Source organism: Zosterops lateralis (genome assembly GCF_965231275.1).
Source record: "Zosterops lateralis genome assembly, chromosome: 6".
Lineage (NCBI taxonomy): Eukaryota > Metazoa > Chordata > Aves > Passeriformes > Zosteropidae > Zosterops > Zosterops lateralis.
Genome location: NC_139761.1, coordinates 23,249,217 through 23,387,622, shown reverse-complemented (window position 1 = coordinate 23,387,622; position 138,406 = coordinate 23,249,217). Strand labels below are relative to the sequence as shown.

General features: G+C 48.7%; 5 protein-coding genes across 12 annotated transcripts; 3 read left to right on the top strand and 2 right to left on the bottom strand.

The window, feature by feature from the left end:
* Nucleotides 1–39,533: 39,533 nt before the first annotated feature.
* On the top strand, nt 39,534–60,878 carry VSX2 (visual system homeobox 2; the record flags this gene model as incomplete). Its single annotated transcript, XM_083862907.1, has 5 exons — nt 39,534–39,972; nt 41,073–41,157; nt 44,023–44,146; nt 59,378–59,558; nt 60,547–60,878. 5 exons carry the CDS (start codon nt 39,534–39,536, stop codon nt 60,876–60,878), a joined length of 1,161 nt encoding a protein of 386 aa, XP_083719033.1.
* Nucleotides 60,879–65,900: 5,022 nt separating this feature from the next.
* On the top strand, nt 65,901–76,691 carry LOC310911092 (acetyl-coenzyme A synthetase 2-like, mitochondrial). Its single transcript, XM_083864296.1, has 14 exons — nt 65,901–66,412; nt 67,766–67,862; nt 69,012–69,211; nt 69,664–69,839; nt 70,440–70,592; nt 72,625–72,772; nt 73,204–73,341; nt 73,484–73,576; nt 73,950–74,062; nt 74,553–74,679; nt 75,350–75,477; nt 75,717–75,780; nt 76,116–76,237; nt 76,325–76,691. Exons 1-14 carry the CDS (start codon nt 66,100–66,102, stop codon nt 76,499–76,501), a joined length of 2,049 nt encoding a protein of 682 aa, XP_083720422.1. The 5' UTR covers nt 65,901–66,099; the 3' UTR covers nt 76,502–76,691.
* Nucleotides 76,692–76,855: 164 nt separating this feature from the next.
* On the bottom strand, nt 76,856–92,306 carry ABCD4 (ATP binding cassette subfamily D member 4). Of its 8 annotated transcripts, none has more exons than XM_083864297.1 (19): nt 92,004–92,306; nt 91,775–91,899; nt 91,530–91,657; nt 91,195–91,334; nt 88,014–88,130; nt 87,606–87,731; nt 86,704–86,754; nt 84,039–84,133; nt 83,008–83,129; nt 82,073–82,164; nt 81,816–81,905; nt 81,342–81,550; nt 80,965–81,056; nt 80,723–80,759; nt 79,832–79,881; nt 79,511–79,563; nt 79,085–79,161; nt 77,815–77,930; nt 76,866–77,657 (listed from the first exon to the last, which is right to left on the bottom strand). In XM_083864297.1, exons 1-19 carry the CDS (start codon nt 92,048–92,050, stop codon nt 77,562–77,564), a joined length of 1,863 nt encoding a protein of 620 aa, XP_083720423.1. In that variant the 5' UTR covers nt 92,051–92,306; the 3' UTR covers nt 76,866–77,561. The 8 variants fall into 8 exon arrangements, with proteins under 8 accessions (XP_083720430.1, XP_083720423.1, XP_083720425.1 ...); XM_083864299.1 differs by having other exon boundaries at nt 76,867–77,657; nt 92,118–92,152; XM_083864300.1 differs by having other exon boundaries at nt 76,868–77,657; nt 92,121–92,177.
* An 8,053-nt stretch (nt 92,307–100,359) lies between these two features.
* VRTN (vertebrae development associated) lies at nt 100,360–106,756 on the top strand. Its single transcript, XM_083862558.1, has 2 exons — nt 100,360–100,398; nt 103,829–106,756. The coding sequence occupies exon 2, from the start codon at nt 103,830–103,832 to the stop codon at nt 105,855–105,857; it is 2,028 nt and encodes a 675-aa protein (XP_083718684.1). The 5' UTR covers nt 100,360–100,398; nt 103,829; the 3' UTR covers nt 105,858–106,756.
* A 10,014-nt stretch (nt 106,757–116,770) lies between these two features.
* SYNDIG1L (synapse differentiation inducing 1 like) lies at nt 116,771–120,382 on the bottom strand (the record flags this gene model as incomplete). The annotated part of the gene is made up of 3 exons (XM_083864250.1): nt 116,771–116,929; nt 118,569–118,706; nt 119,954–120,382. The coding sequence occupies 3 exons, from the start codon at nt 120,380–120,382 to the stop codon at nt 116,771–116,773; spliced, it is 726 nt and encodes a 241-aa protein (XP_083720376.1).
* Nucleotides 120,383–138,406: the final 18,024 nt, after the last annotated feature.

The following is a 138,406-nucleotide window of genomic DNA, read 5'->3' as shown; positions in this document are numbered from 1 at the left end:
TGAGCTGGATAAAATTGATTAGAAGAACAGATTTAAATGTTGTAAACACGTTTCTGACGTTTCTGTTATTGCTATAGCAAAACCTTCCCACCACAGAAATACCAAAACCCACGCCCACTCCTGGGATGTATGTACATCCCAGCACATACATCATCCAGGGTGCCAGATGCATCCAAAAGGTATTGCATGTGTGATGCCAAATATACATTGCCCTGATAAGAGATTCACCTTAATATTTTTAGAAGGAAAAAAAAAAAAAAAAAAAAAAAAAAAAAAAAAAAAAAAAGAGAGAGAGACAAAGAAAATCAAGGATAAGGAAAAAGACTGGATCCTTTTGGTTTTACATACTGGTATACTTCTTGGAATCAAACTTATTCTGGAGACAAGTTACTTCTGCAAGCTGATCTTTCTATCAGTGCTTTGAGTTTCTTTCAGGAGGATGTGAACTGCAATATTCTGAACTCAAATAATTGTAACCAATCATAAAGTCCATATAAAGATAGTTAAAAGGTTAAGTAGCTAGAGATCCAGACTGATCCAGTTGTTAGAGAGTGTAATCCACATTCTGCATAGAATAGGCACAACAATGCCAGTTTTATTTAGATTGTGTTAGATTTTCAGCATGGCAGGATCCCTTCACATCTTGACTTCATCATCCACTGAAACTGCTGGTTTTTAGACTTGACCTTTTCCATCATGTCTCTTTGAGGAGGATGACTGACTCCAGGCAGCTGATGAGTGTACAGAATAGGCGTTTTCTTGTTGGGTTTGTGTGGTTGACCTCTGCCCTGCCTGCTGATTCCTATAATACAGATCAGTGACCAGTGAAGCCAGAATGCTCCCTGCCTGTCTCTGTTATAGACACCTCAGTAAGGAACAGAAAAGAGGAAGAGGGCTGAGCTTGAAAGCCCTTACTTAATTGCTAGTAGAAAAAATGGGTAATAAGGATGACCTTGCACCTTATTTATTGACCAGATCTCTGTGAGGACAAAGTACTTGACTTGGTTCTGTATCACTTGAAAGGCTGGCTCTGTGGCCCATAGCTGATGAGTAGACGTAATAATACAGGGTAATTAAATTTTGTGCTTACAGACACTTATATGTGAGGGAGGATTTCCGTCTCAAAAATAGCAGGCTCAATTTTCTTCATAATCACAGAATTTTAAGCTAAATTTGAATAAATATAAATTTGTCATTTACCATCTTCCACTTACTAGGATAGCCCAAAATGCAGGAGGCTATGTATGAAAAGGCAGGAAGAGAGCTCACCAGCTACATGAGAATGAGGGACAAGAGACCAGCAGAGCAACCCACATAGGTGCAGATGCTCAGGCTGGTTAGTTTTGTGGCCTTCAATTTGTTTTCCTCTCTCTGTATTAAAGTAACTTTTCAGTTATAGCTAATTTTAATTTATTCTTATATATATATATGTTTATATTGATTATCCCAAATTGATTATCCTTTTCAGAGAAAGCAATGGCACCTCTCTTTCTCTTGTACTCTGCATGGGTCAGCTTGTCACCCTGTCTTAAGTTTTTCCCCCTGCTTTGCACACTAAAGCCAAATAGCACATGTAAAAATGGGACAAATTGCTTCTGTTGAGGCCCATTGTGGGAGGAATCAGGGTGAGCCTGGATTTGCAGAAGGGATCAGTTTGTAATCAGCTGCACAGGATCTGCAGGCCACAAGTATCCTTAACAAGATCAGCTGTGATATTTTGCTCAATATGAGCTTGTAATCAAAACTTAGGGAAAATGTTCTGCTGAAATTCATTTGGTTAATGATGGTTTCTGAAGAAAGTTGTCAGGTTGAAAATTAGAGGGACTGTGTGTGTTTCTTTGCCTTGTTTTGATAAGAGCGCTTGAGCTGGGGTCTCCTACCCACCTCACAACTCATGCTTTTAATAATTTTGTGAGAATCTTTAGAAACCTGTCCTGAGACTCAGTACGTGTTCCTTTCCACGATAACTGATAGATCTATTTTACACACATGCTCCTTCCCAGCCTGAACTCTGGGGCAGACCCATGGCAAGGCCTCACTGGAGAAAAGGCCATGCCAGGTGCAGCACTTCTCTAAGGGCAGCTCTCAGCAAGCCTTAGCAGAGACTTGAGGCAAATCTTTGCAGTCAGACATTTGGTTTTGATGGTGCATTTCTGTGTGGAAGCACAAGTACCTGTGTACTACTGGAGATGACAGGAGATAAGACAGTCTAGAGAACTGGATTCAGGTTTCCACCATGCAGGTGGACGGTGGAGATGGAAGAAGGATGGAGAAAGCCCATGTCCCCAGCACCGTGTGGCTGATGTCCAACTACTGGCCCCATGCCATGTAGCTGGGCCCCAGTGCTTGGACTGCTTTTCTGGCTGCTTCTCCCCGTCCCCCTTCTCCTGCCGGTGCCTGAGAGGCGGCTCCCTGTCCGTCTGCGGCGCAGGGAGCACTGGCTGCCGCTCGTTAGAAGAATTCCCCCAAGTCAGACCTATGGTACGAGCCGTGTGAAGCGGAAGACAATTAGGGGCTTATTAGTGTCCTGGGGAGACGTGTAACTTGTGTTGCTGGGACTTACCAAAACAGCGAGAGTCTTACCAGCAAGCTCCAGCCGAGAAAAGACTGAGGGATTGTCTCACCTAATTACGGGGAATGGGCCTCTTTGTGTTTGTGATTCGGTACGGTTGTCCGATCGCTTTTCTCTGGCTGCTGGCTCAGGCCGAGCTGGAAGTGTGCTAATTAGAAGAGAAATGGACGTAGTGATCCTGTCAGCTCTCGTTACCGGCGTGGACAAAGCCGAATATTATTCTGAGGCAGTGTTTTGTGAGTGTCCCTCTTCCAGCTCTCATTAAGGGCAAGGTTGGTGGATGGAGAGGGGACTTGACCACATGGGTTGGCTAATGGAGCACAGTTACCGTTACTGTGCTAATTAACGGGCTCAGGAGGCAAATGTTTCTCCAACCAGTGGTCCCAGCAGCTGCACCTGGTGCTTCCAAAACCCAACCATCTCGCTGGGCAAGCCAGGCAAACACTGTGTGTACAAGCAGAAAGGGGGTTATGTATGATGCATCCAAAAGGGCAGAACCAGTAAAATGGCCATCAGAGAGATGGAAAGGACATAGTGCTGCAATCAAGCTCCAGCAGTCACTTCTCCCCAGTGACCCTTCGCATAGAGGACAATGTGTCAGCTTCTGCCCCTGGAAAGTGGGTAGCAAGGAGAGAGCTGAGGAACTGCCAGGACCTCCAGGTGTCATCAAGAAAGAAATTTCCTGTGAGTTGTTATGATCATCACAGCTCTCAATGTGGCCAGGAAGGGAAAAGCTGGAAAAATTAGAGGTGACATGGATCAGACTATCCCACTTTGTGTTGAAGATGGGATGCTTATGATCTGAGATGAAAAGTAAGATGTACATACATATCAGGATGATTGTTTTGCTCCAAAAGGCAGTGAGGCAACATTGAAATGATGCACAAAAGTTAATGTAGGTGAAGATGATGACCAAAGGAGCCACAGAAAATGCTAAAACCAAAATGTGTGCTTTCATGCCTTTAGCCTGAAACTACTACAGTGAGAGTAAACAGAATGACAGCAGATAGTGACCTACTACAGAGGGAGCAGAGAGAGACAGAAGACAAAGCAGGAGCCACTGCATGTCTGTAGTGTCACAGCAGCTGAGATGGCCTCAGCAGAAGGGAAGAACAGTGTGTGCTGAGGAGGCTTAGTGGAAGAAAGTAATTTGATTAACTCATCACACAGACTTTCATTTTAATACATAGGTGTTTCGTAAACAGAATAACTTGCACAAGTTAATTGCTGGTTGATATTTCCAAACTTATGGGAATGTATTAGTGATTAAATCTGATTTGGATGTTATGATCATTCTAAAGGTCCTTTGTATCTTTGGGCTAAATATAGTAAAACATATAACCATGTCTTAAACCTTTTGATTTTCTTTCTCTCTTTTAACAATGTACTCATTGCATGCACACAGGCATGCTTGGGTATTGTTTTCAGACATCCTATGTCAAGGGTTAAAGTTGCAAGAGGTTCCCTCTTTAGTTTCTTGGGTTATTTTTCCCTGGTGGGTGAAGCTGTTCCAGCAGGATGGTTTGTGTCCTTCCAAGTCTCCAGCAACAGTCTCCTGTCATCTTGAATGGAGCTTGAACTCTGCTTGTGCTTTGTGCCTCCTTATTTTTTCTGTCTCCAGTAGCTGTGAACCAAACAAGGATCCTTTTGCCAGGGCAGCATGTACCCTATGTCCAAGCCCTGCAGTCCTACAGAGCTGTAAAAGCCTTTCCCTTTTAACTGGGGTTCAATTCCTACTGGCTGCTGTGATGGCTTGTATCTTAGGAGTCTTGATCTTAGGAGCCTTGATCTTAGGAGCCTTGATCTTAGGAGCCTGATCTCCAAAGAGGGCTTGAGAAGTATCTTCTCTGCAAAGAGGTTTATTCTAGAAGGAGGAGATGTGTAATCCTCTTACTAAAACCTAGAGAGGAAAGGAGAAAAGCTTTATTGCTCTTGCCTTACACCAGTGAACTGGCAGGTTTTATGCTGCCTCACAAATAGAAAGAGGCAGAGACAAAGGTCTGAACACCAGCATTCTACCTGAGCTGGGGCTCTCTGGTGGCTGCTCAGTGAAACCCATGTCTGCGCTGCTTTCCAGTGTCACAGCAGAGCTGTTTCTGAAAAGGAAAAACGACTGCCTGTTACACTGTGTGGCCACCTCAGTCTTGGTCTAAGGAGGAGTCACAAATCACTGGCAGAAAAAGACCATCCCACCCATCTCCATTTTTGTGCTGTGGAAGCTCAGGAATCAAGTGGCCTTCTTGTGTAAAGCTTGTGACACTTCCCATGTCAGGCCTTCTCAAGAGACTGGCCTTTACTGGCAGACACCAGAAGAAAAGACACACTGCTGGTTTTGCCAATTTTTCTCTGTATCTTTGCCCAAGGAAGTATTGATGCCCCTGCTTGTAACATCTCTATTTGACTGGCCTGCCATTTTCCTGTATGGATAATATCATGTCAAATTTCTGACTTCCAAATGCAAATAAGGATCCACTGAACATTAAAAAAGTGTTGGTTTTGTGTCCTTGTGAGGATGGCATTCTGATAAAGAACATCCATCATACAGATAAGCAGTACTCAAGAACATTGTGAGGACAAGTGAAAATATGCAGATGGAGGGAAAGGGTGCAATGGCTTTTTGTGGCCTTCACCGAGACCTCCTGGCATTCATGTAACACTCACTAGTATTGTATGGCCTCTGGCCCGTGGGCTGAGGGGTGTTTGGAGGACATCTCTTCAGTAGTTTGAGTTCTCAGGTGCACTACTAAATTAATTTAATTCATGGTGGCCTCAGCAAATATAAAAACTCTGTTGTGCTGTGCATCATGGAAACACACAATTAGGGGAACGTTTCTGTCCTCAAGAGGTTGTAAGAAGATGAAACAGTAAAAGGATGGCAGAAGAAAAGGAGATGTCAAGATGTAAAGAGTCTTGTTAGAGGTTATCCAGCACAGCTCAAACCCTTTAATTTCTTAGCCACAGTCACGTGGCTCTTCCTATCTGCTTTGTTGTTTCATTAAATAGATGTGAGTTTCAAAGTAAAGAAATAAATAAAAATGTAAATGCCTAAGCAACCAACAGGCATAAGAAATTTAAATAACAATAAATTATGGTGCAATACCAGACATTTTAATCTTTTTTAAAGACCTCTAAGAACTATTCTATGAAATTAATTTGTGTGACTTTATGCAGTGTTAAAGATTTGAGAATTTAAAAATAGAACTCTAAAAATGGAGGTTTCTCACAGCACTGTTAACTGCCATAGTGTGCACAGAGTACACACGTATTTAGGAGAATACTATGAGCATTACAGAGACCCTACAAATAATCTTCACTGATGTAGAACACTTATTCTGACTTTGCTGAGCCTTTTACACTCAGGCACAGAGGGTGTAAGTGCTACTTTGCGGATTTCATGTAATTCCACACTTGCTCAGTCCAAATGTTTGCCAACAAACCAAGGTAGGAAAAATGTAATTTTCCTAATTTTGCCATGTTGAAAATCTTGCAGTTGCTCTGATGATCTGTGGGTCTGATCCTGCCTTCACACAGAACATTATTAAAATGATTACTGCTGCTCTCTAGGGAGCTTAAAACTATTTTCTCTAGCAAAAGAGAGATAATTTTTCTCATTCACTTCAATAATGTGAGAGGGAGAGGGAGGAATTTGCTGCAATAGATATTAGTGTACCCCGTTTGTGTATGCATCTGGGTAAGGTTTACAGGAATTTTAGCAAGTATCAAAACATTATTAGCAAGTTTTTTTTGTGGGAGAGGACTGTGGAAATAAAGTGATATGGAAGACTGAAAGAAAAATACAGGTAAGTGAGAAGAATTAGGGACTTAGAAATAGGAGCTTAGAGGACAGGAGACCAAGATAGGTAAAAAAGTACATTTTGAAAGACAGCAAGTCATGGGCAGGAGGTTAGAGCAAATTCAAAGGAGTGAAGGAGGCAGACTGTTACAAATGCAGTAGAAGAAGAAAAATAGCGAAAAAAAATCAAAACATGAGGGGAGAAAATAGGAAGAGATGGTGGTTTTCAGCAAGAAGGAGGTCAGAGAAAAGCAAAAGTTTCATGAGCAGTGGCACCAACCAAGGAAGTGTGGTTTTCCTTGTGGATGTGTCTCTCAAGAGTGCATCGTGTGTGGATTCTCTGAGGCCTTACAAGAGGTATGCTCACACTTCAGCGAGTCACTGGATTTCTTTCTTAGCCAATTAATGTAATAAAATGGACAGAAATGTACAGAAATGCATTGCCTACCTGGAAAGTTGTCTGAAATTAGCCTACAGGTTCAAAAGTCATTGGGACACCCATGTGCACCTGTGGATGCATGCTAAGATAAGATGATTAATAGCTGAAATTGCAAATGGACAGAGTGAGTGACAGAGAATGGGAAAACATTAGGAAAATGGGGATTTGTGTCTGCTGTTAATGCATTTAATTTGCTTTACTGCCATTTCCTTTCCTGGTTTTACAATTTCTAAAAAATGAATCAGGATCTTTTTAAAGCCCTCCTCCCAAATCAGGCTGACTTCACTGTATCTACATTGGTTGTTTCTGGGGAGAAAAATCTCTTACAGCAGTTTTGTCTCCAGCACATGACAAAAGAGATTCCAGCTACACCATCAAAACCTGCCTGGGACCTCACTGAAAGCATATGTGGGACAAAGATACTGCAAAAGCCTTCTGGTCTTTCCATACTGGGTGAATTGGAGCTCTACTACTCAAACACTTCAGCTGTTTTTCTGCTGTGCTACAGCTAATTCCTATCTCATTGGTTCCTGCTGCAGTTATTCTCATCTGGTGTTTTCTAGGGACCTCCTCATGACTATATACTGTAGTTTGGATGACAATACTTGTATTTTTACTGGCATGCCATTTTATTTTCAGTTGCTCTGTCCCTCATGTCCTTCCATATTTCACTCTCTTAACAAAGTTTCCTGATTTTCAGGCAGAAGGTGTCATGTCAAGAGGTGTTAAATAGGACAGAGCTGATCTCTTGGAGGGAGCTCTCTCCTTCTAACACAATACCTTTTAATGCATCATTATCCTTTATTTGTGGGTCTCTGGCCAATTTTTCATTCCATCTAGTGGTGTAGCCAAACCCATTTGCATTAATTTTGAGTAGGATTTATGTATCAAATCTTTACTAAAATCCAAATGTATCAAATCCATTGTGTTCCCATCATCCACTAATTTTGTAATTCTATTTTAAAAAGCAATCAGATTTCTCCAGCACAATTTGTTTTTTAGAAATCTCTAGTACTAATGCTTGATTTCTTATCTCTGGATGGTTAGCATTTTTTCCCCCTGTTTTTAAAATTCTGTTATTTTACTGGCTCTAGATATTCCTGGGAATTCCAAATCTACGACATTTTTATTTTAATGATCAATAGCACAATTCCTTTTCCCTAGGCAGCTTCTTAGTTTCTGTAACTTAACAAAATTATTGCCCGTGACAAAAAAGTAACATTTGTCATTTTCCTTGCAGCAAGTGGATGGATGTCTCTTTTGTCCTGAAAACTTGACTGTACAGGTAGGGTGTTATATAGCTGATGAGCCAAATGTGCTGTCAGTGAAACAAACATGTGGAAATCATTGACTTTCTAACTGAATCCAGTCAGGCTTTTTGCCTGGTAATATCCATTCAGGGATACTGTTATTGCCTACTGAAGAAGTATCAGGAGGGCATTTGTACATTATTTTATTTTAATGTCCATAAAAGTCTTAAACCAAGATGAAATAAAAATAGCATCCAAATAAGCTACATCCATATTTGTATACATACATAAGTGATAAGTATTATTGAGGGAAGCTAGAAAAAAAGAACACCATATTATCAGAACAGTAAATTAATTTTGTCTCAGCACTGAACTGAAGACTGGTCATCAAAATAATACCTAAATAGTCAGTCCCTATAAATTCTGAGAAGCTGTCCTACCACACTGGTTATAAATCCCAGCTTGGAGTTATACCAAGTAAACAGTCTGTACTTTCAAGGGCTGAGTATCTGATGTCTTTTCATGTCTAGCACTTACACAACTTCAAAATAGCTTCAGTTAGGAGAAGGTATGGACAGATGCTCAGAATCAGCTGTCCCTGTACTTCTTTCCTCAGAGTTACTTCTCCACATCTGCAGTCACATCCCCACTGTCAGTGCCTTAGTCAGAAGTCAGGGCAAACCTTTTGCTGCTGGTGTCTGATTTGTGCTGTTGGAGAGCAGTTCATCCAATATTCTCATGCCAGTCCCACATTTTCCGAAGTGCCCTCTTCACTCTGGACTTTTGGTCCTTACTTGGAGGTACAGAGAGATGGATTCTAGGAAGGAGGAACTCACTTGGTCTCTTAGTCTTTTCAAGGCGACAAACAGCTCTGGGGCACTCCAGGAGACTAATACTCCCAGTGACTTGATCCAAAATGAGAAAGGTTTCCTTCTCTTTCATCCTTGTGATTCACACTGCCTTGCAGGATCTTCAAACAAATTAGATATAGGATCTTCCTTGGGACTCCTTAATTCAAACAAGTTTGCAACAGAGCAGCACTGCTGTGCATGAACATAGTGTCATATAAGCTAAATGTTCAAAAATATTCTTTATTTGCTACAGCATGGAAACTGATCATTTTTGGTTCTCTCATGTTAAAATGCAGGACACATAAGGTGGATTGTTTTTATTTGGGTCAGTCAAATGTTTTGAAAAATTCCAACATCTACTGGAAAATTTAACATTAAATTCCTACAGAAATAATGGGAACAATACTAGCACAAAGGTCAAGCATTAAACATTTATTCATCAGCAAAATAAAAATACATTTGGGCTGTTGCAGCAGCCCTCTTGTTAGAGGGTAGAAATGAGCCAAGACACAGACTTCTTGTTTATCACAGCATGAAAAGGGTCCTGGTTTATTCCTCTTTACAGCTTAGTCATCTTAACTCCAACTATTTGCTGACCCTGGCTGCAGCAAGCTCCAACTGAAGGTTCCCCTTGCAGCCTCTGGCTGCTGGTTGTTTCCTGCTAAACTATGACTGTATATATGAGTTTGCAGACTCTGAATGCAGGCTCTTACCCAACTAGACTATGACTGCAGGTTCCAACAACAGGCTGTAACTGCAGACTCCGACTGACCTCACAACAGTGATTCTCTCTCCCCAGGATCCTTCTTCAAGGCTCCTTCATGATTCTTTCTTACCAGCTGACCCACTCCCTTTTATCACACTTATCTTCATTGGCTATAGCTGTGACTCATCAGGGGCGAGGCTGTATTGGGTAATTAACACAGCTGTTACTTATCGGGGGCAAGGTCACCTGTATTCCCTTCTCCTACATGAGCTAATGATAAATTTCACAATTTCTATTCCTTCTGCTAACCTAAAATGAGATAAAAGTTCTTATTTTCTTGCAAACAACATAATTATAGTAACCCTCTTACTCCTGAGCAAGGCAATCGATCAGGCATCCTTTCTTCTGAAACCCAGATACTGACAGAGAATAGTTACTTAACAGCTCTTTAAGGTGAAAGATGTTTGAAATTTATAAAAGTCTGTGGACCTGTGTACACTCTTCTGTTAACTGGCTTCTCAGGCACATGAAGTTAAGCATGTGGATCAGAAATTGTGCATCATGTACTGCATTTGGGTTGGAACTGTAGAACTTTGATCCTGAGGTTTAATTTAAGCTTAAAACACAAGCTGGTTTTCTGGTGGTTGGGAGCTATGTCACTTACATAGGCAGGACCAGAAAAATAACTTTTTTCAAACTTCAGAACTGGAGGTTGACCTGCTTGGTGTAAACATGGGTTATGGATATTTTTTCGTTTTTGAAGCTGTTAAGCAGGATCTTGACTTAAAATTCAGCCTTCTAATTGCTTTGGGACAGTTGTCATCCAGCCTTGCAGAGTAGATGCCAATATACAGACGTACACAAGCATATACATAGTAATTATGACATTAATTTTAAAGCAACATTTCATCAAGCTTTTGTTGTTGGCATCATAATTTTGAGCTACTTCACACAGGTTCTGTGTATGTGGAAAAAATTGTTTCTGGAGCCAGACTCAATAGAAAGAGCTTGTTTTTGGTGGCCACTCTCTCCGTATGTTACAAAAGAAATTCTTAGGTAAGAAAAAAAGCTGGAAATATTTCAGAAAAATCAGGGCTAAGAAGCTCTCCCTCCAGCCATTCCTACAGGTTCAGAGCAGTCCTCTCAGCCTGTTGTATTATCTCCTGCTGGAGAAGTACCCAAATTAAATGGAGACATTGGAGAATCAGCAGGTCACTCTTTCAGAAGTCACTGATTAGAGATGGTGGTGTGGACAGATTCAGACACAGCTTCAGCTGCAAATGCAATTATGAGGTAGGCCTTTATGGCTGGACATGTGGTACAGGGATGTTAGTGCTGAGCAACTGTTTGTATCTGCCAGATGGGAGAAGAACAGATGTAGTCAAGAAAATCTTAGTATTCTGCATCTAACGCTCTTCCTCCTTGAAATGGCCTTATATCCATGATGTCTGGGGCAAGACTTCCTGAAGATGAGATGGAGTCTAAGGGTGGTGAGCCCTCCCACAGCAACAAGAAGCCATCACAGACCTTTGTGACCTTTCAAGTACATTTCTCCAGCCACATCCTCTCTGGCATAATTAGGCGGTAGCCTTTTAAAAAGGTGTCTTCTGCCCCTCTCCTAGCATTGCCAGGAACATCCCAGATCTGTGAGCTGCCAATCTCCCAGGAGAAAAGTAGCCATAAGGCCAGACCTCTGGCAGTCATCTTCAGGAAACGTGCTTTGTGCTTGTCAAAAAACGTGAAGATGGTTTTGTGGTAAGGCCCAGGGTGTAGGGGTCAAAAAGCTGGATCCAGCTTAGATTTTCAATATAACCTTGGTTGTGTCCTTTAGCCTCTCTCTATGCAGGGATTCCACCAGTTCTAGAAAGGTGAGATAAGGATACATTTGTAAATCTAGAGGACATGCCTGAATGCTCCATTGAGGGAGATCAATAGAATGTTAGGTAAACAGCTCTCTTGCTGTCCTGTGACTTACATGCAGTAAAGAGCAACTGAGAAAAGTCCTATTGAAAAAAGATTCCCTTTTTTCAATCAGTAGTTGTATGATGTAAACACAAAGTGACTAATGATGTCTTGCAGTGCAGCAAGCAGTACTTGCAGCCCGCCAGCAGCTGCTATGGACTCCTGTTGAAGTGATGGACCTGTGGCATCCCTCCATCACCCTGGACACCCTGGCGGGGCCATGGCCATGGTGGGGGACTGCTGGCCCAGCCTACAGGAGCTGCAGCTTGGGAGCCTTCATCCCAAGCACATCTCCCACCCCTCCTGCCTGCATGCTTGGCTTCTTGTCCTCGAGCCCCCAGGCCACCACCAACCTCCAAACTCCTCATGTTTTATCAGCACAGGGAGCCCTCCTGCCCCGCAGCATCCCTCATGCCTATCCCTCCGGGGGTGTCTGTCCCTGTCTGGCCCTATGGCCATGGCCCCCAGCATCCATCTCCCCCAGGGCGGCCTCCCTGTCCCCGCCCTGGGCCGCCCAGGTGAGCGGGCACCAGAGAGGGGCTGCACATCACCTGACCCCCTCCAGCTGATTCCCTCAGACAGGACGTCAAGTTAATGAGCCCTCAGGCCTGTAATTAGCTGTCAATTAACTCAAATTAATCAACTCCTCGCCTAATTAAGCATAATCGGCAGGTGGGCAGAAAACGGGCCATTGTGCGGGAGCCATGAGAAAAGCACGGCTGGCAAACTTGTTTAGGATCAGCGGCGCATTCCCGGACGCCGCGCCACCGACACCCGGGCGGCCCCACTCGCGGTGCCCCGGCCCCGGGTGCCGCTCTGGGGCGGGGCAGGGCGGGCAGGCCCCGGCCCCGGGTGCCGCGCTGGGGCAGGGCGGGCAGGCCCCGGCCCCGGGTGCCGCGCTGGGGCAGGGCGGGCGGGCCCCGGCCCCGGGTGCCGCGCTGGGGCAGGGCGGGCGGGCCCCGCCGGGCCCGGGGCAGCGGCACTCCCGGCCTGCGGCCTGGGGCTGCCCGGGCCTGTAATGGGCCGTGGCCTGGCTTAGCGGGGCGTTCCTCCTCGCCAAATATCCGCACCCCCGAGCCTCAATGCACCATCTCGCCCTCCGCATTTTCTCTCCCTGTCTCGCTCTGCTTTCTGCGTTCGTACCCTTCGCATGTCCCCCTGAGAAAGGGACTGAACCACTTCGCTGAGCCAGGCCCTCCTCAGTCCTGAGCGCACCGGCTTTACGGCGTGGAGATGCATCTGGCTGGAAAACAGGTTTCAACAGACACTAATTACTACCTGTAAAAATGAGTCATACTGAATTACTTTTTGTGCAGAATTAAAACAAGCCAAGAAAGTCCCCATCCATCCTCCAGAGCTCTGTTTGGCGAAGGGGAGACATTCCCCACCAAGGCCAGGGAAGGAGTAGGGCTCCTGCCAACTTTTGGATGTCACTGGAGCACAGGACACAAACTGCTCTCCGCTGTGCTGGGGGCCGGATCCTGCACCCTGCCCACTAAATCCTGCACCCGCTTCATCTAGGGGCAAACAGAGCACAGCGTCCTTCTGAGCTGCAGAGAAGAGCTGGGGAAAATGCAATTTCATCTTAAAAGTATTGTGCTCAATATTAAAGTGAAAGGTTTTGATTATGCCTAGAAAGTCCTTTTTTTTTTTTTTTTTTTTTTTTTTTTTTTTTTTTTTTTTTTAATGTAGCCAGATTATCACCCAGCGCGCTGGATTTACACTGCATTAGCGATTGTCAAGATTAGAGCAGAATCCCCAGATAACAAACAGGAACACAAGACGTCAATTTATGACATAATAGCGATAGTAATGCAACAATAATCATAGGCAAAAGAAGGATGCAGTGGAAGGCAAGTTGAATATCTCGGCTCTGAAGAGAGAAGCTCCGTGCATCGGAGTGGCTTTGATTAAAAATCCCTATTATGTCCATAAGTATAACTTTATACTTCTTTTTCCTGTGAGAGAGGAAAAACAACAGCCCAGCACAGGTCTGGCAAAGCTGGTGCATGAAACCACCAGCAACTATAGGGACAAGTTAGGCAATGCAATCTCCTCCGTGGACCATGCTAAGTGTCTATGCAGATCTCCCTGGACCTCCCAAAATAAGGTGTACATAAAACTTCGCATTCCCGTGCCTGCAGCTATTTGGAACACAAGCCCCAAGAAGAGAGGCTGCAGGCAGCCAGCCCCTGCCCTGCAAAGGATGTCATCGGCTGGTGTGAGAGCGGCTGTGGAGTTGCCATGCTGGGGAACAAGCTGGATCCTGGCAGCTGGCCTGACCCCAAGGGATTAGAGACTCTCCCACCTTCCCAGCTCATATGGTGGCACACACTGCAGCCAGGCCCATGGAGCCCCTTTTTTTTGTTCCTGCCTGCCCTGTTCTCAGTCAAGCACTTATTACTGCAGCAGGAGGCTTGGGCACGCACCCCTCTGCACACATAGTGCAAGAGCCATGAAATGCTGGGGGACTCCCTCTGTGTGTCCCCTCTGCTTCCTTGTCAAAGCCACCATTTCCCAGAGCTTCTCCTGCACCTGCCATCTCAAGGTGATCACTAGATCCTTCTGGGGGAAAACCTCCTTTTTTTTTTTTTTTTTTTTTTTTTTTTTTTTTTTTTGGGGGGGGGTGGTGTGTGGAATCAGGAACCACTCTAATATCCTCACTTCCCTCATTTATGAGTGGATTTTTTTTCCAGACCCCTTTCTCCATCACATGTCTTCCTTTGGCTGAAGCACTGATCCCACTCTGGGGTGCATCAGCACATTCACAAGGACCAGGCTGGAAAGAATGCACCTCTTGATGGGGTCATGGATGGTGACATGAGCTGCAGGCAAACAGCACTCTCTAGCAGTTCCCTGCTTATTTTTCAGCGTGCTGCATGTGCACACTGGTTCCACCTGCTCATTCCCATTTAGAGCTGGAGCACTCAAATTACTTACATCAAGGCTGACTATCCATTTCTACTATTAGCAGCCTTCTTAATCACTCATAATTCTTTTGGTTGGGGAGTGTGAAGTTCTCCAGATCTTTTCTCTATCCAGGGAAGCAGTGGTTGCTTTGACTGTGCTGAGTTGGAGCAAAAAATCCCCAGGGATTTATGACTTTAAGTGCTCAAACCACAGAACCCTTATCCCATTATAAACCAAAACTCTATCTTTGTGGAAATTAAAGAAAAAACCCAAAACAACAGAGAAACAGGCAGTATAAATCTGTTAGGACTAAAATGATGAAGCAACTTTCAGTGATCCATTAAAAATCAATTGCAACAAGGGCTGAGTTGTTACAGGTAAAGAAATGGTGCTAAGAGAGGCAATGTTTCTGCTGCTGGTGCTGCTGCTGCCTGGAGACCTCCTTGCTGAGGGGACTGCATGGTGAGCAGGTGTGCAAGGCATTGTACAGTGGAATGCTGCCCCATGGGGAAGCCAGGGGTTTGACGGGGACTGCACATGGCCACCTCTTACAGGAACATACCTGGAGCCTCGCTGCTGGCTGCAGAGCTACCTCGTGGAGAGGAAGAGGAGGCATACAGGGGCAGAGTCAGAGCAGGTCAGAGGAATCCAGCAGCTATTCAAGTTCAAGTTGGAAAAATATATCTATTCTTATATCTGACATTATTTGAACTTGACTGGCCACTCCAGCTGTACCAGGCTTTGCTGTCCTGCAGGTAGTGCCCCAGCTGGGAAAAGGCTCTTCTCTCCCTTGGCACTCTCCTAACAAACACCAAAAAAAAGCTGGGTAAGCAGTGAAGCTGTGCCATTCTTTGAGTTTGAAAAAGCAAAAGCTATAACTATTTCATTAATTATTTTGGCCAATGAGTTGGAAATAACAGCAGGGAAGTCACAATCACTTGCCTGTCATTCTGTCTGTACACAATACTGTTTGCAAAGATCATGGTCATCATCTCATTTACTTTGTGCAATGCCATAACATTGAGGCTGGCCATGTTTTGGTTTGATTGTTCCTTACTGCACTGTCTTGACAAGTAGTAGAAGTAGTTTGAGGGGAAGGCACTGCAGCTCTTAACAGTTGTTTCTACAAAAGCCGTGAGCTTCTCTGGACTTAACAGCTAGCAGAGCAAGGTGGTGAGTGAGATGTTCCTGACCAATCCCTCTGTGCAGCTCTACTCCATAATTATAAAAACAAAGGACTCAGGTTAGAAACTACTTACAGGGTGCGTAAGTATTTTAAACATCATGATTCTCCTACATGTGTTCATTACCACACAATCTGCAGTCACATATCTGTGGTGTTGCAGTCTCTTCCTGGCTATGCAGGAAACCAACTTCAGTAACAGCTGGGTAACCACTGAAAAAAGCAGCCAGTCCCCAAGGCCAAGAGTTTTGGCCTAGCCTCAAGCAGGCCGTCTTTCCTCAGCTCCTGCTTGCCCTGGGCCCCATGGAAAGGTGCACAGCAGCCTGTCAACATCAGAATTTAAGAAAAGCATGAGGGAAAGTCACCAGTTTCAGAACTGTTCAATGTCATACCTGGTGAACAGCCTCATCCTGGCAACTGAGGGTATGCACACATGAACATGTGCAAGTCTGTTTAACAACTTGCAAGCATGCTATGTACCTGAGCAGGTATCCCAGGGTCCAGAGCAGCTGTGCCCAGGCCAGGAGCCTTGAGGGTGACCAAGACAAGTGTGGAGATGCTCTGGCACAGCTCCATGCTGCCAGGCAGAGCAAGCCACATCTTGTCCCTGCTTGTCTGTGTACACACACACTGAATAACTGTGGCTGCTTCCCAGAGCAAGTTTCTAGGCTTCATTATATTTTCACTTGTCTTGCAAGGGACAGAACAAGTGCTCTGATAAATGAAGAGAAAGGGCTGCTTGCTTTGCAGGAGATTTATGTGACAGTTTCTCTCTCTCAGCCCAAGAAATCCTGTGTGCTGTTCCTCACAGTTGTCATCCCTAGACAGCTGTAGAGAGGGTGCACTGGACTTAGGGAGGTGCAGATGAGCACGCTATCACTGCCCCTGTGCTCGAACCAGCAGCGTTCACCAGCTGAGTCTGGGTGCTACTGAAAGACACACTGTGCTGGTTTGTTCCTAACCAGCTCAGTGACCTGAGCTAGCCTTCACAACCCAGGTGACTTCAAAAGACCCTTGTATATATTCACCCTTTGAATATTCACACTGTCAGTTCCCATGCATGCCAGAGCATGGGTGCTACACAATCCCTGTGCATGTCCCTCACCCACTGTGGATGCTGAAAAAGCTCAAGTTCTGTTGGTAGGTTCATGATGCTGGATGGAGACACCACTGCTGAGGCAGCAGAGGGCACAGATGGCCCTGGGCCAGGGGCTGTGCACATGAAGGCAGCAATGGGTCCAGGACATGCTGCCCAGCGTGCTGAGCCTGTGGTGGGCAGCAAGGAGGGACCATATGGAAGGTGCTGCCAAACGAGGCCGTGGAAGCAAAGGCTGCAAATGAGTTTAGCAGACAGATATTTTGAGGAGGGGTAGCAGAGGGAGTGGAGGAGAGCAGAAGAAAGGGACGGCTCAACACCACAACCAAGAGGGGCCTGCCAGGGCCAAACAGGACTGGTGGACAGTGCTCCATTTCCCCTCACCACACACTTTTCCCCAGTGCCTTAACTTTAAGATCCCTCAAAGGAAAGAGGGGACCAAGGTGTCGTGGCCCCTTCTTTGTTTTTAATTACTTCCCATTTTAATCTTGATTTGCATGTCGATCTCTCAGAACTGGGCCAGGGACTCTACAAAGCCCTTGTCAGCAATTCCCCCAATAATAAACAGGAAAAGGCTTAAGGGGCAAATCACTTGCATGTTAATGAGACTGTTTGCTGGAGTCAAGAGAGAAAACAGCAAACAAACAAATGGACTGAATTCCAGCGGCAGCTGTTTGCTCCTTAATCTCGGCTTGTCAGAGCTGCCCTTTGATGGGACACAATCTACACAAACGATTGTGCTAAATCTTCTAATCTACGTCCTCATTATTACATCCCTTCTTACGCATGTAAATCAGGGACAAACTCATTTTAATATTTAGATAGATTATGGAAGGGAAGGGGAGGGGATTGGAGGGGAAGGGAGCTGCTGGTGGTGTCTGCTCCTGCCGGTTAGGAGGGGTGTTAATGAGGAGCACAGGGAGGGGAACTGTGTGCACAGAGCCGAGGGCAGCAGCAGGAGGAGGAGCACCTGTTGTCAAGGCAAAATGGGGAGTATAAAGGGGCAAAGACTCTGACACTGGCATTCTGGAGAAGAAATGGGCCTGGGGCAGCATTGGCAAGGTAATGTGACAAGGCACTGAGGAGGACCTCACCCTGGCATTCCCCAAGTCCTCTACACATGCACTCAGCCCCTGCCTTTGCTGGAGGAAGGTTTGGTGGTGTACATGGGGATTTGGTGGTAGCACAGTGAGAGGTGACAGGGCCCCACTTTGGGGGCACACCAGGGCTGTAGCATTGTCCCTGGGTATCCACCTTGCAGTGCAGGGGCTCCTTGCAGCACAGTACTGTTGTCTCCCACCCCTCCTCAATCTGCCCTCACTGTTAGTGAGCTGAGGATCAGATCAACCACCAGGCTGGAGAAGCAGGCTAACCCCTCACTGCAGAATTCAAGGATGCAACCTCACTGCCTCCACATAACTGTCATTAGAGTTGCACTTGTGATTTTTAATAATGTTCAAAATAATTGCTGTTACAACAAATACCACTGTGGGGAAAAGGGCTCTCCTTCATTTCCATGCCTCTGGTACATGCCTAGTCCAATTGTCAACCTACAACCTGCCTCTTAATCTTCTTCAACTGCAGCAAACTCATGATACACCAGCCTTATTTCTCTGAGCCCCTCATCCTCCTTTGCTCCAGAAGGGGCTGTCATATGATAAAACAGGAAAAAAAGATTAACCTGGTTAGTTCATAAATTTGCCATTGACCTCACACCTGTGAAGGAAGGGTACAGAAGACAAGCAATAGCTTGGTGCACAAAAGGTGAGTACAGAGGAACAGCAGAGGCAAACAGGAATATAATCAAAAAGTCCAAGCATAAAATAAGTTTGTAAGTAGCAGGATAATCAAAGGGAACAAGAAATCATTCTGTAAATTCATTAGTAGCAAGAGGAAGACTAAGCAAAATATTGGATCTTTGCTCAACAGGGAGTGAATTATTGACAGAAGATAATATTAGAGAAACTAATAACAGTGATAAAGAAGTAAAATCTTGGCATAGAATAAGAAAAGTGTATGGGAGAGGTAATGTTATTGAGTTAGATGCATTCAGATTTATTTTGGATAACGAGCTTCATTGAAGGTGCTTAGAAATTGGGCTACAGCAGTCTCAGAGTCAGTGGTGGCTGTCTTCCAGAACCTGTAGAGATGTGGTGGAGTTCAGGAAAATGACAGGCATTGCTCTTACGGAAGTGAGGGAAAGGGTGATGGGTAATTATAGACCAATCAGCTTAATTCCCTTTCCCATTAAAATTCTGGAATAAATGACCTATTTATCTCTAAATATCAAAGGCTAAAATGAGACAATCAATTGTTTTCAGTGTGAATTTGGCAAGGATCAGTCCCTTTCAGTCAATCCAATTTCTTGCTGTAGCAAGGAAACAGGTCTTGCAGATAAAGAAGGAACAGAAGAGGTTGAGTGTCTTTACTTCCATAAGCTGTTTAGGCTCCATTTCAAAAGCTATCCTTATGACTAAACTAGGGAAATATAAATTAGCAAAAACTAACATTAGATAAATGAAAAATTAGTTGAAAAACTGTGCTCAGCGAGTAGTCCTCAGTGGTTTACTGTCAAAATAAAGGATGTATTGAGAATAGTTCCATGAGGGTCTGTTCTGGGCCTGGTTCTGCTCACTGGATGAATCAACAACATGGATGACAAAAGAGGGAATGGGCACATCAGGAAGACACAGACCTGGAAGGCACTTTAAGTACACTGAAGGACAGACTTAGCATTCAAAATCATCTTGGCAATTTTGGAAAGTAGTTGGAAAACTGTAGATGCAAATCAGTAAGAAACCATGCAAAGAATGAAATGCAGAAACAGGGGTTGGAAAACAACTTTTTATGCAGCAATTCTTCCAAAAAAGCAGTAGGAGTTAGAAGGTATTTCAAGCACTGTCAAAAATAGTACAGTGTTGCAAATAAATCAAACCTCCTACTGTGAAGAATGGATAAGACTACAACTGTCAAGACCTCTGGAAATTACCTTTCCTTGTATTCAGCATTGGTGAGACTTTAGTTGTGTATTGAGCCCAGTTTTGGAAATGCTTTTCTAAGTGGGCTTAGTGGACAGTGCCTAATGGAGGGCAATGAGAATGATCCCAGGTCTGACACATCCTGCATGGAGAACCTGTAAGAAGTGATGCTGTGTAACTTGAAGAGGGAAGACAGAGAGAGGATAAAAGAAAATCTCCAGGCATGAAACCGGTATAGGAAGAAGGAAAAAAGCTGCCCTCTGTGCCACAGGAAATTGTAGCAGGAAAGGTCTATGTTAGACATTAGGAGCAAAATTAAGAAAAATGAGCAGGAGGAGTGAAACAGACTGCAAGGGCAACACTGGCTTGTCCCTCTGTCAAAAATGAGATGCGTATAACTGGTCATGGTACAGGGCAGAAGGGACAAAGAGACAGCTTTTCTGGGTTCCCACTAGTCCTAGTTTTCTAGCAATCCATCTCCTCATTTGACATCCACCATCTAACCTTCAGCGGTGTTTGAGACGCAAGTACACAGAGAGTGATGAGGCATAAGGAAGTGACACTGGTTCACTGAACACAACACTGCTCTCCTCGCCCACACCTCACTGTGTTCTTACTGACCAGGAATGACGACAGGATGGAAACCTGAAAAATTATAGAAGCCCAAGAGCTGACTGAACTCTGGAGATGGACAAAGTACTGGCCCTTACCATCTTCTGGGGTCTGGCTAAAGGAAAAGGACAGGGTTGTGGCACCCAGATCACTTCCGTGTGAGCCCATGATTGACTGACTGAGCATTGTGAGAGTTAAAAGAGTGGTGTGAGCATCTGCTTCCCTATCACCACCGGATAACCATTGTAACTGCTGGTATTGCTCCTCCCTGCTAGGAAAACTACATCAAGTGATGCCTTGAAGACTTAAAATAAACTGTCTATATACCTTAATAGAAATACCTATTTCTGCACCATTTCCTTGGGGAAATCTAGGGAGGTTGTAAATGTATGAGGTTGGCATCAGTATCCACCACAAGTAATGGAATTTCAAGTAAAGGCTGGAAAATTTTCCTTTACCCTTTCTCTCTATTCCCAGCCATTTTCAGTCTGTATGATTATCATTCATCACCTTGTTTCCTTGACCCTGTGTATTCTTAATAGCAGAATAGAAATATAGGACCATTTAGATTGGAAAAGACCTTTAATATCGTTGAGTCCAACCATTTACACAGCACTAAACTATGCCCCTAAAACCCACATCTACGTGTCTTATAAATACCTCCAGGGGTATTCTCAACCACTTCCCTGGGCAGCCTGCTCCAGTGCTTGACAACCCTTTCTATGAAGAAATTTTTCAAATATCCAATCTAAACCTCCCCTGGCACAACTTGGGACCATTTCCCCTTGTCCTATTCCTTGTTACTTGAGAGATGAGACTGAACATCACCTGGCTACAACCTCCTTTCAGGTAGTTGTAGAGGAATAAGTTCTCTCCTGAGCCCTTTTGCCCCAAACTAAACAACACCATTTCTCTCAGGTGCTCCTCACAGGACTTGTGCTCCAGACCCTTCACCAGCTCTGTTGCCCTTCTCTGGACAGGCTCCAGCACCTCAATATCTTTCTTGTAGTTTGGGGCCCAGAACTCAATACTAGATCCAAAGTGTGGCCTCACCAGTGCCAAGAACAGGGAACAATCACTGCCTTGGTCCTGCTGGACACACTATTCCTGATACAAACCAGGATGCTGGTATCATACACTTATATCACACCTGATGCTCCACATACCCTTGTCTGTCTGAAGACCACAAACCTTTTCATTTGAGATCAGGGACAGACCATGAGAGGATAATGGTCCCTTGGCCAGATGGGCCTTGGACTTATATCCACTATATCTGGGATTAAAGGTGGACACGTTCTCAGGATCCATCTTGGAGTCAATATGAGCAGCTCACCGTTGTGTTCTAGACATCGTGCTGATTCTCATGTTGCATTGTCTGCCAGGTCAGGATATTAGCTCTGGTCTTCAAAGCTCTCTCAGAGTCAATTATGTCTGAGTCTGCATTTTCATCACAGCCCACCTGCTCCTTTGAGAAAATGCAGTGGCCTAAGTCCATGATGAAGTGAGGGAAACTGAAGATTAAATGGAGATAAATGTCAATGAGGTTTCGCTACTGAATAAGTTTGCAAAGGAAATATGCTACCCTAGACTGGATGAGTTTAGGACACACAGCAGTGCTCCTTTTCTTATGAAGCTTTTCCACCATAACAGAAAAGAGGACTTAATATTATAAAATATTATTAAAACAAACAAGCAAATGCAATAGTTCCTTCTTAAGAGACTATATCACCAATTACCAAACTAAATTACCAAATTTAATAGTCATAAGGAAAACTGGTTTGAAGCCCCCAGTATGCTTAAGGGAAGACTGGATCAGAAAAGACACAGAGCATGCAGAAGATTGCAGGAAAACGTGTCAAAGAGATTGAGATGGGACATGGTACATTATGTAGCAGTTTCCTGCCTTCACTAGGATTTATATGAGCCAAGCAGGCAGGATACAAGGAGTCAGCAGCTTTGCACAGCTCCTGTGTCTGTCAGTGGTGGCTACCACCAGTAAGAGGGCGAATGTGTGAGTGAAAATATCTAATCTATTAAATATTCCCCATGACAGGGCTCTCACAGTCCTACCAGTTACTCTGGGGAAATGTCTACACTTTAACATCATCCATTCCCTCTCAATGCTCACCTTTATCCTGTGCATAGGTGACCTCTGATCTGCCTTTCACTTAGTGACTAGTACTCCTCTTCCTGGTGCTAGCCCAAATCTTAGGCTTCCTCATCAGATTCTGTACCTTTCTGGTAGCTGAGGGATTCCTACTCTTCTCTCTTCAGTTATCACTTAAGTCAGACACATCTCTGCATGGCTCAGAGACCAAAACCACAAGTTCCCAGGCCTTTTCTTTCCTCTTTTCTATGCTCTGTTCCATTTATCAGTATTTCCTTAAAAAACAAAATTGCAAAATTGCAGAGGAAATTTGAGTTTTAACATTGGAGAAATATGACATTAATAGGCTGCTCCACAATGTCATGTTTCTGAATGTGAAGCTGTCTCAGTCATTTTTAGAGCTTTGTCATATTGCAAATGTACACTGTGATCATACCAAACTATTATGCCCAGCTGTTCTCACTGTTCTACTGCCTGTCTCTGAGGCACATTTTTTGGCTCTGGAATTTTTTCCTTTTAACAGTTTGCTGAGTTGACTCCCACGTATGTTCTCCATGCTGCAGCACTCTGGTTTTCTTCTGCTCATGGGCATAAGTTCTCCCAACTCAGTATGCTGCAAATGGCATTAATACACACCTCAGTCACCTTTCTTCATGGGTTATGAAGACTTGAAGGGCAGATTTAAACACTTCTTGCTGAGAACTTTTGTCCCAACCTTATGGTTGCAGTCAGTCATATGACTGCATTCTCATTATCACTGATAACTCCTAAATTAAAAATTCTCAATAATTCTTCCAGTGGCAATTTCACAAGAACTGACCTGAAAAGGGAATTTTTTAATCAGGGTGGCATTTGTAAGGAGCAAGAAATAGCCTCCAGGATTCCAGGCCTGCATGAGGTACTAGGCTTGGCACCTAGCTCGCGTTCTGAGTTGGAGCAGTTCCTTCACTGCTGCCTCCACTCTACGGTGAAGTCAGTGCAGCTCTCGGGTATCACACATACACATGTAAATCACGAAGAGATCTGGGTTAGAAACAGCCTCTCCCTGGGAAGCAAAAGGCACTTCCAGGTGCTGATTTGGCCACTGCTTTCAGCCTTTGGAGAAATGATGTTCAATACAGGTTGGTCCCTCAGGTAAAGTGAGACAGGTCAGGCTTGATGGCCTCTTGCATGTGTGTTAATATCCAACACACAATACCCAAATATTCCTAGCATCCTCCCTCACACCTGAGTCCTCCCAGGGAGCAAGGGCAGCTTTTGGAGAGTCCTCATTAGGTCACCGGCCATGGGAGCTGAAGTCTCCCCTCCCCCACCTTTGTACACAACTGTTCCTCATTTACATAAATTATCTCTATTCAATTATCTGTCCAGATGTCCGAATTGTGCCACCAATGATCTGTGAATGAATTAAAAATGGAATATAATTTAATAATAACTGATTAGAAGGAGATTAGTTGTTATATAAAAAGCAAAAACCAAGAGATAGCTAGTTGCCCTTAATCCGAGCCAATCCACAGTAATTATAGAAATACAGTCTCGCTTGCTCTCCTTCCCATTTCTCTTCTTCTCCCCCCACATTTTCTCTCTTTCTCCTTTTCCCTTTTCCCTCTGTCCTTTCTTTCCTCTCTCTCTCCCCCCTCTTTCTTTTTTGTTTCTTGGTCTCCAACCCTCCTGTGCCTCCTCTCCACTTTCTCCTCCTGATTATAACTACCTACGTCAACAGAGTCAAAGCCCCTCTGGCTGCTGATACACTCGTGTAGCTGGGGATGTTCTGGCAGATCCAACCAGCAATAGCTTTCAGCTGCATTAACATCCTGTCTTTCAAGCCATGTTAATGATGGTGTCTTTATACTCTCACTTTTCTGTTAAACATTTCTGGAATCACTGCTTTTTCCCTAGGTTCATAAGGCAGGCTCTTTAAAGGTTTCCCTCTTCTTGTCTTTTGGACTCATGCAGAGCAATTTCTACTCTGTCCTAGATGTTTTAAAATCATAAGCAGCACAGAGGCTCTGCTCCTCCTCTTGCACCAGGAAGAACCAGCAGCAAGTCCCTGAGCCCCTGTGGTGTCTCTCCTGAAAAAGAGCACCCAGACTTCTGCAGAAAACTTGCCATGGGTTTTTTTTTCAGTGCTATTTTCTCCTCTCCCAAGCATAAAGCCAAAATACCCCAAAGCCAGGCTGAGATGGTGCCACACTTAGTATTGGAGGCAGAAAAATTTGGAGAGAAAAATACAGCACCTTGTTATCTGACCATGGGGATCCCCCACCCTGTCTAACAGAGCTCCTTCCCTCTCTCCTAGCTGCCACCCTCCTATGTCAGCTAGGACTTCTGATGCAAACCACCACTCACTGATTGGCAATGGCATGAAGCTGAATAACTAATAACTATTATTATTTTATTTCTATTCCTCTTGTAAATTAGAACAAGAAAAAAAATTGCTGATGTTAGTGGACAATTTATTTCAGGTAATTTCATAACATGATTTGGAAACTATCAGCCAGTAACAGCAAAAGTCAAATTTCCCCACTAGTTCAACATGGGCCTTGTCAAAAATGGACAGTGATGATTAGGGATACTGCTTACAGATACACTCTTACAAGAAGAATGAAGCTGAAAACAGATATACTCACTGTCATAGACTCACCTCCCTGTACTCAGATACCAGATATTTAAAACCTCCAATGTCTTGGCTTGCTAGGTCAATGCAGTCTTTCTGAATTAAAAGCTCTGCTCTCCCTTTATACATCACCCTTAAGAGTAATGCTCATAGCAGCACTTTTTGCCTCTTCTAAGCACTAAGCCATCTGCACTTGGTTGGCTCTACCAAGGTAGAGCAGAAATCAGAGAGACTGAAGGTCTAAGGCCCAGAGAGCAAACCTACATGATGTAATACTACACAGACCATTTCATTTTGATGAGCTTACTGAATACACTGTGATGGTAGTTGGTAGTTATTTTACCCTTTAATGTACCTTTTATTTCTTTAAAATAGAAGGGTATTTGTAGACATAAAGAATGTAGTTAAAACTACAGCTTTGCCAAGAACCAGCAAATGTTTCCCAAAATAAAATTTGAGAATGTTAGCATCAAAACCCCCCAACAATTTCAAAAGCAGTAGAAATTAATTACTACAAAATGTGTAAAGTTTTGAATAGCAGTCATTTCAACCCCTTTCATTTGCACAAATGAAAATGTGAAGATTTACTTTATCATTCCAGTAATATGCAGTTTGGGTAAATTCTCTTGGTTTTTTCTGTGGAAACACCACCCTAACCTTCAAAAATATTTATGAAGGTTTATTCTGGTAAGTTAGTTTGCGTAAGTGCTGGAAGCACACAGTATTTATTCCTTGTTTAGTTTGGTAACTGCAGGATGGATCACCAGTTCCAAAGGAAGATGATCAAGAGCTAGTTAAGGTAACATCTCATTTATAGGTCACTGCAACTAAAATTCTTCATTAACTGTAATTTCTGTGTTGTTGCAAAATGTTACAATGCTGCCTTGCATCTCAGTATATATTTGTGCTGTTCACAAAGACCTCTAACAATCAAGAGAGTACAAGGAAATTTCAGCTTTTATTAAAAAGCACTGCTGGTGCAAAAGGTTTGACAACACCAACTGGAGCCATTTTAATGCAGAAAAAATTAAAATAAGTTTAATACATTATTTAAAGCCTTCTACAATTTTCAACCTAATATATTTATTTTTTATGGACTAAATTAAAAAACTTTGGACTCTTGGGCTTTTGCAGTGAGCATTTTTATATTTTGATAATTAAAATGTTATTGCTCTGTGGCTAGAAGACGTGTTCAGCAGACTTTGAAGGATATTATTTACATATGATTTGGCTTTGATAGTCTTATTTTTTTGAGTAACATTTTACTCACAAGTAGTTCAATTGGCTTCTATGAGTATTATTCAATATGATAATGTGAGGAGAGGTAGAAAATCGGTCTCCTAGGTTAATGCAAGACAAGCCATAGTTACTGAAGGTAGATTAATGATTTCCGGTTTGAAAAAAGTGTTTTGTTCTGTTTTATGCATCCATCTGTAAAGCCCGCAGGAAAACATTTTGCACTTTGGAATTTTTGTTGCAGAGATTCAAAGTTAAAGGGATTACTGAAATGTTTCTTTATTGTTAAGTTTCCCTAGTTTAGATTTATGTTAGAGGATGTGTCAACTGGATCAAACCCTTAACACAGGTTACCTTTTTATTCTCCCTCTTTTTGCATTGCTTCAATCAGGATTTTGGCATTGGTTTTCTAGTGTTTGTTATCCTCTAGAGCAGCCTTAGTTTGAAGTTGGTTTTCTTGATGACTGTTTTGGAGATCTTCAGGAAAAGGATGTGCATTTACAACAAATCTAAGAACAAATTGCAATATTTAGTTTCATTTTTTAGTCCATGTTTAGGTAGGAGTCTGGAAACAGGAGCAGAGGGACCAGAAGCACTGCAGTCCAGTTCTCCTCATAACTTCATCAGATGACAGTGGGGTTTAGCACACCAAAGCCCAGTGACTTCTGCAGACCTCGTGTGCAGGATCTTCTCAAGGTGATGCTCCTGCACGTCACACGAGGGAGGAGCAGTGACATCACCCTGTGCCATTGGCTTTGCCCAGACTCATCCCTGGGCAGCAAGTACTGCTTTCTTTCCAGGGCCTGCAAACACCTTAGTTCAGTTCTGAGTGCTTCCTTATCTCTTTAACCTATTCCCATCTAACAAACATGCATGGCTCATTTCCATGGGCTCCACCTCTGCCAGGCAAACCAAACCCCTGGCAAGTGGCTGAAAGCCAGCTTTGCCTGTGCTGTACCACACAAAAGCAGCAGCAATGATAGAGGCTTCTTTCATCCCAGACTGTCAAAATGCTCTTTAAAGTCATCTAAGTTCAACTGTAAAGTGTGTGTGGAGTGAGAGTGTGGCATTTTCAGGAATCCACACTGATCTGAAGGTGGGCTGCTCAGCTCCACACAAAGATGAAGAGAGAGATGTGTTGCTGAACAGAGGGTATTTTGCAACAGAACAGGACAAGTCTTCAAAACAAAATGGGATGCACATCAGAACATATGCAGGAATGCAAGATGAGAAAGAGGCCCAGGAGTGTTCATAAACAATGGACCTATGTCAAGCAACTCCAAGTTGGGATACACATGAGATATCCCAGCTGCTAATACAGACTCCAAGGAAGCAAAGGGCACCCTGGGCCTCCTCTGTCCTTTGGTTCACCAAGGAAGAAGCAAAAGGATGATGGGACTCCCGTGGTTAAAATCAAAGTGGTGTAAGTGACACCTGCTGGCAGATGACTGGGCAGCCAGAGCACAGCCCTCCTCCTTGCTGTGGGAGCAAGGGTGGCATGGGGTCACTGTGGGTCACACTGAGCCTCCACACAGCCCCAGCTTCACAGAGTCATAGAATACCCCAAGCTGGAAGGGACAAGGATCACCGCAGTCCAACTCCTGCCTTGGGAATGTCACCTGTTTAGATCCAGTTAGGGTTGCTCAGATAGGAACTTTTTGACTCCATTCCTTCACCCTGATTCCCCTATACTGCACTCAGTATAGGGGAATATACTCAGTAGAGGCTCCATGGATTTTGTTTTAGACATTTCATGGCCCTATCTGCTCTGCAGGTTATTAATTCATTGGGACACACTGGGAGGCACTAAATACAGTTGATGCTGAAGACTTGGTGCCTCCACTGTAGATGTTTGCAGGGATTTCTTTGGCTTAGCTCTTCTCTGGAGTGAGAACCCATTAGCAGCTGGAGGGTGTTGGAAGTGGAGACTCAAACTACATCATCTTCCAACCCTGTTTCATCTGCAAGGACACCAGGCTGAGCCTCCTGCGACTCCTGTGCAACACAGAGAGCAGCAACTCTGGAGACCAGAACATTTGCTCCTGGAGAACACTCTGGATCCAAAACCCATATTGAATGTGGACAGACCCATTAGTCACCAAGTGTGACCTGAGCCAAGACTGCAAGGTTTGTCTGTGCTGGAGCATATATTTTAGAAGGTCTAAGTGGGAAAGACCATTCCTCAGGTAAACAGTTTTAATGCTGGAATGTTAGACATGGCTGTAAATCAGGTTCCCTCATACTGTGGAAAATTCTAGCATTTTAAAGTATTTCTCTCCATGGAGAATTAATGTTGTAATTTTAAAGTGCTGTTTTTGCAACTGATTTTTTTTTCTAACTAGACTTACTGGTCATCAGCAACAACCGACAGCAAACAATGCCTGCAGTATACAGACACAGTGATTGACAATGGAGATAGTGATTCCTATTTTATATTTTAAAATCATTTAGGTCATTCAAAACTTCATGGCACATGAAATAATTCCATTTTGGCAGCATGAAGATTTACTGCTCTGTTATAACAAAAGGATTTTACATTAATTTAGTATTTACCCAGTACTATGCAGCAAATGTACTTAACAGTTTGAAAACTAAAATGAAAATAGATTTAAATTATTTTTCATTCTATAATGTGATAGTAGTAGAATAATATAAAATGAAAATGCATAAATTAACATCAGAAAATACATTTCAGAACAATTTTGTAAAACAAGCTGTTTCAAAATTATATTGCTCTAGGGATTTCTGTAAGCAACTACATATTTTTCTGTCAAAAGCCCAAACACTTCCATCCAAAGAAGTTCTTTTTCAATGAGAAGCTGTTTCAAAAATGACTTGCCTACTCTACTAATTATCCTCACTGTGAAAAATGCAGGCTTTATATTAGTACTTATATTTAATTAAATTAATTATTAATTAGTTAGCTTGACCTTCTAGTACTAAATCCTGTTATGCCTTTGCTAATAAATTAAATAACCTTTCCTCCTCTGAAAGCATCTCTCCTAACTCATGGGTTGTTCATGAAGTTCTCATCTGAATAATTTCCAGTTCTTTGGTGTTTTTTATTGAAAATGTAGACACCAGAAGTGGACACAGTATGAGCCTGTCATGATCCTGAGATGCCAAGACCACCCTCATCCTGCTAGGTAGCATTTTCTGGCTGATAGATCCAGAAATGGCATAGCTCTGATAGAGCAGATTACACCAAAAATCCATGCTTAGTTTTTATTATCTGTCACATCTCCTCCATCCTCCTCAGAGCCACTGCTTCTCATGACAGCAGCCTGTGACCTTCATTTTCTGTTCTGAGATATATAGTCTTGCATTTGGCTATATTAAAATCACATATTGTTCAAATGAGCAGAGCCTGCCAAGTGATCCAGATTGCTCAGTATAACTGACCTACTCCCATCATTATTTATCACTCCACCAATTTTTATGTCCAGTAGAAATCATTACCAGCATTGATTTCATATTTTCTTCTGAGTCACCACAAAGATACTGCACAGTATGGACCAGGAACGGATTTCTAGACAACACACCTTCAAAATTTCTCTGGCAGTGGATGATTCCGCAGTGAATCTGTCAGAACCACTAATTAGTCAGCTTTTAATTCATTTAACACGTGTAATTCCGATTCCACCTCAAGCTAATTTTTTACCAGGAAAGTGACGGGGTGCCAGGCGAAGCGCTGGCCGGGCACCCAAACGGGCTGTGACAGCGGCCGCCTCCGCACCGCTCCGCTTTCCCTCTCCCGCAAACCCAGTCACTCCGCCAAACGGCGCTCCCCATGGAGCGTCCATCCTCCGGGACCACTGGGCTCGTGGGTTTGGGCACGGCGTTCCCCGGGCCGGGCCGGGCTGTGCGGGGCGGCCCCGGGGGTCCCCGGCCTGGGAACCCTCCGCGGCCGGCGGCGGAGCCGCGCCTGTAATTAGCGGCATTAGCGGGAGGAAAGTTGCCTGCTCTGATCTCCCGTCCCGAGGCCACAAGGTCCCCGGGCGTCTCCATCCCTCCCCAGCCCTTCCCTTTCCTTTCCTCACTGCTCTATTGCAGGCCGGGGCGGCCAGCCCCTTCTCCCCTTCCCTCCCCGGCAGCCGAGGGAGGCTCCCGCTCGTATTTACCAGCAAATGATTAATTGTTGCTCGGCGCTGGGCGCTAATGCTGCTAATCCGGGCGGCTGCGTGTTCGGCCGCTCGCCCGGTGCCAGGCCCCGCGGGCGGAGGGGGCCGGCTGCGCCCCCGCCTGTAATTACTGCCCAGACAAATCTCTGCGAACGGGAGAGCGGGGAAATCTCTGCCCATATTGCAAGGGGCTCCGGCCCCCACCCGCGGAATAATTTTGAGACTCAAATCCCAGCAAAGACCTGCTACAAATTGCTGCAAATTAAGCTGATTTTGCCCCGAATGAGGGATTTTCTGCTGCAGATCAGCCCTTCCCGGAGCTGATGAGGTGGGGATTAGAGAAGGGACTGAAATCAAAGGGACAGGATGGTGCGGGGGGGGCGGGGGGGGGAGCCTGAGAGGGGAGCCCAGCAGTGAAAGTCCTGGAGCATTAACACTTATTGATTTCTACTTTGCTGACATTTTATTCTATTACCAACTTTACGATTAGCCTAAACTAGGATCCGTGCGACAGCCAAGGCAGGGTGCACAGCCCCGAGGGCTGAGGGGCGCTCACTTCTTGGGTTTGCACCCCACCAGCTCTGCAAGCATCTGCTCTGAGCAAATGCCACCTTCTAGGGGCTGCCTGGCTCCTGGCACCAGAACGGTCGTGAGGTGAACTGAGTTTGCGACCTTGGGCAGGCTGCACTCTCTTTTTTGCACCAAGAGGATGCTGGTGATTTTGAGAGAGGGAGCCTTCTCCAAACTCTATGTCCTTATCAACCCCCAAATCTTTTGTATTACATGTGATGGAGCTATTGGCTAGCCCCCTTTTCAACATCCGTCTGTCCATCTCTCCATCCCTTCTTTCCCTCTCCCTTGCCTCTGGATCCTCATTTCCATCTGTTTAAACAGCAACAGCAATGTATGTTGCAGGTATTTCAAATTGCACCGTTAAAGATTTTATGTTGTGGATGTTAAAATTAAAAAGATATATGTGCAAATAGTCACTATGAATTTAATCAACTTGATTTAATACTAATAGGAAACAGCAAATGGAATTTATGACTCAAAAATAAGTGAATTTTTAAAATAAATACAAGTACTTTGTGAAAAACAGAAAAAAAATCCCAATCTGAAGAGTTTATTAGAGTCTAATCCCCCAACAACAACTGAAACCGGGGCTGCCCACCCAATAATCCTGGCTGCCATTAAAATATTAAAGATAAATCTAATCGTCTCTTTATCCAAAATAAGCGACTTTTATGTGGAGAGAAAATGTCTAACCCTTTGGGAAGAGAATTACTCCTAATGCATCAAATGGAATTCAGTCAGGATGGCAAAACTAGGTTTAAGAGCAAATGAGATGGTAATAGAGATAAAGGCCAGTATAACAAATTAAAAATACTCATTTACACGAATTAAAATCACTCCTAAAAGGGTTCTAAGTAAGGAGGCCACTGGATGGTCTTGGCCCTTCTTGGGTTTATGCAGCCTCTCAGGACATGGGGGAAGGCAGAGTGTGGTGCTGAGTCTTTGTGGGGAAGTTCTGTTCCTGACCCCATCTCTCTGAGGCAGCTTTTACCCATGTCCTGCAATGGCTCCAAACCCATGCGTAGAAGTTACACCGGTCCACAGCTTTCAAATAATTACTTCTGGCCCCAGCATTCCTTCCTCAGCTGATGTCATATGCCCAGGGTGTCTCTGTGGATTCCCCTGTGCTCCAGGGTTTGTAACACATTGTGGCAGCTCCCAGTGGCACCAAGTTCATGCTTCACAGGACAGGGTGCCCAGCCTGGCACCTGGGTGATGTCTGTCCATGGGAACACTCTGTTGAGGATGAGTCCCCAGGGAGCTCACCCAGCTGGGGCAAAATCACCTCTGAGACCTGGAAAATGAGCTTGCTACATGCCAGGAGGAGCTGCACCTGAGTGGTGTTTGAGCACAGAACTCCACACAGAGGTCTGGGAGCTGTGAGTTTCCTCCCCTTTCCTGCTACCTGAGAAACTTAAAAGGAGTGGGGCAAGGCAGAGAAGAAACCTGTCAGCACTGCTGCTTTCCCAAGCCCTGTACCTGGACAGACCCAGCATCCCAGCCACAGTGCCCCTTCCCACAGCTTCACACCCTGCTCATGGGAAACAGCTTCAAGGCACAACCTGTGCTCTAGACCTGCAGGAGGGTAAGGCCCTCATGGCAAGGGCATGGATGTGGGCAAGGGCAGCACCTCAGCTGCTGATGGGTGCTGGGGTGGGGGCTGCTGCAGCATCCCGCCTCCTCACACATCCCCATGAGCACTGATGCGGGGAAGAAGGTTGTAGCTGGTTCCACTACCTTGTTAAACCACTTTGAAATTGTCTGTGTGCTGCACTTTTGGAAACCCAAACCAATCTGTGAGTGCACTGGAGGAAAAATCCCACTGGAAATCCAGAATACAGCACAGGGAACACTCACAGGCAAGGTGCCATTTGCAATGGGTTATAGGCAACCATGTTTGCCAAAACCAAGAAGACACTGTATTCCCTCACAACCAACTTCATGAAAGACATCTGGTAAATCGATAGAACACACCTTTACCTGCTCGAATGTCTTCTTCCATGCATGAAATACAAACACGTTTCCAAAAAGAGAAAGTGAAACCACAAAATTGGAAATGTCCTCACTAGAATATGTGGCATGAGTATGTGCAGTTCTTTACAGCATCAGAGCTTCAGGCTGCTTAGATTCCCTAGCATCATTTTAGGTTCACTTCACAGTTTTAAGATTTTTGATGCAATTTTATAGGCAGATTTTTTTTGTTGTTTTTGTTTGTTTGTTTGTTTTATTTGTTTAGTTAATGATTAGGATCTGGAAAGCAAGATTGCTTCCTTTGGGGAAAAGCCACTTGTCTTCCCAAATTTGACTGTTAGACTTCACCTTTAGCAGAAGACTTCTGTCTTCTGAATGGCTGCGGAATCAATGATGTTCTTGGCATCTTGGCTTCTTATTTGTACAGACAGCAATTTCAGCTCACAAGGACCTTGGCAGGCCCTCTAGGCCTTCCCCCAGCTGTAAGTAGGATCTACCAAACACAAACCAATCATGTGAGATGTATGTAACCTGTCCTTAAACCTAACCGGTGAAGTTTCTCCAAGGTAGACATCCTATCCTAATGCCTGCTCTAAAGAGGATCAGCATCTTGTGCTAACACTTTCCTAACTTGCTACAGCCAAAGCCATCTGCCATAATGCTTCTGATCTATCCACTATGCTCAGTAGATACAGTGGACAATTTTGGAAGACCACCATTGCTACATTTTTAAAAATGTATTGGAAGATTTGTTGACATCTCTCTTCACTCATCTTCCCTGTAGACCAAAGAAATATATGCTTTCTAGATATCTCATTATATTTCTGCTGTCTCTCATCAATCAGCCCAGATCCATCCTGAAGCTCAGGATGCAGAACAGGTGGAGCAGAGTGCAACCCACACCATGGACTGGCTAGAAAGCTGCTTTAGATACTTTATCTTGTATATGTCCCCAGGACAGTTACTCACCTATGGGCAGAAGCTGAATCTAGTAATATTTTCCTATATATTGCTTTTCCTTAGGCTCCATACCTTGTAAGAAAACTAGATCTCCCTGGGATTTCCCCCTAACACAAACACATACTTTTCTTTAAACAAGGAAGTGTATTTTATTATCTGATGATGGAAAGGATGTTACATTGATTCCAAAATTTCCTCTTTCTCACAAACCAAGGCAAGGGAACATCTAATATAGTTAAATAGTTAAATATAGTTAAATGAAAATGCATCAGACAAACCCCTTTGATACAATGTGTAATTTACCTGAAGTACTCATGTGCCAAAGCATTATTTAGAAGTGAGACAAGACATCCTCAGCCAAAAAAGATATTATAATTAAATATTATAATTAAAGGTTAATGAGGTGGCCAACATTCATGGTGAATCAAGAAAATCTTTATATACATTTATGGCAGCTTCATTTAGGATGTCAAAGTCAAATATCATTACTTTCCTACGCCACACTTTAGCTGATTTTAAAATTATATCTACTGAACAGACTTTAGTCCACATGGTAAAGCCCATGTCTTGCTGCTCTGTTACTTTCTAATGAATCAACACTGGAACTCTTGAAACTCATTGAACAGAAATAAGTCCAGTTGCTCCAGGAGAGTTAAAAGCATGTCTACATATGGGTCTAGCTTGCTATAAAAATCATTTATAATAAGTTTCTTTAAAAAGGAGATATAAACATTTATCCATTGAATAATATTGTCTTCTGTTTTAGGAATTGGAAAAGAGTGTCAATAAACCTCTGGTGGTGCCCCATCCAGCATGGACCAGAGAGGGGAAATGAACCAGATGCGATGGGACACTGACATGCAGCACCCACTCCAGACTGGCCTGAAGAGTTAAATTTTTCTCCTTTGATTTCCAGGCAACTGGAAGTTACTGATATATTCAGCTAACAGAAAACTTTGATATCTGACCCTTAACTGCTCAGCAGCCCCATGCAGAAAAGGTTTTGTTTAACCTCTTGTCCTAAGCAGAGCAGAGCCACCCAACGCCTCAAGCTGAAAGGTGCCAGAGGAAAGGTATCCTGAGTTACTCTGACCTTGCCACAGGAAACTGCAGGACAGAGGAACTGCCTGTGGTGCAGCATGGTTGAGTCCTAGCAGCTGGATGTTCCATGTGGCATGAATAGAGGTGTTCAGCCAGAGAGAAAATAGGAAAAATATAGATGCATCAGTGTCAGGAGAGAAAGAGAGGTATAATGGAAAAAAGGGAAAATGTCAGAAGTGCTAAGCAAAGTGAAGTCCTAGCTCTGTTAAATGTCAGTGACCAAGGTCCTGCTGTATTTAGTAGGATGGAGATTTTACCCAGGGGTTAAGAGGTGCAGCTCTAAACTAGCAGGATGATTCAGAGCAGGCAGAAAGAGAGGTCTGCTCAGGGCTGCAGTAACTCAGCCAGCACCTGCCAACTGGGAGCATTTGGCCATGGGCATGACAGATGCCATAATCTCTTGTCATCATGTACTTTGTATCTTTGATTATTTAGAGATCAATAGACTGACATGTAAAGACAAATATATGTTCAATAAGACACTTGACATCAGAAGCTTCTTATATGGGAAGGCTTTTATATAGATAGAACATCCCTGTCAGACACCATGAGCTCCATGGAGTTCAAGATTTTAGGGCCTGAAGGGAACATTACAACCTTCTAGCCTGAATTTTGAGATAAAATAGGCTACAAAACCAAATAATTTCTGCATCAGGCCAATATCTTCTGGATGAGTTATAGATCATCTCTTAAAAAATTTCAGTCTTGATTTGAAGACTTTATATGATAGACAGAATTTACAACATCTGCAGGGAGGTAACTCTGGTCAATCTTCATGTCTCAGCAGTTTTGATTAATACAGCAAGGGTCTCTTCTTGTATTAGCATTATCATGTCTTATGTCCATCTACAGTGCAACATATGGTGGAAGGATAATGTAAAAATGTCCAGTGACTGTGACTTCAGTGGATCACCAGTGCTCCCCAAAGTGTAGGAACACAGCTAAAATAAAAACATACTAAGAGAGACTTTTACTCAAAGTATTTTTTAAGTTATATATATATATATATATAAGTTTTGAAAGGAGACAGGGAGGAGCTGCATGCACTTCCACTGCAGAGGAGACCAAGAAAACTGATACTTGGTAAGAACCCAAAAGCCATTGTAGAAGAGATGGAAGAGTGCAGGGAGATCAGGCCTGACCTATCTGTTTGAATCATCAGAGAATATAGAACGTTTTGGATGGAAAGGGACCTTAAAGATTATTTAGTTCCAACCTCCCTGCCTTGACCAGGGATGTCAGCTACTAGATCAGGTTGCTTCAAGCATCATCCAGTCTGGCCTTGGACACTTCCAAGGATGGGGCATCCACTACTTCTCTAGGAAACCTGTTCAGTGCGTCACTATCCCCTGAGTAAAGAATTTCTTCCTAGCAACCAATCTAAATCTCATTCAGTTTAAAACCATTCACCCTTGTCCTCTCCCTGTCTACCCGTGTAAAAAGTTGCCCTCCATCTTTTTTGTAGGGCACTTTTAACCACTGAAGTCTGTCTAGACAAAGGCAGCTTTGAACCCAGTGCTGACAGAGACAACAAAGAGCATGCTTCTGTAATAGAAATGGAGGAGAAATAACACTTCTTTAGAGACTAAGGGGTTAACAACAAACATTGCTTCTACTGGGATTCAACTTGTCCATGGACACAGGAGAAGGCTGAACTAGAGTTAAGACTGAAGAAAGAACCAAGTCAGCCCAATACAGGTGCCTGGATGAAGGACAGATTTGCAAACAAATGGGAGAAATGGAAAAGTTCAGCCCCAAGGATAAGACAAATGAAGTATGGAAGAAGAAAAAGGATGAGCTGGATCAGAAAAATGTGAGAGAATTCAAGGTTTCTAATGTTTCTCTCAGCAGGAAACTGAGTCATGCAGCTGAGGAAAGCTCAAATAAAGCCAGAACTTCTTCTGGTCAAGACAGGGTGAAAATATTGCCAGAAATCAATTAGAGAGGTATTGAAATACAAGCAGGTACTGATATATAAGAACTTCCAGTATATACCAGCAAAGCCCCTATGTCTATACCTTTATATCCTGACAGTGATCAGAGCATTAACTTTGTATGAACTACTTCTAATCACCCATCAAGGAGGCTAAAAAATGATAAAGGGGACACATACTGTAGAGTGGACCTCAGGCTGATAAACTCTGATGGGCTTGTCAAATTGGGCTCTGTGACTAGCTTGAGGTAGAAAACCCAAATAACCCACACCCCTGTACCTGTCCTTGGGCAGGGATGCAGAGCTGGGTCTGAAGGAAAAAGAAATTGTGGTGCACAAAGAGCTGTCAGAACCTGGGCTCAAGTTGAGAAGCAGCCCCCGTGCATATCCACACCCTGTGTGTGCTCTGGGCAGTTCTTTAGGCAGAACAAGTGTATGCACCTCCTCACACTGATGGTGGTACCAAACAGAGGGAGTTACAACATTTCAGAGGGCTTTAAGGCCTGGTGGGTTTAGTTCTACAGCAGACTGCAGCTCGGGGCCACATAACCCACACAATGTCATTGGGCCTCAGAGATGTTTGGGGAGGAACAGTTTCTGGAGAAATTTGAATCAGTTTATAGAGAACATGAGAATTAGAGAAATCATAATAAAGTTCTGAATAATTTATCAGCAAGATGATAGCTTGAATTTTTACCCTAAAAATCCCAGTCATGATGAGGCACAGCTTGTGTAACTCCAGGTTGAATGCTGGGGAAGGAAATTGCATACTATGCCTGGGGAGCCCCAGTGGGGTGGGACAGAGGTCAAACCAAGATTTGGCTAATGCAGACAAGACACAAGCTGGCTGCTCAAGATCAGCTCAGTGATACAGACAGTTGTTAGGAAAGACCTGAAGGGATCCTACTGATCTGGACCCCCACTCAGGGACTTGACTTCATGGCCAGAATGTGGATCTGCCTCATCCCCATCAACTTCTCTGGTGATCTGGACTGAAGGCTGAGTCTGGACGCTGCCCACAACTTCTCTGCTTGCCTTGCTCAGGTACAGTGAGATGGAGCCAGGGGTGAGGGAAACCTGCTCCAATGACTCTTAACACATTTGGCTCCCAGCTTCCTGTCAGTCAAAAAGCAGCTGGCCACCCCAGTGTCCTGGCAGTCTTAATTCACCTCTTGTGAACCATTTTTATCTCTGTGGAGACATAAGTTTCTTTAAAATAATGGCTAGGAATATTACTATTGCTATTGCTGCTCTAACCTGAGACAGTCTCAGCAATCCTGCCATCACAGTGGATATGCCCATGGTTTGCTCAGGAAAGGCAGGATTTTCCGCATCTGCAGCAGCCCCAATTCTTTGGCCAAGACTCTAAACCAGGATTTCCAAAGTATGGAGGACATGCCCTTTGGGCAGTCCAAAACACTTGGGGCCATCCTGGACAGATACCACAAATTTCAGAGACAGTCCTGTGCCCTTGTTTCACCATGAACCTGGCACTGGAGAGCCTTCTCCAGAGACCAGGAGGAGAGGTGTCCCCTGGGGACAGGCTGCCCTTCACGGGAAGACTGGAGCCATTTAGCCTGATGAACCATCCTAGAGGCCTGCAAAATGGAGACGAGGAGGAATAGGGAGCTGCTCCTCGAAGATGAGGCAGAAGATGGACTTTTCGTGCTGATCTGGAGCTACAGTGCCAGCCCCAGTTTGGGGTTCTGCTGATGGCCCTGTGAGCCGGCTGTAGGAGCCGCGCTGAGGACGTGACCACAGTCGCAGCACCTGCGCTGGTGGAGCTCCTGCCTCACGTTGAGTGACTCTGGGGGAGTCTTAGGCTTTCTCTTAGTTTAATGCCTTTGGTTGGGATAACGCTGGCAGGGATGAGGTGTGTGGTATCTTGCCTACAGATGATAAAAGGCAAGTTAAAGAGGAACTGTGTGGTTCAGGAAACCTGCTCACGGGGATGGGTGTCTAGAGAGTCCAAGCAACTGTTTCACCCCCTCTGATGACATGAAGCTGAATGCTTCTCCAACGTGCAAAGCTTCCAGCTCTGAATTTTCAGGAACACTGCTCAGTTTTAATTCTTAGCTTACCTCCGAGGTCCCTTTTGACCTCTTATTTCTCTCAGAATATGGGATGAGCAAGAAAGCCAGAGAGCCCGCGGTTTCCCTACACGTAAGCCTTGCGCATCTCTCCTCCAGGGCCGGTGCCCCAAGCCGCGCGTGTTTATGAGAGCAGGGATGCCTCCATCCCTCCCTCCCTCCCTCCCTAACCCCACCTCCCCGGCAGGGCTGGAGGCGAAGCGGGGCCGGGGCCTGCGGGGTCGGGCCGGCCCTTTTTGCGCAGGGGCGGGCGGCAGCCCCAGTCCGCCGGCGGGCACCGGCCCCAGCCCGCCGAGCAGCGGCCCCGCCGCCGCCGGTGCCGGCTTTTTGGCATCCCTAATCGCGGCCGGCCCCTGTGATTGGCTGCGCGGCTCTGACCCCGCTCGGGCTCCCGGCTGGGCGGATAAAAGGGGCCTGAGCCGGGGGCTCCCAGGCATTCCCGGAGCGGGCACCAGGGACCGCCGGCCGCAGCATGACGGGCAAAGCGGGCGCGGCGCTGGCCCCCAGCCTGCCCGGCAAGCCCAAGCCCGACGGCGCGGCCGCCGCCCCCGCCGCCCCGCCGCCGCCTCCGCCGCCCCCCGCGGCCGGGGTCAAGTCCAACTCCGGGCCCACCCCTCCCCGCTGCACCGGCTTCGGCATCCAGGAGATCCTGGGCTTGAACAAGGAGCCGCCGTCACACCCCCGGGCCGCCCTGGACTCTCTGCCCGCCGGGCACCTGCTGGCGGCCCGCTCCGTGCTCAGTCCCGCCGGGGTGGGCGGCGTGGGCATGGGGCTGCTGGGGGCCGGCGGCATCCCCGGCTTTTACACCCAGCCCACCTTCCTAGAGGTGCTCTCCGACCCCCAGAGCGTGCACCTGCAGCCGCTGGCCCGGGCCCCCGGGCAGCTGGACAGCAGCCAGACGGCCAGCTCAGGTAGGCACGTCCCCGGCCCCGGGGCCCGCCGCGCCCCCCCAGCGCCGCCCCCGCAGCCTCTGGCCCGCCGGGAGGCCGCTCGCTCGGCGGCGGAACGGAGATTTCGTTTCGATCCCGAGCACAAGGAGAAGGGCGGGCGGGATCGTATTTTTCCCCCGTCCGGGGCTGCGGCCGCGGTCCGATGGTGCGGCCCCGGGGGCCCGGCCTAGGGATGCGCAGAGCCCCGTCGGAGCGGCCCCCGGGACCCCGCGTCGTTGCCGGAGAATTGGGACTCTTTCGGCATCCTTTTCCTAGACGGCAGCAGCCTCTCACAACTCTGCCTGCAGGCCCGGTTTCGCGGCCGCTTCGTGTCCCCGCAGGGCGGCAGGCAGCAGGCAGGACCCCCCTGGCTCGGGGCCATCCCCGGCTCCCCTCCAGCAGCGGCCCCGTCCCGGGCCGTGCCCGTGGCCCCGCTGGCAGCACGGCCCGCCGAGGGGCCGGGGCGGCGCGGGCAGGAGAGGGACCGGAGCGTCCATCGAAATATCGGTCCCTGATCCGTCCCCCGGCTGCTCCTTCGGGGCAAAGGCGGCGGCGTCCTGCCCGTAACACCCCCGGGCCGTGGTATCCCTGGGGAGCCCGGCTCCTCCCGGGGCTTGTTTTTACCGGCAGCTCGGTAAAGCTCGGCGTCTCCCTCCCCGTGTCGGTGTTTCCCCGGCGCGGTCCGGGATCCCCGGGCTGGGGCAGGCGGTGGCGGTGGCCGGGCCGCGGAGAGGGGGCCGCAGCTTTCCCCTTTTCCTTCGCTTTTGTTGAGCCCGCCGGGCTCTGCGTTTTAGCGGCGAGGCAACAGCAGCCTCAGCAAACGACTGTGGCGGAGAGAGGCGAGAGCCGGAGCCCGGTCCCGGCCCGGAGCCTTCCCTGGCCGGGGCGCATCGGCCCGAGCTGCCCCGGGGCGGGAGCGGCGCCGGGACCCGCTGCAGGGAGCGCCCGGCGTCGGGCCCGTCCGCGCCGCCATCGCAACGAAATCTCCGCGCAGAGGCGGCGGGGGAGCGGGGCCCGGCCCCACCCGGGAGGGCCCGCGGGGAGCGAGCCCCGGCCCACAGCCGCTGCCTGTCTCTCCGCAGATTCCGAGGATGTCTCCTCCAGCGATCGAAAAATGTCCAAATCTTCCCTAAATCAGAGCAAGAAACGAAAGAAGAGGCGGCACAGGTAAGAAAGAGGGGCCACCCCCCGCTCCGGTGGCCGCAGTCCGCAGGGAGCCGGTCACGGGCGAGCCCCGCCGGGAACAGCCCGCCCCGGCCTGGGGCAAAACATCCCTCCCGGCACCGGCCCCGGAGCGCCCGTCCTTCCCTTTACTCCTTCTATCCGCCCAAAATAAATGGGATATGGGGACGTGCCTGTAGGGAGTGGGGGATTCGACCACAGGTGTCATTGTATTTAATTCTTTCTGCCTGCGGATCCAGGTATCCCAGCCGCAATCCCGGGCAGCCCAGGAGCTGCGCTGGAATGCGGATCATCAGTGCTTGGAAGGGAAAATCAGCAACCTGTCAGAAATAAAAAAAGCCGTTTGCAGCTCCACTGGCTTTCAGCAATACAGAATTTCTATCGATAATTTAAATTTTTTTTTTTACATTAAAAAATAAATATTTTGCCGATAGATTAAATAGTTGGGAATCAGAGAGAGCCTGCAAAGAAGCAGAAGAAGGATGGGAAACTGTTTAAGGAAACGAAGATCCACTTTGGATTTGGTTTCCTGTCAGCACGGTCAGGGTAATAGACTTTGCCTGACTTCTCCCACAGTTAAAATGGAGTTGGTTTGTTTGCACTTTATAAACAGAAACGAAAAATCCCGTGCTGGTTTCTGGCATTGCTGTGGCCAGAGCGCCAGGACAAAGGAAGGCCAAACACCATCCACTGAGTGTGATTTAGGAATAATTAAATCAATCCTGCCACGATGCAGTAAAGGTGGATTAAAAGACGCTCCAGTGAAAGCTTAGCAGGACGCAGGGTGGAAGGAGACCGACTATCCCAGGAGACACCCTGCTATGTGTGCAACAAGAGGCTCGGTCTGGAGGGCTCCTTTCCAAACCCCCTTCCCAGGCAAATGTTCCCTGTTTGGTGCTCTGCAGTAAGCAAGAGTTCATTTTCTTTATGCCTCATGCAGAGCTGGGTGATAACACAGCTGGGACTGGTGTACAGGTCCCGATCTGGACGAGAATTTCGTTTTCTGGATAGGAAACGAATTTCAGATTTGTTTTGTTTTTCAGTTCTAGACAGAAACAGACCTGCAACATTTAGTTGTAGTTGTATATTCTGTGCTAAACAGTTAAGACCTCTAATTGTACCGAGGAAGGGCTGGAAGGTGACTGGCCAATAGCGTGCAAATAGTTGCAGGATAGAAAGACCAAAAGGGGCAGTGGATTGTGAATTGTAAAAGGGACAGGGACTGCCCGGGCACGAGCTAAAAAGGGAAAACTTCAACTGAGTGTCCGCAAACCCCTCCCGCCGGTGAGCCTGGACAGGCTTCTGCGCTCTTGTCGGGGGAAGATGGAGGGGAATGGTTGAAATTTAAACTGGATCAAAATTGGAATATTTTTTTCTGTGGTCCCAGAAGGAGAAAATACATGATTCAGTGTACCTCTGCTGTCCCTAGAGTTCACAGATTTGTCAGAGCTGAAGAAAAACTGTTTGAAAAAAGAATGGATTTAAGAGTGAATTTAAAGAAGGGTCTGATTGCAGGCAGGTCCCTTGCATTTGCCTGCTGCTTTTGTTAGTAATATTATCGATCTGGTAGAATCCTTTTCATTCTGTATAGCAGAGGATATTTCTGATATTTTCTGTTTATGCTCTCTGGAACTGACAGGCTTTTCTGAAATCTGAGTGTATTTTAGAAAAAGACTCTATTTCCTCTTTCCTTCTGGGAGATACATGTTTCTTAGATTGATGGTAAATTTATATATTTACTTTACACAAGGACTGGAATTCGTTTTTGGGTTGAGGGTTGTTTTCTTTTGCTTTGTTTTTTTGGCTGAGTTTTTTTGTTGGCTTTAGCTTTTGTTGCTTTTTCTTTTTTTTTTTTTTTTGTTTGTTTGGGGTTTTTTATTTGGTTGTTGTTTGGGTTTTATTGTTGTAGTTTGTTTTTTTTTTTTTTTGGTTGTTGTTGTGGTGGTGGTTTTTTGTTTTTTTTGTTGGGTTTTTTTTTTTTTTTTTTTTTTCCATTGCAGTATTGTTAGCTTTTATCAAAAACTGTGCTTTCTGTACTGGAGGAGTTGAAGGGTGGGAGTTTTAACCCTCAGGGAGTGGAAGTGGCCTGAGACTTCTCATCCATCTGCTAAAGAAGGGCTTTCATCTGTCTCAGCTTTCCAGCTGCTGATTTTTCAATTTAGTTGTCCCAAACTGAGAACTGACTGTGCAGAGGCAGCTTGGGCTGCTGCCTGCCCAGGGTGGTCCAGGAGGATTTCTAAAGGATAATGGGGTAATGCAAACTGGCAGGGAGCAGCTAACGGGATATTGGAGGGGAAGCAGCCAGGGTAAAAGCAGAGGAAGGGAGCTGGTCCTGACTCTCATGGGGAAGATCTGGTGAAAAGTGGTGGGTTAGGGTGGAGAAAACATTTGGAGAATTTGTCCAAAGACTGAGACTCAAGGTGAATGATTATTTGCTCATGGAGTTTGAAGAGGCTAAGGACCAGCAGCTGGGAAAGGCCTCAGCACATCTCCAGACAGGGTTATGAGGAGATGCTGCTTCATCTCAGTGTGATGATCCTCACAAGAGGCAGCAGAGTCTAAGATCAGCTGCCATTGCTGCAGGTGTTTGCTGCTGGGGACACTGTCTCCATAGGCAAGTCCCTGAAAGGGAAGGTGATTTGTAACTGTTAAAAATGCTGTCTTCTGGCATTTTCTGGTTCTCCTTTCACCCAGGCATTTGACCTTTTTGTGCACAGAAACACAGGAGGTGGGGAAAAGCTATGTATTAGCTAGTTACTCAGGTTTCACCATTTTCAGTATCCATTTTTTTGACTCTTCATCATCTTTGCTGGTTCTTGTGTTTTGATCAAAGAGTTTTACTCCCCTCAGGACAATCTTCACATCCTATCAACTGGAGGAGCTGGAAAAGGCCTTCAATGAGGCCCACTATCCTGACGTATATGCTAGAGAGATGTTGGCCATGAAAACAGAGTTGCCAGAAGACAGGATACAGGTAATCATATATCTTGGACCCCCTTATTGTGCTGCTCTCAGCCATGTTCATCCCTCCATGAAGAAAAGGCAGCGGCATGGGAAGACTGATGTTTTTCTGAATAAACTTCCCCAGGCTGTCCACTCTCCTGCTTTTGATGAATAGGCAGACAGATCAGATATTCTCGGTAGATTTGTATTTGGTGTTTGTATGTCGACATGTGCTGTGTGTGGTGTGTTGTACCAGTGATTTAGGGTGTGTGTAACAGAGGAAATCCTAAATCAGAGGACAGCAGGCATGCAAAAAAAGATGATAGCCTTTCAAAGTCTTGGTAAAAGCAAGAAGAGAACCTCTTCTTGAACCCAGACCATGTCTGGGAAAGAAGGGAAAGAGCTCAGCTCTGGCCACAGAGGGATGCACAGAGATGGCATGGGCAGCTGGTACAGCTGTGGGTAGGATGCAGTGTGGGAATGATGAATGAGTCTCAGTGAAATGTTTCCACCACATCTGCACTTTGAATGTATTTGCATCCCAAAGTGACGTTTCCCTGAAAGTTTCTGGGGATAATTTTTTTTAATTTTTTTTTTTTTTTTATCTGTTAGGTTTTATAAAGTTAACTGGTTTTAACATTAAAGGTTTTGCTGCATATCAGTCCTGTCATGCTGCTGCTGTGAGGAGGTAGAACAAGGTGGTCTGGAACACCACTGCTGTGTGGTGAATCCTCCAGCAGAAAGGAGCTGCTTGAGCTGCAGGGCTGGGCCAGGACCAGCCTCTGGCATGCATTACAGCCAGATAGCTGGAGAGGACTTAGCAGCTGCTGTTTACAGTGTGGGAGGCACACTGGACAGAGTTAATGTGATGTTCACAAGGGTGGGCTCCAGCAGCTTCTGTTGCCTCACCTTACCCCATGGCTTGCTCCCATCAGGTTTCTACACAAGGCACAGGAGTGTAATGGCCAAGCCTTGAGCAGGTGGAGTTCTGGTCTGGCTGGAAGTTAACCTGTGGCAGTGGCTGGCCTCTGTGACTGGTGCATAGTAACTTCCACAAGAGACGTTGTCCTATGTGCCATGCAGTGTAGGGAGGGTCCTGGTTTCCCTGGTTCCTCCTTCTGTTCATCCCTCATGCATGCCCAGCACCCACCAAGCTGCATCTTGAGCTTCTGCTCTTTCTTTGCTGAAGACATGGCCCAGGAGGCTGCTCCATTGTGGGTTTGGACTGTAGATCAGAGAGCACTTAGCAGGATAATACTGATGCTGGAAGTTGATGCAGTATCACCCTGTGCAGGTACAGGAAGATCCTCCAACACAGAAGTGTAGCCTTTTAACCCTCTGTCCTGAACTCCCTTCACCACCCTTATTCTTGTGCTCAATCAAAAATGACATTTTTAAAAAAACAACTTGTGCTTCTTATCCCGTTGACCTGGCAGAACTCCCACTGATCTAACAGCTTGTAGATAACCTGGTTCTAACAGGATTTCCACCGGTCTTCAGAAATAATGGCCCATCATCTCAAATTCTACCTGATGTATTAGGATTTTGCTCTGAGAAACAAGCCCTGATGTTTTACCTTTAGAAAGAGTGTAATGGATGGATGATCACTTCTCCACCTATGGTCCTATAGGACGTGAGGTCAAGAGAGGAGAGACTGTTGGGAGCTTATTGTTGCCTACAGCCACCATTTGGTGCTGGGCCGGTAAGAAGATCCTTTGATTTCCCATAGAAGACCTTTTCGAGGAAGATGTTCATCTAGTGGCACAGTGTATGTTAAATTCCAGAGGCCCCATTTCTCTGGCCAGAGCTGAGAGCATTCACTCTGTGTGAGGTGGAGTGAGATGTTGTGGCAGACAGTGTAGAGCTGACACAGTTTGTACGGCTTCAGCACCTGGAGCGCCGTTCTAGTGCTGAGTGTTTTAACTGATATGGAAATGAAATAGCGGGTAAAGTATCTTAACTGTCACTTACTTGTCTGCCCTGTCATTCTGCAGCTGGCTAATGAACAACTGCCTACTCTTCCTGTATTGCAGCTTTTAAACCTAGGAGGGCTCCTTACTGTCACCCCTCTGCTCTTGAGATCAGATTAGACTTGGACAGCAGAAGCACCCCAATGTGTGGCTGCTCTGAACATCAGGTGTAACTTATTGCATGTGTATTCCAGAAAAAAAGTGATTGTGAATAACAGTTTTGCTGATCATGAAAGGGGAAATAATGAGAAACAACAGAATTTCTGTAGCATTTGTTGAGCACCTTGCCAGGGTAAGCATCAGGCTCACATAGGAGTTCTGAGCATCACTATTCTTTCCAACAGATCTGCAGTTGATTGTCCCTTACCACACATTCTGTGAAATCTCCTTGTCCGTATTTTTGTGTGTGACAAGCCATGGTAAGGTGATTCCCGACTTTGATCATACCTCTTGATATTTTACCTCATATTCCTTTTCAACTTTGGACCTTTTTGTTACTAGCCTAATTCTTTCCCCTGGTTATAAAGTTCACACTCTTTAAATAAATCTTAGATATTTCTTCTCCTGGCTGTCACTTTTGGTTTTCATCATTGCTTAAGCAAGTTGCAAAGATCTTTCCTTAAATCATCCTTCATAAATCACCAGGTCATCTCTTAATCATGTGGTTGTTCTTACAGGAAGCCCATCTTGTCTGTCACCCTTCCTGGACCACATGCTGGGGCTGTTCACACCAGTTCAGCTGGACTTGTGGTCCCTTGCAGAAATAGCCTTGGATTAGCACTGGCCTGCTTGCTTCCTTATTTATTTCCATTTATCTAATTCAGTCCCTTCAAACTTCTTTTAGACAGATTTTATTTTATGCTCAGGATTTTCCCTTCAGTGTTCTGGTTTTCGTATGGAATTTTGTTAACTTTGGCTAACAAGCATAATAACATCCCTACCAGCTCTGACAGTGGCAAGAGGTGGATGCTACACAGGGCAGCTATCTAGTGATACTGAGTACTGTGTCAGTCTCCTGGGATTTTGAGTACATGTAAATATCTTAATATCCCATGGCAAGAAGTTCTGCGGCAGAACCGACCAAGTGCAGTAAATCTTGCTTTGAATCTCTTAGCATAATTTAATGCCCCTTGGAAGAGACAGTTTACAATGAATCTTTACTCCCATCTTCATAATATTTATAATTTCATATCATTGCATCTTTTTCCTTGCATGAGTTTCCAGCTGCCTGGGGGAGCGCTATAGTTTTGCATTTTCACTGTAGCTTGTGGTTCCTCTCATTTTTCAGCAATGCTCTCTCCCTCTTGTAGGTCATTAATGAAAGTGTTTTCTAATATTGTTGTGAGCATCACATGTTGTGGACTTCTACAGTGTTTCATGTGGTTTCCCATTGGATCCTCATCTAAGACTGATATCTACCCCTTATTTTCATTCATGGAATTATTTCTCAGGAGGGATTAGTCAAAGAGAAAGTAAATCACCTATGAAATTTGATGTGAAAATGAAATTCAAAGAGGGCAATTGAAAGGATGATATATAGGAACTGTTTGCAGGTAGAGCCTTTAGTGGAACACAACAAATAGCCGTCAGAGGCCAAAAAAGTTACTGGTTTAAGAGAACATTGAATCCAGGAAGAAAATATTCAAAACCTCCATTTAAAGAGAAGATGAAAGTGTATTTTTTTCTCCAAGGCAGACACACACTATGTGTGTCTTACTCCCACACTGAGCTGGCTGCTCCTGAAAGGAAAATGAGCATCCTCCCATTGGGCAGCATGGGAAAATATTTTTTTTCATAGTGAGATACTGTGCACAAGTCAGATCAGATGTCACTGTGGCTATTTTGCAAGATGCTTAAAAAGACCACATTAATCAATGTATTTGAAAGAATACTCATAGGAGTTGAAGTGCCAGTATTGGAATAAACCCAGACTGTTCTGTAAAATCTAAGAGAGGTAAGTAGGTTCCTGTGGGGAAGTATATCCTTAATAAACATCATGAAGTATTAAAAAAGTCCTGAGGCTGACAAGTACTGCAACATCAGACTTTAATTGCTGTTTCTCATAACAAATCTCTTAAGTGTAATGTGTAGATTTTAGATAAGTTATCCCTATTGAATTTATTAATACATAAGAGTTCCAAACTTTAAACTGAGTAGTTACAATATTAAAGTTCAGTACCAGTTTGATTTGGGAATTACTGAAATGATTGTGTATGTTTGTCCTTAGAGTATGTCTCCTGCTGATCAAACAAATTGATTAATCAGTATTTCAAAAAAATAAGATCCTGACTGCTATTGTAGGGACATTAGAGTCACCTTTTAAGGGAAGTCATCAATTAAAAAAGGTAATAAAACTGCTAAAAATTGTCAGCTGTTGTTAAAAGATTGTATGGTAATTATTGGATGACAAATTTGGGGACAAATAAAATTGCTCACATAAGCAAAACAAATCCCAAGAAGACGCTGGTGCTGTGTGCAGAATGGGGATTGTCTGTGCATCCAGCAACCTTTGTCAGGCAGCTAAGAGGCCAATTTTGGCTAAAAACAAAATAAGGTCGACTAAATCTCTATTTGCAAAAGTATTGGTTTAGCTATCAGATAATTTCAGTATCACTGTGAAGCCCTTTAAGAGTTAAACAGGGATGGAGGAACCAGGAGTAATCATTTAGAGGGAAGCAAGTACCAAGAGTATTTTGCAAGGACAGAGGCTTACCTTCCTCCAGTTTTGCAAAAAGCTTCTATTTAGAGATGAACATAATTTGACAAGGCCTAAGGAACCAGTACTGCCTGAGTGTGAGCTCAGGAACAAACCCATGGAGTCCCTTCAAGAAACATGATAGAAAGCATGAAGGAAAAATTAGTTATATGCAGCTTTAGCAGCCCTGGTTTCTTCCTTTCCTGCCAGCTTTTCCTGCTTGCTGCAGAGTGCTGAAGTACAGTCTGAATCCCATGGTGTAAGTATGGAATGCTGTGATTGCTCCATGCAGCTGGTGACCTTTCCTGAATCTGTGCCTGGAATGGCCACCAAAGCATTACTTAGTGCTGCAGAAAGTGGTGGGTTTGGATCCTTTAAGCTTATCAATCACTATTACTCTAAGAAGTGACGACATCTCTACTCTTGTTAAAATTTTGGGTGAGTCTTGCACACAGAGAGAGAAAGGCCAGCATAAGGCACACTGCCTGTGGGCTCCAACTGGTATCTCTATACAGCACATTCACGGGGACCACGTAGCTGGAAGGAAATTACCAGAGTGGTTGGGGCTGTGGAGATAGATTACCAAGGTGAAGGACAAGCCGAAAGTGTTGCTGTTGTGTGAGCCAACTATTTCAAAATATACATGGTTTAAGAGTCCTGCAAGCAGTAAATAATGAAATAGAGTTGAGCAGCTAGTGCTGGCTACCTTTGCCAATAATTCATGAGCACTGGGGCAAGCCATGGCTGTGTGATACCAGATAAGTGTCATAAACTTCCCCTATGCTTCTAGAAATGTAGGAAGTATACAAGTGAGAGTAATAAAACTAATCAAACTTAGTGGCTTACTGAGAATATTATTATGAGGTTTTCTCATGGCATATGGTGCATCTCAGCCTCCATGTCTTTAATTGGTATGTTAGGAGTTCATCCACTTTTCTGCCTCTTCAATAACATGCTTGTTTAGTTGATCTAAATTCATATTCATTTCCATTTTTCAATTAAGAGTTGTTTAATTTGGCCCTTTCTCTAATGGATTGTTTTCATTACCCTTTATCTATGGCCTGTTTTCAGCCCATGTGCTAGAACTTCGTTTACAAGTTAATTACCAGAGCAGCAAACAGGGGCTGGGTGATGGGCAAGAGCAGGGACCCAGGCAAGCCTTTCCAAAGGGATTTCTGTCTGAAAAGTCTTACACTACATGCTTTTGGACAGAGAAAAATGTGGCAGGAGAAAAGAAGGAAAATGGAGGGCTGGGAATGACACTTCAGCTTATTGAAGTGGGAACTCTCCTGCTTGTTGCTAGACCATGCAGATTGCCTCCTTATCTTGTGGGATTTTTACCCTGCTACAACTGGGGCTGTTAGGTGCAGTTTTAAAAGGTCTTTTTAGTGCAGAGGTGTAGCTGTAGAGTTATGAATATTTTCTTTACCCAGGTACTGCTTTATGCTTCTGTGTTCAGTCCCTGAGTTGCTTTAGCCACTGACCAATTTTCTAAATGGAACAGAAAAACAAATAAACCTAAACTTGCCTGGTTTTGCCTTCTGCTCTGTTCTTGCAAGATGTACATGACTGTCCCAGGATAAGGGACTGTGAATTTGATCTGCTCCTCCACAGTATTGGGAGGGAAACAAGGCTCTTTACAGTGACTCTGCTTGTTCTGCCCATGGTTTGGAGACACTATCAGCAAGGATCTGACACCTTCAAGCACTCAGTCACATGAGTTCCCTGTGAGAGGAAAGACAGGTGGGCAACAAAATATGCTGAAGCCCATTTCTGTGGAATGCCTTGGCAAAGGCTTTCCCTATCATGTCCAAGAGAATCAGGAAGGGCTCTGCGGGCATGATGCCAGGCTGTGACAACTCTTCTCTGCATTCATTCCCCCATTTTCTTAATAACAGTAGTTTAAGGCTAACACTTCTCTGAGTTAGCTTAGGCAATGCAGTTCCTTGATAACTTTAGCTCTTCTGGAAATACTGTCTCAAATCCCTGTGCTGGGAACACCTGTATTCACTTCATCACTTAAGGATGAACTTTCTTTTCTCTCTTCTGATACCACTGTAGTTTTTCACAACTGATTTTTAAAAAATAATTCTTCATCCCAGCAATTTCAGTAGTTAATTCCTCTCCAGTCTTATGACGCCTGGCAGAGGGAACAGCTGATTGTTGCATTCATGTTTCCCTTTAATGACCCTTTATTACAAAGTTTTCCTCCTTTCCTGACTTTGAATAGAGATTTTTCTAACAGTTCAATAACAGAGGCACTTTAGACACTCAGTTAATTTACTCTCCCCTTTATTTCTTAATGGATCTATTTCTCTCTGTAGTGTTTTTCTTTTAGCCTGATAGATCTCAACAAGTTCTTCTGATTCTTCTCTGGAAGCACAAACCTGCTCTCCTTTTCATTGCCCTTCTCTGTGCATATTCTGTGAGCCAGGTTTTGTCCAGGCACTGTAGAGCAGTCCAGAGGAACCTCAATCTCCACATGCATGAGGCCAGCGAGTCTTTCTGAGGAGCAGAAAAGAGGAACTGAGCTGGACAGCAAACTGTTTCTACAGTATCTTACAGCAAAGATGCCTTCCAAAGGGCGCTTCATAGGAGGCTGTGAAAAAGTATTAGGTGCTCTTTTATCTACCCTGAGCTTAAATGTCCTGGGAGCAGCAGCAAGAGGTGTTCAGTTTAGGACCTGCCTGATGTGAGAAGCACACTTTGCTCCCCACTTTTTCTCTCAGCAGGTATCTGGTAGACTCCCAAATGTCTGAGCAAAGGCAGAGCAGAAACTATGGCTGCCATGTTGTTATTAGAGCTTTCAGCTGCAGCTTTCTCTTCAAAAATGTAGCAGGGGGATGCAAGCCAAGCATTGCTTGTATCTGGTCACCTTTCTGTGAGTTATATAAATGCTCATGCCATGCATGTTGCATATTCATAAACATTAGGGGTTATGTCCCTTCTGCAGCCTAGAAGTAACCTAGTGACTGACTTGTGCCTGGCTGTTGTAGCTGACCTGCTACAATGTGGATAAGCAGCAGCACCATGCCAGGCTGGATTAGCTCATACCTGTGTTGTTCAGGCAGGCCAGCACACACAGGCTGCCCACCCATGCCTCTGGAGAGCTCTGGTTCACCTACAGCTTTGGGATCCACAGGGTAAAATACTTTCTCACTGTGCTACCCTTTCCTTCCTAAAGACACTGCTTGGCTCACCCAGAGGGAGGGCTGAACTGTGAGTGTTGTTGAGAAAAAACTTCTTGGAAGGATCTAGCCATCCCCATCCATGTGAACATGCATGCTAAATACCTATGCCAGACACTGCTCATAGCCAGATGTGCCAGTGATGTCCATTCCAAGACAACTTGCTTTATGTCCATCACATCTTTCTGATATCTCTGGGTCCCTTCACTGCCAGCCTTCTAACTCACAGTGCCCCATGACTATCACTACAACAACTTTGTTACTTTTTTGTTACTTCACTGGATCAGTTTCTTCAGCTTACATGATGACCATGGATGAGATCAAGGCTCAGTGTCTAAGGGAGGGTTCCAGCCCTGGGACTGTGCTGGCGAGCTCCGATGTGCTGTCTGGGTGCCAGCAGTATTCCTGGACAGCCTGTGAGTTCCCAGCTCTGCGGGTCACACCATCAGCTGTGCTTTGCCCACGCTGGTGGTGTGGGCTGCAGGCATCAGCAGCACAGCAGAAGCCAGTGCCTGGAGCATCAGTTTTCTGGAGCTGGAAGATGTCATGTGAACACCCCTGGAGTTGTGAATTACCCAAAGAAGGTGAAGGGTACACAGAGCTGAAGAACAAGTAGAGCCAGGAACAGACACGTGGTAGGATTAGAGTGCTGAAGGCTCACCCAAGCTGGTGTATGGAAACTGATTACATCTCACAGCATTTTATAAACTTTCATGTTTGTATAGATATCTTCCAGCTAATGCATCAATGCTTCAGGGGTGCAGTGCATTGATGAGCATGTGCTGTACCCCTTGGGGACTTTGCAGATTGTCCCCATGCACGTAGGGGTGGGCTGGAATGTTATCTCAGGGAACAGTGGACACCAGTAGTACTACAGACAGCATCTCTCGCTGGTGCACAGCCTCTGGTGCCTATGTTTTTCTTCTGGAGAAGGTCAGAGTGCACCTTTGCCCTTTGCTCAGTGTCTACTGATGAAGGGCAGGGCACCATGGAGCTATCACTGGCATACAGGGGGCAGTCCCAGAGCACAGGCAGTGCTCCACAGTCTCAGATGAATGCTGGCATCCTGTGGTCTGATTTCAGGGCCCATTGAAAGACATCATGAAGGGACGTGACATTTCTCTTCTGACTGTCCTGACTCACCTTCTCTAGCATGAAAGTGATAATGTGGTGTGTCCCTGCATGACTACAGAGGGCATTACATATGGATGTTTACGAAGATTTATGCTAAGGCTTCCTCTGTGCTAGAAGACCTGCAGAGCAGTGTTAGTGGGGGAAAAGGCAAAATTAAATAATTCAGGCAAGATAGCAGCTTGGTTGATGGAGTCAGGTACCATGATCATCTAAAGGATGGATGTGCACTATAACCATTTGTGACAATGACAGATGTCTCCCTGGGTTTGAGTTGATTAGGATGATGACTGCACTCTCATGAGTTTTCTTGTGACTATCATGCTTCTATGACCCTGATGTTTTTCCTGGTTTTCACTCAGCCTGTTAGGAAAAGAGGAATTTGGGTGCTGATCTGCCAGGTCCCAGCATATGGGAGCCTATACTGTAGTGCCAGCTAAGCTACTGGTCAGTTGGAATTACAGTGTGGCCATGGTGAAGTCAATGTCTCAGAGATGCAATTGCTGTGCAGATGTGATTCACAGACTGAGTGTGTGCTGAACCACTGATCTCACTATACTGACCCTGCACATCATGTGCACACTTGTTTTTCTTTATGGAAGATGGGATCCCTGCAGCAAATGAAGCTCTTTGCTTTTGAAAGGTTACAAGAAGTGGAAAGACATGTTGCCACATGAGACCAGGTGAAAACCCCAGATTTACCAAAGGAAAGCAGTTTAAGACATATTTCCAAGTCAAGTGGGGTTTTATAGCTTTGGTTGCATAAGTCAGATAAATTGCAACAAATAGTTATTCTTGGCCCATGTAGTGCTTTTAAGGGCAGGATTCAGAGACAGGCCTAGCCCGTAGGACTGGTGGCATGGTAATATAATGTACACATTTTTGCTAGATGCCGACTAAGCCCATATTCAATTAATGCCCTGTTACTCTTTTACCTTAGAGGAAACCCAAACTTGGATGCACCATCATGTCTTCACTCAAGAGGGATGAGTTCTATCTCACAGCTCACCTTGTACCTCTGGCTACACCTGTTAGCCAGTGGGTTGGACACAACTCCAGCTATTATCAGGAAGGGCTCTTGCTATGTTGTGTATATGAATTGCTCTTTCAAAAGTGAGTTCAGCGAGCTCTTTCCCAGTGTTTGGCAAGAAGAGGGATGATGAGTCCTGCAATCAGCCATGCAGCCCATGTGCAACCTTTACTGCTCTCATTTAACTTCATAACCACTTTACACCAGCCATAGAAAGTGATGTCACCATAAACAGTACCAATAATTTTGATGTTACATTTGAAAAGACAGCAATAAACTGTTCCCAGGCTTACACAAGTGGTGCAGTCTCCACCACCAGTCAGGAAGGTTTTCTGTAGTGATTGCTAAAAGGGAGGGGTTTGAGGAAGCCCCCGGGCACAGTCAGACCTCATGCCCTAATGGCAGTCCTTTACACAGCCCCAGTATACTTTATACACCCCATCCTCATGGGTATGGGTGGGGACATGCTCCAAGCAAGATAGGAGGCCATTCTTTACAGTGTTCACATCTTCAGATTGAACCCAGCCAGGGCCACAGGTCCTGTCTGATGTGAGGATGAGGACATCACTGTTTTTTCACAGGAGGTTTTCATTTTGACCACTGTAATTGTTAAGTCTTGGGTTGGAGAGGGAGGAGGTAGAAAAGGGAGAGGTGTAGTTGTTAGGAGAAACTGGGTACTGAGATGGCAATAGGGACGTGGAGGGCAGATGGAGGTGTTGTCTGGTCTGTGGCTCGACCCTCCAAAGTGCTCCAAGTGGGGAAGTGACAGACAAGGAACAAACACCTGCCTGTCCATGTGCGGGAAGATGGTCCCAGCGTGGCTCTGGGGGTCTTGGGATTTTGCCCTTCGCTTTAGGCGCTGTTTTGCCGACAGCTGTGTGCAGCTGCTCCCTGCAGCCTGGCAAACGCATGTACTGGAGTGTCTGTGTGTCCGTGTCGGTGTGTCCGCAGGTGCGGACGTGCATCTGCCCGTGGCCATCTAGTGGACACTCAGCTCGTGCTGCTCTGGGCTGGGACCGGCTTGTGCTCCATAAACCTCGCTCCTTGAAATGCCCCTGTTGAAATGCTATATCAAAAGCAGGATGAGAGATTTGTTGAAGCAAAATTTCACCATTATCAAGCCTGGAATTTTCCTTTAATAGATGAGGAATACTTGGCAGGGAAAACATATTTTTTTAAAATATTAACAAGAAAAAGTATTCCAGTATCAATTCTCCTGTCTTTGTACCCTAGCTTGGAAAGTAGCTGCCAAGAAAATGAGTGCTACCAGTGGAAAATTTTAGGCTGAACCAAAACAGAAACAATACAAAGGAACACCACAGATGTTTTAAAATATCCCTTTGCTAATTCAGATTTCTGAATTATGGCCAACCTCAGGGAGATCTCTCAGACAATGTTTCAGGCACTGATTAGGTAAACAAACTAATATGATGAATGTGGATAACAAGGATGTGTCAAGTCTCATGTCTCCTTGCAAAATGAGAGATTTCTCCTCCTACAATTTGCTCTTCTGCATCATCAATAATCTGAAGAAGTATCAGTTGTCATTTCTGATTCAGAGGAGGAAATTGTCAAGATTATCCTTGCCAGTCTTGACTCCAAAACTCCCACTCCAAAGCCCTTGCAACCCTGTAGTCAAGTACAGAGTGCCTGAACTTCTATTGCTTTGGGCAGTGGGTACTGGAGGTGAGAATTAGGTGATGATTACAGTTAGAAACATTCCATTTATAAGGCTTTGCAATACTGCAAGACAAACCTGTCCACTTTTCTCAGTTGTCCATTTAGGACAGGCTTCCTGGAACAAGCTTCCTAGCTTTCACAAAGGGTGTTTGTGTGAAAATAAAAAGGTGTGAAACTTCTTGGGGTGTAACAAATTGGTCCAAAAGACACTTGAGCACATCACATCTTGACAGCTTTGCACAAAGATGTGACATGCTTCGGTCTAAAATTAATCAGAAGGTTTCACCACTGCCCATGAGATGTGGAAGCAGAAACACAGTCTTTTCACCATACCCTGGGCTGTGCAACAGAGAACCAGATGAAAACAAGTGAGAAGGAAGGTGCACAGTACAGTGCAACATCAGTAAAGCATTTCACAAAGCTGAGCCAATCCACAGAGTGGGAAGGGGCAAGAGGAAATGTGGACAAACCTAGACATTGGTTGAAGCAGACCAAATCTTACAGTCAGAGGAAGCTGTAGAGTAGATATGTCCAAGCAAGAACAATAAGCAGCCAAAGAATACCAAAACCACAAGAGATGTGTAAGGTGAGTAAAGTTTAAGGGTGAAACCCTCTCCTGGAAAAGTGGCATGCCAATAATAAATAACTGCGTATTTGGACTTTGTGACTGATGTACCAACACAGCTGAAAATACCCCTGAATTACTAAAATGACCATGCAATTCAGCTCAGAATCAAGGCATGTGAAAATTTTGGTAACATATCGATAAATTTGAAGAAATCACTGAGATCTTCATGTAAATGAAAGCCCCACTGATGGAGTCATCTGAATGAGGACAAAATCATGAAAACAGGACATAGGGGGCAATCCTGCTGAAGTGGCATGAGGGCTGCCAGTGCCATGCTGAAGCTCTTCACTCACTGTTCCTCAAAATGAGCTTGCAATGCTTGACTGGGATCTGATCCCAGAAATACTCAGTATTGAGCACCATTGGTTTCATTGAATTTCATGCCTCAGATGAAGATATTAAAGTAAGATGGTCAGTCTTCCTGATTTCTGTTCTGCTAAATATTCCGGGTTTTTAAACTTTCATTTTTCCTAATCAAAACCAAGAGGAAATTCCCATTAAAAAGCAAAAAATGGTTTTGGAAATCTCGGAATGATCTTACTGAGACGTTGATGCAATTTTAATTTTCTCATTTGGCTTTAAAACATAGATTTTGCATGTCTTAGGCAGCTGAGATTAAAATACAGCATTCAGAAGAAAGCTATAGATAATTTTGATTACACTTCCACTGGCTGGACACAGTTTTTCCTGTGTGATTGAATCAGCATTTTTTGATTGAAGATTTTCTACCAGCTCTAGTCAAAATCGGTCTGCCAGCTGGAAACGCTTTTGCTGCCTCCAGTATTTGCATAACACTGTCATGGAAAAGGGGATGTTCCAGGGTAGCAGGTTTAGTGGCAGTGGGCAGTGTTGGGGCAGGCTGAGACCTGGCCTGAGAGGAAAGGAAGAGGAGCATGAGTCATGCAGGAATATGATAGGGGTATCAAGGCAAGAGAAAGGGCAAGTGGTAAAAGCATCAGTAAAGAGGCACCTGAAGCTCTGCACCCTGTGTTCTGGGAATGAGAGGATTGCATGACCTGGAGTGAGACCCTCTGCCAGCATCCTGCTGACTGCACAGCCAAGCAAACCCGTTTTTCACATAGGCATGGAGGAGAAGGCAAAGAGAGGAAGCTCTGCATTCCTGAGGGTCTTTGCTTAGGCCCTGGAGCATTTGCAACCACCCCGCAGTCCAGGGGTTACAGATCGGCAGCATGAAAGTGTAAATCAGACTGTTTATCATGCAGAGGAGGTGACATGTGGTAAAGCAGCCTCCTTCCTTTGCCTGGTAACATCCTCTCTGACATGCACAGAGTGTCTTCTGCTGGGAGAAGCTGGGATCACAGCCAGTGGGACCATCACCCCACCCATTCCACAGAGCAGTGTGGGGGAGCAGGCTGTCTGGGCTCCTGGCAATGGCCAGCGGTGGCTGTCATCAGTGCTAGTAGCAAGCCACCCACCTGCCTACCCTGCAGCTCTACCATAAGGTTTCAGTGCTGGGCAGTTCTCTGCACAGGTAGACGAGATGATATTGCCTTGCCACCTGAGCAACATCACTCTGTGGCATCAGTCTTATGGTCCCCATGGCAGAACTGGGGGACTGGCAACGACCCCCGGTGCTCCCCACTGCAGCTTGAGCTCCCCCACAGCTACGAGTAGTGGGGACACGAGAGGGTTAAGCTGTCAGCTCTGTAATGTTAAACAGGTGTCAAAGGCACCTCCATATATCTGCAGATTGAAATCAAATTCTTTGCAGTATAAAAAGATAAATTACCCAGGCGATTCCCGCCTCATCCCACTCATCAGGCCAGCGCCAGACGGCAAGCAATTTTTTTTTTTAATGTGCTAACGACCTAATCAAGCAATCAAGTCGGAGAAGATTGCAGAGTGACCCCGAGCATCCATCTGCCAGCGAGACCCCGACATTCATTTCCATTCTGCCGTGTACTTTCCGGGAAAGGGAGGGGAAAAAAATAGAAAAGAAAAAAAAAATCCTAAACAAATTAACACCCAATTTTCTGTGAGTCTAATTAGTTAAATGAGGAGGTGTTTGGGGTGTCCACCGGGAGGGAGGGACTGCCTCTCGGAGAGGGGCCTGGTAACTCCGTGGCATTAATTAGCGCAGGTCAATGGCGTGGTTCCCTGGGGACCAGCTGCTTTAATTTCCCGTGATATTTCAGTGCCTGAGGCCTATCGATTCAAACTGAAATTAACTTATTTTTCAATCAGGCCTGGGCTGCCCCTGGGGCTGACTCTTCCTTTGCCTCCTTCTGAATAGACCTCAAGCAATTTTTCATCTAAAGCTGATGCCTCTGCTTGGGGGGGAAAGGGAGGGGAGCCGGGGAGGGAGGAGGGTGAGGGAGACAAGAGGAATGGAAATCAGAGAGAGAGCACTAATAGATTTCTGCGAGTATCACCCCCTCCTTGCCATTGCTGCCCGCCTCTCTGCTCACTGCCCCCCAGGTCACAGCTCAGAGATTATTCTGCCAATTTTCTGAGAAGATGAGGGGTTTTTCAAACTGGGAATTCAGAGCAAAGCGCACAGAGCAGCTTCCCCCTTCTTTCAAGCATCAGCCCCCATCCCAGCCCTCCCTGCAGGCACTGCTGCCTGCAGCCCTGTACTGCTGCTCAGACACACAGCAAATAATAAAATAAAATCCCAGGCATGAGAGCCAAAAGCCACTAGAAAAAAGATGTTGCGATGGCAAATTAATTACATCCTGTGGAGAGGGATGGGACCTGCTTTCACTTGCCCCTCACCACTCCTTGAAGGGAGGAAGGGAGGGAGGGAGAGATACCCAATGTCTGTCGCATGAGGGAAGAGGTTGTGTTACCTTTGGGATAAACATCCACCCATCTGCTTTCATCGTGCTGAAGAAGTACATGCATGTTCCCACATGGGAGGGGGCCTGGCATGCCTTCTCCATGCACAAAACTCATGTCCCTCCTTGTTGCCTGCTCCAGGTCTGGTTCCAGAACCGCCGGGCCAAATGGCGGAAGAGGGAGAAGTGCTGGGGCAGGAGCAGTGTGATGGCTGAGTACGGGCTCTACGGTGCCATGGTGCGTCACTCCATCCCGCTGCCTGAATCCATCCTCAAGTCTGCCAAGGATGGCATCATGGAGTCCTGTGCCCCTTGGCTCCTGGGTAAGAGAGCAGCCAACTTCATGGGGAATGGCAAATGGGTAGACACAGGGGCGTGCAAGGAAGAAATCAGTCATGTTGAAAATAGGTGAAGGGCAGCAGGGCAAGGTCCCCCCATCCTCCCCCCCTTGATGCTTCCATCAAACCTTTGTCAATAGGGTTTGACTACTTATCCCAAATTCCCGCTGGACCTTGGATCATGATCTGCAGAATTTGTCTGGGACACAAATTTGCCCATATGCTCAGGCTGGTGCTAACCTTCACTTCCCTTGGCTCAAGCATCCTTCATGCCCAGCTCTGAAGCAGGGTCTCCAGTCCTTGCCCAAGGCAGGAAGTCATCCCAGTATCACTCTTCCAGCCCTGTGATGCTGGATAGGGTGCTAGGACTCCCAAATGCTCTGTCTTTGCCCAAGTTTCACTTGGTTTTCTGTGCAGGCATGGAGGTAGCAGCTACCCTGTCACATTCCTGCTCTTTGCTTCCCTCTTTCTGACCTTCCAGGCTGGTTCTGCCCCAAAATTAGTGTCTGGCATCTTGACAATGGCCTCTCCTGTCCTTCTGTTGTGTGAAATGGAGAGAGGCAGAAGGGTGGTTGTGGTTTGATACAGAAATAGAAATATCCCTCCTAATGAGGGATCTCCCTTCCCAGCCTTGGTGAAGCTCAGGCAACTATGCTGCTGTCTGAGACCCTCATCTCCATGCAGGAACAAGTTAGCTTCAGGTTCACAGAGAGAAATGAAGGGGAGAGTTATAATAGACCTTTGGGACCAGCCACAGTCCACAGATGCTGGGCTGCCCCAGCAGGCAGCTGCCTTGCCTGGGTTGCCCTCACGCGGGGGCCAGAGCGAGTGGCTCGCCGTGACTGCTGTGTGAAGCGAGGGTTTCTGCTTTTCCTTAATTCTGGCCTCTCTTTATCTTTGCTGTTTTCAGTTCAAGATGGCTTTCCCATGCCCAGGCGCTTTTCTAAACCCGAATACCAACAATTCTTTTTAGGGATGCACAAAAAGTCTCTGGAGGCAGCGGCTGAGGCGGGGAGGAAGACAGAGGTGGAGCGCCAGGCCCTGCCCAAGCTTGACAAAGGTGACAAAGAAGAAAGGGGTCCTGATCCCAAAACCACCATTTCCCAGGAGGAACTCAGAGAAAACAGCATTGCTGCCCTCAGGGCCAAAGCTCAGGAGCACAGCACCAAAGTCCTGGGGACCATTGCTGGGGACACCCCAGCCCCAGGCAGGAAGCCGGAGACAGGGGAGGAGGCAGCGGCGGCAGAAGATGAGAGACAGACAGAGAAGTTGAACTCATCACAGAAGGAGGAGAAGTTGATCTAGGGGGAAGAGAGGTGGCAGAAGCCAGCCCCGACAGACACTGTGTCCTCTGGGGGCCATGTTCCCCTTTGGACTGCCAGGTGTCCCTGGCCACCCCTGCCAGGGAGAGGGGCCCTGGTCTCTGTGTTTGGGGCTGCCTGGCAGGGGTGCCCACTGCCTGCTTCCCTTGAGCATACCCCTGCCCCTTGCTCCTCCACCCCACCAGGCCTTCCTCACCACCCCCTCCCCCGCCCCCCTTCCTTTTGGGGGACTGGGATGTGTCACATCATCACCACCACCAATGACACTAAGGTTCTGGTCCCTGCAGCCTCACGATTGGCTCTGGGGCTTTCTCCTTCTGCTGCAGCCCCAAACCCCATTTGCCATACTGAAGCAAGCCTGTTTCCTGCTGCCATGGCTCTCCTTGGTGCACATCTCTGCCAGTGCTGCCCAGGAACTTCCCCTTGCACCCTGTCCCACTGTGCCCCAGGCAGACACGCCACCTTCTGCTGGCCATCACCTCTGCCTGTGGCCCAGGCTTCAGCAGAACAAGCCCACGGCAGTGCTTGCATGAAATGATGACCATCCATCTAGGGTGGTTTGCACTTTCCACCCATCTCTCCCTGCCCAGCAATGAGTTCTGCTGAGAAAGGACTGCATCTTAAGAGAAGTTATATTTTGACTGTCTTTGGCAGGGAGAGGCAGGTTTAGACCTACAGGCACAACACCCTGGTCCCACCTGGCACCCTGAGCTGACCCCAGCCTATTTCACTGGGTGCTGCAGTGCTGAGCAGTTGGGTCTGACTCTGTCCTAAACACCAAAATCCTACACCCCTGCAGAGGGGATGAATGGTGAATTTATTTATTGAATACATTATTCCAGGTGAGACAACAACATCCACCTAATGTATTTATTGAATTAAATTTGTCCAGCTCACCCTCTGAGTGTTAAAGGGAATGACAGCCATGCACATCTACCCTGATACACCCTGTAACGTGTACATACATCCCATAGGAGCACATGCAGACCCACACAGCCAAACTCACTCCATGGTACCATCACCTTCCCATCCCAGTAAAGCACTATTCCCCCTCCGAAAGCCATAGGACAGTGACTTCCAGGTGACCCTTTCTGTCCTGCTTTCAGCTGTGAGCACTCTTCCCCAGAGCTACTGGTTTCCTTCCATCAAAGGGTTAAGCCCAGTCATCCAACCCCTGTTTGTCTTTGTCCCCCGATCGTTTGACGTGTTAGATGATAGCCCATGGAGTGTAAATAATGTATATACAGTGAGAAAATAATTCAGTATTGAGGTGTTTGAGATATGGAGCTGTAACAACTTCTAGTCATCCAGCATCTGTGATTTATGTGCCATTTTCTGTAAAGATATGAAAAAGAATAAAACTAAACAGGAATACTGTGTATGAGTCCAGTCACCAATGTTCAGGAGGACAAGTTCAGCCAAGCTGAGAGGGAGCTGGATGTCATGCTGTAGCCAGAGAGAGGTAAGAGATCCAAAGCAGCCCAGAGGTTTGCACTTTCCTCCCCACCGAGGCACGGAGGTGATGGGGCTGGGTCTCTCTCTGCAGTGAAATACAAAACTGAAAGGGGTGCTTGTATTTGGAGCAGAAGTTACAGCACACAGCTGGTGAGAGAACAAGTCACTTCAGCATCCAGAGCAGCCCTGGTGCTTTGGGTCATCCCATATTGCATGTGCCCTGGTGTTAGAGAGTCGGACAGACCTCCAGGCAGGCTCAGCCTCTGCCAGGAACAGGTTTGCAGGGCCCTGCTGGCCTGAAGAGCTGAGGCAGCAGCCAGACACTGCAAGTGCAGGGGAGCTGGTTGAGAGGGAAGGGTACCCACAGGATTTCCAGCAAGGTGAGCTCCAATTCGAGAGCAATGGAAGCCTGTTCGGGATTACCGGGTGTAGTGGGTTTAGTGCTGGCCAAATGCCAGTGATCCAGTAGAATTATTTACTCATTTCCTGCTAAGAGATATGGATTAGGAGGAGGCCAAAACAGGCTCAAAACTCTAAAGGGTTTAAAGACAACTTTATTAACAGAATTAAAAGAAAAGTAATAACATCAAAATAAACCTTCAGAAAGAACACTTCTCCTCCCTCAACACCCTCTTTTCTTTCCCACTGACAATGTAAAGAGACAAAATCTGGGTCTTTCAGTCAGTTTACCACTTCTAAAATAGTCTTTCTTCAGTTCTCTTAGGGAGAGGAATCTCTCTTGCCATGCCATGGAGATTCCTCCACGAGAAACAGTTTTCTCGTGGTTTTTAATTTCCACAAATAGCAGCCACCTAGAAATCTGCAATTGTGAAGTCCCTCCCATCTCTTGCAGCCTTCCCACAACTGAGTTCATGGGCCATGTCAACTTATGGGGTACTATTTTAAGGATGAGCTGTTCTAGCATAAAAGCAAAAGTTCTTTTCATCCATCTCTGGGAACAGAGGTTTTCTTCTTTCTATTCCTGGGGAAAGGTTTCTCATCTCTCTTTTTTCAGTATTCTCATTGCATTACAGATGAACAACACCTGCTTACTTCAACACTGGTGCCTCTGCTCACAGCTGTGGTTACAATGCTACATCCCCCCAATGCATTCCATGAATTACAGGGAAAAAAACAAAGTCTGATATATTAAACGTATCTTCACCAAAGCCTTACAAAAGAATTTCAGCCCAAGACTAAAGCATCTCCTCAATCCCCTCCCATCTAGATTTTGACTCGTTCTTCACTGACATCAATGTGCCATGTTGTTTTCACCCTTTCCTTTTCCTGATTCGGGAAAGAACTGGTGTTCATAGGTTCATTTGTTCTCAAGCTTTATCAATGGAAACAGTTTTTATTAATAATTCAACAGTTTAGAGTTCTGCTGCACTCAAAAGGTTGATCTGCCCCAGGCTCAGCATCAGAGAGCTCGCTCGCTGTGCCCCTTGCTGCTGGTTCCATCATCTCTGCCGACGCTGTGCGAGCCGTGCTGCCCGCCAGCTCTGCTCAGCGCTTTCCTTCGGCCTGGAGCGCCGAAAACAGGAAAAGCTGCTGCTGCTGATTTTGTCCTTCTGTCAGCAGCGGGCTGGCTAGAAGTGGCTAAACAAAGTTCATTGCGAGCCACGCCGAGGCAGCCGCGCACCGCTGTACCCGCAGCACTGATTCCGGCCACGCAGTCCCGGCCCTGTGGCCGGGCCTAGTCTGCTGTGGTGACGCCACTGCTGGCTTTGGCCACTCCTGGCCTTGAGGCCGCCCTGAGCGTCGACAGCGGGGCCACTCCCAGCGCTGGGCCCGGCCGCGTGGGTGCTCCCAGCGCTGGGATGGCCCCCAGCAGCACGGGCCGATGGTGCTCCTGGCAAAAAAGGACCGTCGGGATCTGCCGGAAAGGGGCCCCAGCCGCCCCACTGGGATAGGGCCCGGTGGGCTTCCCAGGAAAGGGCCAGTGCCACAGCAGAGCCTGGCCTGCCTGGTTTTGTGTTCAGAAGCCAAGAGGCCTTTTCCCGGGTTTTGCTCGATTTTAACCGCACTTTGCCGCAGAGGTGCGTTCAACTCTTTTTAAATGGTTGAACCGGGTGTCAATCTTCAACACTAGCCAGCTGATTGGCTCTTCAAAGCAGCCAGCTGATTGGCTCCAGCAGGTCCCCAGGGAGCCAGCCCCGCGGCCTCCCCCCAACTGAACCCCAGGTTCCGTTACACCAGGACACCAGGTAAGGGATTGCCTGCCCTGCTAGGAGAACCTGGGAATGGTCTGGTGGAAAAACATAATGTCTTCCAGGGACAGGAAGAATGCTGAAGCAGAGCAGATGTGCATAGGAAATAAGAGATTGACGTAACAGTGAGGCTGCTTGAGGCTGGCTTTGTGGAGGGGCTGTAAGCTCCAAGGACTGTGTTTCCCCAGGGGGACAGTGCCTTTGTAGGTTCCCACCAAGCTCAGGGCGGCTTTGACACAAAACAAGTGTGTGATCTGGGATGAGTGCACCTGATGGGAAATAGTGTCTGTCTCCCACACTGGTGTTCAGCTTATTCACCAAACATACCAGCTCCATAGATTGTGAGTGGTGTTGCATTTTGAAGAGCAAAGAGGAGATCTACTAACCCTGTCATCTCTACTGTTGATTCCTTAGGTGTGCCTGGCTGAGAACAACCCTACTTGCAGGGAGAGCCTTTTTCTGCTCTTCTCTTTGTGCCCCCTAGGACGAGAAGGGAAATTGTCAATGACATTAAGGAATCCTCCAAATTCTACCTTAAAAAAACCCTACCTATATATAGGGCCTGAAGGAAAGGAAGGCAGGATAAAAAACTCTGTTTTGGAGGCAGGGAGGTAGCTGAGCTCTGCTACAGTGGGTGATGGGAGGTCTCAGCATGAGGAAAGGGCTGCCGTGCTTCATGCCAAACCACTCCCAGCTGCTCCACCATGGCCTCATTAAGTGCTCCCAGCTCAGCTGGTGGTACTGACAGTCTGTAGTGTTTGGGAGGAGCCCAGTCCAACCTGCCAGAGGGGACAGCTCTGACAGCTATCCAGCAGTAAGGTGGGACAGGATGCAATATTCCCCTCCTGCAGCTGACAGCCACTTGAGAAAAACCTTCCCTGGCTCACCACAGCCTAGAGCTCTGCTGGAAATGGGCATTTATTCTGGGAAGGGGATAGTCCTATCACTCATGACTAGCATGGGGGTGGCCCTAAGTTTACAAGGACCTGCCCCAAGTTGCCTTTGTGGCCAGCAGAGGACTGAGGGGTACTGTGGCAAGGGAGGGGATGGTGATGAATAGACAGAGGTGTGAGGGAGGCTAGTGGGGATGAAAGAGAGGGGATGTTTTATCTCTGGGGATGAAACAGTGCAGCCCTAGCAGAGAAGGAGGCTGTTGGAGCCTGGCCCAGGCACTTTGCCCCCTAAAGAGAGCCCAGGTACACGTTTAACCTGGCTTCTGTTCAAGAACTGCTGTCAGGACTCAGATTAGCATGAAGGTTATTTTCAGTCAAATATTTCTACAGCCCACCCCTTTCCCCTCCCCACAGTGATTGAATTTCTTTTTTCCCATAGTGCTTTGGAAGAGAGGAGGAGAGGAACAAGGCAGGGAAAGGGGTGCCCGGGCTCCCTGTATGAGAGAGCTGCTTTGTGTCAATCAGCCCAGGACAAGGTAGCCCCACCTTCCGCAGGGGCCTGAGTCTCGCCTGGGCCAGGTGTCCTGAGCAGCTGTGAGGGCTGCAGGCATCCATTTCCTCAGTGAGAGGCAGGTACCCTGCAGTGATGGCCAGGCTGCTGGCCAGGACCTGCTGCTTCAAAGCTCTTTCTCGGACTCCCAAATGCCTCTCCGGGCTGGTGGCTGCCAGACCCTGGAGCCACGGGCCTCTCACTGCCTACATGCCTGAAGCCGTCGCCTTCCCCAGACCCAAGGACCACCAAGATTTGTACAAGGCATCAGTGGAGCAGAGTGACATCTTCTGGGGAGCGCTAGGAAGGAACCGGCTCACCTGGATCACCCCCTTCCACTCTGTCCAGGACTGTGACTTGTGCCAGGGCAGAATCTCCTGGTTCCTGGGTGGGCAGCTGAATGTGACAGGTAAGAAAGAGATGGATGTGGGATTGTACCAAGTGCCTGCAGGTGCTTCTATGTGTGCGACTTCAGCTCTGGGAACATGTCGGAAGAGCACAGAGTTAAAGGTCTGCAGAGAGGGGGATACTAAAAGGTCTAGTTGGTCCTGCAGTGGCTGTAGTGTAAGGTTGTGACTGGCCTTAAGGAAGCAACTGGGTTTCATTGGAAAGGTTGCAGCTGGATTGGTGTGTGCAGGGGGCTGGATTGCTCTCCTTCAGCCCCCATGGATCCCATAGTAGTGCAGTAACTCTGTCCTGCAGGACCATAGGCAGTAACACCGAACCCTGTGCATTTAGCAGGCAGGGTTGGTCTAGGTCATTCCTGTGCAGTGAAGGCAATATGTATCTATAGAAAGCAAAATACAGGAGAAGTGAGCCATACTGTCACCACTGTAGTGGGATGCTCTTCTGTGGACTGGGGCTATTGCCTTTGGAGGGCTGTCAGGGGAAGACACAGGGGCTGGTGACACTGTCCTGCTCACAGTGCTGTAGGTCCCCATGCTCAAAATATGAGACAGACCTCTGAGAAAATCAGATCTTATGTTATCTATTTGGGAAAGAGAGCAAGAGTTATTTGCCTTTGGGATTTGACATTTTACTCTTTCTCCTTTTATATGCATTTCTTTCTCTTCTGGAAAACTACAAATGGTCAGGAGGAAAAAGCTGGTATGCAAACTGGGGCTGCTGCATCATCCCATGACTTTAGCAGGTTTAAGGAAAACAGAGAGTGGAACAAGGCTTCTGAGGAAACTGCAGCTGCCAGCAATGTGGGAAACTTTACATGGAAGAACTGCAGCCAAAGCCTCAGCTTATGATGTCCCTGGAAAGCCAGGGGCTGTGCACTCTGTATTTACCCTGGCTCTTTTCCATCTTGGACAAATACACTCTGCAGCCTTCCAGTGCAGAGCTTCACTTTGTCCTACATTTCTTATTTAGTAGCACTGCCACTAAAAAAAACTGCCTTAGTTCACCTTGGAGGCAGCTGCAAGGCAGTGCTGGGTGAATGTTTACCAACACTCTGAGGAAACTGGGGATGTAACCTCTAAAGGGACTTAAGGAATTTTCTGCTGTGGACTGCATGAGGTCATAGTTAAGGAGGAACCTGATAGCGGGGATTGGCAGTGGTGAGGAGCATAACAGGCTTGGGATGGTGCTTGTGATCCCCTGGCTGGTATCCACAAAGGTTGCCCAAGGCTAATGCTGAGAAGACTCACACACAGCCCTGACTTTGACCTGAAAATGGGACTTCCAGTGCTGGCTTTATGAGAGGTAAGAGGTACTGAGGATTGCTCTATCAATGATACTGGGTTTTCCTTTCCAGTGAATTGTCTGGACCGTCACGTCCATGTAGCCCCAGACAAAGTGGCCTTAATCTGGGAGAAGGATGAACCCGGAGGGGAGGTACGGGTGACATACAGGTCAGTAATTACCCCTCAACATATGAGAGGCATATTGTAGCACTGCACAGGGCTGATCTGCTGTCATGTGAGGGAATGTATCATCCCTTCACACAGATCCAGAGTAGGGTAGCTGTTGGCTTGCTTGTGCTGGTCTGAAACTTCAGCCTACCCCCTGACTAAATCTTCCAGGCCCTGAGGAGTCTCTGCCCAGCTGGGGAGGCAGATATAAGCTTCTTGGGGCAACACTACAATACTTTTAGGTAAGACACACGAGAAAGTCATACATGTGCCTTCCCACCCAGGTTTCCGTTGTCTAAACTTCTGGGTAAGTGGTCTGCAAGAAAGGCAAATTCACAGCTCTAAATGTGTTGAGAAATCCCATGCACATCCTCATGTCAGCAGTGCTGCTGGATTTGGCTCTTTGGGGGGCTCTGCCTGTCCAGCCCTGCTAGGTTGGTCTGGGGCCTCCCACCTTCCAGCTTAAATTGCCTGCTCTCTGAGTCACTGCCAGAGAATTCACTTAAATCCCTCTGCACACCAAACAAGTCCCTCTGTCCTCTCTGGCTTCAGGCCTCACATGACAAATATGACCAGCCACCCCTGCCAATCCCCATCCTTGGAGAGCACTTCCATAAAATTACTCACTGATGGCCAAGCTGTGGTTTCTGGGAGGGATGCTTCTTGGGAGAGGCATCTTTCTGCTCACTGCTTTCCTACAGCTGTTGTTCTTGCTTGACCTCGGCATAGCAAAGCATGGGACCCTGCTTTGGGGAAGGATATCTAACTTCTCACATGTAGCCTCCAGCTGTGCAGGGTAGTGTGTCACACTGGTCACACTGGTTATACAGGTTGGTAAGAATGTGCAGGCTGTCATTGAGAAAGTCAGCTGAGGTGTTGTGGGTTTGCTGAGCCAGAGGAATTGCCAGTGGCTGTTGTACAGAACTCATTCTAATTTATGTCTTTTCCATAAATAGCAGTCTGTGTTAGAGACTGTCTTCTTTTCTTCCCACTGATTTTTACAGCTCTCCCATGGTCTTCCAGAGTGAGGAGGGTTAGGGTATGTAAGGATATAAGCTGTGTCCTTGTGACTCTGAGGCCCCCTACCTTTATGCACGCAGGTAAGATCTGTAAGAAAGTGTCTAACTGTGTCATTGTTTCTTTGGGCAGGGAACTGCTGGAGCTGACCTGCCGCCTGGGAAATACCTTGAAACGGCAAGGGGTGAAGCAGGGTGACAGGGTGACAATCTACATGCCCCCGTGCCCACTGGCAGTGGCTAGCATGCTGGCCTGTGCCCGCATCGGGGCTGTGCACGCTGTGGTGTTTGCTGGCTTCAGTGCAGAGTCTCTTGCTGACAGGATCCAGGATGGTAAGAGGCAGTAGGTAACAGTGATGTATTTCCCTTGGGGGACAGTGCTGAACTTGTTAGTTCAGAAGCTCTGGGGGGCTCAGGGTTATGTGGATGGCAAAGGTTTTCTGAGTGAGACTCCTCTCTGAGGGTATCCTGACATAATATATAGTCATGGAGCAGGTAACCCAATAAATGGCATGAGCTCACTAAATACCTTCCAGCCCATGGGATGAACAGGTTTTCTCTTCCATCCATGGGGCTGAAGGATTGGGATACAATGTCTCCTGTAAGGAGACGCAATACAGAAACGAATGGGAAACTAAGATGTAAAGCTGCTGTCCTAAATGAAGGACATGAGTACTAAGGGCTGAGAGACAGAGAAAGAGGTGAAAGGTCAGGGTAGAGCCAGACTGCTCTGTGACTGGTGGAGAGGGGCAGAGTTGCTTATGTGGCTCTTCTGTTTTCTGCAGCTCAGTCAGAGACGGTGATTACAGTGAACCAGGGGCTAAGAGGTGGCAAAATTATTGACCTAAAGAAGACAGTGGACCAGGCTGTTAAGCAGTGCCCTGGAGTGAAAAGGGTTCTGGTTTCCATGAGGACCAACAGCAAGGTTCCCATGACAGCTCTAGATGTGCCCCTGGAGGAGGTGAGAGGCTGCCCAGCAATTTTGCCACTTCTCCTGGGCGAAGTGCTTGCTCTTGGTGCAGGGACACTGGGTGGAGAGAGGATCTCGTCTTGCCATGGCAATTTTGCTGGCATTGACAGAATTTGGGGACAATGTCTCACATCAGCAGTGGCAGTCAGAGCTGCACACAAGTTCAGGACAGTCCCAGTAGCCATTAGGATGGGCAGCTGGTGTATCTTCCCACATTACCAGCCCTGTACTGTCAGGGACAGGCAGTGCAAGCCAGAGCACATAGCAGGGTGGACAGTGGCCTAGAAACACACGAGACATGGGCTGCTACTTTGTGAATCAAGCCTTGGGCTGCCACTGCACTGTCGCACAGGGTCTGCTGGTGCACCTGGCATGTGCCTGTTACCCATAGTACACAGGATAGCTAGGGTGCCAGCATGGAACACAACTTCTGAACAGGTGGGCCCCTGCTATGCATTTCTTCTGGAAGATGTTTGTGGGGAGCAGGGCGGCACAGGTGCTCAGGGGTGGGAGACTTGGGAGAGAGGTGCACAAGCAGGTGCACAGGGGAGGCTGTGAGACCCTGGGAGAACTGCTGTGCTCTTCCTGCAGGAGATGATGAAGGAGGATGCATGCTGTGAGCCTGCTGTCATGAACAGTGAAGATATGTTGTTTCTTCTCTACACATCAGGCAGTACTGGCAAACCCAAGGGCTTAGTTCATTCCCAAGCTGGTTACTTGCTGTTTGCTGCTCTCACACACAAGGTAATGAATCCCAGCCACAAAGTGCTCATGAGCCACCAGTTCATAGGCAGTGCAGGGAAGACATATGCTCCTTGTTGCACTATGAGCTCATCTTTAGCCAGTGCAAAGCCTCTGGGAAGCCCTCCAAGCCCTGGCAGACCACATCTGGCTACAGGTAGTGATCCATAGCTGGGTCTCCCAAATACATACTGCTCTGATCTACCTTCTTAGCTGTCATCTTTCATTGTCCTACACTAAACAGAAACATTTGATAGGATGCTCAGCCTTGCAAGAATTATTTCGTATTACTGAGTTAGGAGAAAAAAGCCAACTGGTTCCTAGAAACTGTAGCTTTTCTAAGTGTAACTACCCCAGCTCAGGTGGGAGATCAAAGGCAGTGCTTTTGGAAGGAGAACATCTGAGAATACCTGTAAAAGCTGCTGAGTGCCCTCATGACAAAGGGTCTATATCTGAAGAATGTGGGTCATCTTTGGGAAGAGGAAAGCCTTTAACCACAACACATGCCCAAAGCAAACTTATAACTGGATAAAAGGGCACTGAGCCCAGCACAGAGATGCCTTTGGCTGGAGGAGTGGTTGGAAGGAGCATTCCTATGACATACTATGAGGTCCCATGTAAGAGGGAGTTCTTACCTGAACAGTCCCTTAGCTTTGGGTCTGGCTCTTCCTCAGTGTGACTGCAGTTCCAGTAGTTCCTCAAGCCACACACCCTGTGACAAAGCAAGCTCAGGGCTGGCTGGGTCTTCTCTGTGAGTGCTGAAGGCTATACCTCTTGGGGTGTGTGCTAGAAGTGCCCTCAGCTTTCCTGTGAAGTAAGCTGTGCCCAGTGTGATGGGTGACCCTCTGAAGACCATCAGAGTAGGTTTGCAAGAGCCAGGGCTGTCATTCCAGAATGGCAGTGGAGGGGGTGAGAAGCATGTGGCCATGTTAGCTCCCAAGAGCACTGAAAACCTGGACAGAGGGCTGACACACTCAGATCCCTCAGTTGGATGGGCCGACTGCTGCTACCATAGCTCACTGCTCCTCTAAAAAGAGACAGAAGAACAAGAAGAAGCTTCCATCATGGCACCTTAGAACACTGGAGTTCCCAGATGAAAGTCAGCAGGGAGCTGCAGGAAGAAATGAGCGGGTCTGAAACTACAGAAATCAGAGGAGAGAGGAAGAAGTGATAGGCTAGTGGGAGAGTGGCCCCTAGGAAGCTTTCCAAGCACTGAGTAAATGAAATGAAGAAGAGTGCTTTAGGAAGCTGGTTGTGTTGCTGCCAATATGACAGCACTCAGCTCTGCCCTGCACAGGGTAGTCATCGTTCCTTCATCTTCCAGCCCTGCAGCCAAGGGTCTCATGAGGAATAAATGGGGCAGTGGCAAGAAAAGCTTCTTTTGCTTTCTGCCTGCAGGCACAGCACTGCACTCACCCAGCTGAGATGGAGCGATTCCAACTCCTGTGGGTAGGCTGGGGCTGCTCTGGGCCAAGGCATCACATGGTCCCTCTGCTTGCTGCCTCACTACTGTGCTGGGCTCCTTCCTGAGCTCAGTGGGTTTTGAGTCTTTACTGTCCATCTGTAGTCCAGCAGTGCTTACAGGAGGCTCATGGAATCCTCTGCCGCTTCGCCCTTGCCTACAACTCCTCTCCTTCCACATGGTCACATTAAGTACAGAGGCACCTTTTTTACCCAGAAGGTTCTGTTTTGATGCTACAGGATCAAAACATTGGATCAGCCTTGTCTAGATACCAGCAAAAGGAAAGAAAGGCTGTATCTCTCTCCACTGGAAAAGAGCAAATTTGGCTCTGGAGCTTTTTTTAAAGTGTCTGTCTCCTGCATCTTCAGTTTTGGGGTTTTTTTTTTACTTCAATTTTATTTAATTACTTTTTTTCTGATTTTTTTTTTTAATTCTTTGCAGGATGGTGTCCGTGCAGGGGTGGTAGGAATACAGTAACGTTAGGGCTGACAGAGAGCACAACTCCCTGTTGTGCCCCTTGCCATTAATGCAGGCCCAGGTGAAACCCCTCACTGCCTCTCTTTTCTTGTTCAGTATGTGTTCAACTACCAGGACAGAGACATCTTTGGCTGTGTGGCAGACATTGGCTGGATCACAGGACACACCTACGTGGTCTATGGCCCCCTCTGCAATGGTGGTACCACTGTCCTTTTTGAGAGCACTCCTATCTATCCTAACCCTGGTGAGTGAGGTGACTTATGGGAGCTGGGACATTCCACAGCACCCTGAGATCCACAGCAGGCAGGGAGCTGGTGGCTTGATGCCAGGACATGAGCAGCAAGGGCACTGTTGCCTCAGCAGCAGCCCATGGGATGTGCTTAGTAGAGAGCTGCAGGAGGAAGAGTCTTTTCCTCTGCTTAGGATGCCACTGCTGCTTCTCCAGGGGTGGGGCTGTTAATCCGTCTCCCTCCCTGCAGAAGGAGCAGTAGCAGAGCTAGGTGACATGAAGAAAAAAGGGCTGCTGCTCCTGAACTGTTCCATCATTCCCACCATATGATTAACTTGGCTGAGGGTCCTGGCACTGCTGGAGAGTCTTTGCTCTCACCTCTTCTTTCTCTGCCTTGGTGCTGGGAGGACCTGTGTGGATGCTTACTGGCCTTGTTTCCGTTCCAGGCCGCTACTGGGAAACGGTAGAGAGGTTAAGAATTAACCAGTTCTATGGGGCGCCCACTGCCATCCGCCTGCTCCTGAGATATGGCGATGAATGGGTGAAGAAGTATGACCGCTCTTCTCTTAAAGTACTTGGCTCAGGTAACAACATGGGCTGGGGCAGCAAATCCTTGAACATCACATTGTGCCTCTTCCCACAAATGCCAAGAGTAGCAGCACATGAGACCCCAGACTCAGAAGACTGCACTATTTCTGCTCTGCCCCCTTGTCTTTCCCCTTGCAGTGGGGGAACCCATCAACAAGGAGGCGTGGGAATGGTACTTCCGCGTGGTCGGCGAGACACGATGCCCAATAGTGGACACTTGGTGGCAAACTGGTGAGATGCATATGATTCCTTGCTCTAGCTTCTGCTCTCCCAGGCTTTAGGAGTGTCTTTCTGCTTTGCTGACAGTCTTGTATGAGCAAGGCTGTAAGGGCCCATGAGCGCCCAAACATAAAAGAGAAAAATGGCCTTTAAAGCTAACCCAGATAAACATGGGGATTTGAAGGCACATTTCAACAGATCCCTTCTGAATTATATGAGCGCAATCATCTTTCTGCAAAATTTCTTCCCCAGCTGTCTGGCAAAGCCAGCCCCAGCCTGTGCAGTGTGTAGTAAGGAAGAGGGCAAAGGCTGTTGGCCAAGCAGTGCTACTTGGCATTTCTCTTGTCCCTGACTTTGATGAGCATTACAGTTTCTTTTCCTTCAGAAACAGGAGGCATCTGTATCTCACCCCGTCCTTCTAATCCTGGAGCTGAAATCCTTCCAGGCATGGCTATGAGACCTTTTTTTGGGATCAGCCCCTCCCTCTTGGATGACAAGGTATGCTTATAACCTGCAGTCTAGGCTCTGTCTCAGACTCCTTTCCCTCAGGTACTTGCAATATGTACTTGCCAATGGGAATGGAAATCTGTAAGCATCTTTCCTGCTCATCTCTGCTAGACAGCAACCTTCCTTTCTAGAAAGGGACAAATGGGGAAACTGTTCTTCCAGCTAATGCAGAAATTGAGTTGTTGTCTACCTTGCACTGTCCTGACAAGAGAGACTGTATGTGTGCCCCCTGGCACATCTTTCCAGGAAGGACAGGGCTGGGCAGGGACAGCCGGTCTCCCTGGAGAGGCCTTGCATCCCACCACAGGAGTTTGTTGCAGATATGTGCTGGGAGAGATTAAGCCTGTCCTGTTGAAGTGAGGCACACAGGACCCTCCTCACTGCCCTCCCTGACATTTCCATCACAGGGTTGTTAAACAAGGAATAGCTAAACATCCCAAGTACCTTCACCTAGGATTACTAAAAGGAAACTGTTATACAGGGAAATGTCCTTCTGGAAAATGATGTCTCTGGAGCTCTTTGCATCTCACAAGCCTGGCCTGGTATGGCACGAACCATTTACAATGACCACAAGAGATTTCTGGAAACTTACCTGACTCCTTATCCAGGTAAGGAAAACATGTGGCAGGACATTTGCACGAGTTTGGTTGGGTATGGTTGGGTTTGCTTGCTGGGTTTCTGTATGGAGGCAGGATTCAGGAGAGCTGGTAGTGCTCCTTTGTTCTTCCAGAGACCCTCCACAGTCCTGAGGCCTTTCATCTCCCCAGGTCTGATATCACAGGACTGCCCCTCACCAACCTTCCCAACTGGATCACACATTGTTTTAAGGCAGTGGACTTGTCCTTCTGCCCTCAGTCTCCTTGAGCACACACCTCTTGCTGCATCTCTTGCAAACCCTGTCAGCCTCTGTGACTCACCCAGAGGCACTGAGCAAGGCCAAGAGTGTATGTGTCTTGATGTAATGTGAAGAGAAGCAGTAAGACCACAGGCACCTGCACTAGAGCGAAGTGCTCCCAGCACAGGGTGATGAGGCAGGCACAGCATTAGCCAGTACACTGCAGAATGAGGGCAGAAGCCTGATGATAGAGCAGGTACCAACAGAGGCAGAGGACTAACAAGGGAAGGTACGCACATTTACCCTGAGCAATTGAGGAAGAAGCAGAGTATATGGGCTCTGAAGCCAGCAGAGAGGAGGAGGGGAAATGTGGGAGTATGGCTGCTGAGCAGCTCACAAGCTCTCTCCAGCAAGTGACTATGGCATGGTTCTGGCTACTGCAGGATTTTTCTTCACTGGGGATGGTGCATATCGTACCAGTGAGGGCTACTACCAGCTAACAGGACGGCTGGATGACATCATTAACATCAGTGGACACCGGCTGGGCACTGCAGAGGTGGAGGATATTGTGGTAAGAGATGTGGGTGGGAGGTAATACCATCCAAACTAAAGCAGTCAGGAGCAAGAAGAAAGACCAGTGCTTGCAGATCTACTGAGGCAGGAAGGAAAAAGGGCAGAGGCTGTCTTAGGCCCTTCCTTATCTCCCTGCATTATTGTGGGCTGCAGCAGCCAAGTCAGGTCAGGGAAGCTCCAGGTGGCAGCCAGCCTGCCAAAAGCACTGAGTCAAACCCCTGCCCTGTTCTCTTCCAGGCTCACCATATGGCAGTGGCAGAGTCTGCTGTCATTGGTTACCCACATAAGATCAAGGGAGAAGGTAAGATGCTTGCTTTCCTGCCCTGAAACAACCCCTGGGGCTATGGCACTGCAGTGGGAAGTGGCAGCGGTAGCAATGCTGTGTCCACACCATACAGCATGTTAGTGGGGATCTCAGCACAGCTGTCACAACCTGCACCTGCACCATAGACCAGCTAGGCTTTGCATAAGGTGGCAGCAGCAGCACTTCTGTGTGGCCAAAAGCATGCATAGTTTTGGCTACAGAGCACCCCCTGAGGCTACCAGCAGAGGAGGACTCTCCTGGCACTAAGTCCAGGCAGGGTCTCAAGGGCATGGTATGCACCGTGGTCAGTAACCTGGTGGTCCTTCTACCAGGAGCCTACGTGTTTGTTGTGCTGAAGAAAGACAGCGGTTACACACAGGAGACTCTTGCTGCTGAGTTACGGGAGCTCATCTCAAAAAAGATCGCTAAGTACGCAGCTCCAGATTATGTTCAGGTAACACAAGCAAACTAGTCCAACAGCCACACTGGCAGACTGGCTGAGCCCTTTCCCTCAGCCTTGACTCTGCTCCCCCCATCACAGGTCACACACCGGCTGCCCAAGACACGCTCGGGTAAGATTATGCGGCGGGTGCTACGGAAAATTGTGGAGGGCAAGGCCAGTGAGCTTGGGGACATAACCACCCTGGATGACCATGAGGCTGTGCAGCAGATCATAGAGGGACACAAGTACCTTGTGGAGCAACAGAAGGGCCACTAGCTTGGCTCTGCCAGCAGCCACCTCCTCTTCATTCACTGCAAAATCAGGGAACCATCCAGAAAAGCCACTAAACAAGTGGTCGCCAGTAAGTTCTCAGATCATACCTCCACTCTAGTCTTGGAGTGACCTCTCACAACACAAGAGACCCTCAAAACCTGTCTCCATACACCCATGTAGACAGAGGAGAGAACATGACTCATCATGGGCAGAAGAGTAAGGGGAGACAAACTGTTTCATTCCATGAAAGCAGAGGGCAGAAAGCCCTCCTTGAGGTTCCTTGTGCCTTGCAGTAGCTGTAGAGCTGCAGGCAGGATGTCCAGCCCTGGATAGGGATACTACTTCTACCTCTGCTCTGCTCTTTAGCCATAGTCTTGTCCAGGACCAGTGCCAATATACAAACATCTCCTGCAAAGCAAACCTCAGAAATAAAACACGCAACAGTCTGCTTAACAAATACTGACTCTTCTCTATAAAAACAGTTTGAAAACTGGCCCCAGATTTTAATACAAAAATGTTCCTTTCACCTGCAGCCGTGTGTTATAAAGAGAGCAGAGACTTGCCCCTTCTCTCTGCTGGCATTCTCCTCCCCTTGTCTCCTGCTGGAAAACACAATTCTTGACAGAGCCACAAGGTACATCAATCTTCTGCAGAGCTGTGTATCAAAGACAAGAGCTCCTAGCAAGGCACAGAGGGCAGAAAAGGAGGCTGCATTCTAGCCTCACACCAATGTATCCCAGACAAAGTGGAAGTTTCTCTGGCTATTGTTTCTACAAGACCCATGAGGCAGCATCTTTTCTCAGGGAGGCTTAGCAGCTCAGCTCCTTTCTCCCATAAGAGCCAGGGAAGCAGAAGGAAGGCTGGGAGAAGTATGGCATAGTTGTATCTGCTCTTAGCAGAACTCCACACCATGAGTTCAGACATACTCTGTGTGTATCAGCAAAATCCAGAACTAGTCTTGCACTGTTTGACACAGCTGCTAGCTTGGCAGTTCCATGTCTGCTATTGAGGGCTCTTCAACATGTGTGCAGGTCCTGTGGCTGGCCAGACAAGGGCATGTTTTTCAGTGTCCTTCGTCAGAGGGGAGTCGCTTCATCTTCTCACATCGAGTAAGCTCCCATCTTCCCTCCCCATGAAGTTTCAAAATCCAGCTGTGGAACTGCAATTCAATAGCACAGCATTGAGGTATGTCTCCTCAAGGGCATGGTCCACCCACAGTGAGGTCCTCCAGCCTTAGTCACTCCCCTCTCCTTGCCAGAGACCTACTCTACCTCACCACCACAAGAGAGCCATGGAACGCTACCTCCCCATCTCACCTTTTCCAGGCTGGGTCTGTGTCCCACACTGATGAGTGTCATGCCCAGCTGAAGGCACATACGGTACAGTTCATGCTCCACCTCTTCTGTCAAGGCGCTGGTGGCTTCATCTAACACTGAAAGAAAAGTCATAAGCCTCACAAATCCTCTCCCCATCAGACATCTCCTGTAGGAAAGAGCAGCAACTGCCAAGAACATTTCACATTATTAACTGGTGTTCACCAAGAGCATCTGCAGAAGGCAAGTGAGGAGAAACCTAAGGGCTCTGGTATTCCTCTGGCACAGCTGGTGTCAGGCAACTAGGAAAGCTGTCCTTCCCCTCAAGTACTTGAATCTATCCAAACCACACTGTTTACCTCACTCCCCTTCTTCAACAGCTGCCAGCCACTGCCTCATCCCCATCATGGCAAAAGCCAAGACATGACCTTCTCCAGGCAGACCATGTGCCAGGATGCACAACAGTCAGTGTACTCTTCCAGCACAGACCCTACATGATCAGGAGACATATATGGATCATGTAGGATGGCCTGTGGCACCTTCCTGACTATTAAAGGGTAAATACTACAGACCTGGAGCAAATACATCTCTACATCTTTTAGTTTGCAATACACAGGTTCCTTCTGCCCAAACATCACTGAGCTGTACCATGGGCTTCAGGAGAAAGACAGGTAATTACATGTAGCTGCCTGCTACCAAAACTGGCTCTGTTCACCCACATCCAACCTGGCCCTCATGACAAGTCCTCCAACAGCTCAAGCCCCCAGCAGAGCCTAAGGAATTTGCCCCATTAGCTAATCACAGATGCTTCTGTGGTCCCTCAGGACAGTTTCTCCCAGTTCTCCTTGTCTTCTTTTGCTACATCAGGGCTAAATCTTCCATATTGCCCCATATGTTCATGAGCTTCAGATATGACAGCTGCTGCCACACTCCCCAACACATGCACTTCTTTACATGGCAACTGGTGAGCAGGTGAGAGAGTTCTTCTTCTGGTGCCATTGGACATGGACCATGAACATTAATCATGAGTTCCCCACAAAGAAAATGTCTTATGTACAGCCTCTTGATTTACCATCCTTCATTATTACACAAATAATGAAATGTTTTCACATTTCACAAATGAATCTTCTGTATGCTATGCTGCTAAAATAATGGCCAAGACAAAGCATGTTCCTAGCACAAAAGGGATTTCATGAGCTGTCTCTGTACCAGCTTCTCTATACACCAAAGGCCTTGTCTTTTTTTCTCCTCTCTCTTGTAGTCGGTCACTCACCTGCGTATTTTGGCTGGAGGTAGAAGAGCCGTGCAAATGAGAGCCTCTGCATCTCCCCTGGGGACAGGATGTCATACCTGCAGCAGGGTTGAGATTCAACACCTTCCTCAAGAAAGAGCTCATTTGCTGAAAATCTTACAGCTGATACTGGAGATCAGCAGACAACTGTCCCTGTGTGTCCCTTGTGCCCCACTCCATGCTGGGACCTGGGACTGGCTCTGCACCCCTGTAGTCAGATGCCTGCAGAACACCACAGCTGGAGACTTGGCATACATGCTTGGGGCATGAAGGTTTTAGTCCTGCATAGTGTTCACATCTCACAGAACAGAGATGGACACAGATAAATCCAGCAGCAATGTGCATCTGCTTAGAAGTGTTCCCTACTCAGAAATCACCCAAATACACACAAACAGTGAGCTCCCTTACCAGTTCCAGTCCACCTCTTCATCCAGTCCTCCAGCCCTTGCCAGCAAATCAGTCTACAGAGAGCATAGCAGACTTGTGAGCACAGTCCCCAACCCTGTCAAGCCTATGGCCCTGAACGTAACCACCTGCTTCTTACTGGTGTCCCTTTCCTCACTTGAGCTGAAGTTGTACCATATCTTTCCTCTTTCTGTCCCATAGACAGTTGTGTCCCAGGTACAATAACTTCAACACACAATGATGCTGTGATCAGCAAAAAAATCATCCCTTCTTCCCTCACTGGTGGCACCAGGAAAGAAGGCAGCAGTGCTACCAGTGACTCACCAGCCCAACCAGCTCCAGGAATTGCACAATCCTCTCATCATCTGCAGACCCTAGGGAGAAAGCCACACAGCATAAGCAGAGGCAGTGTGTGCTGAGGCCACTGCTGAATGAAGGAGTTGGTGGGGCAGGAGGGAAGAACTGGAGTATCTCCTTAGGCTCAATGTAGTTGACCTGACCACTTAGTTATACCAGATCCTGAGCTTAGGCAGAGATAGCCCCAAAGACTGACCTTCCTTAAAAATGTTAACTGTGCCTGCAAGCAGCATACCAGGAGGTAGCTGGGCTCCACAGATACACCTGAGATTTGCCTCAGTTCATGGCCACAGCCAGAACACAAGGATCCAGGCTTCAACTACCAATGCCCTGCCTAACAGTTGCTCTCTTAGAGCTGGGACTGCACACTACAAGTGGTGGAGTCATGGGAAGAGGGTTGAAGTAAGAGCCAGCAAAAGGGCCCTGTGTGGGGAGAGAAATACCTCAGGGTGGATCAGCTGTGGAGCAGAACATACACTTGAGCTGGTACAGTCAGCATCTATGGATGTTGAGTAGAAGGGCTGTGCATCTGCCATCTGGCCTCTCTGAAGCTGCCAGAGAGCCACAACAGTAGCTGATGGCTGCAGTTACTCTCAGCAAGATTGTGACTCCCAAGTGTTTGAAAGCAGCAGGTAACAAGTTCTAATCATGTGAGTGTGCTCCCTCCTTTTGTCCACAAAAGGAGTGGACACAGAATTGACCTTAACACATACTAATCTGCTAGGGAACACCAGAGCAACAAAAGCAAAATGGTTAAGTGTTCCTGATGAGTTATAGCAGGGGAGAAGCTGCACAGGGTATAGGACAGTGAGGCAATACCACAGCATTGGTTAATTGCTCTAATATATTTCCACAAACCTGAAAGTGGATAGATCTCCTTCAGAGGATAGATCACCTGTTCAACAGAGCAAAAGAAACCATGTCAGAGGGAGCTGGACACTGTCCATCAGAGATGCAATAGCATGAACTCAAGCACAAGGGAAGGAGCAGCCATGGGCATCCTCCCTCTTGCAGGCCTGTGTGCACCCCACGAGTTTGCAGGGCATGACCACAGCTGGGAGCAGAGCTGAGGTCAGAGCAAAGACAGACCCTGGGCTCACCTGCTCACGCAGGCTTCCATCAGTGAAGAAGGGCCGCTGTGGTAGGAACACCACTCCTCGGGGGCCAAAGCAGGTCAGCATCCTGATGCTCCCTGCACAGAGACACTTGTCACACCTGCAGTACCAGGCAGCAACACCCCACTGCCCTGGGCAGTCCTGTCCCATGAAGTAGCCAACAAGTCCCCACCAAAGTGTGTTTGCAACAGAGCAAAACAGTGAGAGCCAAAGACTCTGACAGAGATGGGTGGCTCAAATCAGTGTATCAGTGACACATTCACCATCACATGGTGGCACTGGCCTCACAAACTGCCACACTGTCACCTTCCAAACTCAGGGTAGCTTTGGTTGAGAAGGCTGAGTCAAGTAGCAGTCCTTACCCCGCGTGCTCTCCCAGAGTCCTCCAAGGACCCTCAGGAGAGATGTCTTCCCTGTACCAGTGTTTCCCACAATCATCACACTGTTTCCTTGTGAGATTCTGAGGCTCAAGTCCTTGATGAGCGGTTTGCCAGAGGATGGTACTGAGAGTGTCACTTGCTCCAGAAGGAAAGCTGTGTCCCTTGGCACCGGGTCCTCCCCAGAATGGCTGCTAGGCCACCACCAAGACAAAGAATGAGAGATTCAGGGGTAAGTGACCATGCTGAGACTAACAAAGATCAGACACCTTAGACCTGTGCATCTGTGACAGTAGCCCTGCCCCACACACCCTGGGAATGAAAACTGACAGTGAGCACTGCCTTCTCCATCCAAATGCATGCAACAGTCTGTTACACCAAAGGCCACTTCCATCTCATGGCAACCTCACATGCTGGGATGTAAGGTGCAAGCCAGCCAGTTGCTGAGAGGCGACTCACCCATCCAAATCCCAGCTGGTTTTGGCTTCTGAGTAGTTACCGTTCTTTTTTCTGCCAAGGCTCAGCAAGGTCTCCTGCAGTTCACCAATCCTACACACACAGGAGGTTGCATGAATGCCAGGGACAATTCCAGCAGCCTCCTCACAATATCCAAACTTGCCCATGCTTGCACACAAGCAACTGTTCGTTTTTTTTAGCACAGACCTGGGCAGAGTCTTGTCCCTTTCCTCCAGAGATTTGCCCACAGATAAGCTCACCTGTGTGTGTAGCCAGCTACATCAGTCACAGTGCTGGAGAGATCTATGAGCTGGCTGAAGCAGCCAATGAGGTAAATGGAAACAAAGGCATTCTGGGGAGAAATCACATGCCAGAGTAAGGGTCAGTGCTGAGCTGGGGCCCTGACCCTTATTCCATGACTGCAAGGAGGCAGCCAAGGAGTCCACACATTTGGCCACATCAACTGTCTCAGCAAGATGAATGAGGGGTGGTGAAGTCACCCAGAGTGATGGGAGTGAAGATGACCACAATTGAAAGAAGCAGGGCTTCCCTGCTCAGTACAGCAGTTTTTGCCAGGTAGACACATGTCCTGTCACCCAGGGATGGTGTTTGCAGATGGCCTGCCTAGGGCCCAGCATGCTTGCCCAAGTCACACAGATCCATGCCACCAACCCTGCCTCACCACCATATATGGCTCAGAACAGGGTGTCTCAGCCTGCAGTGCCCACTTAGCTATTTTTACCTCAGCATTCTCTAACACAAGCCAGTTTAGAGTATCTGGTAACGAGTCAGGTCAGAAAGGTGAATGCAAGCCAGCTCAGCCTCACTGGTGGCCAGGCTCACCACAGGCAGTAGCCCAGGGCATAACCCAGACCCACAGCACTGTACAGACCCCATCCCCACCTGCACTGCTGAAAACCAGAGACTTTCTGACCTCCTGGGTTTTTTTGACACAGAAGTCTGAGCTACGGAACACTTACGTAAATGTGTCCTTGACAATTCTCACCCCCAAGTTAATCACATACCAGCTGGCTACAAGTTCCCATTTCCATGACACTGTGAGTAGGGACAGTCTAACCTGAAGATTGAGTGCTGCAGGTTATCTAGACCCAGGGCCACCAGCCCATGTGAAAACTCCATCCTGAGTGCCTGCTCACCCTCTCCAATGGGGTCATAGAGATTACCCTTAGCTCACCTTGCTGACAAGGGCACTGAGCTCTGTTGGACTCAGGTCACCGTAGACCCCAGAAAAGATGGGAATGGCAATCACCACGTAGCTCAGGATGCTGCCCAGATAATCAAAGGTGTTGGTCCCAACTAGGCACAAGCACATTGAAAGAAGACAGTGAGTTAAAGTAGAAACCTCCATCCCATCCCAACTGCTGACCCCGAGCCCAGTCAGAGGACGAGCCACCTTCTTGCCTCGGCCCTTTATGATGAACCAGAGCAGAAAAACCCATTTTGCAGGATAGCACAAGCATCAGGATGAAAATCCATTTGCCAAGCAAAGAGCACTTTGGGGCAGGCCCCTGAGCAGAGAATCATCATCTAGACACACAGCTCAGGGACTACTATGGGGCAAAAGCCACTTTGCCTGCTTGTTGCTGTGCTTCAGGGGTCTGACTGATTCACAGTAAACAGAAAGGAAGGGCAAAAGGAAGCTCTGGGGTGAGATGGTTTGCCACAAAGTGTGTCTTGGGAGCAGACAATAGGCAGAAAGACTTAAGATCCCAGATTCCCAAGACATTTTTGTACAAGGTTTTCTCTCCATTACATTGCTCAGAAGCTCACTGAGATCAGGAAGAGCTGTCTTTATAAGGGGTCATTTAAAGAAAAACCTGGACTTAGTGAAAAAGGGAGAAGGAATATTTTCAGGGGGACAACTATACTTTAGGGTCAGGCTCTATAGAAAAGAAGTTTCCATAGCTCCCAACCACATATACAGTCCCCAAAGCTCAAGCCCTTCCCTCTTTTCTTGGCACCTGCCTCACAAAAAGCCAGATTCTTGGTCCTCCACAATTTTGCCTCTTTATGAGGCTTTTACACAAAAGGATTCCCATTAAGCACTGCAGGAGGCACCTGCTGTTCACCCTCAGGGCTTTTATGGAGGCAGAAGAAGAAAACTCAGCATCCACCCAACTGCTCTACCAGTAGAGTTTCCCAATGTGTGAGCCACCACAATGGAGTTACCACACATCCCACTTCATCCTCAGTCTGCCCACTCACTGTATAGCCACAGCTCCTTGCCTATCAGCTCCCTCTGGGACTTCAGCAGCCTCTGCAGCCTCCGGTCTGTGCGCACATGCTCCACTTGCCCAGCCCTGTAAAAATAAGATTGCAACATGCCACAGACATCCTAGGACCATGGGCTTTAAAACTGAAGCTCTTAACAGGCCTGGCACCTTTGCCTCCAACTAAAAAGTTCTTTATTGATCAGGAACTGAACAGCCAGGACTGCCTTCCTGAAGGGTATCATCAAGAAATTCTGGCTGAAATAAATAGTCCTACAAATCTCTCCCAGAGCCCATGGTCCTGCCATGTTGCAGCAGGAGGTAAAGCCAGGCCAGACACTGTCAGCAAGGCTCCAGCCTGGAGCAATGTACATCCACAGTTCCCAAATACAGCCTGACTGGAAAAGAGGGATGGCACTGCTACACAGCTGTACCCAGAAAGGAGAGGAGAGAGGAGAGTCCAGGGGGTGATAATCAGCCCACACGGCCTGCATGGGCAGCAGCCTCAGCCAACCTCTTCCCATTTCCTGCTCCATAGGAATGGGACAAAGCCAAGTCCTGAGCAGTGCAACCCCCCGTACAGGTACTCCAGCCCCACAACTCTTCCCCTCCCAGGGCTATCTCCATCAGGTCACCCACCACACAAGTTAGTGGTGATGTTCCAGTGGCCAGGCTGAGCCAGGAGCAAGGCGGTATCTCCTAAACCACCACCTTCCTGCAAGCGTGACAGCTCCTTCTGCTGCTTTGCAAGGCCTGGGCTGCCCTCAGGTGGCAAAACGCAGAGAGAGCTCCACATCTCACTTCAGACTCCCACCTGCCATGGGACTTATTGCCCCTGACATCCAATAGAGGCTTGTGCCCACTATACAAATCACGATTTCACCACTGTCTATACAACATGAGTCACTAGGGCCCAAGAAGGTAAGGCCAGAAAGCAGCGCAAAAACATCCAAAATAAGATTTTTGAGGTCTCATGTCAAAAGATTCCCAGTTCATAGAAAAATACATTTTCTTTCTCAAAAATGCGCCTGGTTAGAATTCAGTTTGGCTTTACTGCCTTATAACGCATCTCAGGTAACTACTGAGCTGCAATCTTTGCTTTCCATGTCTTAGGAAAGGAGAAAAGCTTGGACAGAAGGAATTAAAGGTGAGAAAGGAACCAGGGACCTTTGTTTTACAGCTATTATTCTGTTGCAGATGAGAAGAGATTGCTGTATTAGTTTCCTCTTTTCCTCCCATTCACTTTTAAAGAAAGTTTGCCAAAGGCTTAGTAACAAAAGTGAAAAGTGCTCTGCTTGTTTCTTCCTTTACTGAAACAATGTTTAGGCAGTCTTAAGACAAGATCGCAAGCTAGAGAAGTTGAGCAATCAAAATCAGTCACTCAGCACATGCTCCTCCCCTTGCAGGATTCTAGGAGTGCAACCTATTAAAAAAATGCCTTTTTTTAAAATTATGACACATACCATGAAAATACCTGGTTGTGTGCAACTCAGCTAAGTCCTAGTTTCACACAAAATGAAGCTTTTCTACTAAAACTCTGTACGGAATCAAGACATTCTGTTTTCTGGTATAATAATCCACTTTCCATTTCCTACTTAGAATAAAAAATTCTAAATTGTGAAGGAAAGTACTGCTTTCCTCAAAAGTACTTAAATAAGGGCATGTAATTACAGTATCTTTTCCATTACAAAAAATTATCATCAACCAGTAGGAATCCATCAGAGTACAAAGAAATAACTCAGGCTTGCCAGTGCAAACCAAGATTCGTTTTTGGTTACTTAAATCAGTTTAATTCCTGTAATGTTAAGTTGTTACAAAATCAGTGACTTTGAATCAAACCACTGTGGGGACAGCACCACAACACTTGAAATGCCTGCTCAGTACTGCAGGAAGGAGCCAAATACAGACCATGGGCAGGGAAGACCGGAGAGAGGACACGTGCTACAATTACTGGAAGAAGTGCGATTTCGCAACATACAGGGCAAAGGCAGACTTGTGACAAGAACAACATGCTCCTGCCACCCCAACACAAGCTACACCAAATTCATACCTCTTTTCCTGGTGAATCAAGTGACAGCTCAACAGGCTTCAGGGCATCGCTAGATGGGGGATGTGCTGCCGGTCTCCTGATTGTCTGCTCAGCTCACGGGTGAATGGCATTGAGCAAATTCAGAGCACCAGTACAGCATATGGAGGGTCAGGGCACAGACTGACCAAGGGGAGCAAAGCAGAGGTAAGGTGGCCAGGTAGCAGCTAGCACACTCACAGAAGACATGCAGGCAAGCAGCAGCAGGATGGAGTCAGAAGCAACATGCAACAAGTCCTCAGCGGAACCAGATGCAATAAAACTTTGAGCAATCTTCCAGGTAAGGACCTGGAAAAACATCAGTAATGGTCTCTAAGCCAGCACCAAATCTGTATCTGCCTCTAAAGATGTTAAAAGGGAGGCAAAGGAAAGACAGGTGTCTCCAGTTGCTGTGGATTGTTTCTACAGATGATGTATAGAATGCAAAGAACAGTGTCAGGGCTGTATGATGCTGCAGTGGAAGGGACAGAAAGCTGTAGCAACAGAACTTGGGCTCCTTTGGGATATGTGAACACAAGGATGCTCTGAACTGGGACAATCCTTTTGAGGATATAAAGAAATTAACACTACTAACCTGTAGAAAGCAGCTGGTTCTGCATTGACACGAATCTGCATGTGCTTGAACCTGTACAACCAAAAAAACCATCATAATTGTGCAAAAATGCTCAGTGAATTATGAAGCCAAAACCATTCCTAGAGGAAACATCTTGCATGTTAGAGCAGTGATCTCTTGACAAAAATACTCAACAGGCTCAGAAAGGCACCAGAGACCAAGGCTTAACAGGAGCTGCCATCATTCAGGGCCAGCTCAGTGGTGCATTTGTTTGATATCCTGCTCTCTGTGCACATCTTCTTAGCCCTTGGGCTTACTGTTTGTTGCTAATCCAGCATCTCCACCATACAACATCACCGCAGCCAACTGCTCTGGGCTGGGCTCCCTGTGCCACAACAGCTTATGCTGCTGTCCCTGGATGCCTTGAGCCCCAGGGAAAGCTACAAAGCCCCTGCTACACACAGAGCTAACCCCGAAAGCAAGGGGGAGGAGGTGAGTTACAGAGCATATAGAAAGACTGGGCTGTTTTAGGAACCCAGTGAAGGCAGTGTTGAAGCAGAAACCTGATTTCTGACAGTAGATGCAGTTCACTGAATGTGCATCTGCACCCAAGGAAGCTTCACGTGCAGTTTTCTTCAACACATCCCCAGCAGAAGCATCAGCAATGAACAGGCAAACAGCTTGAAGGCTGAGCTGTGAGACTGAACCAAAGGCATTGTCTGCCATGACACAAGGCTGTGAATGGCTGGCAGGGGCTCAGTACACCAGCTCTGAGGCACCATGGCACAGGTAGCCTTCCCTGAGTGTGGGGAAAGTCACAGACAAGAGAAGTAGCTACATACACAGCACTGAATGGGGACGAAAAAGAAGCTTTCACAGGAGCTGCCAAGGGGCGGTGAAAACACAGCTCTGCTGTGACTCACCTGAAATCTCCCTCCAGTTTTTCCTGCTGCACAAGTTTAGACACAATTGGACTCATCAACACTTTGTTAATCATCGTCCCAATGACGAAATACCCAAAGATGCTCACTGGGCCTAGCCAGCCTGTGCTACAGAGGAGAAAGAAAAGTCAGCTAATAATCCAAGCAAAAGGACACCCCTGCACAATTAGGCTCAAGCAATCAGAGGACCCTGCTGTCACCTCTCTTTGCTTTCACAGAAGTTTGGGGGCCAACACTGCACATCCCAGTATTCCCAAGGCAGAGTTCTCTTTGGAGAGACCACTCACCCATGTGTACAAATATCCATCTGGGGAATTGTAATATGGGTGGCAGGCTCAAAAAAAGAACAGAGAAAAGAGGTGTGCAAGCAGGGCCAGGATACATCCTTACCTGTGAAAGCACTGGTATGTGTAGTAGGCCAGCGTGAAGGGTGAGATGACAAGCTTGCTGGCCATGGAGCTGAGCTGCCTACAGAACCTCTCCACATCCTGGCTGATGCGCTGGTCCCTGCTCAACACAAAGGGCCATTGGCACCATTAGAGCCCAGAAGTAAAAGCCAGTACTAAAGCCCCAACAGGGCACAAACCAGGCTGTTTCATTGCATGAACATAGGACAGGCTGCAGGTGAAGAACCTTGCCTGGGAAGGACCTGCAGCACCTCCACAGGAGACCATTTTCACGGCCCAGCAAGACCCACCCAAGGGACTTCATGGCACTCAGGAAAAACAACTCCTGCCATTGCTTTCACCCTGTTCCTTGTTCCACTTTCAACAATACTGTTCAACACTTGTGCTGAAGATCTCTGCATCATTGTCCTTTACTCCTCTCCTGAACAACCCTTACACTATGAAAAAATAGTGACTCTCCCCCTAACCTTCCGTACTGGACTGAAATGCCATCAGACCCCAGCTGATCCCTTGGCTCTGCATGGAGTACTTCTGGTTCCTTTGCTACAAAAGAGGTGCTTCCTCCCAGCCCACCTCCCAGGAGCAGGAAGCAGCACACACTTCTCACCTCACTAGCAGCAAGCACATGGGTGACAGACCCTCAAGGCCCATCTATTCCAGTGCTGAGAAGGAGATGCACTTGGGGTAACTAGGAAGAATTTCAGTATATTTACTTCTCAGCATCTCATCTGTCCAGAGCACATGGATGAGGGCTTCAGCCTGGTGTGCTAAGCTCCAGTGGAAAGCCGTAACTTAATGCTGGAGTTCAGAATGAAGAGCAAGGATGGACTCCTGATTAGTTTCAGTGCAGATACAACTACAAGGACATTCATGTTTTAACACTTTGGCAGTTCTGGAACAGCAATGGATTTAATTCTAGGGCAGCTCTCACCCTGACTGAACTTACAGTCAGCATTTTTCCTTTTCCTCAGACTGCAACATTCCCATAAAATTGTATTTTAATTGTACTATAGTCTCATAGGAGGATATTGCTTTTTACAAGCTGTTAAGTAACATGAAATGAAAACACATGAAACACATGAAAGCAACAACTCATACGCCCTGCTAGGTGCTGCAAATGTTTGTATGCCACTCAGAACCCACTCTTCATTCCTTCAAAGTGGATGACTCCATGCATTTAACACTCAGTTTGGTTTGCACTGCATAATGGGAGGTCTCTGTTGCTCTAGTTTGTTCTCTAAGTACCTGGTGCAGGGAAAAAAACTCTCATCCAGGAATTGCAAGATGAAGAGAATTTTTGCAGTGGTACCAAAACCACACTAAACAGTAAGACTGCATGTTGGAGCAGAAGCAAGGTGTAATGAGACATATTCCACATATGGCTGCAAAGGTCAGGAGAGCTGTCTCTTTTGCTGCAGGGCAGACTGACCCAGTTGTCTTCTACATTTCACTGCACAATGTGAACACTTTCCCTAGTTAAAAATAAACCTGAGCAGAATAATCCTGTGGTAAGAGGCCTCTGTCCTCTGGATCCCCTAGCGCCCCCAAAGAAAAAGGCAGGCATGCAGGAGCTTGTGGCTTCAATGTGCTGCACTACCTGGGAAGTGCTGCATGCCCTGCTGACAGACACAGTTTTTTAACCTCTCCTTGCAACTCCATGTTGCTGCAAAACGCTATCAGAAATGAGCATTTAATGATAGTAGGAGTAAACCCAACAGCAACCTGGAAGTGCATCAGCTTGATAATGATGATCTACTGCCAAACATGTAGAGCTGTTTGACCCAAGCTGAGACCTTTCTCCTTGCTTGCTGCTCCCCCTCAGATACCAAGCATGTTTGCTTGCAGCAGGCACACAAACCATCCTGCCCTGCAATGAAGGAGCAAGGACAGGCAGCAACAGGCAGCAGAAGTGCAGAAGCTGCTTCAGTTTCTTGAAGTTTTCACTATTAGCAAGTTATGAGTCCCTGCAAGACAGCAGTTTTTCCCCAGGACCCTGTGCACAGTTTCCTCTTGTCATCAACACGGGAAATGGCACCAATGCAGTGACTAGATCAGTGGTGCCCATTCGAGCAGAGGAGAACTTGAGAGTCTCAAAACAACAGTATAACAACACATTATTTGGAAATCGGTCCCCTTTTATTTCTAGTTTTTCAGCTACTATTTAATAATAACTTTAAATTCTGGAGGGAGAGGAATTAGGGAGATTCTACACTGAGATTAGTTCACCTGGTTAAAACATAGTGCTAATCACGGGTTCAATCCCTGTATGGGCTATTCACTTAAAGAGTTGGACACAATGATCCATGTGGGTTCACTCCAACTAAGAATAGTTTGTGATTCTGTGACCTCTCACATGATGTTCAACATAGGATTTTTAGCTCTCCACAGTGTGCAGCTATGACAGGAGTGCCCTGTCTGCAAGGACAGGCTGGAAGGCCAAGGTCCACATACAGCTGTGAGGAAGAGGAAGAACATTCGACCTTTGCTGCACAGTCCAGGTAGATCAACAGCTCTACAGGAAGCAGAACAGTGCACAAAGCAAACTGGAGGGGGACCTCTTGGGGGCAGGAGCTGGAATTCACAAGGAGAGACTGAATGCTCCTCCTCACATTTCAGATCACCACTGACACTTCCTTCCAAGGAACAGGAAAGGGAAACGCAACTCTCATACAGTGCAAAACAAAGCCCTTCCTAGATCTGGCTCCCATGGGTTATCAAACCCCTAAAATGCAACTAAACTGGTCTCAGCTGCAGAGTCTAGTGTTTGAAGTTCAAACAGAACAGGGACTGTCCTAATGCATCAGCTGCATGAAGCAAAGGAGAGGCACTGCTGACTCCAGCCAGGCCCTTTGCAACATCACAGTGTCAAGGACTGAGTTTGCAGACAGAGTATTTTACAGCACTAGATCCCTATTCCAATAGGCATCCACTTTCCTTCCAACTGAAACATCCTGCCCCTAAAACCATCACAACCAGCAGTCACAGGGTTCCCACCAATAGGTATCATCTCCCACCGAGGCAGAAGAGGGTGCCTAGATTTGTGCCTAAATGGTAAAAGCTTCTAGGGCTCAAGCCCCTACCCAGAGACAAGGAAGTCAGGAAAAGGTGCACAGCTGCCCAGGAGAAGCCAAGCAAAATACTGAAAGAAGCTGCTGGCAGCCTACGGGTTATCGATGTCCTCACGCAGCACATGCAGGTTGTAGTAGACCTGGCCTTGGAAGTAGCAGCTGTGGAGGTATTCAGTGAGGGACTTCCTCCAGTTCACATACATCATGTTGCAGATAAACTGGTCGAAACTTTTTAGCTGGAACAAGGGCAAAGAGATGGATGGGGAGAGATAAGTGAGAACAAACATTTTTTCAAATTGAAATAAAAACTAGCAGTTTGCACTAGTGATCCAGGGTATGGACAGACTTGAATCCTTTGTGACCAGGATCATGCCAGGAGCCACGGGCATCTTTCCCTTCTTCTCCCAAGACACGTGAGCCCGTGGTCTTACCGTGGAGTTCACAATGATCAGAGTCACGGCAACGGCAGTCAGTGTTTTGAATCCGGAGAAGTCCTTGTTCCCTAGGACCCCATAGTACTGGCTGGGGATGACGCCAACCTGGTAAATAACCAGCTGCTCTGGAGGAGAAAGGCAAGCAGGGGAAGGAATTGATGGACTGCGGTGACAAGGCAAAGTGGGGGACCACAGGGAGGAGATGTGGGGTGCAGCCCCCCATCCCCACCACCCAGGCTCACCCAGCAAGGCGACACCGAGCAGCGTCAGGAACATGAGGGCGCTCGGAGAGGGCCATCCAGGAAACAGCACGGCCAAGAGCCGCAGGAACCGCCGCAGGAACAGCCCGTCCAGCCGGGAGGCAGCCCTGCAGCGGAGGGAGCCGGGGGCCGGCAGTGAGCTCGGGGGTTCCACCCCACCCTACCGCACCTCCCCTCCGCCACGGCCCGGCCCGGCCCGGCCCGTCCTCACCGCCCGCCGACCCCGGCGCCCCCCGCGCTGCCGCTGCCCCCCGCCATCGGCGCCCTCTGGACCGAACCAGCCAGACCAGACCCAGCCCCGCGGGCTTTTCACATGAATATTCACCACCTCTCTTCGCCCTGCATCAGCCCCGCCCGGGGGCGGCCTCCGCTGCCGCTGTCGTGTGCGGCGTCACCGCAGAGATCCCGCCCGCCGGCACCGCCCCCTGGCGGCAGGCCGCGCTCACCGCGGGCACACCGCCCCCTGGCGGCGCCGTGCGGCTGTGCCTGGTCAGGGCCGCCCCGCCCCGCCCGCGCCGTCCCCACACAGCGGAGCCGGGCGGGCCATCCCAGCTCCCGGCGGGCCATCCCAGCTCCCGGCGGGCCATCCCTCCCTCCCGGCGGGCCATCCCAGCTCCCGGCGGGCCATCCCAGCTCCCGGCGGGCCGGCCCCGCGCGATGGATGTGCTCGCGTCCCTCACCTCCTCCATGGCCGCCTGCTCACAGAGACGAACGGTGGTCCCGGGCAGGTCCAGGGCCGAGGCACAGGCCGCAGGGCCGGAGAACTCGGGCACTAAGGCCTCTCTTGAGGAAGGAGCTGGACAGGCACGAACTGATCCCTCTGGAGATCCCAGAAGCTGAGGGACAGTCGCCGTGGGCAGCAGGTACTGCCCTCCTGTTACAGGGGAGGCAAGTTAGAAGTACCAGCACTAATTCTGCACATCCGTCTTATTTTGGGGTCGGCAGGGAAGTTTCAGGTTGCTTCCAAAGGACACACAACTTGCAGTGGCCACTGTAGGAGATTTCTCCAAGCGGGCCATTGGGACTAGGCCGCGATCCCCCGGGCTATGGTGAAGGGCCGGGTGTGCTCCCACCGCGCTGCAGAGACGGGAACAGCAGTGCCAAACCTCAGCCAGAGGGAGGGACTTCAGGAAAGCAGCAACGAGCTGTGTCAGTGAATGGACCCTCTCTGGCTTCTCAGTGACCTCAGTTTTAATAGAGAAACCAACTTACTTTTTTTCAGGTTTGGGCTGGAATCTCGTTTCACAACCCAAAACTCTGAGTTATTAAATATTTCAGAACACGTAAATTTCTGGACAAGCCTTGTGATTCGAGATGAGAGATCCTATGAGCTGTCATGCCTTCCTTACTCGGGTGTCTCTCACATACCATCCTGTTGATGCCATTTCTTCTGCAGAGCCTTTGGGCTTCTGCATGTATCCTGTGGGTCTCTCTCCCCATATGCCTAGTAGCTTTGTTCTTCTCTCAGTTCCCTGCCTCCCAGCCCTCCTTCTCTTCCTTCATCCTCATCTCCTTCATCTTTGCTCTGCTGATACCTGCTCAGTGGTCCAGATAATTCATAGTTCACACTTCAGAAAATCAGTGTATATGCTCTCAGAGATGAAAGAAGACACATCAGTGTGTTTCCTCAGCAAATGGCCTTGTCTCTAAGCAGTGCCCCTTTCTCCTTGCCCTCATCTCCCTTCTCTCAGCTCTTTTGGAATTCACAATGCTATCAGTCATACCTAAAGGTTAAGCTCCAGAGGGCAGAGATCAGCCCTGTGAAAACCTGACCTCAGTGATGACTAACTTTTATGTTAAAAGAATCATGTTGTTGTTGTTGTTGTTTTTTTTTTTTTTTTTTTTTTTTTTTTTTTTTTTTTTTTTTTTTTTTTTTTTTTTTTTTTTTTTTTCTCAGCTGTTGCATCAGACCTGGATGACAGTTGCTCCTAAGCAGCCACATCCTCTGATGGGGCAGTACTGCAGCTGTTGCAATTGTGCATTTCACTTTGTCACTGGTTACCAGGATTGAACTGACTCCTTTGCTCTGTTGTCCACTTTATGATGAGGGGATATTGCTTCCCTTCCTTTCCCTCCTCAACTGATGAAATGGCTTTCCAGCACCAGCGGAGTCAGAGGATCTAACACAGAGATGAGATGGCCACAACTGTCTATCCCAAGCCCGCCCTCCTACTTCTTCCTTCTCCCTGCCCTTTGTTCTGTCACTGGCACCCCACGACCTCCACCTGATAAAGCACACGCTTGTGAGCTCCCTTTGGCGTATCAGCTTCACGATTTTTCCTGGGAACCTCCTAAGGCAGCCAAGATCAAGAACAAAAGAGAAGTGCTTTCTCGGTGCCTCTCCATCCCCCCTCCGAGGCTGTGCCCTAGACACTCAGCTGCTGTCAGCACAGAAACATTTACATCTTTTACAGCACTCCAGCTCTACTTCTCACGTTTCTCCCCCAGCAAACACCATGGCCATTCCAGTGTGTGCCTGGGGGCAGGGCTTGGGAAAGGATTGGGGAATCACAACTTGAGTAGAGTTTTATGGGTCTGTTTGCACTGAAGGGCTATATCTCAGCTCCCTGACTAGCTACAGACCCAAGAGAAACCCCCTCTGCATTGCTAACCTGTCACCAAAGTGTATGCCATGAATCCAGGGAAGCGAGAGCTGGACCTGGCTTGCTAGGTCCTGGGCTCCTTGAGGCAGTGCAAGTTAATTCCTTGTGGTGTTTAACTGCAGCCCCATCTGCTCCTGCTTGCTAGGTGTGAAACATCCCATCCCCCATCCTCCCCTGCCTGTTCCATGCATTTTTGCTCTGCCCTGGACCAGTGGAGGAAGCCAGATCCTCCCGCATCCCTGGCCTCCCAGTCCCTGGTTGACATCGTTCCCCAGTGCCGCTCTATGTTTCCATTTCCCTGTGGCTCCTCTCTGCCTGCTGGCCTGTAGCTGGGATGCAGGGAGGAGCCTGACAAACCCATCTTTCACTGCCTTTGTGTGGTAAGTGGTCCTGGGTGTTCTCTGAAGTAAGCATCAGCTTCTGTCATCACAGAAAGACAAAACTACAGCCTTGAATCTGTAGCTTGCTTTCCCTCTTTCCCAGGTCTTTCTTAATGCTGCTGGTTTTGTGTGATGTTGCGTAATGAAGCACTGCCAGAAGATTATCCCCTTCCTGGGCTTTCCAAAACTGAATCCACCATTTCCTGCCCATGTTTCCAATTTCTAGTCTCCTCATAGGTACCTGTCCTCACCGGAGCTTGCAGCTTTTTCAGTGTGGGATCACCTACAAGCTTTAGCCCTCTGTAGATCATTTGTAAGGAAGGGGCAGTGGAAACACCCATCCTGAGTTTCAGCTCTGTCTTTTTATTAGGGTGTGAACTAAACCAGCTAATTTTCAGCAGGATCAGCAAGCTGAACTGACTGACTGAGTCCCTCACACTCTTGTGCCACCCCAAAGCAGAGGGTGGGAATGGGAAATCAAGGGGGAGCAAACAGCATAGGCCAGGCTCAGCATGGCTTAAACCTCCATGGAGCCGCACCACGGGCTCCTGCTGTGATATCTTAATGATTCTGCCTTTTCCTTCTCCACACTGTGTCTTAATTAGCCTTTCCCCCTCCTGTGGGCCAAACTGCTCTGCTTTCTTTTCAATGCTCCTTCCTTGTGCTTTGCCTCTAACAGTGTCTTTCTACTGTACACTTCAAAGGCTTTGCTTGCTGCATCTCCCCCATGCTGGCATTGGCTTGTGACACCCCCAAAGCAGGCCAGGTCTGCCATGAACTCATAGTCATCCAAACGGGTTTGGGCCCTTTGGATCTGGGTATGAAACAGCATGGGAGAGGAGAGGTCAAGGATTTTCAGCATTTCACCTATGAGAAGAATTATTAGTAACACAGGAAAAAAAAAGGGGGGAAAGGGACCCCTCCTCCACCCACCCTCCCCAGAGGAGAGCCCGCTGAGGGCAGAGTGCTTTTATGTGCAAGTGGGAGGGAAGGAGAGTGTTAGGGCTTCAGAGGGAAATGCTTTGATCTTGACTTTGAATCTCCTTCAGTTCCCAGCTCTCCCCCACGCTCCCACCCATGGCCAGGACCACAGGATGCGGCCAGCACTCCTAGTCCTTGCTCAGTGCTATGGTACTTCACTTGCTGTTTCACATTTAATTTCCTCCTATGCACCTGGGAGCCTCAAAGAGGCCTTATGGAGTGAGAGCACAGTGCCAACACCAAGTTCAAACTTTCCCTCCCATCTCATAGAATGGGAAGAAAAAGAGCCCAGTCAGACAGAAGCCAGAAGGGAAAAGAGCCCTGAGATGAGCAGAGGTGAATTAGAGATGGGTCCTACTGTCAAGGCTCTGGTAGCCCAGGGTGGGGGCTAGGCAGACCTGGCTCTGCTATGCGTTCTGGTGCATTAGACTGGTCAGTGCTGAACATGACCCAGAAGATGAACTGGGAAGCAGTAACCATTAGGAGAGGGACAGGGAGTGGGTCTCAGGAGACAGCACTGATGTCCCCAGGTCCTACAAAGAGTTATTTTAATTTGGAGAGAGGAGAACAGCAATGAGAGCCCTTGGTGTTTTCTGCAGGATGGGAAGGAGGTGGCACTGATGGTGCTGGATGATGGGGAAGGACCCTGAGTTCTGATTCACTTCAAAGGAAGAGGACTATAGGGTGTGGGAGAGACTTAGGGGCCTCCAGTCTCTTGTCCAAGGTGGGATCTAATGTGCAGGGAAGTTCCCCACTTCCCTTGGGAGATGAAACTCCTGACTGGGCCTTTAAGCTGTCCTAAAGTTCAGGCCAAATACTTCTGTCATGTGTGTTACCCCTTTTTTTCTCAGCTGAAGTCACTCCTGTTAACCGCTCTCCCTTGCTGAGGTTCTTGCACTTGAATATCCCTGCCTGCCGGTTCTCACTTCAGCACCACTAAATAGATTTTATGCTCACATCACCTCTTATTCAATCATTCCAGCTCTGCTTCTCCTGGCTGAAAACTTCCTATTGTTTGTTACTTTGCCTTTCAGTATGATGTGAGGAGACCTCTCTGCCGGTGTCCAGCACTGTTCCGGGCACGCAGAGACCAGAGGGTGCCTCAAAGGACTTCTCTCCAGAGCCCAACCATTGCTCTCTCTGAGCATCACTTTAAGAGCTTCAGCACAGACATAAGGCAATGGGTTCAAAGGTGGTTCACGTCTGGGGATGAGAAGTACCAGATAATATGAATGCCAAAACAGAACTTCTGTCATTCACAGGAAACAAGTTACTACAAAAATTGTGGTGGACTCCATGTTTTCCAGGTCCCTCTTGGGCAATATCACACCGTAACCCCTTGAACTTCCTTCTTTCTAAGACTGGTGGGCATATTGCAGCTGCGGCAACACAATTTCTGTTGCCAATTGAGGCTGCAAGCTCTGCTCATTGATCTTTCCTTGTGAAGCAATGCCAGGCACAGGAGAGAAAGCAGCCAAGACAGTAGACACTTAGGACCCTCCTAGAAGCTCCCATGCTCTCATTTCCATCAGTTCCCTCTACAGTCCCAGCTCCCCTGACTTCCCAGAGAGATTCAAATTCTGCAGTGCTCTGGAGGGAAAAAGGTGGGAAAAACAGAAGCCAGGGAACCAGCAATGGCTTTAAGAGGATGGATATGTCAATTTAGCCCGTGTACAGATCATAAATGGGTCATGAAGCAGTGTGGGTCAATCTTTTCCAGCTCCAGGAGTGGTTTTGGCAACTGGTCCACAGTCTGACCTGCCCCAAATGACATTTGGCTGCCCAGGTGTTTTCAGTAATATCCTGTCCTGTCTAAATAGTGTCATCTGGTCCACCCATGGACAGCCCTGCAGTAGGTAGGATGCTCTGACTCCCTCCACTCCTGTAGGTCCCCTAGGTGGGACTGAGGAACTTCCCTGATGAGGTGGACAGCTGAGTGTTTAAACGTTGTCCCCACATGTGACACTGTCAAGATTGTCACATTCCAGTGACAAAATCAGAGCAAGCCCTGCCTTATTATACAAGAACTCGGCATCAAGTCCTTGAGACATCCATCCTCATGAGATTCAAGCCAACAAGAGTTCTATCTGCTGAACAAAGAGGTTGCCCTTGACCTGGGAGAAGACTCCATGCCTAAACTTGTAAAACCTGCCTTACAGCACGGCTGGTAACATGGTGCCTGGAGACCCCCACAGCTGGACATCTCTGCACCTTTTCTCTGAGCCTGGTCTGGGAGAGAATGGGCTGCAAGCAGGCAGGTTAAAACACAACAGACAGAAAAGCTTCTGGTAGCCAAAACTAAACTGCACAGGTCTCCATGGTTGTAGTGCTGAAGCATCCTGCAGCAAAGCAGGAAACACTCTGGTCCCCCACTGAACTCCTCCAAGGAACAGAAAAATGCTAACTACTTGTTTATAAGCTGGAAGCGGGTATGTGCAGTCATCTGCATAACAGAACTGCCCAAGCTGTCTCTTTGTGTGTTTTCCAGCTCCTATGTTAATCACTGACCCTGCTGACTCCGGCATTTACCAGTGTCTCACTGCCCTGTGAGCACTGCTTTGCATTTGCAACCGAAGAACTTAAAAGGATGAAGGATGAGAAGGGAAGTTCAGCAGCTGTGGATATGAACAACAGCATGCCAGAGGGGAAAAGAGCCAGGACTGGACAGGTTGATAGAGTGGAGCTGGCTTTGAAATATTGTCTGAAGAGGATAAAGCTCGCCAGGGAATGGTTTAGGTCTCTCTTTCTAGCACTGTAGCTTCTCTGTGTCCTGTGAGAGTGACCTCTTTGAGTCCTGAAGGCCAGGGTTCAGTGTCACCTGGAGTGATGACTCCTAACTGAGGCTGGGAGGACTCTCAAGCAGCCAGTCCACAGCTTCCAGGGAGCCCTTTCCTCCTGTCAAACACTCTTTGCCTGGCCTCCCCCTGCATTCCTGGGATCAAATGTGAGACAAGCGAAGTGGGAAAAAATGCTCTGGGATATGTGCTTCTGGGCAGTGAAGGTATGCCTTGACTTGTGTGGCAGTGCTTGCCCCTGGACTACAGTGGAAGGGAAGGCAGCAGGAGAGGGAGCTGGACACATTTACCCTTTGAAATATCTGTGTTTATTTGCTTCCTGAATTGCACAGGAATCCTATACGTGGTGTCTCCGTGAGCCCTCCTGCCTTCTCGTTGCCAAATGCTGAAGCAGAAATGAGTGCCACAGTGAGGTTCCCCAAGGGCAGAGGCATGAGGGGCAGGAAGCCCTTGCTGTCTCTGGCATCAGGAGTTATGTTGTGTCCCTCACTGGATTTGGGGCAGTTTGGGCAGGTTTCAGGCTGGTCCCCAGAGATAGGCTGGGGAGAAGGAATTAGATACTGCCTGCAACCAGAGCTACACACACAGGGGACATGAAGCACTGATACAGCAAAGATCCCAACTCTTCCTTCTTGACCAAACTATGACCCCTGTCATTAAAATGCACTCAGGTCTCACACCCAAGACAACCAGATGGTCTCCTTGGTTTCCTGTTTTGGGGTGGTATAGGTTGGGATAAGACAGGTTCTTGAGGAAGCTTTAGAGTTCTGGACATGTGAAGAGGCCACAGGGTGGAGGTGGTGTTGACAAATTAGCAATGCTGGAGCGATGCTGGAGCGAGGTGCCTGACGTGCTGCTGTTTGCACAGCCTCACGTGATGCCCAAGAGACAGGATGAAGCCATTGTGAGAGCGGGAGTTAAGGAGGGGGACCTCGGCCCTGAGATTAGGCTGAGGAGGCAGCAGGGCAGAGATAATGGAGAGAAAGACAGCTCCACTGAGGGCCTCGGCACCAGCAGGCACATGTAAGGCTGTCCAGGACACTGCCCAGAGCTGAGGACAGGAAAAAGGTTTCTGTCACTTGCGTGGCTCCCACAGACAAACGAGAAGGTTTTGACGGGCAGCTTTGTCTGCCTCAGGAGCCGTGGGGTCTCACCAGCCTGGCCTTGCTGGTGAAAGGCACCACTTGGGAAGGAGAGAGGAAAGGACATCTCCTCGCTTAGCAGGAGAGAAGGACCGTGGCCTCGCCAGCGGCGAGCCGGGAGAAGGGCGCACACACACACAGGCTGTGCCAGCCCTCGGGCTGCAGTGACATTCACCGGGGACCCGCCTGCTCCCCGTGGGACACGATGGGTGCCCCGCGCAGACGCCCAGCTCCCACCCCGTGGCCCCAGTGGGACCCGCCACTGGCCGTGGGGCTGGAAGCCCGGGCGGGGTGTGGGGCAGGAGGATGCTCTGGGGCGCAGGGTGCCTGGGCGCTCCGGGGCGCAGCGGGACAGGGCGGCCCGAGGCGGCGGGCCCTTTAAGGAGGCGGCGGCGGCACAATGGCCATTATCACTTTAGCTTTGGAAGTGACCCCCGGCCCGCTCCGCTTTCATCTGGGCCGGGGCGCGGGGATGGCCCGCTTCCTGGCGGGGGAGGGGAGGGCGGGGGCCGGCGGGGAGGGGAAGGAGGGGCGGCCCGGCCCGGCTCGGCTCGGCCCGGCGCCGCACGCGGCCGCCCGCTCCCGGGGGTCACTGCGGGGCCGGCACCGGGGCGGCCGTGGCTCCGCGCCGCTTCCTGCCGCCGCCCTTAAAGGTGCGGGCCGGCCCGGGCTGCGGGCTGGGCGTGACTTGACCCGCGGAGTCAGGTGAGTGCGGAGCTGTGCCGGGCGCCGTCGGGGCCGCGGCTCCTCGCCGTCCCTTCTGAACCCGCGGGCTGTCCCGCTGTGGCGGCACCATCCCCGGGCGGGCGTCCGCTCCCGTTCTGCCCTCGGTCTCCGCTCGGTACTGCCCGGGCACCGGCGGCGTCTCCCCTGGCCCGGGGCTGTGTGTCCCTTTGTCTCCTGGCGAGGGCAGCGGCTGCCTGTGCTCCCCCCCGGGGTGCGAGCCCGTCCCCGTGGCGGGGCAGCCGCACAGAGCCGCCTCCGCCGCCTCGGGAGAGGCGTGAGCGCCTCGGGTGCCGGGCCGGGGGTGTCTGCCAGGAGCCGCCCGCACCGAGCGCTCGGTGCCCCCGCCCGAGGGGCGGACGAGGCCGGGCTTGGCTGCGGCGCTTCGGCCTAGGTCAAGGTGGGTCTGAGCCTTTTCCCTCTCCCGGTGAGCGGCGCCCCGTTTGTGAGCTTCGGTGGACGTGTAGACGTTGGCAGACAGAGTGAGCATCCTGCTGCCTTTGCTGCTCACCCCCGGAGCTCCTCCGGTGATATTTCTAGCCTAGACAGCTACTGGAGACTACCACTTCTGTGCTCCTGCTGTACGGTCCTGGTGGTTCAAATATTCCTCTCTCAAATGAGAGCCTTTACCACTGGGGTGGCCTGAACCCACAGCTGGGGCTGGGAAGTGAGCCACTTAACCCTGATGGGCTGGGGTTCATGCTCTTGTGAAGTACCAGGGGTCCTGGGCAGCTGGGGCTGAAGTCTCCTGGATTCCTGCTGGTTGGGAGCATTTTTAGGACTGGCTGGAGGAACTTGCACTACTGGATGCCACCGGCCCATCAGTTGAGGTGAGGGAACGTGACCTGCAGCTGTTTCCTTATCTGTTACAATGCAAAAGTGGCCAGGTTAGGTAAAACCTTTATCAGCAGCGAAAAGCTCCCTTGGTTACTTCTTGGTGCTGAGGTGGTTTAGTGAACACTTGTCTGTCGTGTTCAGCATGCTTCCCTGGGGGTGTGCAGGGAGAAATGTTCCCTTTGCATCAGGTCCTCTGTGCTGAGAGCTGCTGGGTTTGATCTGGCCATGAACCAAGCCCCCCAGCTTGTCTGACTCCTGCTTCTGATTTACCCAAGCCCCTCTCCACCTGCCCCAGGAGCTCCTTGCTACTGATTCAGCTGTGGGTTTTGCCTTAGGATTGCCCTGGGCAGCAGGAGCTGACAGTGACATTGAGGCTGTTGATTTATTGAAGAAAAGGATTAATGGCCATTAAGCTATGCCTCCAGCTCTCCCTCTGTCTATCTCCCCCAGTCTATAAGGGAGTGGGAAATGCCCACTAGGACAGAAATACCAGGGTTGTTGCTGATGCTCTCTTGCCTATGTCAGCTATGTCCTCACACTCTGCAGGGAGAAAAAAAGTCTGTCTTACCTTTCTTGGCTCTCCTGATGGGACAGTGCTCAGCAGACCTTAGCTGCTGCAAGGGGAGTTGTCTGGCCCCTAAAGCATTTGACAGACCACAGAGAGGGAGGACTTGGGCTCTGTCAGCCCTGTAAGTTGTCCTGCATTGTGCCTTTGTTTCAGCTTCTCAAGTACCTGTCACTTAGCATAGGTTTAGTCAAATTTTCTATAAACTATGTATGTTTCTATAAACTGTAAATGCCTACAAACTTCTAGGAAAATAACAATGCAGACCTGACTTGAAGTGACAATTCCATACCTCCTCAGACCAGGACTTTAGGACTAGTTTTATCTTCCCTGCTTCACAGCTGCGTGCATTCTCCAGTGTTTGCCTCTAGTATCTGATACTCTACAGCTGTGGGAGTAGCTCTAAGAATGTTCTGGCCTCTGACATGCAGGAGATTGTGGAGGAGTTTGGAGTAGGGGAAGGGATGCAATTGGTGACTACCTATGATCTGATTAAAGGCAAAGGGTGGTGGTGGCAGCAGCAGCCCTTTGTGATGTGATGAAGAGTTTGTATATGTCTGTGTAATTCTGTGGCACCTAGTGTGGTTTGGTCATGGCCAGGGGCCGTAGATGTTACAGCACTAATGACCGTATCTCCAGCAGGGCTGAAAATTGGGAGAGTTCAGGCAGAACATCTGCTTTACTGTAGAGCTGCTGCTTTTCCTGCCTTTGCTGTTCCTCCTGTACCCACAGAGCTCTGAGTGCATAGTGATACCTGTGAAATGTTGAGAGAAGGTGAGCTCTGGCTGGGTTGTGAAGTGAGCAGGCTGCAAAGTGATGCTGTACATATTAGGCATGATATGAGAACGCAGCTTAGGAGAAAATGGAGGAGATTTGGCTTCTTGAGTGAGGTGTTGTGGTCCCTGGGAGAAAGCTGGCGCAAGAAGGAGAGAGTAGGCTGGCTGAGGAGAGGCCTGAGCTGGTTGACAGTGAAAAGATGCTGAAGAGGGCTGCATTGATGAAGCTGGAGCTAAGAGCCATGCAGCTATCATGAAAGCCCCTGGAGTGGTGGGTACAGAACCACATGGAATCCAAAAGCTGGACAAAGAGGGCAGTGCAGGTTTGATCCTTTGTATTTCAGGAGTGGGAACTGGCATGCATGGGGAGGTAGAACAGGACTGGGACCAGCTCAGGGAGGGAGAAGCAGTCCATAAAGACTGAAATACCCACTCAGTGTTTGCATTCTGTATTTTTGGGTTGCCTCCTGCCTGGTAGGTAGATTATCTGGGAGAAGCCCTCCTTTTGTACCTTCTCCTTAGCTGGTAGTGTGTGTTGGCTGAGCAGCAAGTGACATCTAGTGTTGGCTCAGGCAGCAGTAGCTGTGGCTTGGGCTGGCTTTGTCACTTCCATCCCAGGTTCTGAGATGGTTTTTGGTGCATTCAATGGGTGCAGCTGCAGTGCCCTGCTCTGAGGGAGGGGGCAAGCTCCTTGTCCCTTCTTCTGTTTGAGCTTGAGCAGCTTGAGCTATGTGTCCATGGCCTCACCCAAGGTGGTTCTGTCACAGGTCCCTTCCTGCAGAGATGACAAATGTTTTCCCTTTGAGGGAAACTCTTCTCTCTGGGTGCTGGCAGGGGAGTTGTAAAATGGAAATGATGGAGCTACGGGTAGGAGAGGTGGGCGTAGGGGTGATGCCAGGCCAAAGCCAGGTATGCAGTGATAGGAGGTGACCTGGCTTTTCACCCCATGTGTGCAGTCACTCCTTAGTTTCGCTTAGACAAGTGGAGGCTATGTGCCATATGTGCTGCCCACAGGAGGTCACTGGTGAGCAAGCTGAGCCCATGTCCCACTCCCAGGTCTGCCCGGTGAGGACAGTTTTCTTCCTTTGTCCCTGGAATGTGCATGGTGGCCTTTCCTCTGCCTTTTTCTCCCATCCTGTCCTTTGGGCAGGAGCTGGACCTGGAGGCCAGGCCACTGCCAGTCTGGAGTATGCACTTCATCTTCAGTGACTTCTTTCTTTTTGCCATCCTTCAGGATGATCCAGAGGCACCAGCTGGTGCAGTCTGTGCTGCAGGAGCTACAGGAAGCCACCGAATGCTTTGGTCTGGAGGGCCTCACCAGTGCTGCGCTGGAGGCAGAGAGGACCTTGTCATCCTTTTCCCTACCTGGCTATTGTGGGAGTCAGTTCCAAGAGGAGCTAGAGGTTGACCGGGTAGCCAGGAGCCTCTATCCTGAGGATGCCCCAAGTAACATGCTGCCTCTCGTTTGCAAAGGTGAGGGAAACCGCCTCTTTGAGGCTGCCAGTGTGCTGTTGTGGGGCAACCCCAGCCTCAGCCTGGAGCTGCAGGTGCGTACTGTAGTGGAAATGCTGCTGCACAAACAATACTACTTAAATGGCATGATTGATTCCAAAGTGATGCTGCAGGCTGCCCGCTACTCCCTCTGCACTGAGGAGACCCCGGAGATGACCAGCCTCCCCATGGCTATCCTGGAAGCCATCTTTGATGCTGATATCAAAGCTACCTGTTTTCCTGGCACTTTTGCCAACATGTGGCATGTCTATGCTCTTGCCTCAGTACTGCAGTGTAATATCTACTCCATCTATCCCATGAGCAACTTGAAGATCCGACCCTATTTTAACCGGCTCATCCGGCCCAGGAAGTGTGGCCCACGAACCTCCACGCTACACATCATGTGGTCAGGGCAGCAGCTCTCCCAGCAGGTCTTCAAAGCGCAGTACTTTGTGGCCGTGGTTGGCCTGGAGGAGCTGGAACCCACAATACCTTCACCAGAGCCTCCTGTCCAGCCCATGAAGACCCTTGAGTTGCTTAACAGTGACCCCCAGTTGACTTACTCCAACCTGCGTGACCGCTACAGCATTACCAAGAGCACCTTCTACCGCTGGAAGCGCCAGTCCCGTGAGCACCGGCAGAAAGCGGCTGCCAGGTTTGCAGCCAAACACTTCCTTCAGTCCTGCTTTCAGGAGGGCAATATAATCCCCCTCCAGCACTTTCGACAAATGTTTCCGGAAATCTCCCGATCCACATACTATGCCTGGAAGCATGAGATGCAGAGCATGGTTAATGGTGATGCCTCTGCTCTGTCTGAGGCCCACAGGTTGCAGGAACTTCACAGGGTTGTCCCAAAAAAGGCTGATGTGAATGAGCCAGCAAATCCACAAGGGAGCTTAAAATCCTCAAGTCCTTCCATAGATTCTATTCAGGCAGGCATCTTTATGCAAGGAGCCAAATCCTACCTGGAGAAATGCATTTCCATGAACACTCTGGTGCCTTACAGATGCTTCAAACGCAGCTTCCCTGGCATCTCCAGGTCCACTTACTATAACTGGCGAAGAAAAGCAATCAAGGAGAACCCCAACTTCAAACACCCCCAGTCACCCTTGGATAACCAGAAAACTCTAGCTATAGGAAAGCCATTCCTGCAGTTGAAGCCAAGCAGGGTGCCTGTTAGGAAGAGACGGAATGGAGACCGCCCAGCATCCAGGAGTCTCCTGCAGCTCCAGCCTTCTCTGTGCTGGAGAAAGCAGCTGCGAGATGTGGCCAGGAGGCAGGTCCAGCAATGGCAGCTGCCGTTCTGCAAGTACCGCCTGCGCTATCCATCTCTCTCCTCCACAGCCTACTGGTTTTGGAAGGGCAGTGGCCAAACCATTTGGCAGCATCGCTTGCCCTGGAGCAGCTCCAGCCTGCCATTGAACCATGTGGCTTCCCTGGCACCTCCAAGAGCAGAGCCAGGCATCAAACCGCAGTGCCATTTGGAGGTAGCCAGCAAGCACATAGATAAGCCAGTGCCTGCCATGCCATGTAACACCTCCATTTCAGGCTATGCCATGTCGGAGAGAGCCAACAGCCGGATGTTTGTGATGGATGTGATTGCCACTGCCCAATTCAAGGCACAGGCCAAGCTGTTCCTGCAGCAGCGCTTTGAGTCGAAGACCTTCCCAACCTACAAAGAGTTCAGTGCCCGCTTCCCACTCACAGCCCGTTCCACCTATTACATGTGGAAGCGTGCCCTGCATGATGGGCTGACACTGGTGGATGCCTGAGTGCCAGCTGGCTTAGCCACAGCTTCTCTGCTGATGTGCCCTTTGGCTCTCTGGTGAGGTGTCCAGATTGGGGCCTTGCTAATTTCTGTTCTGGTTTGGTTTTGTTTTGTTCCTAGTCTCTGGCTTTCTTTTTTGTGTGGTTCAATCAGGTATGGAAGCATCCTCACAGTGCCTGTTTCCAGAGACTGGAGGAGTGGAAGGAGAAAGCGTTGAGTATCCCAAGGGAGAGGGGCTAGGTAATTTTCCTCTCTTTGTGCTCAGAGGATGAGCAAGGGAGGTGGTACTGTGCCAGTGTCAGGGGATGCTGCTGGGCTCCTGAGATGGAGGATGTGAAAGTCTCTCTGCCCCAGGCAGTTGCTTGAACAAGTAATGTGGATGTGCAGGATAAGCATGAAGGTGCCTAGCATCTCATCAGTGAGCAGAGTAGTAGTAGCTCAGGTGTAGGTGAGGAGAGGTTTGGGGAGTGCTCAGCTTTATGTAAGAAGCATCTTTGGTCTGGGCTTTTCCCAGCTAAGGAGAATAAAAGCTTCACTTGGGGTGATTGAATCTGGCTTTTAATACCTGCCTCTGGCTGCCCTGATCTTTCCTAGATGGAGCGGAGGCTGGTAGATGAAGGGACTTGTTTGTGTCCTCACTGTGATCTGTATGCTGGGAATGCTAAACTAGGAGTCAGTGTCTTTTGCAGGCTCTGGAGAAGCTGTCCCTGACCTTTCAGGTCTTGTAGCAATAACCTTTCACACAAACCTTCTTCTCTCAGCTGGCAGCTGCCTTATGTTTTGAGGGTCTCTCTTCCCTGATGTCTAGGAGAATGCAGAGAGACTGCAACTTGTGTGCCCAGTGTCCTTGCATCCCCTGTGCTGTGCTGCAAGCAACGTGGATGCCTATATCTCACCTGTAAGAAACCAAAGCAATAAAGACTCTTCCACTCCTAGTCCTGTGTGGTTTCTCACTCTCACGGCATGATATCTAGGCAAGGCTTTCCCCTCCCTCTCTGATTTCTAAAACGGTCTAATGGGCAGGGAGAGCCTGCGCACACCTCAATCCCTGCTCCTGAGAAGGTCCTCTTCTGCTTTTTGGTTCATAGTGGGTAGTGTCTGCTGCTTGATGTCTCCTCTCTGGAGGCCTGGCTGGAGGTGTGCTCTCCCTGGTAAGAGCCTAAGGCTTGCTTTCCAGAACAGATGCAGGGCTGGAGATTACCCAGTGTGCAGAGCCCTGTGTGACAGCAGGGATGCAGGGACAATGTCTGAGATGGTGATACTGCCCTGAAGTGGTGATGTAGTGGGAGGCTGAAACCAGCTGTTTGCACCTTTGCCATGTGACCATCTTGAGGAGTAAGGTTGAGGAGGTCTCTGCCTGACTCCAGAAACCCTCCTCCCCTTAGTGTGTGAGTTCTCCTGTGATGTCTGTCAGCATGGCTGTGCAGGACTAAGCTGTAGTATGTCTAGGGCTGGCTGGTACCACTGAGGGTTGTGGTGACCACTGCAGTACCTGGTCTTGCTTCCCAGGAAGCTGTCAGAAGTCAGAGCAGCTGACAGATATGAGGGGAGAGCTTCCCAAGCTCTGCGTTTTCAAGGTCAGCTCCTGACGCTGGGTCAGCAGGACTGACTCTTGTCTTACTCTCAGGCCTTTGACAGGGCATTATGAGCTTTGGTTGCCATGTTAAGAGGAGATGCCATAACACATGTGGTGTGTCTGTCCCAAATCCATCTCCCTGTTCTGCCCCACCCCCTCCTCCCAAACTTGTTTGCAAATAACTTGTTTTTTTCCTTAAGGTGTCTGGAACCTGTCACTGGCTGCTGCAGCCCAGTCCTGTTCCTGATGTAATCTGGCTTCACTCCTGGTGAGCTTCCTAGACAGAGCGGGGGGGCTATGCTAGAAAGTTCTGCTGAGCTTTCTTCTGCAGCAGCCTGCAGGAGGAAAGGGTGCTCAGGGTTGTCCTGTAGTGGAGCAGTCATGTTGAAACAGAATCTGGGGCGTCTTAAGAAACCATTTAGCTTCTTGTCCTTGGTGATGATGGGATCTCACCACCACCCATCCACTCCAGCATGTTCTCTGTGGTCCCAGAGGAGGGGTTCTGGGGCACTTGCTGCTTTGGGAAGGGAGGCACATCAGGAGCAGGGAGCTGCCAAGCAGTGCTGTGTGCTGCTGCAGAGAGCCCTGGGTTTTGTGTCAGGAAGTAATTGAAGTAATTAGCTGCCAGGGAGGACTCATCCGTGAACTCCTCTAAGGGAGTGAGCTGGTAATTACTCCAGAAAGATTACCTGTGTCTCCAAACTGCTGGAGGCTGGAGATAGCTGCTCTCAGCAGCAGTGGCGGTTGCAGCAGCTGCTGTGAAAGTAGATGGAAGACCCCCAGAGTGTTTCCTGTCTTGCCTGAGCCAAGGGAAGCAGCAGGAAGGGTGGGTTTTCTGACAGTGGGTGCCAACATGGGCCCTATTTGGGTGGCTATGAGGCTGGGGCAGACTGTGCCTGACAGCAGGGCTGGGGCATCCATCAGCATGGCACAGCACAAGGGGTAATGGTCAGCTGCTGCTGGGGACAGGTGGCATCAGGAGAGCCTGGGAGAGCCCTTGTGGTGCGGCTCAGGGCTCTACAGGGTGAAGGAATGGCCTCTGGTTCACATCACCCAGTTCTCCCTGAACTGGGAGTGCTGCACACATCACACCTGGCTAGTTGCAGGATGAATCTCTTCTGGATACTGGACTCCACCACTCTTTGCAAGACAATTTTTAGAAGCCCTGGTGAAGAGATCTAGGTGTAATGTTGTTCCTTCCCTTAGCTGGATGCCTGGGTGGGGCATGATGGGGAAGATAATACTTATCTCCCTCCATGGGCCTTGATGGCAGCAGGCCACATTGGCTCACTGCCAGCTGGCCACCTAAATGGTGGATGATTGTGGCTGAGCAGAGTTTAAATGAGGGGGAAATCATAGCACTTGATTGGTAAATGTCATACTGCTCTCACACCGAGCTGGTGCTGGGAGATGAATTTGAGGCAGGCTCTGCTGCTCTGAGTCACACTGCCAGGCAGTGAATCTCTCCCCTTACACCTGGGCAGTGGGTTTTAGCTCAGGTGTCACCTAAACTCCTTCACAGACAGGTGCTTATAAATACTAACCCCAGAAAAGATGAAAATTAAAAGGTGACTGAAAAGCAGAGGCTGGGGGGCTGCAAAGCACATGGGGACCAGCCTTTCCCTTACCTGTAATTTAGGGCTCTCCTCTGCCCTGCTACTAAGGCATCTCATTTGCATCCCTGGGAGGAGTATGGAAGGTGGGCAGTGCAGTGCAGTAGAGCCTGCCCAGGTGCTGTGAGAATAGTTGATTATGCCCAAGCAAAGCTTTGGGGCACTTAGCTGGCACATGTTAGCTCAAGCATGGCTTTGCCTCCAAGTTTTGCACAGGCAGCTTGCTTGTTGGTACAAAGAGCAATAGTATTGATCTTAAAAGCACATCAAGGTGGCAAAAGGGTTGCATTTCACAGGATGGCTCCTGTGCTTTGCTGAGATCATCAGAGTGGAGAAAAGTAGCAGCAGCAGGAAGATAGAGAAGTCAGAGCCACCATTCAAACTGCTCATGAGCATAGCAGCAATTCATTATCAAGAATATCTCTGTGGGGAGGGGAAAAAAGATGAGAAGAGGGGGAAAAAGGGATTGTTTTTATCAGTCCCCTGTATAATTCCCCTCATAGATCCAGACTACAGGCAACTCGTGCTGCCAAGCCAATTCAGTTGTTCAAACAGAATCTTCCTCCTGTGCCCCAGTGGTATTTGTGGGGAACCATCTGCCTCTGTCCCAGCAGGTTACTCCAGCCACTGCCAGGTCCTGTTCCCTGTTTTTCTACCACTTGCTCTGCCTCCTTTCCATTAAAATTCATCTCGTGTGCTGTGGCTGAAAATGTCTTCTGGAGTCCAGCTGTGGCCCATCACTGCCCTGCCATTATGCTTCATGAATATTTTTTTTCTGAACCGATTACTCAAACATTAGATCTGCCTTTTTCATGTTGGAGCAATGGCTCATGCCTTTCCCTGGTTGCTGCCAGCTGAGGACCTCCCTGCCTGCTGCAACAATTCCTGCTGGCAACAGCTCATCACATTTCCCTGCATTTCATCCCATCTCTACCACTGCTGCCTTCAAGGTAGCCCAGTTTCTCTACTCTTCTGTATTTCAAACCCCTCCTAATTTGTCTCATTAGCAAATGACACTAAGGTACTCCTCTTTCCTATGCCAGCTTGCTAGCAAAAATATGGAAGATCAATCCTCATATAGATCTTTAAGGGTTGTGCTCTCTAGCCCAACTGATCATCTAAAATATCAACAGCCAATGGACTGTCTTAGCTTTCTTGGACCAGCCCCCACCTGACAGCTCTCGGTGTGGTTCCATCTCAGCAGTTTGGCCAAGTTGCAGATGCAGTGTTCCCAGCCTTTCCTCTTCTAGAAAACAAGCTGATGTGTAAGGCTATTTTAGCAGAGTCAACATCTGGAAAATAATGCAGTTTTGGAGAAAGTACCCAGGTATGAAAGCACTTTAGGAAGAAAACTTCATTTTTTTCTAGCCTAATACTGTAAAGAGTTTGGTGCCTATGCCTAGACTTTGATATACCATTTTGAGGATGGCATTTCAGCAGATATTGCACTTATATTTGCATTTCATTTCTCCTCCCCTGTCATCTTCCTTTACTGATCTCCCCATCCCTTTTCCATCACTTTAGTAACTGTAGTGCTGGGAAAGGTAGGAGAGCTGTGGCAGGATGGACACACACTCCTGCCGAACTCAGCTTGAGAACAAAGTTATATCTCCATGGCACTTCTGTAACTATATGAGTCTGGGCAGGGAGCTGCCTGGGTGGCAGGAAGGACCCTTTGGGCTGTCCCTCAGCTCTCCATGCCAGGAAAAGGCAGCACTCTACATTCTGACTTCTGTGGGAAACTGGGATTGATCCTGCCTGACATTGATTAAGCAACAAGATTTATTTAAAGATGATGTCACCAAATGCTGAAAGGATTAAAAACTGATTAAGCACTGTGTCTCCAAAAGTAGAGGGAGCAATTGCAGGCTGGGAAGCCTTCAGAGGATGGGAGCAAATTGAGAGCAGCCCTGCAGCCAGAAAAGCTCCCAGCTCCTGAGCAGAAATGAGTAGGAGTGGGGCAGGGTGGGGGGAGAAGGGAGGCACTTCCATCGCTGTCCCCATCCCATCCCACCCCACTCTCTGGCATAGCGGGACGGGCAGCACCAGCTTCTCTGCTCAGGGGAGCTTGGCCTGAGGGGAGATCCTGGTGATTTTGGGTGGGAAGACACAGGCCTATCTGGCCTAGGCACTCCTAAGTTGGGTGCTTCTGACACCTGTTAGTCTTGGGTCTCCTAAGCTTCTGAAGTACCATCACTGAGAATATTAAAATTGCATCTTCAGGATACATCTATTAAAGGTTATTTGTGGTCCAGCTGCAAAGGCCTTCCTTGCTTCTGAGATCCAGCCCAGACATCAATTAGAGCAAAACCAGGGTCAGCTCAGAGGAGCAGCACACCTGTACATAGGGTCCCCAAATGTCCCTGTGCCTGGATACCACCAGGACTCAGAGTGGAACAGTGGAGAGAGGGCTGTATTGGGTACAGTCCCTTGGTGCCATAAGGGATAGATGAGCAGTGGAGGGTGGTGCCAACATCCTCCTGTGTCACCCTCACTAAGCAAGCCCTCCAGAGGTGTCACAGCAAGCCCTGTCACTCACCGGTGACCATGGAGACAGCATATGCCTTTGTCCTCAGCAAGGTGTTCCCACCTAGTGCTCTGTCCCCTCTTGACACCACTTGTCTTCTTGCCCCATGGGGACAGTGTGACCCCAGCAGTGTGTCCTGGCACGTGTGGCTGCCAGAGTCTGGAATAGTGAGCTGGTGCCTGCATGTGTGGTGAGAGGAGAGGTAATGAAGCTCCTGATTTCCCAGCAGCTGATGCCTGCCTGAGTGATAGCTCTTAATTGGCTTCTCTCTGTAAAAATCCTTTCCCACCAGCCCCAGGAGAGATGACATTGCCACAGGCTGTGCCTCACTATGCTCTCTCCACTGCAGGCTGTTTTTGGGGAGCAAAGAGGAAAAAATAAACTAGGTGAAGAGATGCACTGCTGCATGATTTTTAAAGGTGGTGGAGGTTTTTTTTGACAGAAATAAAAATTTGCCCTGTCTCAGATACTTAGCTATTTCCTTACTGGATTACTGTGAAGGGAAAACATTCACTATGCTATTAAGTGAGCCAAAGGACTCACTCTGCTTTTATTTCCCCGTGTCTCTTTTCTCACCATCCTCCAGATGAAAGATGGGGGTGAAATAAAGGCATTTCTGCTTCACCATCATGGTTGCAATCCCACCCCACTGATGGGTGCTGGTGAGAAGAGCAGGTGGTGGCTTTACCTTTGCAAGGGGCTTTGTTCTCCCAGGGAGTTAGGGTGCTGGGAGTGTGGCAGGAAGGACACCCCGTATCCTGCTCTGGTAGTTTCCACATCACCCACCCTGGGGATGATCCCAAAGAAGGGCAGGTTGGCTGGGGCAGTGTCCTAGTGGATCCCATTGGCTGGGGACAGTGTCCCACAGGGGTTCTTAGTCCCCCATAAACCATACCAGTTTCTTTTTACTTTGCTGGTCTCTCACCTCATCCCTGTGGGAATAGGAGTGAGATCCAGCATGGCCCCATGCCAGCTTCCCCCATCACCACTTCCCAGCTCCTATTTGTAGCCAGTGAGACTGTTTTGGCACAGCACAGCACTTGCTGAGAGGTGAGCAGTAGCAGCAGAGCATGCGACAGCTCAGATGTATTGATCGCTCAGATCTGTGCTGAGGTGCTGGTGCTTTTTTCCTCACAGCTTTCTTCCTGGCTGCATCCTGGAAGGAGGTAGAATTCAAAAGCCACCCCTGCCCTTGGCATAGGCTCCATACAGCCTGTCCTTACTTAGCTGCTTCTGAAGAGAAAGGCCCAAAGGAAGTACTCACCTTGATGCTGTGGAGGTTACAAAAGGAGCTCAAGCTGGAAACGTGTTTTCCACTGCTGTGAAAAGAAACCAAATCCCAATACACCTCAGACAGTGCTGCTCTGAGGTCCTGGCTGAGCAAGGAGCATCTCCAAGGCAGGGGAGGAATGGAGGGGATGTTCAACCAGTCCACTGAGTGGGGCTGGCTTGGTCCCCAAGTCCTTGCCTCACAGCAAGGAAGGCATCTGGGACACCTGGTCATGGCACTTCTGGCAAGACAAAGGCCACAGAGTATGTGAAACAAAGAGAGGGGTGTTTGTACAGACTGGGGAAGGGGCAGGGCATGGGCTTTCTGGTGACTATGTGTGTCTGCCTCTCAGTGTCATTGGTTTAGGATGAAGGCTGGTAGTACTGCTGGGGCAACTGAGACAGGTTATGGGCATGTGGGGAGCAGGGCAGGAGGGCCATGGTACAGGGTTGCTGAGGTCAGGGGTGAGGTGCTTGTGCTGAGGGTGCCAGACAATACCTGTGTTCACAGGGACAGGCACCTGCATTCATCTGATGAGGAACTTGGTTACAAGCAGGTGTCCTAATCATGAATGGAGAAGAGGGAGTTGTTCTGTTATGTCATGGAACTCTTCAGTACCCCTTGCAGTTATTTTTTAGAAAGCTCTGGGATGTAGAGAAGGACAGGAGGTTGTGGTCATAGGACATCACTGTTTTACCAACCCTCCTCCACCCCCCTCTCAGAGAACCCCAAAGCCTCCCTCATCAGCCACCAGAGATCTCACTTCGTCACTGCCCCTCTACACAGACAAAAGATCATCTTTGCACTTTCTGCCCTTTGCATCACCTCCCACAGCAGTGACCTGCCAGGCTCCTTCCATTCCTTCTCTTTTCTAGGCTAGACATGTTGCCAGGCCAGAACTTAAGGCTATTGCTCCTTCCTCCCAAATTTCTGAGTATCCCCTGGAGGATCTGGACCATTACAGAGCTCTGCTTCTGAGCTGAGGGTCCTGGCTGGGAGAGGGACCCTTTCTCTGGGAGGACAGGAGGAAGGGGCTGAACAGTCACTTCTTCCACACCCACTGGTAGAGTTAACTTTTTTTTTATTATTTTTTTTATTTTTTTTAAGCTCAATCAAATTTCTGGAGCTTGAACCTTCCCTAAGTGCTGTCTTGTTGTCTTTTTACTTCCTTCCTTTCTGCTTAGGCAGCTACAGCAGAGTGTGAGTCTAATGAGTTATTTAGCAGTGATCATGCTCTTCCTCCGATTTCAATTTCCACATGTTTCCCTTCAGGCTGTTTCAACTAATTTCTCCATTTGCATAATGCCACCCTTAGGGATGCTCTGGCACAGCCCCTTCTCCCTCGCTTTGACAAGTTCATCAGAGATTCAGGCTATTAGTGGAAAAGACTCTAATTCTGCTGGCCCTTTAGCTCTTTCCCCATGCATCTCCAATTAAAAAAAGACAAAGAAGCGGTTTGGGGCTCAGAGGGATGGAATGCCCATGGGAAGTGGGCTGAAGACTGTTGGACCCCCCACCCTTGGAAGCCCCTGGAGGGAACCAGCTGGAAGAATTACACATTCAGAAGCAGAAGCTGCATCTTATTGTAGATTCTGGTCTGGCTGCCCAAATAATTTTGTTTGGACCAGAATCAGCAGGGACTCCTCACCCTTGCTGATTCTGGGGTACTTGAAGGGGAGAGATGAGGAGGGCTTTAGCTGGGACAGCACTGAGATGGGGGGTGGTAGGGCTGGTCACCCCTGCTGCAGATGCACCCACAGACGTCCCCTCTTCTGAAATAATGCTCTTGCTTGGTTTTTTGGAGGGATGGACATCCAGGAAGGCTGAGCATATGCAGGAGAGGGGAATGAAAACCATTACATGGATGCCACGTAAGTCTGCCCCTTATTCTTCTCTAAGGCCACCTCATTTCTTCTGGACATGCCAGCCCTTCCCTGCAAATTCTGCTTCTCTGTCCACCATCAGAACCAAGATCTGCTTATTTCCTCCTGATATCTGTATTCTTCTGCCCCTCTTCAAGCAGACTTTGTGCTTCTACTACATACAGATGCTCTGGTCTCTCTCCCTAACTCTTGTCCAACTACACAGGAAAGAAAAGCCTACACCACCATCCTGCTCTCAGTGGTATTTGCCCACTGTGATCTACACTGAAATACATCTCCCTCCAAGATACCCAGACACCAGCTAGATTATAACTTCCTTCAGGAACAGCATAAACACCTCCAGGTTTAAGTGAGTGTAGCACTCTTGTGAAGTTCACCTCTTTGATAGCAAGCTCCACATTATTATAAACAGAGTTTTTTCTCCTGCTTTTTTTATTAGTTCTTCTATGTTAAAAAACATAATGAGAACTTTCAGACCAGCTTCTGTACAGATCTCTGATGCACTTCTCTCTTTTATGGCTCAAGTACAATGGCAATCGCAGACATTAACATGCTTCTTTAGGATGAAATGTACATTTGAATGGCACCCAGCTGGAAGAACATGCTGCATCTCTTGCAAAGCTGGCTGCAGCCTGCCCAGAAACTCTGGGAAGGGGGTGAGGGATGCCCAGAGTCTGCCTGCAGTCTCCTGCACGTGGGGAAAAGAGGCAACAGGGGAGCCAGAGAGAGGAGGGATGGCCAAAGGCAGATGCTGGAGAGTGAGGGGTGAGGGATGGCTTCGTAACGCCATCCCTTTGGGGCAACCATTGCCTTCATACCCACCTCTGAAGTATTTATTGTGTTGCTTACAATATACAAATCAGCAAAAGTAAGATGTATTGGGGGGGGGGGGGTGTTTGGTATTTCCTTGTTACTACAGATGGATGGATGGATGGATGGATGGATGGATGGATGGATGGATGGATGGATGGATGGAGATACCTCTCTCCAAGGCATGGGAAGGAGTGTGTTGAGGTGACCCTGTATCTCAGGCTCCTTCCATGTCTCTTCCCTCTCTGGATCTTGTCCCCTCACAAACAGCACTCCCACCCCAGATTCCGCAGGTTTTGCCATCCTTTTCTTTCCATCCCTCCTTGTGTGCAGGGCCCTGACCTAGTACAAGGAGTGGAATCCTTCAGGCCAGCACCCCTCCCAGGACACTTCTTGGGTAGAGATTTCCATTACAAATCTTTTGAGAGTCCAGCACTCTGGGATGGCAACCTTATGAGGCCTCTGACTTGGGATCATCATGGCAGTCACTATTAACACAAAGAAAACCTTGCTGTCTTTACCAGCTTGCGCCAACAATGGGAGAGATGGTGTGTAACCACCAGCCTGCCTTCCTCCTTGTTTATGATTTGAGATAAACCAGCAACTGGGATGTTCTCCTGTGGATCGGGGGTCTGTCTGCAGAGGGATGCAGAGAGCATGCCTCTTGGTCTTGCCCATGCTCTGTCCTCCTACTTCACTGCAGCTGAGGGGTCAGGCCACCCCACGGCACTGAAGTGAGAATGTCGTCCCCATCACAGGAGTCTGGAGACCCGACCAGGACTCTGGCCTCCCAGAAGAAGCAGCAGTCATTCCCTGGCACCGTATCCCCTCTTCTCCCTGTGTGTACCCTTCATGGGCCAAGCCTGGGCAAGTGATGGATCTCCCAGCTGCGGGGCTGAGAAGGGAAGCTGCATCCCCAGATCGGCGTGGTTGCACCAGCCCAGCAGCAGCGTGTGGTTTCTCTCCTGCACATCTTCCACCAGGCAAATGTGCTCCTCCTTGTCCCAGCAGCCAGGCTGGTGCTCAATTCCCTGTTGCTAGATGGTCATGTGCCACAGCCTTCAGGGAGAACAGAGGTCTACTGTTTGTCTGAAAGAGGAAGAAACCTGCACAGGACATCCATGCTGGGGCCCTGCTGTGCAAGCAGCCTTTGCAGGCACTGGTGCTCTGTGCTCCGCAGGAAGGCTCAGTCCCAGAAGGATCAGCGGCCAGGGATGGCAGTGACATGCAGGTGGCAGCTACACGTGGCCCCCTTTTGAGAGATAAGCAATCAGTGCTACCACCACCCCGATGTACACTCCTGTGCCAATGGTTATGGAGAGCGCGGCAAGGAAGAGAGCTCGGCGGGAAGCTGAACTGGCCAGATGAAAATCTCCTTTGGAGACAGCCTTGCTGGTCTGAAAGGAGAAGAAATGCTCATTGTTCACAGCTGTACCGACCTGGCCTTTAACCAGCATGCAGTTGTTTCATTACTGAGCCAGTGGTTTTTGTCTGGCCACTGCAGCCCGTGGAGGCTGGGAACAGACAGCAAGGTGTCTGTCAGTCTGGGAGGGCTCAGAACAGCAGTGCCACTTGCACACATTTCCCTGTGGATTTTGCCTCCAAGGGAAGTACGGGCTTCAGCTACTTGTCTGAAAGCATGCACCTGGGCACACAGTCAGAGCTGTGAGTGGGTGGCTGGACCCTTGTAAGACCTCCGTGCATGGGGTGATGGCTGTGTGGTACTGACCAGATACCAGTGCACCCTGTACAGAGATGTAACAAGAACTGCCTAGGCTCAGGGAGGTGACTCTTGATGGCATGGTCTGTTGGTCCAGCTGTGCTGCCACCTGATTTTTCCTACATGGGGTTTTCAGCTGAAGCCTATTTGCTGCTGAAGAGCTGATGAAACCAGCAGTGGAGACAGATCCCTATCTCTCTGGAAAAGGATGGCAACTTCCAGCTTCTATGAGTGCTCAAGCATATTCCAAGCTGCTCTAGTTATTACCTACTACTTGAGTTCAAGTTGCCAGGTGAGTATCAATGCACTCAATGTGCAAAGACACCAAACAAAGATATAGTCCTTGCCTCAGTAAGTGAACAGAGGGGGTAGTTATAGAACATGGAGCTAGATATAAACTGCCCCACCTACATAATTTCATGGAGAGAGCACTGTGCTATCTTGTACTATGTGGAAAAATGTGAAATCAGCTGCTCCTTGGGGTCCTAATCAATTAATACTTGCCCTGCCTCTTACAAGCTCTGTGCCAGGCACTCATGTAATATATTTTTCCACTTCTGTTCCTATCCTCTTGATTTAGCTTCTTAATGCCTCCCCCCATAATCTTGGTGCAGCAGCATGTATGCAAATGTGGAGTAAATCCCCTGGCTCTGGATGAATTATTCTGGGTCAACAGCAATGTTAAGTGAGTCCAGGCTCTGGGCTAAGCCCTCAAGGATGCAGCAGCTCCTGTGAGCTGCTGCAGCCTAAGGGCCATTTCCTCTCCAGCCTCAACCAGCTTGGCATTGTCTCCCACAGGTTAGCCAATGTGCATTAGAAATAAGTACAAGAGAGGAGCTGTAGTGTGATATGGACACCAAGCTCCCCTTTGAGTCCAGCCTCCAGAGCAGCCTGGCTCCTGTGGGACGAGCTGCCTCAGTCTGGGTCATGGTGTAGAACTTTGCATTACTGGAGAGTGGGAGGATGGGTCAGAAAATGCCATTTTCCTGGACCTGGCTGGAGGGTGAGAAGCTGGGCAAGGGGCCAAGAGAAGCCACAGCTCCCTAAATAACAGCCAAAAAACCCAAAGAAAAAGCAAAGCTAAGGATGCAGCCCTGACCTCCAGTAGCCCACACCAGAACTGGAGGGGTTCCAACCCCACAACAATTGTGGAGACATCCAGGAGCACCCTTTGTCTCAACCTTCAGAGTTATGGGCATGGCACAGAGATGGGCCTTAGATTCAGAAAGGTGTTGGATACCTCCATGGGTCGCTGTGGTATTCAGGGTCCTTGCTTTAGTACTTGGCACATGCAGGCAAGCAAAGAGATTCCTTACCCCTTGGGAGAAGTAGAAGGCAGCAATCCCCAGGGGCCAGAAGCAACACAGCATAGAGAAAAGGGCCAAGCCCAAGTGGTCCCGGGGGGGAAGCATCAGGAAATGATCCTCGCTTTCGCTGTCGCTGGAGGAGTCGCTCTGCAAAACCAGATGGATTCAGCACATGCCCACCTCCCCGTGCCACTCTGCAGGCTGCATCTCAGCACCTCGCCTCCCAGCTCCCACTCTCTCCTGATCCTGTCACATATTCTCATACAATTCCCACTGGCAAATTCAAGGAGTAAATTTCAAAAATATTTTAGACTCTTCAGCATGGTTTGATGAGGAACAACGTAGCTCAGCAAATTCAAGAGTGAAATGGATTCTCGGCTCCCTGCCAGAGCAAATGCTGGGGGTCTGGGATTTCCCTGCATTAGAGAGAGTCTTAAACTGAAATATTTTCAGCTTTGGCAGAACTGACTGTTTGTCAGCTTAAACAAACTTAAACAAAGTGACTTATCCCCATTAGAGCCTAGGAGATCAATATCCTGCTAGACTAATTTAGGAAGTGAGGGAAAGCATTTAAAGTGGAGCCTACATTGCAGGGGCAGCATGCCCTGTCCCCTTAGTGAGTCAATGCTCGGTGGCTGTGGTGAGCCCTCTTGCCTTTGGGCACCACTGGGGCAGCCTCAGACCACCCTGCAAGTGATGTGTCTTGGTGGGGAAGGGACACAGAGGTGGGGGTATCTTTGCTGCCATCTGATCGAGCTACATCACCAACACCAAAACAAGCAGAGCTGTGCTGGGCCATCAGGCACCAGCTCCAGTAAGCTCTGGGACCCTCTCCCAGATCCTGGACCTCTCAAGATCCTGGATGATGTTTCCCAGTCTTGGCACCACTGCTCAAACCATATTGTGGCACAGCACAGCAACGAGACTGCTTTGTCAGCTCTCATTCTTCCTGTGCAGGATTCTTCCTGTTTTTATATATATAAAGCTTTCTCTCAGCTGCTGCCATCACACATGTGAATTTGATGTTATGCAAGAATTGCTGTTTCTCTTTATCTCGAGTGCCACAGCAGTGGCAGGCTGCCCTTGTCAAAGCATTCCCATTTCCCAAGGGTCCCTGCAGAGACCCACATCCCTTTTTCTCCCAGCAGCAGGCAGCCAGGCTGCTCTTAGGGAAGCTGACCTCCTTCTGAGGTCAGCAGTGAGGAAAAAGGAGCAGAAATTATAAGGAGAAAGAAGAAATACTGGGTGCACAGGGAGGCTGGTGAGGAAGGAGATGGAAGGATTTGGGAAGGAGTTCTGGCTAAAGAAGAGAGAATAAGTTATTAAGAATTTGAGCCAATGTCCAGAAATAATGAACACAGGAGTTTAGTGGTATTCCACCTGTCCAAGCTCACCTCATACTCCTGGAGCTCTTCTTCCTCCACCTCATAGGAAACAGTTTGGATGCGGATGTCACTCTCTACCATGCAGGAACCTTGTGCCTCATGCCCTTCAGGAGCTTCAGATGGAGACTCTTTGCTTTCTGTAAAAGTGGTCTCACAGCTTTCCATCTTGCTGTCCTTGGCCTTGAGAGCAGTCTCATCCTTCACAAGGATGAAACTGGGGCCATACAAAGCTTCAACAGCCAGCTGCAGGGAACTGGCATCCAGCAGCTGGTGAGTCCTGGCACCACCAGGGTTTTGGAATATGTAGGAATACAGTTTCCCTTGGCAGCGATGGCTGGGGTAGTCCTGGCTGTGATGCTGGTGGTAAGAATAGCTGCTGCGAAGGTGGCCATTGGATTTGGCCAAGAGCGGGTTTTGGAGCTCACGCACGCTTTCCATGCTGCCGGCAGTGCTGGTGGTGGTGGGGAGATCCTGCAGGAGCAGAGGGGGTGGGAGGGAGTAGGCTGTTATTTCAGCAAGGTGAGGGAGCAGAAAAGCCTCTCACCCATGCACAGCCAATGTCGAGAGGCTAGCGGGAACAGAAAAATTTGGCAATACTGGAGACAACAAGACCCCTCCCCACCTCTGCACAGCTTGAATGCTATCTCTCCAGGTGCTAGCAAGATAAGGATGCAGCCCTGCAGTAAGGTTATCTGATTCAGGCTGGATTAACACGAGGACTTGTTATATCTATAATGCATCTTAAGTTGGCCATGTGCAGCCTGACAGGAAAGGACCTACAGCATCTTTTCTGCTGTTTCATAATGTGTGCTGTGACAAAGACTGACAGCACAGAAGTAGATAAGAGACTGACAATCACTCAAGGAGCCTCCCTGACTTCCCATGGTGCATCGTATCCCCCTGGACATTACACACACATCTAACTGGCTTTCAGTGCACGGGAAGTTCTCTAGGACTCATCCAAGGCTCAGCTGGGGCTGGGGCAAGGGCAGTGAGCCACCAAGGGAAGCCAGGGGGGTGCTGTGAGGACATGGAGGTGGTGTTTAGGCTGGGGTGGGAGTGTTGGGTGCTCAGCCAGCTGTGAGGAGGAACAGAAAGATGTGGAGATTAAAGGGGAAACTCCATGGAGTTTAGTCAATTTTGAAATAGTGACATTTTGAGTAAATGATCCATCACATCAAAGTGCTGTTTAAACCAGCTGCACCCCAGGGTACAGCGGCAACCAGGCAGCCTTGGCTCTGGGCCACCAGCTTCAGAAACTGCTGAGTCCAAATGAGATCCTCAGCTACAAATGTCAGCATGGGTTTCTTCCTCAGGAAAATTCACCTCCCTCTCCCTTCCTCCATTTCATAGTGCTGAAACCTTGTACTGATCTCATTTTTTTCCCATGAAAATTTCTCAGATGAAATATTTCCACCCCTTTCCTTCAGAGGAGCATTTGGCTTCCCAACCCACCTTGGAGAAAAAAAAAAAGTACAGTGAAATATCAGCATTTGCAGGAGAGAGAAACAATTACTTTGCCCTCTTCACTGCCTGAGCCCCAGTCTCTTTAGCATTTTCCCAGCTCCCAGACCATGCCACCTTACTGCCTTGCAACCTCAAATCTTCCTGTGCACCTTAGAGACCTTGGTCACTGACTCCTCTGCAGGATGCTGTGTAGCAGGGTCACACTTCCTCCTGCTGTAGGAATCCCTGAGGTGCACTAGGTTTTCTGACAGACAGCACATCACCTTGGCTTTAAATCTCAAGAAGGAAATATAGAGAAACTGAAGACTTTAGAGAGCAAAAAGCCCAAGTAGTCCTGTTTTCTTGGCCAAACTCTACCACATCATGCAGCTTTGGGAGCTGTGCATGGTTTTAAATGGACCTGTCCATTGGCTTTGTCTGGGCATTGGTCATCGCATTTTGGAAATCTGCTCAGGAAAATGGAACTGTTCAAAAGCCCTCTCGTGCTGCTAAAACACTGTGCATTTTGGTGAATGCCCTTCACTTCTCCCTTCCCAAAACCATTCTCTGCCTTCCGCAGTCTCCCACCTCTACTTATAAAGCTGGTAATGGCTCATGCAGCAGATGGCCATTAAGTATTTTCAAAATATTTAAGGGAGATGCATATTTGTACCAAAGATGGTTTTATACAGAGAAGCTCAAAGATACATCCCAGTTTTCAGGAAAACACAATCCTCTTCTTTGCTTACCTTAGGGTAACACGCAAATTAGATTGCTAATAACTTAATTTTTAACAAAACACTAAGAAGACACCAGTCACCAAGTGTCTTTTGAGAGCAGCAGCCAAAGCAGGAGCCCAGTGCTTGTGAGAGAAAATTGACGGTTTTAGTACAGCATCCACGCCTTATCTCAAGAAATGATTCTGGCAGCAAGCTAGGGTAGGAAGGAATAGGATCCTGCTGAGAACTACTGAAGGGAGTCAGTTCCAAATGTGTTGGGAAACACCAGCAGACAGACTGCAGGCAGGCTGCTGGCCACTGGGAAGTTGCTGGGCTTCTTACTTTGGGTCCTCAGCAACAGGTTGGAGAAGGAGCAGAGCTGCACAGAAAAGCCATACATTCACAGCAGCAATCGCTGGGAAACAGAGTGTGGGAGGGGGAAAGAAGGGAAAGGACCTGGGAGGAATTGGAAACCTAAAAGGCAGTTTGTGAGGTGCCAGGGAACCAGTGTGGGAAAAGTGCATCTATGCAGCTGGGCTGCTGCTGGACATGGACCCTGTTAAGTCCCAAAGGATGCCAGAAGGGCTGGTGGGAGATGTCTCACTGACCTGGGCTCTGGGGAAGAGGCAGTGAGGGCTTGCAGGCAGCAAACATCCTAGGATGAACATACCTTGGAAGAGTAAGAGTGTGGGTAGCAAATTAAATCACTGGAAAAAACTGAAGTTTGGGGAAGTCTGTGAATGTGGGCTGGGCAGGGCTGAGGCTTCATCCCAGGGAACTGGGGTGAGCTCAAACCTCTCTGGTCCCTCAAACTGTGCTGGGGCTGTCCTTAGAGCAGAGCCAGGAACTTGGAACTCTTGCATGAAGCATGGATAGGGCAGGGCTACAGTGAGAAGGATTTAGCCTCTGATAGTCCTGTACCCTTTGGAATTATAAACGATTAACCTGTACTGAAGTATCTTTACCTTGCTGCCTTCCACTCTTGGGAGCTGGGACTGATGCTCTCGCTGGGAGACTGCAGGGACAAGGGGAAAAGAGCAGAAGAAAATCTCACAGTGCTTCTGATAAATAAGCAAAGGAGCCACCAACTGCAGCCTTCATGCCCAGTCCTGGCATTTGTCAGCAGTGGGGAGGGGACAATGAGGGCCAGTGTCATAACATGCTTACAGCAGTGTGCTCAGCCCTGCTGGAAAGCAGCCAGGCTGAAACCTTCCTCTCCAATAATGGTGAAGATGTGAAAGAGTCCCAGTACCAGAGGGATTAGAGATGCTTCTCATGCCTCAGTCATCAACATGAGCACATCACACAGAGACCATACACCGAATGGTCTGAATTTGCACGTGGAGACAAGGGCCATCAAGCCATCATCAAGAGATGATATTAGAGATGCAATGGCAGAGAGGGTGAGGACCAGCCCTGCATGCACATGCACAGGGAAGGAGAGAGTCAGACCAGCCCTGCAGTTGTCCCCAAACCCCATTTGGGTTATCTGAATCCTACAGGGAATTTAGCCACACAGGGACTTAAAAAAGGAAGCCTAGTAGTAAAACAAGCCTGATGATAAAGAAAGCCTGTTAATAACCAAGGTTGGGGAAAGAGGAATGAAGTCAGAAGATGAAGGCAAGAAAGCAGTAAAAGACAAAATTGTCAGAGTGGCCATTCTTTGTCTTGATTACCAGCAAGACTGGATAGTGTGCATATCCATCAGCCTCATGGGGCTAGTCTGGGCAGTACTGGCAGCAGGTTCTGGTGGTGAGATACTGCTAGATGCACGAGGAGGATGCACACACACAGATGTTCTACTAGGCGCACAGGGGAGGATGTGCACATACAAGCATACATGCACAGCTTGGGCACACCTGGGAGGAGGCAGACTGTGGTGCCCTAGTTGAGCTGAACCATTGCTGCAGTTCTGCTGCTGCCTGACAGCTGCTGGCTCCCCACCAAACTGCCTCCCCCTGTGCACGGCTGCTCCTGGAACCAGCTGGCTGAGCAGGGCCCCCACACTCCCCAGCCCGGTTGCAGCAGTCCCCAGCAGAGTGGGAAATGCACAGCTGTGTTGTGTACTCTCAGCTTCTTAAGGCAAGTACTGGGTAAAATGAGCCAAAATAAGGCATGAAAATAAAGAGGTAGCAAATTTAGCTTTGTATTTCACAGATCTCACCTCCACACCACATTCCCTGAAGCAGTTCTCAGAGGGACTCTTGGCACAGATGCCGGTTATGATAAGCCAGTTAATGATGAATTAAGTAGCTGTTCCAGGAATCAATCATCATTTAATTGCCCTGTCAAGCCAACACTCTGCCTTGCTTCCTGGGCTCATTAGCAGGTTGTGGCTGTGGTGCATGTCTCCAGACTCCAGAGTGAGGTTAGCCCACCCTGGCTGAAGGCTTTCCCCTTCAGGACAGAACCAGGGGAGGTCGGTGTCCTCAGGTACTGGTGTCCTGCTGCACTGCCATGTCCTGGCTGGTCTGACAGCAGGGGACAGTGTGAATGTCTGCTCCTGATCCAGCTGATGTTAAGCAGCACCATGTACAGCTGCCATAGCCCCAGGACAGATGTGGACTGACTCCTGATGAAAGAGGAAAGCATAGGAGATTTGCTGAGCACTTGTCCCTGAGCCCAGACCTTCCTAGAAGCTCTCAGGAGATGCTTTGGATCTTCTAAGCAGAGGTCCAGTCAGGACCAAGCTTGTGATTCTGCCCAAGAGAAAACCATCTCACAAAGGCTGTTGAGGAGCAAAGGCACGGCATCTCCTGGGCATGGAGAGGGGGGTGAAGGAAGGGCTGTGAAAGCTCATGAACAATGTGTCTGGCAGGCATGGACCAGACCCTCTCTGTCATAGGAGCCTGTGCAGCAGCATGTATACCTGGCATGTCTCAGCTCTGAGCCCTGCAGGGTGAACCACAGCTCAAGGGGAGAAGGAAGTGCTTTCATCAGCCCCACAGACATGATTGCAGAAAGCAGTTTTGCTCCAGCCAACACTGAAGCCCTCCCATGGGTGTTCATCTAACACCACTGCTTCTGTCTTGGGCACAGCACCAGCATGCAGATTGAAGGGCTGTTTATCCCTGGGGTGTAACAAAGCCTTCACCAGTCCTGGGAAAGGTTGCTGTGGCACAAGCATCTGGTGAGGTAGCCGGGGGCTGGAAAGGTTCAGAGAGGTGATGTGGGGGAGGCAGGTCTCAGTATGGGGCAGGAGGGAAGGGTGGTGCAACATGATGGTGCCAATGGGGCTGGCCGAGATGGTACCCAGAGAAACAAAAGGGCACAGTAGGAACAGCAGTGGGAAGGGAAACAGTGGGAAAGAAGCGTGGGGCAGGGGAAGCACAGTGACATCTGAGCCAGACAGAGAGCTGGACCCTGGCCACTGACATGGAGAAGAAAAGGACTATGAAGCTGCTGGAGGGGAAGGAGTTGGTGAGGACCAGGAGGGAAGGAAGAAGGTGACACAAAGCCTGTGGACTTGGATTAGAGGGAAGATATCTAAGGCATTTGTGATGTAGAGAATCTGATTCACACCTTTGATGCAGCTGGTTTGATAGAGCTGGAAAGGAGTGAATAAAATGCTCGTTCTGATCTCCCGACAGGTGGAAAGCCAGTACCAAAGGGCTGCTGGCTCCAACAGAGACTAAATTGCTCTGAGAATTGGGATGCGATGGGCTGCTTTTCAAGGATCACAAGTCAAATTGGGCAATTTCCAGGTGGAAATCGTGTCTTTATTGTCTCTGATAAAAATGTTTCTCTGCGGCAGTGTTCTGACCCAGCTATGCCCAGAAATAAGGTGTTGCTCCTGATGGTAGGAAGCATCTTCACACCGGGAGCGCCCAGGCTGCACACAGGCTGCACACAGGCTGCACACAGGCGGGCTGTTCGTGGCTGCCGTATCCCCCGCCTCGGCCGCGTCCGGCGCTCGCCAGGCGGCCACCAGGTGTCCCCGCCGCGCCGCGCAGCTCCCGCCGCGCCGCCCGCACAGCCCCGCACAGCCCTCACACCGCCCGCACAGCCCGCACAGCCCTCACACCGCCCGCACAGCCCCGCACAGCCCGCACAGCCCCGCACAGCCCCGCATCACCCCACACCGCCTGCACAGCCCGCACAGCCCGCACAGCCCCGCACAGCCCCGCACCATCCCACACCGCCCGCACAGCCCGCACAGCCCTCACAGCCCGCACAGCCCCGCACCATCCCACACCGCCCGCACAGCCCCGCACAGCCCGCACAGCCCCGCATCACCCCACACCGCCCGCACAGTCCTCACAGCCCCGCATCACCAAACACCGCCTGCACAGCCCGCATAGCCCCGCATCACCCCACACCGCCCGCACAGCCCTCACAGCCCCGCATCATCCCACACCGCCCGCACAGCCCTCACAGCCCGCACAGCCCCGCATCACCAAACACCGCCTGCACAGCCCGCACAGCCCCGCACCATCCCACACCGCCCGCACAGCCCCACACAGCCCCGCATCCCCCCGCACAGCCCGCACAGCCCCGCACGGCCCTACACAGCCCGCACAGCCCCGCACCGCCCGCACACGGCTCCTGCGGACGAAGCCTGGGCCCGGTGCCTGTGTGTGTAAATCGCTGGGGACGGCTACGGCGCCCCAACACCCCATGGTTGGTGTTGGCTCGTCTAGTGTGAGCACGGCGTCGGCCCGGGCTCTGAGCTCACCGGGATGAGCTCGCCGGGATGCACCTCGCCACACTCCTCAGGCACCAGACGTAAAAGGGAAGGGCTCATCGAGCTGGCCATGCGGGAAGAAGGAAGCATGGATGGTGATGGAAATAAAGCACATGGTGGTGTGGGTGGCTAGGTGTATTATTAGCAGGTTTGGGCTCTCTCGGTATCCCTTTTTTGAAGCAGGAGACACAAACAAGTAAATAAGGTGGCTGTCGGAAGTTTCTGCAGGCTGATCAGAGTGGGCAGTGCAGGGGGGCTGCTCCTGCGGCTGGCCCGGAGCTGGAGAGCAGCAGAGTGGCCAAGGGGTGCCCAGCTGAGCCAGAGCAGAGTGGGTGACCTGGCTGGCAGCACTGGGCCAGGGAAGTGGACCAGGACAGGATCAGAGATGGGCAAGTTCGGAAGGTTCCAACAGCCACTCTGGGACAGTCCTTTCAGCCTCAGAGCACCCTGATGGGTTTGCACCCAAACAACCAGCAGCCCTGCAGCACCCTCAACAATAAGACTCTGTGAGGGGCTTTAAAGGGGCACAAGATGCCAAACAAAACGGATGGATTTCTCTCACCAGAGGCTTCTTCACTTTCCTGTATGGGGGGCAGGACCCAGCAGGGTTGCTGGGGAGGCAGTGGAGGTCAGGGCAATGACTCCCAGGTGTGGTAGCTGCTGGGACTGTTGGCATCTCCAGCCCTTTGAGGCATGAGCCAGTGAAGACAGCTTTAGAGGCTGTTGGGATTTCACTTCTCATCTGAGCCAAAAAATACCAGTCCAGGGTCAGGGGAGACTAATTCCCCTGCCTGCTACAGCATCTAAATCACTGTCCAGGAGAAACATGAGCTTAGACTGGGCCTGGGCTTCAACTTTCTCTTCCTCAGCTCAGAACCACCTTAAGGAACTGCCCTAAGACTGCTCTCTGGAGAGAGGGGCATTGGCATCCTGCCCTCAAAGTAGAAAACCTACTTAGAAACATCCATGTATACAGAGCCACTGAGAGCCAAACTCACTGACACCTGGGCTCCGATGCTTCCAGGACAGAGGCAGCCCAGTCCCTCGCCCGAGATCAGGCTCCTTGCTCGGATTGCCCATAGGGACAAACATCCCACTGGACTGCTCACAGAGGCGCCTCAAGATGTGTTTACTATCAAGACATTCTCTCTGCTGCTGCAAGATGCACAGAAGCTCTTGCTGGCAGATTGTAATTTTGCTCATGGCTGATTTTCCTCTGCTAATGACTACAGTCCTCAATTTCACATCAGGTTTTCTCCATCACTATTTATACCCAGTATTGAACTGAACACAGTGGTTATCCTAAATGGCTCTATGCTCTTCTCCAAGCAGGCACTTTTACCCATACCCTTTTCTCCAGTCCCATCATCTCTACTTCAAGCCTCTTCTCCTGCTCATGAAGTCCCACAGGCCATTCATGGCTGCTGTTACCATGGGACCCTGCACCCCATCCTCCCCAAAGATCACTCTGAGAGCACCAATACCCTGTGCTGGAGCAGACCTGTGCCTCATGCTCCCCTCCAGGACCAGCTGTGCTCCCCTTGGCCCTGCAGCCCAGCCTGGGACCATGTGCAGATCTGCATCCCAAAGATGATCTCCTTCGAATGTCCTGGCACCCAGCACAGAAGTGGGCAGGGAGATGGGACCTGGCTTTCTTCTAGGTGAGAGACTTGCACTGTCCAAAACCAAAATGGAGACAGGGACATAGCACTCAAGGTGGCAGCAGTTGTTGGAGGCACAGAAAGATGTCCTCTCCTCCATAGCTGTGGCTTGCTGATAGAGCAGCTTAGCTACAGCACCTAACTCCATCCTCACATCTCTCTGAAAATCCCCCTCTTATCAACTGAAGCTGGCAATGTAAAGCATCTGTTAAGGACTGCTCATTTGTCTCTGAACAGATCCATACTCAAATGATTCATTAGCACCCTGAAGGTTAGTGCATGCAGCACCCTCCTTTCCCCACTGCCCTGTTTACTTTATCCATGTCTCCCTGCCTTCAGCTCAGGGCTATTTCCACCTTGCTTACTATGTCCTGATTCCCCTGGGGATTCACAAGGCTCCTCTGTAGTTCAGATGTTTAATTCATGTGCCAATGATCTGCTCTCTTTAAAAATGAACTTAAATTGTGGAGATGACACCTTTCTAGCTTACTATTCCAAACCCTAAGTTTCTAAAATCAGTGTGTATTTATCAGCAGTAAGATGATTTCCTGGTCCAGCAAATAAGTGGATTGCTGTCTTCCCATCTGGCAAACATCTGCAGACCCAGGCAAACTTCGAGGTGTTAAAATTATTATTTGGGTCAAAAAGTGCAATCCAAACCAGATGCTGAGAGTCTCTTCCATATTGCCAAAGAATTCGCAAGTGGAGATGTGCCCTCTGAGTTTGAGGAGGGGCAGTTCACAGTGGTTTATTCTATCATCAGGAATATAATGAGAGGAAAGGCAGCAGCTGCCCCCAGCCATCCCACAACCCTTGTCCATCCCACTCCAGGATGATGCAGAGGATAGTGCTGAATTTTCTTCCTTATAGTATGGAAACAGCTGTTACAAAACAATATCACATTTACTTTCCCATGATTGTGCCAAGTCGCCTTGCTGAGGCATCCTTGGACTGCTCCTTCATTTGCTGTATGAATGTTTTCCATTTCTTCCTGGCCCATTTCTCTTCCCAGCCCATGACACCACCCCCCCTGGGACAGGATTCAACTTGCTTCTTGCACCCATCCAAAGTCATAGTGTGTTGAAAGAGGCAGCTGTGCACAGGGTTAGCTGCACTGTTGGTCCTATGTGGGCTGAGCGAGGACGTTCTGCTCATGGTATTTCCCTCCCAGCATGTTCCTCAAGCATCACCCACTTGTCCATCACAAGCCTCAGCATCACCCTCTTGTCCTTCCCTGCTACCATGGAAGTCATAGAGAGCAAGAAGCATTTGCAGAGAAACCTCTGGCCAGTCCAGGAGCAGCACCAGTGTGACTCTCACACATGGCATTGAATCTCTGATGCACCTTGGGCCAATTTTTCACACCAGCTGTTGACCTTCCAGACATACAGCTTGGCGACAAATTCTGCAACCAGCTCTGGTTTTCAAAATATACCTGAAGTGTTTTACTCCAAAAGGTAGCTGGTTGAAGTGATGCACCCAAGAAACACTTGGGGTCATTCAGACTGAGCAAAGTGTTTGGTTTGCTGCGTTTTTCACTTGACAGAGAAACAGCAACAGAAGGACAATTTGGAGGAAACTTGTAATGGATTTTTTTTTTCCTCTCTAATGGTGTGCCTTGGCCCTTCACTCAGAAAGTCAATCATTTGCCCATCTCCAACTCTACAAATTGAGAAATTTTGTCTGAAGACTTTGCTTGAAATTACCACCCTGAAAGCAGTAATAGAGTTTCAGCTCCTGCAAGTGGTACCTGCCAGTCTCAGGCTCAGCTCCAGAACTTAAGAAACTAGGCAGAAAAAGAAGGGCAGAAAGGGCAGAGCTTTGGACTATCTAGTGAAGTCAAAGATGATCCTGGAAAGATGTGAGTACATCCCAACACAAGCAGAGGGGCTGTGAGGAGGGGCAGACAAACCAAAATGGCCTGCAGTGCCCATGCCCATGCCAGTAGCCCACAGACTGCTCTGCCATAAGCTCCCGGGCTGGGCAGGATTGGCCCTTTTGGGGTTGCTCCAGGGAGCTTGGGGATGGTAGAGGGAGATTTTAATAGCCCATTTTTTTTTTCTGAGTACTTGGTCACTTCTCTGCAAGTGATGGTGATCTCTGCAGGCTGGGCTGAGGGCAAGAAGGAGTTGGGTGCCATGCAAAAGCAGGGATCTGCTGTACAAATTCACTGTGCTAGAGCTGCAGCAAATTACTCATTCTTTAATAATGCTGTTTATTACCTGCCTCTGACGGTGGTTCAGGGAGACAAAGTGAAGTGGATTCAGCTCCCCAAAGCTTTAGCTCTGCCAGCTGTTTTTATGACACAAGAAACTTTTGCCAGAGAAATGCAGTCACTGCATTTTGGCTTGGGTAATTTCTCCTCTTGACAATCTACAAAGTAACCAGCAACTATCCCTCAGAGACCAAAGCTATTTTTTCCCTTGCGCGTGGCAGGCAGGCTCAAACCCCACTTCCCTGGTTTTCCCTGGTATTTATATAGTGCTACCTTCCTTCTGGGAAAAAGGTTTTTACTGGTGGCAGATCCAAGCTAAATGAAGGGGGAATTTATCTTTTTCAGAAGCAAAGGAAGGAGCCCAGTAAAATGGGTTTGCAAGAGCAGCACGGCTTTTATGAAACCCGTGGCAGCTTTGGAGAAGGAATTATAAACAGGCACTGGGTAGAGTAGGAAAGTGCTTTCCATTGAAACTCCTGAACGAGTGGCTTTTTCCCCCAGACACAAAAGGGGAGGTCACCCTGAGGGCTATACAGAGATGGTGCTGCTCAGGGAAGTTGTGTCGCTGGCAGAAGTCACGGCACCGTCAATAGCTGTATCTACCGAGGTCCCCGGTACTGTTCCCTGCCCAGCTGCATCCCGGGGATGGCCGGCACTGGCGTGGCTCCCGCCGGCTGCTCAGGCTTCTCAGAAGAAGGAAAACCACCCCCAAACTTCAGCCGGCGGCTGAGCTGCCACCTGGGTAGGGAGTCCCGAAGGCAGGCTGGGTCCAAGGTGTCATTGCAATTGCTCCGACATATCTGGCCTCCAAAACTTTGGTTGAAATCCTTACATTTTGGCCACCCCAGAGCCTCTGACGAGGTAAATTGTCCTGGTTTCTCCAGGTTGTAGCCTTTCATCTTTACATCCCCCAGCGTTTTTTCTGCCCCCCGCCATCCCCTCCGGCGCGGGGCTGCCTTTCCCCGGGGCCGTGCTGCCATCCCAGCGGAGCAGCCTGGGGACGCTGGGGACGGGCTCCCGAGCCCCCGGGAACGCCGGCCGCCCCGGTGCCAGCGAGATGCCCCCACCCGAGAGCCGTGTGCGGTCCTTACCTGCGTGCCGAGGAGGGGCTCACCCGCCGAGTTGGGGCGCCGGCGGCGGGAGCGGAGAGGCGGCGGCCGGCATGACGGCGGCGGGCAGCGCTCGGCGGCCCCGCCGCGGCCTGTGGCGGGGTGGGCGCCCGGCGGCCCTGCGGCGGGCCCGGCCGCGGCCGTGGGGAGCGGCGGGAGCGGCGGAGCCCCGGCCGGAGCCCGAGTGCGGCAGCGCGGAGCGGGCGGGAGCGGCGCGGAGCCCCCGGACCGCGCTTCACCTCCGCGCCCGCAGAGCCCGCCCGTGCGATCAGCGCCTCGAGGGCTGGCTCAGGGGAGCCGCGCCGCTGCTCCCGACGTGACTGCTGCTGCTGCTGCCGCCGAGAACGCGGCACAAACTCTCTCCTTTCTCTTCGGATCGCTGCATTTCCCAGGGCACAGCCCTTCCCACTCCCCCGGCGAGGGAAAGACCCGGTGCTAGCGAGCGGAGTTTAAAGGAAAAGGATAAAAGCGATTTCTCGCTGCCCGAGCTGGCGCTGAGGGGACAGGCAGCCCGGCCTGGGGGTGCAGCCCGGGGACAGCCGGCTCGTTTGCTGCCTCAGTCAGGTATTTCTGTGCCCTGCTCCGTACCGACCAGGGCGGCAGGCTGGTTTGCCCCACACACGTCTGGGCATCGCTCCCATCACTGGAGGTAACCCGGGTTTGCACCAGCACGGCAAGGGTCAACACCACAGCCCCAACAGCCCGTTCTTCCTGAGCCCATTCCCCCTCACCTCCCCAAATGTCCCGGGGAACTCCCGGTGCTCCCTCACGCTCCGGCAGCTCTCTGAGCCCTGCACCGATGCCCTGCTATTCCTAAACTCCCCAGATGTCCCCCTAATAGTTTTCCCCACCTCGGGACCCACCCAGCACCGAGACGATTGTTGGCAGATAGGCGGCTGGAGCCTGGTCTAGCCACAGCAACCTGCTTGAGCGGCAGAGAGCCGCCTGCCTTCCCTCATCCTCCGTGCTGCTTTGCCAGGAGCAGTCCATGACAGGCAGAGCCGGGTGCGACCCACAGCCACCCCTGTTCACCAGCAATACTACCCAGCTGTCACCCTCTGCAGCCCACAGGGAGGCTCCCTTGGGACTTCACCGTGTCTTCTCAGCACAACGTGACTTTCTGAAGGTCCGGGCTTGTCTCTAACACCTCCCAGCTTCCTCCAGGAGCTGAACTCACAGCTGATGGGCAATGTACCTGGGCAGCTGGGTCTAAAGTCCCGTTACCAGAGGGGCTGGGGCACTGGCTCGGGAAGGAGATGGGCAGGAGAGCCTCCCCTCTGCTCCAGCTCTCAGATAGCTGCACATCTTTCCAGTAGCAGCTGAGACACCCTTTTGCAAAGCTAAAAGGGCTGAATTATGTGGGCTAACAACAGGACTGAAGTGCATGTGTTCCCCAAAGAAGCAGTGACAGGTGGCCATCTTTCCCTCCCTGAGGGTAATATCTGTGTCCCACTGTTGGCCACCCCCAGGAGGTCTGGGTAGGATTTGAGTCCAGAATGCAAGCCCCAGACTGGGGGCCTCAGCAGGAAGCTGTCTTCGAGGATGTCAGCTGGAGCACAAGGACTGCTGCTATGAGCAGAGTGACCTCCAGGGAAAACAGGTCCCTGTGGCCAGACACAGACAGCATAGCTTGAGGGGCATCTAAGAAAGAAATAGTTGTCCCCATGTTCCTTGGCAGTGGGACAGACAGGTAAGGGTTAGGGGTGCAATAAAGGAAATTTTGCATCTTTGCTGTCATAGATCTGTCAATCCAGATTAGAAGAATACTTTGGAAGCAGCCTCAGGATGTGACTTGGGACACAGGGACAGAGCAGATGACTTGTAGAGGTTCCTTCAGCTCTGATGACCCCAAATGCAGCAAAGTCCCAGCAGGTGTGAAGTAAAGCTCTGGCTGTGCACACCTCAAGATATATTGTGGGTGTGGGGTGAACTGCAGCCCTGTGGGGAAGCAGAGGAGTCAGTGGGACTTGCTGCTGCATGGGTGGGAGCAAAGAGGTTTGGTGACAGTTGCCTTCCCCAAGTCAAAAGTCTTCATAAGGGTCCTGCTCATGTCCTTGGGAGCTCGCGGGGATGTGGTCACCACTGACTGGCTCCTTGCCAGTCCTGCTGTTTTCCTCAGTTATGAGATCCCATGCAGCCCTGTCCATCCAGCATGGGGTAATTCAAGGCAAGGAGGCTTAATTCCTCAAGCACAGCCTCTTGGCAAGGATGGAGGGGCTGTGGAGTTACAGGGAAGCAAGACATGCTCAAAACCCCATCTCTCCATGTCCTGGGAGAGCATGAAAGAAGAATTCAGTTGCTGGATGAAGCATCTTCATCCATGGCTTGCTGCGGCCCAGAGAGCTTTGCTGGCTTTTCCACATGCAGAAGGCTGGGAGCATGGAGGATAGCTCACAGAGGCAACACTGCCACAATGGTGTGCATGGTCACCTCCACCACAGCTGTCCCTGCACAGTTCTGGCCAGCTCCTTCCATCAGCTGGGAATAGCTGCTCCGTCCTTCACCAGAGCCACACATATCCCTGGAGTAATGTGCAGGTGCAGCAATTGCCTGGCTGGGCAGAGGATTAGCCCTCACCAGCTTTTACAGATACACTGTTTAGCGGCAGAGCTTCAGCACAGTTTCTCCTGCTTTAACAATGAGAAGGTGACATTAGCATCCCAAATCAAAGCCTCTCTGATCTTGAGCGGCTCTGAGAGAAATGTATGCATACGTAGATATGTACATGCTTATGGAGGTATGGTGAAAATCAGCCTGTTACGTGGTTTGGGGCTTTGCTTTTATTACCACAGCCATTCAGTCCAGATTAGAGATGGTCAGTGTCCCTGGGAGGTGACATGAGGCAAAAGGCTGTGTGACCTGGAAGAGTCAGCCAGAGATAAAACACTTCTGGGGCACTGAGGATAAGCTGCCAGTTGGAAACTTTCCTGCGCAGAAAAAGGACAGACTCTGAAGGGAATGTAGCAAAATGCACAGAGCCTCCCACTCCACTGAAACTTCTTGCTGTATTTATGCATCCACTGGGATGAATGAAATGAAAATCGATATCAAAATGGCCCTTTGCTCTCAGCTGCAAGGGAGACTCTGTTGAGAACTAATCCAGCAAAAGGAAATGAGATCTCATTACATTAAATATTAGCTGATGCACTGTCCCACTAGACTTGTTATACAATCCAAACGACGCACCTCTTCAAAAAATAATTAGAAAAAATGTTGCTGGAGGCATAAAATACAAGAGGAAAAGGCTATACTTGTGTTTCAGGCCTGCCTGGCATGGAAAGGTGGGGTTTTGTTTTTGATTATGTTCTCTCAAACATTAAAATCTGCCTGCCAATACGTTCTGAGCTTCACATGCTTCATTTAACTACAGACATAGCAACAGATAAATATGCCACGACAAATTTGGTAACATTACTTTATTGACGGCCAAAAAAACCCTCCAGATCACTCAAGACTAAAAGCCTGAACTCCTGCCAAACAATCACAAGCAAAGTGCTGAGATGAAAGATTTCGCGCCAGAAATGGACAGACACTACTAAAACTCCCAATAACTGGAAGGTCTCTGCAAAGGTGAGGGCTCAGCTGTAGAGCATCCTCAAAGAAACAGAAATAGAGAGTAAAAACACAATGAAAAGGGAACAAACCACACTTGAGATGACTGGTCATGGCTGTTCAGGTGACTGCATCAGCAAGACAAGAGAACATCAGTCAGGAGTCACTTGTCAGAGGCACTCAGTGTACCTTGTTCTGGTGAGATATGTGAGGGGATTTGAAGTACCTATTTATGATGGCTGAGGGGAGCAGATTAAAGTTATACTTGCAGCTATTAAAAATGATCAGATTAGTGAAATCTAGAGACGAGAGAGAAGGTTCAGAGGGATGAGCCAAAGCTAATTAATTGGGCAGCGTGATGGGAGAAGAAATTAAGCGTGGACAGGGGGAAGGTAAAACATATTGGAAGGAACAACTTCAGTGCTTCATAATCACTAGTGATTTCTAAATTAACTGGAAGCATGAAGGCAAAAAAATTATGTGGGCGTATCTGTGGACAATAGAGCGAAAACCATCTGGTTAATGTACAGTGGTGAGGAAAAAAACCCCGAACATGCTGTCAGATTGCTTTCATAGAGGGATGCAGAAAATAATAAAAATATTACAGTACTGTGTTGGTAATGACTCAGCTGTTACGGATATGTTGAGGTTTTTCAATTAGAAGACAGATTCAGATCATTTACTGTGAAAAATACAGTTTAAAAACCCCAAGTGTTTTGTAAAAGTGAAGCATTAAGCCTTGGGGGGCAAAATGAAGTTTTCAAAGTGTTTATGAGGAAGTCTGGCCATTTAGGAGGCAGCAGTAAACAATGCATAAGATGCAGTTCTTTCATGAACCATAGCACCCAGCATCAGATTTTGTCAGGACTCCGATACGATGTGAATAGCACCTGATAACATAGACAACTCCACATGTAGTTAAAGCTCCTGAGAAGCCTGTGTTTACAATATATATGAATAGCATCCTTCTGGAATTAGTGTTGTTTTCCTCTTTCTTAGCAAACCTCTTCTGAGGAGGCTGGAGATTAAAATGCTTCAGTGCAGCAAAATCCACAGGGAATTCCTTCCTATCCCTCCCTTGCTCCCCATCACCCACGGCCCTGAGTGTCTCATGTAGCCATGTCAAAGGGGGGCCTCTTACCCCTTGTGAGTGGTGCTGAAGCAGTATTCAGGTGTCAGGCACTGTTCTTTGGCACGCGATGGATGGAGGAAGGAGGTACTTTTGGAAAGCACCTGAATTCTGCAGTAATTAAGCTCCCAGTTGACATGCTGTGAATAGATATTCAGTGTGACCTTTTCCTTGCTCCAACTATGAAATTTTGCTGGATGCCTAAAGTACGTGGCAGAATCTCCAGCTCCTCATAGCATAAGAAACTCCATTCTCCTGGACAGTTGCCTTAGGAGGACAAGAGACTTGAAAGTCGTCATGGAAAAGGGCAAGTCCTCATGAAGGCAAGAGACCTCCATGAATTCCAAGTGTCCCTATCAGAGCTGATGCTCCTGGACCAGAACCAGCTGCGATATAGGCTGGGAGAGCTGGGGAGTAGTGTGGGATTTTCAAGAATATGAAGGGAGCAAGGAGGGAGAAGGAGGGGGTGTATATGGGTGTAGTCACATCATGTAGGGGATATGTTCAGGGAAATAGCAGACATCTGGAGGATGAGTGGGATACGGAAGGGAACCCTGTGTGCTGTCTAGCTGCTTTGCATTGCTCTGGAAAAGCAAAGCAGCTCTAAACTCAGAATAGCTGCTCCATATGCTTTGGCTGTTTTCGCCCGCAGCCAGAGCTTTGTGGTAAATCTGGCCATGAAAGATAACAATCTCTTAAAAATGCTGAGCCGGTGGGACTACTTGTCCACCATGGATGACTTCAGAATAGTTCTTTCAGATTGATTCACTGTGATTCTGCAACTGCTGAAGGTAAAACTCTGAGTGATGAAGAAAATCAAGGGGGAAAACCACATCACCTCAAATCTGTACTCCCATGTAGTGTGAAACAAAAAATAGCTCAGTGAGCTTCAGCTGTAAAAATGTAGATGTGCTTGGGATAGGGCAGAGTGTTTGAGGCCTGTCTGTGCACTTCTGCATCCTATTATGCCAAATTTAAGTCACAAACTAAAGACTTCACTTTGACATAATTCTTCCCAAGAATAGAATCTGTGACATGTCGTTGCCTGGCAAACCTTGCCCATCTCCGATTGTGAGAGAAGTGAGGTCAGTGGCTGACAGATGTGATCCAGCCTTCCTGTTACCAGGGCTGGTTTTGCTGCTGGTACAATCTGCAGCCACTAGACCATAGGGCCTTGGAGGGCATGGAGCAAATAGCAGGATTCCACCATGTTTTCAGAGGAGATGACAAAGAGAAAATTTCTCATGTCCCACAGCTGGCTTTCAGAGAACAGGGTTTAATTCTGTTCTCTCACAAGGGCCTGGACTGTGGTGTTTCACTTCATTGAAGATTCTTCTACTTACTGTTTTTTTCTGTTCCCTCTCATTTTTCAGGGTTGTCTTGCTCTGCCCAAAAACCCCATGTTGAGCGAGGACGTGTCCCAGCCTATGCATGTGGGGACATGGACAGCCACTGCAGCTGGGAGCTCTCAGGCTGTCCACATGCTGTGATGTAGCGGCAGAGGGTTTAAGTCCAACCCCAAGAAATACAGCTACTACCTGAGGTGACCATCACTTGCATGATAGCAGGTCTCCCACTGACTAATTGCTGAATAAACTCTCTTCAGAGGCTGGCAGAATGATCCCTGGGGACCTCCTTATGCAGCTATTAGCAGGAGGCAATGCCTCTGGAAATGAAGCTTTACCAGGCTGCTGAAGCCCCAGACGAAAGGCAGGCAGCAGGGTTAGGATGAAAATATCAGCGAGCAGCTGTGTGAGCACCACAGGGACCTTTCCCATTTGTGCTCAGTCCCTTGCTGGCTCAGAGGGGCAGTCGTGGGTTGCATCCCTGTCTTTAGGAATCCTGTGGTCTCCTGCAGACCCTTTAGCATCCCTCTGCCCTCCCCTGGGGGCTTGTGCTCTACTCCTGAGCAGTTGAGGGCAGGCTCCTCTTCATGGCTGTAGGGAG

Bases quoted from the DNA above. Each gene is read 5' to 3' on its own strand.
- LOC310911092 (XM_083864296.1), top strand. From the start codon at position 66,100: ATGGCCAGGCTGCTGGCCAGGACCTGCTGCTTCAAAGCTCTTTCTCGG. The intron at 67,863-69,011 runs GTCAGTAATTAC...TTCTTTGGGCAG, and splicing joins GAGGTACGGGTGACATACAG to GGAACTGCTGGAGCTGACCT. The intron at 70,593-72,624 runs GTAATGAATCCC...TTTCTTGTTCAG, and splicing joins TTGCTGCTCTCACACACAAG to TATGTGTTCAACTACCAGGA.
- ABCD4 (XM_083864297.1), bottom strand. From the start codon at position 92,050: ATGGCGGGGGGCAGCGGCAGCGCGGGGGGCGCCGGGGTCGGCGGGCG. The intron at 80,760-80,964 runs GTGAGCCCAGGG...TCTGTTGAACAG, and splicing joins ATGGAAGCCTGCGTGAGCAG to GTGATCTATCCTCTGAAGGA. The intron at 79,882-80,722 runs GTTTGTGGAAAT...CTTTCTCCCTAG, and splicing joins GGAGATCTATCCACTTTCAG to GGTCTGCAGATGATGAGAGG.
- VRTN (XM_083862558.1), top strand. From the start codon at position 103,830: ATGATCCAGAGGCACCAGCTGGTGCAGTCTGTGCTGCAGGAGCTACAG.